This window comes from Diabrotica undecimpunctata, chromosome 3 (assembly GCF_040954645.1).
Source record: "Diabrotica undecimpunctata isolate CICGRU chromosome 3, icDiaUnde3, whole genome shotgun sequence".
NCBI lineage: Eukaryota > Metazoa > Arthropoda > Insecta > Coleoptera > Chrysomelidae > Diabrotica > Diabrotica undecimpunctata.
In genome coordinates, this window is record NC_092805.1 from 33508574 (window position 1) to 33623865 (window position 115292).

General features: G+C 33.7%; 3 protein-coding genes across 5 annotated transcripts; 2 read left to right on the forward strand and 1 right to left on the reverse strand.

Annotated features, from left to right (window-relative positions):
• Nucleotides 1–15598: 15598 nt before the first annotated feature.
• On the reverse strand, nt 15599–31372 carry LOC140436658 (uncharacterized). Its single transcript, XM_072525662.1, has 2 exons — nt 31208–31372; nt 15599–16614 (listed from the first exon to the last, which is right to left on the reverse strand). Exons 1-2 carry the CDS (start codon nt 31250–31252, stop codon nt 15982–15984), a joined length of 678 nt encoding a protein of 225 aa, XP_072381763.1. The 5' UTR covers nt 31253–31372; the 3' UTR covers nt 15599–15981.
• A 284-nt stretch (nt 31373–31656) lies between these two features.
• Nucleotides 31657–113417, forward strand: LOC140436660 (CUE domain-containing protein 2). 3 transcript variants are annotated; one of them, XR_011950299.1, is made up of 6 exons: nt 42983–43134; nt 62161–62344; nt 78263–78440; nt 87406–87562; nt 97444–98942; nt 99004–113417. XR_011950299.1 is itself a non-coding variant. In XM_072525664.1 (5 exons), the coding sequence occupies exons 2-5, from the start codon at nt 62173–62175 to the stop codon at nt 97804–97806; spliced, it is 870 nt and encodes a 289-aa protein (XP_072381765.1). In that variant the 5' UTR covers nt 31657–31798; nt 62161–62172; the 3' UTR covers nt 97807–113417. The 3 variants fall into 3 exon arrangements, 2 of the variants coding, with proteins under 2 accessions (XP_072381765.1, XP_072381764.1); XM_072525664.1 differs by lacking the exon at nt 42983–43134 and adding an exon at nt 31657–31798 and having other exon boundaries at nt 97444–113417; XM_072525663.1 differs by having other exon boundaries at nt 97444–113417.
• On the forward strand, nt 37391–37819 carry LOC140435737 (uncharacterized). The gene has a single exon (XM_072524456.1). It carries the CDS (start codon nt 37391–37393, stop codon nt 37817–37819), a length of 429 nt encoding a protein of 142 aa, XP_072380557.1.
• Nucleotides 113418–115292: the final 1875 nt, after the last annotated feature.

Here is a 115292-nt window from a genome sequence, read left to right on the forward strand (position 1 = left end):
CAATTCGGCTTCAGAGCTAAACAGTCCAGCTAACCATAAGTACTCAGACTAACCGAGTTTAACGACAATCAACAGACAGTAGCAGCCATCCTGGATGTAAGCAAAGCCTTTAACGGAGTGTGTCAAAAGAAATTATCATTCAAAATGAGAGTATATGGATACAGCATGGCCATGACTAAACTCATCACCTCGTACTTAGGGGCGACAGGAAGATTAGAGTCCCGATAGGACAAGTCCTGTCTAAACACGGACCCCCGGATATCATATACACAGCAGACGTTTAAAAGAACACCCAGAACACTACTCAGTAAATACTCAGACCGCACTGCAATACTCGCAAAACACAGAGACCTTGATATAGCTGTAAGAAATCTACAGACAGCACTGGAGATAATAGAAAGATGGAATATCTAATGAAAAATAGCTATAAATCCAGAGAAGACATCAAGAAAAGATAGTTATTGACGCGAGACTGTCCAGAAGAACATCTAATACTACTTAATATACAAAACCAATATGTAAATAACTACTGGAATGAACAGCTACGAAAAATACTAATTAGTCTTCGTGGAAAGCCACAAAAAAATCAAAAAATCAAAAAACCTCAACAGCATATACCATCTATTCAAAAACAGTGCTGAATGGGCAAGAACTGGCACCAAAAAAGCCAAAATATTTAAAGATAATCTCACTGAACTATTTAAACTCCACCAATGGAACACACCTATGGAACATCAACAAAAAAGGTCTGATTGCATTCAAGCACCTATCAAATGGACTTATCACTTAGGAGTGTTACGATTACAAAAAATTATTATTTAATAAAAGAAATAAATCCCAAGAAAAGCCCTGGTTACCTAATAACCGATAAAACTATACAAAAACTACCTTTTATAGCCATAATCAACCCAGCATTAAGTTTAAACTACTTCCACTATCCCTGGAAATTGGTCAAATAATAACAATAAGGAAACCTGGGAAAAACCCAGAAAAACTAAACTCGTATTCGCTCCGTGCGTGACCATGGTAGGGGTACTTTGAAACGATGCCAGCGTGCGCAGCGGCGAAATGTGACAAAATTGGACCTACCTTTTTACGCATAAATTTTATCAAAAATGTGTGCAAATACATATTGCGCATTTAATTGTGCTTATAGCAAAAATAGTAAGTGTAGTTTTTATAGGTTTCCAAAGATTACATATAAATTAGAGAAAAGAAAAAGATGGATCCGTGCTATTACTATGAAAAAGTAAATATCACATAACTTCATTTTTATGCAATTGAAATAGGAAAAATTGAAATAATTTACCTTAAATGATATTTTATAAGGCTTCAAGCTAACTGCAGAGTGGCTGATGACTTTAGCTTTTATATCATAACTTTTACTATTACTGTTTTTAAATATATGCTCTTTCACGTGAAAAACTTGATTTACCAGTACTAGATTTTTCCCTTTCTTTTCCGTTTATGGTTGAAAAGATATATTATGATGAATTTTGAGAAACCCAGTTTTTAATACTACATTTTTATTTTGTACATAAACTGAAAAAATATAATTAAAAAGTTAATTATTAATAATTGTCAATTTCGCATGTATTTAACAATGTCAAACATATGTCGTATGTTTAACCTGAAAATTGGTAGATCCAAAACTGTCAGATGAAGGCGGAAGGTGTCGCGTCAGTCACGCACGGAGCGATGCTAGTAAGTATGTTGCCAATTTTGTCAAAACTACTAGAGAAAGTTAAGCCAAAAGAGATGAGCAGCTGATGGAGAAAATCAATGAAAGAAAACTTATACCTGACCATCAATTTGGTTTCTGAAACAAACATGGCACTGTGGAATAGATTCATTGTGATCTAGAACAAATCAGCAATGACCTAGAAGGCAAAAAATACTAAAGTAAAGTATTTGATAAAGTATAGCATAAAGCCTTACTTTAAAAAATAAAACAAAACTTACCACACCTTTCTATAAAATGATCAAATCTTATCTGGTATGCGAAACTTTCATGTCAAAATAAACGCAACCGTCTTTGAAATTTTTCCTATCTCTGCTGGAGTATCACAAGGAAGCAAACTGAGGTAAACTGTTGCTTGTACCTTGTACATTGTACTTGCTATTTACTGCCGATCTACCTGTAACCAAATCAAAGCTGGTTGTAACCTATGCTGATGACACTGTTATTATGGCATCATATACCTGGTCTCAAGCTGCCTCTAGAAGCTTACACACGGCTCTCAACAAAATACAAAATTGGTTATACATCTGGCGTAAGAAAGGAAATGCCAGTAAATCTGTTCATGTAACATTTACTATGAAACGAGAGAACTGTCCACCAGTCACACTTAATGGACTTCAGCATCAACATTCCGACCACGTTAAACACTTATGGATGCATCTGAACCGTAGTTTAACAATGCAGAACCACACCTTCGCTAAAAGAAAACACTTAAGTTTTAAACTGAAACAGTATTATTGGCCCATAGGAAAAAAATCACAGCTCACCCTCGAAAACAAACACCTCCTATACTAAACTATTACAACACCGATTTGGACTTATCGTACTCAACTATGGAGTACTGCCAGCAACTCAAACATAGACATCATCAAAAGATACCAAAACAAGATACTACGCATACTAGTGAACGCTCGATGGTATGTATCCAGCCGCATAATTCATAGGTATCTTAATGTCGTCTCCAGTGTAATTAATAAACGTAGGAAAATGTGGAAACTTGGTGTGTGTAAGTTTCCATGTTTATTAATTGTTCTAACTATTGCGCAATATGGTGTAATATTGCGTAGTTAGCCGGTACGCTCTTATTGTGGCATTGTCTTAAAGAGACAATGCCTTTATGGTTTTATTGGTGGTGGAAATAAAACACAGTCTTTCTAAGAAGAAAAAAACTCAGCTTCAGAGTCTTAGAAAGTTTGCAGAGCCCTTCGAGCAAAGTGCTCTAGGGAGCTACCCTACACGGGTAAAACCATGCACTAGACACTACTGACTTGAGATCCGAAAATGTCCCATATTTAGAGATAAATTAACTTTTATATGAAACTTTTTCATTTCTCAACCAATTAAATTTAATTATAAGTTTCAGAAGGAAGGGCGATGCACATCGAGGTGCGTGATTGGTGGCACCTGATGACATTAACATTCCGAGTGTTTAAGAAGTGATCAAAAAGTTTAGAGTATCCTATCGGGAACGAGCAAAATCACACCCAAACAAACCGACAAGTGATCTAATAAACTTACCAAAAGAAAGTAAAATACTCGAAAGATTAAAACCATCTGTTTAATTTGGCTGTATTTTTTAGGTTAGCACAAATCTTATATTGCACTACTCACTAGAATACTCCCTAACAGTTATTTTAAAAGGCTTACCTAATTTATAAATTAGGTAAACTGATTGTCAATGCAGAAAAATTGTGAGAATAAATTTTTAAAAAAGAAAATTACATATAATTTAAAATATTGAAATAAACTTTTATTAAAAACGGTTTCTGCAAATGTGCAGACCTACTAAAAAGTGTATTTCTACTGTTTGCTACTCCTATATATATATATATATATATATATATATATATATATATATATATATAAATACTTACATATCCTACAAGGACCAAAACACTAACTATTAGATATTTACTTTCCATTTTCTGTTACTACCTTTTCAAAATAACTTGCATTATCCAAGAAACTAAGTCTATATAGGTTTATATAATTTGCAGTTGCTAATGATATTTTAATAAACACCATTTACAAACGCAGTTTGGTGTGCACTTTTAATTGATTTATTACAAAATATCAATTGCAGATATTTGAATTGGCATAATTTCTATATAATTTTATACAAATAATAAAAATAATTCGATATAATTTTGTTAATTGAGTATTATTATTGTAATTCTTTTTTTTTTCATATGCTTTATTTATAAAAGCTTGATTCGTTCTTTTAATATATATATATATATATATATATATATATATATATATATATATATATATATATATATATACACTTCTCCAAGAAATTACCGCACCACTTTGAAACATTAAAATATTTTATTAGCGTTAAAAAAATTTCCATTGTAATGTTATATTTTGTAAGCCCTTTGTATATGCTATTCGTACACTCTATATTTCTTGACTGTGTTTTATCGCAATAGTTTTTTTGCAACAAAACAATAAGAAGCAAAAAATGTACTAATTCTATAAATATACTAATGTCCAAGTGTTCACGAATTTTATTCGGCTACTGTTTAATTGTTGATTATTGTTAATTGTGTTTATTATGGAGCTTCAATCATGTAATTTAAGCTGAGATGAATGTGCCCAAGCAGTGTTACCAAAGAATTGGTCGTCAGTTTAATGTGTCCCACACATCCGTATCACGGGTGTTAGAAAGATTCCTCGAAACAGGGGATCATACTCGCAGACCAGGGCAAGGACGAAACCGGGTAACTACACCTATTCAAGATCGATTTTTAAGAATTTCTGCTCTTCGACAATGTTTTGTAACACATCGAAGTCTAAAAATTTAGCTTCGAGACGTGCATGCTATACAAATTAGTACTGAAACTGTTCGCCAGCGACTTAGCGAATACAACTTAACACCTAGGATTGCCGTCCGAGGTCCTCTATTAACTGAAGAGCATCGAAGGGGAGACTACATTTTGCCAGACAACACATTCATTGTTTAGAGGCTGACTGGGAACGAGTGCTATTTACTGATGAATCCGTTCGTGTGTTGCGACGACTCAACGAACGATATGCTCAGTGTAACTTCTCACACACCACATTTTTTGGTGGAGGATCGTTATGGTGTGGGGTGGTATTTCTTTGATTGCACGTACGGACCTAGTGGTCATACAAAATGGAACTGCTAGAGCTGAAAGGTACATATTGGAGATCCTGGAGCAACATGTAGTACCATTCGCTCCTTATATCGGTGAAAATTTCTTACTAATGCAAGATAATGCCAGACCTCACGCTTCTCAGATCGTCAAAAATTATCTAGACGAGGTAGAAATTAACACTATGGAATGGCCAGCACAAAGTTCGGATTTAAATCCGATTGAAAATCTCTGAGATATTCTTGGTAGGCGAATAAGAGCGACACCGGTCCAACCAAACAACTTACAGGAAGTGGGAGAGAGGCTGATCCAGATTTGGAGAGAACTAGACTAAAATAAAATACGGCAATTAATTTTAAGTATGGGCCAACGATGTGAGGCTGTTATACGTAGTAGAGGTGAAAATACTCGTTATTAAGACTTTTTTCATACTTTAGTTTACTTTTCTTATCATTATTTTTTTAGAATTTTTTTTCTTCTATACTTTAACATTTTCTGATGATTAGACAAATTGTTATAATTACTAATAAAATGTAGAATAAATCTGATGAAGTTTTATTTTTTATTCTTTACCTGTTTACAAATAAAATTGATTTATTGAAGTGGTGCGTTAATTTCTTGATATATATATATATATATATATATATATATATATATATATATATATATATTATATATATATATATATATGTATATATATATATATATATATATACAGAAATATTATATTGAATTAAATTCATAATAACGTAAATAACAGGAACGACATTTAAGGTTACAAGCCGAAAGTAGTTATTTTACAATTTTATTTTATTAATATTTTATTTTTTTGAGGAAGATTATTTAAAATTGCTTATAAAGAGGAAGAAGAATAAGAAAATAAAATATAACTTTTTTTTTTTTTTTTTTGGCAATCGGGCTAAGTGCCCATCCAGCCAGCAGCAAATGTGTAATAAAATTCACTTAAATTAACCTATTCTAACTAAACTAAATACACTACAATTCTGGAAATTAAAAGAAGACTACGATGGGAGAGGAACTAGGATTACTTTTCGCACCTAGGGGTCATTCAAGGTGACTCACAGACAGAAAGTGTAGACCACGGAAAGTATAGGTAAAAAGGTAAAATATTTGGCTAATTTGGTAATAGATTATGTCTTGTAAAGATGGTAACACTAGATTTTTGAGGCGTTAAAGAAAAACCTAACGATTCAAATTTCAAAGTAGTTAGTTGTATATGTGACGTGAGCTCAGTTATGCCTACTTCTAATTTTTTATTAGTGTTATAAACGACAAAATCATCAGCATACTGTATAATATTATAATTATATTTTTCCTCGTGTATTTCTTTTGTAAAAACATTAAACAAAAGGGGAGAAATGACGGAGCCCTGTGGTAAACCTGTGGATGATCGTCTGGGACCTATTACAGAATTGTTATTTGACCTTACATAAACTTTTCTTTGTGTTAAAAGATTGCATAAGACATAACACACTCTCGCAGGGACATCTGCCTGAAGCAATTTTTCTCTTAACATAATGATATTAACTGCATCGTAGGCACCTTTTATATCGAGAAATGCAGCACCTAAGTAATAGTTATTTGAAAAACATAACTGAATGTCTGTTGTTAAATAAGAAACTGCGTCAATAGTACTAAACCCCTTTTTAAAACCAAATTGTTCCAACGGAAAAAAGGCAGTGCTAGTCAAATGAAATTCTAACCGGTGTTTAATAATCCGTTCAAAAGTTTTCATAACACAGGACAACAAGGAAATAGGCCGGTAAGACTCTGCAAGGTTGGGATTTTTGTGTGGTTTGGGGATTGGTACAACTAAAACATTTTTCCACTCCTCAATGACAGCGTTATATAACCAAATATCGTTAAAAATTTCCAAAAGAAATAATTTACCGACAGTTGGTAAATTCCACAACATATCGTATGTAACTTGATCCATACCTGGAGCTGTGTTACTGGTAATTTTTAATGCAAATTGTAGTTCCGTAAATTTCAAAGGATAATTAAATATATCATTTTGAACATCTGCATTATCTATTAAATCCTTTACTTCCTGATCTGCTGAACATGGTGTGATATTTTGCAAAAAAGTTTCTATCCAGTCATAGTTACTACATTTAGGCTTAGGTGCGGGAATTCTTTGCATTTTTTTTGCCTGTTGCCATATTTCCTTAGACGGAGTATTTTTGTTAAGTTTAGCGCAGTAGTTAATCCAGTAACTCTTAGCCTTGTTTTTTAAAAATTTTTTTGATGTTGCCATTTTTTCTTTAACCTGTATATAATTTTCTATATTACTATTGTTGATATAATTATTTAAAGCTTCTTTTCTATAACGAACGACTTTATCACATTCATCATCCCACCAAGGAGGTGGTGACAGTTTAGCTCTTTTACAAGGTTTATTGATTGGAATTGAACATGTAGCAGCATATTCAATGCCTTGCATGAAATATTTATATTTATCATTTACATTTAGTAGTTGCGGTTTATTACTAAAATATAAAATGCACATTCGTTCGTATTCCATCCAGTTAGCTTTTCTAGTGTTCCATTTGGTTTTTGGTTGTATTGTGTTGCTAAACTGTTCCCTCAATATACTAAGTTTCATAAGAATGAGAAAATGATCTGATCCAAGAGTATCTGTTACCACCGTCCAGTTAGTTTTATCCGCGATATCTGGAGATACTAGTGTTAAATCGACAGAAGAATTTTGACCCGACCGAGATATTTTTGTAGGTGACCCATCATTTAAAATTACCAGGTTATTTTGATTTAATGCATTTACCATATTTTTCCCAGATTGATTGATTTTATATGTGCCCCATAGGTCATGGTGCGCATTAAAATCTCCTCCAATTATTGATGTACCATTTATATCATTAAAAAGATTGGAAAAGTTTTGTACAGTAACTGAAACATTTGGAGGACAATATACAGAAACACAATTAATAGATAAGTTTTTAGAAATAAAAATTTCTGCTGCACAGACTTGCATACCATCTACTACATTATTAAGAAATACTTCTTTGAAGCTGATATTATTTTTTATAAGAATAGCGACACCCGTCATACCATCTATCCTATCCTTTCGCACAATAGAATATCCATAAAATGTATAAGTTACTTTTGGTTTAAACCATGTTTCTGATAAAAGAGCAATATCAACATCATAATCTGATAATATTTTTACTAAGCTATGTTTATTGGATACAGCGGAACGTGCGTTCCACTGACAAATTTTTAATTGGTTAAGATTAGAATGTGTCGTCATCATCAGGTATACTTTCATTACAATTAAACGCAATATTTTTAATAAAATTTACATCGATGGCTGAGAGTTCTTCAAAAGATTTTACTTCACTTAGTACTTTCTGAAAGACCGTGAAAAATCCTTTAATAAATTCATCTGACATATCAGATTCAAAATTTTCTCTTGGTGGTACATTAATAGGTTTATCGGGTCCAAAATTAAATGGGAACATTGGAGGGGGATTTGATATTTGAATGGGAGATGTGGCTTTTCGCTTTCTGTTAACTGACTCGATTTGATTTAAAGCGTTGTGATTTCGCTCAGTTTGTAAGGTAATAGAATTAGTTGACTGCGATGAAAAAGGTTGTCTAGGATTTTTAATATTAGGCCTTCGTGTGGGCAAAGGGGGAAACTCTTCCTCTGATAAATAAGATAAAGCTTGAAATTTATTGTTAACTTTTAATGTTGATGCATATGATGTTTTATTTAAATTTCTTGCTTCCGTAAAAGTTAAATTCTCCTCAGCCATTTTCTTTTTTATTTCACTTTGTTTTATATATGTTGGACAAGATTTAGAGATAGATTTATGTGAATTTGTTTTACAATAAATACAACAATTATCCTGTGGATCCCGACATGAATGAGTTTCATCTTTTGTTTTACCACAGTTTATGCAAAGAGCCACTGTGTTACGACACTGCTTCGCTACGTGACCATATTTAAGACACCGGTAACATTGTGTAACACCGTGAATATAAGGTTCAACTGGACAAGATACAGAATTAATAAAAATGTTTGAGGGTAACATGTTACGCTCGAATGTAACTATGACTGTTTGTCGAGGGACAAATATTGTTTCTCCATCAGAAATAATCTTTCGCTTGATTCTCCGAATCTCAGTAATAGTTACCGCAGATAGAAAATTTGTAAAAAGATATTGCTCATCAAAAGAAGTATCAACATTCTTAACAACACCCTTCCTCGATAATAAATTATTTGGAATATAAGCAATTAAATTTTCTTTTTTCAATTGATCATTAGCCACTAGTTTATTGGCGTCTTTAATTGTTTTTAATTGAACCCTAATTCTGTTTTTGCCTACTCTATCAATTCTTACAATATTTTGAATATTTAATTTTTTATGTAAAATATGACCGACTGCCATAGGATGTAATTTACCTATATTTTGATTATTGGTATTTTCAATAAATACGTAGACAAAATCTGAATACAGGTTTGGTTTTTGTAGATTGAAAACCTTACTTTTTTGCTTGCTATCTAAAGGTGTGTCCTTATCTTTATCACTTGTATTTTTACCATCTTGACTGTTGGTTGTCGTGGTGTTAAACGTAACCATATCTACGCTAGCTCCTCCATCATCCACTGTTCCACCCTTGTCCAGGGGTGGTTCATCGTCCATTTTTTCAGCTTATCACCCACTAATTAATTTATTTATTGCACTTAATAAAATATTTTATGTTTTATAAATCTAGATAATTTTATCAAAATATCAAATTTGGTTCGAATCACCTAAAATACCTATTAAGCGATAATTAGATTTTAATGAGAATTCGATGAATGTTAATTATTATTTAGCAAAGAAAATTATTTTTAACACATCCGCACTCCACAGAGGTTAAAATAAGACTGAAAAAAAAAAAAAAAAAAATATAACTTTAATACGCCGAAATTTATTGGGATACTCCGTATATTTCAAAATAATTTTTAAATGTAGCTTTTATCAACTTAAAAACTAATAATTTAAAATTATGCTAAGCGCTAATAATTATTAAGCGCTAATAAATATTTATGTAATGTTAAACAATAGTAAAATTTAACTATTTTTATTAGACCTATAATAATTATATACCTATATCTGTCAATTAAATAAACAAGTATTTATAATGCATTATTTTGTATTCAACTATACATATCCTTTTATTAGTGAAATTAATTAACTACAACTTCACAGTGCTGAATACGGCTCTAATTAGAATGAATCATATATCGACAATCTAATAGCAACACGTGCCTGAGAGTTTTGGCAACACTGGTTTCCATAAGCGCAATGTTATTTTCCTAACTGGAAACAAAGTGTAGGTTTTTTGCTACTATTAGGGTCAAATTAATATTGTTGATAACATTATGTAGTAGTAGTTGTTTCGAAACAGTGGAAAGTATTAATTAACGCTGAAACTTGTCGAAATCAATAAAAACTCCGGTTCAGTTATTTTAAAAATAAGTTACTCATCTTTCCTTTCTTTCTTACCCTGATATAACTGAAGAAAAATTTGAAATCGAGTCTACCTGCTAACAAGGTAAGATTTACATACATATAATTACAGTCCAAGCCAAAATTTTTACACCAAATAGTAAAAGACAGTATGAGTCGGAACAGGTTTAACAAAATCAAACAAAATTTAAATCTTTCTGATATTTTAAATCTAAATAAACATGCCAAAATCAGACGTTTTATTAATATAATAAACAATTTAAGCATACAGCAAAACACGAATTGATGATAAAATACCTACAAGAGTTCTGATTGGACGATAAGGATATAAGAATTATCGCCAATCTGTATTGGAACCAGACAGCAACAGTACGTCTTCAAAATTTCAACAAAATTTATACGTAGAAAAGCCTTCGCAGAAGCAGTGGCAGACTCTAATAAGGGTATTAAAGTTAACGGCATATTTATCAATAACATCAGGTATGCCGATGATACAGCCATAGTGGCAGATAACATCGAAGATCTTCAATGCCTTTTAAATGATCTAACTCTTGCAAGTGAAGCTCGGGGTTTGAAAATAAATATCAAGAAGACAAAAACAATGATTATAAGTAGGAATGATTGCCCCAACGCAAAGATATATGTTTCTGGTGAAGAAATCGAACAGGTCAGGCAATTTAAATACTTGGGTTGTTTGCTGAACGAGGGTTATGACCCCGAGAATGAAATAAAGAACAGAGTTGAACAAGCCAGAAATGCTTTTTTGAGGCGTTTATTGCTAATGTTTTTCAAACTCTTGTCGAAAAAAACCTGGACAGTAACGAAGCCTTACATGAAACGGCAACTTTGACTAAAAAACTATTATTCACAGTCAGAAAAATTGTAAGTGATCCTATTATACTAAGATTAATAAGACGGGATAACAGTATTTCTCGGAAGCTCGATCGTGCAGATGAAGACCTTATTCATCGCAAAGTGTATGCCTTGTATGAAGAACAAATTGTACCCACACTAGATATATTAGTTGACAGGCTTCACGTCGACAACACTGAAATTAAGTGCGGTAGAACAACTGTTTGGAAGTGTTTGCAACGTATAGGGTTTAAATACAAAAAAGTAGATAAAAGACAGGTACTTATGGAATCCAATCGTTTACGGATATGGCGAATGGAATATTTAAACAAAATTAAACAGTATCGTCGAGAGAATCGACCTATTATTTTTTTAGATGAAACGTGATTTGATACTCTCGATACGCCATCTAAAGGTTGGGTAGATAATAGTCAATCTTGTTCAATAAAAGCGCCTTCTAATAGAGGAAAAGAATAACAATATTCCATCCTGGATCAGTCAATGCATGGGTTCCAAATGCCTTATCTGTATCAGCTAAAAACATCAGTGATTCATGTCTCAATTACCATGACAACACAACTTCAGATATATTTGAAGACTAATTCAAAAATAAGTTAATACCCAACATACCCCCTAATAGTGTTGGAGTTATGGACAATGCAACATATCATAGCAGGCAATTAAATAAAATTCCCAGTTCAAGCGATACGAAAATAACAATACAGAATTACTTGTATTATTTATTTTCACATAGATAATACTAAGAAGGATTTATTGGACATTTTAAAAAGTTTCGCATTGAAAAAGAATACTTTTGTAATAATTATGCCGAAAATATGGGTCATACGATTTTAAGACTTCCACCATATTACTGTGTATTTAACCAAATCGAACATATCTGGCATCAACTTAAGTCAAGAATGCGAAGAAATAATACTTCGCCACATTTAAATGCATCTGTCCTGCATTTAATTGAAAAGAAAGTACTCAAAATTGATGCGAATAGTTGAAAAAATGTAGTCTCACATATCATGAAAGCTAAGAATTCATATTTTTCTACATATAATATACAAAATATTATCACCAATTTAAAAGACGACAGTGATAGTGACACAGAATTAACATAATATCTATGTGATGTAATATTTATACTCGTTTTGTGTGTGTGTGTGTGTGTGTGTGTTTTGTGTTTTATTGGCAATGGTTTTCACAACCAACTGGCCAGTCAATTTCATAATGATTTTTTTAGACTATAACTTATCACTAACTCAAGGGAGTAATATGTAGGGTCTGTGTTAAGTAAATGTCTTGTTACTTTAGTAAAGTCGACGTCATTATCTTTACAAAGAGACGCTAATTGTATCCGAACGTCTGCGGCCCCTCAGGTGAGTACCGATTTACTCGTTTTAAAAGGTTCATATTTATTCATGTTGACTTGTTATGTTTAACTTTTCCGTTTCATGTCTGAAAAAGTTGGCAAAAAATAATAAATTTCTTTATTAATAATTTTACGAAAAAAAATTATTCTTCACTAAAGGTTGTGCATCACATAAAATTATTAATCAATAATCTTATAAAATATTAAGTGGTAGATAGGGGAAATCATAATTATTAATTAATACTGAAGTAGAAAGTGATTTTAAACTTAGATATACAAGAAAATGTTATTTTAAAATGTTTATAGGTATTAAAAATTATGTCCAAGTTTAGATCCATGGCTTTCTAATAATTAAATAATACATTTAAAGTAAAAAGTAAATAAAAAAATACTTTTGCATTTGTTGATTTTGTATATTGAATAAGTTATCAGTTTATGTATTTTTTCCCTTAATTATCTAGATATTTATTTAAATTAAATATGTAACGTAAATGCCAAATAAAATATAAAATTCGTTAAGCCGGCCGTTTTTACTATTTACCTGAAGAGGCAAATCTCTTTATGGCGTCGACTTTATCAGCGGCCGCGGGATACTTTTAAATTCTGCATAAGTCAGTTCTTATAATTGTGAATAAAGTTTACCATGGTGCTCGCTAGCTTCAAGCGAGAGGATACTCTATTCAGTACAGTTGTGAGAGTTGTGTAATGCATTTAGTTCCGATGCTATATTGAACTGCGCACGTTATACAAGTTGTCACAAATCTTCAGATTAGATTCAATTTTAAAATATTTTATTTCTAGGGTAAATAAAAAATATTTGTGTAATTTATAATTGGGAGTGATCTACTGGTTATGTTTTCTGTATAATTGATTGATATAAACTTATTTTTTTACAGATTTTTCTAATAATGAGTTTTGAAAAGCAACACGCTTATCTTGAAAAGCTTCATGCGAAGTTTCTCTCTGATTCTGAATCAGAAGTTAAACCTGACGATGACGATGCTAGTTTGAAAGGAGATTTCGGAGAGATCCAGGACCACGACACCGATATGGAAGAAAAAATTGAAGAGCCAATCTCAGAAGTCTTGGATGTTCCACAAAGAGTGCCGCATTTTAGTGATAAGGATGGAACAACTAAATGGAAGAAACATGTGGGAAACCGCCGAATACGAACTCGCAGTGACAATTTAATTAAGGTAAAAATTTCTAAAGTAACTAGGGAAGTACAAGATATGAAAAGCGCATCAATGATTTGGAATTGTTTTTTTACTGAAGAAATTTTGCAAACCATTGTAGACAACACGAATATCTTTATTGGACTGTGTTCTTACAATCTCAGTTATAAATCTGCAAAGAAAATATATATTTTAGAACTTAGGGCGCTATTGGGTCTTTTATATATAGCTGGGGTAACCAAAAATAATCACATAAATGCAAAAGATCTCCTTAGGACAAACGGCTCACCGCCAGAGATTTTTAGATTGACAATGTCCCTTGCACGGTTCAGATACATCCATTTTAATGATAAACAAACACGATTAGAGAGGCAAGAATATGGCAAATTGGCAGCTGTGAGAGAATTCTTCCATTCGTTTAATTCAAATTTACCTAAACATTTTTCATTATCAGCATATACAACGGTAGATGAAAAACTGGAAGCTTTTCGTGGCAGGTGTCGCTTTAGGGTATATATGCCCAATAAACCTAAAAAATACGGCATAAAAATATACACATTAGTAGACGCAAAGTTTCATTATACCGCAAATCTAGAAGTGTACGTTGGACAACAGCCACCTGGCCCATATAAAGTTGGTACGAGCAATCTTTTCCTCGTTCCTCGCCTCTGCAGTCCTATATCTGGTCTCACAGAAATGTAACAATGGAAAATTTTTTTACGAGCCCCAGCTTGGCCGATCTTCTTTTGAACGAACATCATTTGATTATGATAGGCATTATAAGAAAAAACGAAAGAGAGCTTCCACTTCAATTTACTGATCCTAAGAGAACAGAACAAACAAACAAGTATGTTTGGTTTTAGAGAAAAATGTACGATTGTGTAATATATACCCAGAAAAAACAAAAACGTTATTTTACTCTCAACGATGCACCACGACGATTTGCTAGACGAATTAACGATCAAGCCAGAAATCATCATTGACTATAATAAATCCAAAGGAGGAGTAGATTTACACAATCAATTACACCTACAATTGCGCTCGAGTCACTCGCCGATGGCCTATGGTCATTTTTTATTCTGCAATGAATGTAGCTGGTATCAATTCATTTGTAATAAACAAATATAAATTTGCCATATTGAAGAAAAAATTGTCCCAGCCCCAAATTCACAACCTAATCGTCGAGGTCGTTGTTTTTACTGTAGTAGAAAAAAAAAATAGGCCAACCAGATATACCTGTCAAAAATGCCAAAAATTTGTATGCTTAGAACACGCAAAATGCATTTGCTCCGACTGCCTACAAGATGGTATTTCCGAAGACAGCAGCGAAGATTGACTTATTTTCAAGGTATAAATTCATTCATGTATCTAATTTACGCAGCTCAAACATTTGTTTTTTTTTTAGCCTTTGTTTAATTTCTTAGAAATAAATGTTTTTTATTTGTTTAATTAGTCTTTTTGTGTTTTATATTACTCAAAATGCGAAAAAGATATATCTGTTAACTTTTATTTTCAAAGCTTGAGTTTAAATACAAATTATAATAAATTTGTGTAAATGTTATGTACCATCATGTCAGGTTATCGCTGAAAGGTTAAAAGATAATAAAGTGAGCACAGTGAGACAAAAACCAATGTTTTGGAGAAGCTTTATGTATCTCTACTCGTTAACGACTGTAGAAAACAGGTAATTTTTTTTTCGGGAAAACCTTTAATATACTTAATTAAATTTTGACAGTTATTTGACGTTTAACTTACTTACATATATACTGACAATACAAAAATAAATTTGTTGAGAATATAGAAATCACAGGAAAAACTTACAATAAATATACAATCCGTATAATTTTTTATTTATGGACGACAGATATGCAAAGTTCGCATTACAGTATTTTTGAATTTAAAGTTTTTGTATTCCTCTCACTAATACCTTACGGTGTTAAATATGTCAAAAATATCAAAAAAATTATAGAATTTATAGAAGGTAATAGCTACATCAAGTGAAAAGATTAGTGGAAAAATAATTATATCATGATACATCTGTTTACATTTTGGGATATTGACAAAAGGAATTGTCATAGAACCTAGGATTTAAACCTATCACCTAAAATGCTTAAATCCATCTTTGAACTATTCACTATCTTAAAATGTATTAAATGTTACATGCATCATTCTTCCACTCGCCTCTTCAATTGCAAATAAGTTTCCCACTGTTTTAGGCATTTTTTCCATTCTTTCCATTTGATAATTTATTTGAACGTGGTAAAAAATCACTGTTTAAATGTTCTGGTCCCAAATGTCCAGATCCACTTAAATCAAATCCACCCGGATGTCCGAATCCAGCCGGATTTCCGAATCCTCCCAGATTCCCGAATCCTCCCGAGTTGTCAAATCCTCCAATATTTCCAAAACCTCCTAAACCTCCTAAACCTCCTAAACCTCCAAACCCTCCTCCCATTTGTATTCCCCCCGCACTAGGATAGGAGGGATCCAGTAATGGAGACGCAAGGTGCATATTGGAAACTATACAATAAATTATTTTATCAACATCCATACAGTGTTTAACATTTCCACGAGGCAGTAGGTTCTTTACGCAAGCATTGAAATCATTTATTTTTTGGTCATCGTTGCCAAATAAAGTAGCGAAAAGGCGTTCCAGTACGTCTGATTTTTCCAAATGTCCTTTTTTATTTAGTGTTCCGTCTTTTTCAAATACACATTTCTGCAGGCAAAGCATCTGAGTTCGATTAGTGCCGAATGGTTTGTATAAGTCTTGTGTCAGTCCTAAAGAATCTGCGCATTCTTTGTAATAGTCGGCCCCCGTCTCAAATCCCAATGTCTGACCTACCTGAAACAGAAATTGTACATAATATAAGTTAAGGTGTTATAGGCTCATATTTAGTTCGTTAATAAATTTAAAGTTTATACGATGTCCATTGAACAATTATTATAAAAACAAAATTCCATGCCGAGTATCGGTGCCTTCTGTAAAACATAGGCGGCGCAATAGAAATTAAGTAAAAAACTTTTATTTATAAATTAAGGTCCAATATTTGTTAAACAGTAAAAGATTGTTAATTATTCACGTTTCTTTATGTAATTTATACCAAAGGTTTCAGTTCACAACTAGGTAGCGAAGTTTGTAACAAATAAACAACAGTAATTACAAATGAAAGGAAATAGGTGGGATAGACTGACATATCTTCATAGAATATACAACATGGATGTGTTCTGTGCATAGTGCATTACATGTAACCCCAAATTGGTAAAACAGAAATACCTAACAGCTAAAAGTTCGAGACATAAGGTATTTCCAAACTAATGAAAGGAAGATGTTAGCCCATATTAACTGAAGATGAATATTATAGTCAAAAAAATTTTATTCGTCACCTTTATGATTGCTATAATAAAATTGATGTATATGGGACATCCTATATAAACATAAAGTTATTAAAATTTAAAATTAATGATTAAAAGTGCATAATACTGTACTATTAAATGATTATTTTAAATTCATCATCATCATTCAATCTTCGCTTATCCACTGCTGGACATAGATCTCCCTCATAATTTTCCATCTATTTCGATCTTGTGCCTCTTGCATCCAATTCCTATGACAACGTTTTAGGTCGTCAGTCCAACGTGTTGGTGGACGACCTCTACTTCGGTAGGCATCATCTCTTGGTCTCCATTCCAGTATCCGCTTTGTCCATCTATTGTCTGTCATTCGAGCCACGTGACGTGCCCAGTTCCATTTTAGTGTTGCTACTCTCTTTACTGCATCAGCCACTCCTGTTCTTTGTCGTAGCTGGCGATTTGGGATCTTGTCTCGTAGTGAAACGCCCAACATAGCACGCTCCATCGCCCTTTGACACACACGGATCTTTTGAACTGTTCTCCTTGTCATAGTCAACGTTTCGGCACCGTATGTTAACACTGGCAAAACACACTGATTAAACGTTTTTCTTTTAAGGCATATTGGTATATCAGACGATTTGAAAATATGGTTCAGCTTGCCGAAGGCTGCCCAAGTCAGTCTTATACGACGGAAAAGCTCAACGGTTTGGTTATCTTTTCCTATGCGAATCTCATGACCTAGGTATTTATAGGCCATTACCTGGTCTATGGATCTTGTTCCTACGCATATATCTTCGCTGACTACAAGATTTGTCATCATCTGGGTTTTAGATATATTTATTTTCAATCCCCCTTCTAGCGAGGAAAGGTAGAGCTGATTTAAAAGTTCTTTGGCCTCATTTATCCTATCAGCTATTAGTACAATATCATCTGCAAACCTTAGATGGCTAAGATTTTCTCCGTTTATGTTTATGCCCTTGTCGGTCAGTTTTGCCCTTTTACATATATTTTAAATTAGGGAGACGTTATTATAGCGCAGTTAGTTAACACAAACTAGTACTGACAAAAATAAGAATGAAAATACCAAAACTTGTTCTATGGGAAATCACCGAGAAAAAATTCAATATAGAATCACTGTAGAACGACTCTACAAAAGAAATGTATCAAAGGAGGCTAGCACAAAATATTCAGCTGAAACAAATAGACGACATCGAAGATATAAACGCGAGCTGGAAGAAAATTAAAATCAACATTGAAGAAACAGCAACAGAAGCTCTAGAAAAACGCAAAGTCATACTTAATACATAACAACAACAATACACCATGGTTCAGAAAAGAAATAAAAGAGAAATGTAAAGAGAAACTAGAGGCCTACACGAAGTACAAAACATCAAATACTTTAGAGTCCCAAGACACTTATAAAAGAATACGAAATGAAACAAAACAGTTGGTAAGAAGAACAAAAAATGAACACTGGGAACAGTTTACAAAAAGAGTGAAAAGCGACTTCTATGGTACACAAAAACAAATGTGGAGATTCATAAGAAACCAACGGAAAGAAAAGGCAGAATTAAAGAAATACAATAGCATACCAGCAAACGAATGGGAAAGATACCTGATGCAACTACTTAAAGGAAAGGAAAATAATAATCAACACAATAACGTACCTGAATTAAGACACGAAATAGAAATCAGTTTTCAGGAAGTAGAGATAGCCATAAATTCGCTCAAAAATAGCAATTCACCAGGACCAGACGGAATAACCAACGAGCTTCTAAAACACGGAGGAGAAAGTATAACCCTAGAGATGACAAAACTTATACAACAACTAATATTGCACTGCAAGATACCAGACGTATGGAGACAGCATAATGATGCCAATGTTCAAGAAAGGAGATAAAGAAGACCCCAACAATTATAGAGGTATAAATCTACTAAACACCGTACTTAAGCTTGCCACAAAAGTCCTAACCAACAAAATCAATAAACCAACAACTTTATCAGATGAACAACAAGGACTCATATCCGAAAATCCTGCGTAGACGCCGTATTTGTGCTAAGACAAATCACAGAAAAGGCCATCGAGTACAATAAACCAGCATAACTAGGTTTTATAAATCTGACAAAGGCTTTCGATCGCATCCAAGTGGAAGACGTCTTACACCTACTGTATAAAAGAAACGTACCAATCAATATTATACAAACCATCAAAAACATCTACTTCCATAATCGAATACAGAAAAAGATAAATACAAAACTAACACAGTATATACCTATACAAAGCGGGGTCAGACAGGGTGACTCGTTAAGCCTTCTTCTCTTTGATATAATAATGGACGAAATACTATAAGCAGTACGTAAAGGTCATGGTTACAGAATGGGGAACAAACAAATCCAAATATTATGTTATACAGATGACGCCTCATTAATCGCCGAGACAGAAGACGAGCTCCAAAGATTAACACACATCTTCAATACAACAGCCAAGAAATACAATATGATAATATTAAATGCATGACAACATCTAAATAATCTAATTTTATATCTACGATATAAAATCAAATTTGATAGGAAAATAATAAAGCAGGAAGCAAGGTTTAGATATCTGGGAATAGATATAACTAGTTACGGAGATGTTAAAGAAAAAGTACGACAACAAAGCTTAAAAGCAAGTAAAGCGGCGGGATCTCTTAATGATCCAATCTGGAAAAACAAACACCTAAGACAAGACACAAAAACAAGAAAATATAAAGCAGCAATCAGACCTATATTAACATACACGGCGGAGACAAGACCTGACATATCTAAAACGAGACGACTACTAGAAACAACAGAGATAAAAAAACTTCGACGAATATCAGGGAAAAGTCTGTTGGATGACAAAACGGAAACAGGAGTGAAACGAACACATTAGTAGAATGGCAAAGAATAAGATAGTACGAATAGCACGAGATAAGTCACCAAATGGACAAAGAAGTATTGGCAGACCAAGAAAAACATGGTGCGATCATTTAAACAATTTAGTAGGCTAATATTGAAGAAGAAACAGGCTTTAAAGCCTACATACAAGAAGGAAGAAGAAGAAGAAGTTATTATAGCCAATTTTGTTTGGCGGTTATTTTGACGGTTTATGGTAAAAGGTAGTATTGATGGTCGGCTCCATCTTAATGCCTAAATTAACAGGCGACATTTTCTACACACCTACATCTTGACTTGAAAGAGGATTGGCAAATATATTAAACTGTGATATTTCGGATTTATTCGCTATTATTTAGATAACATTACTTATTGAACGATGTATTAATTACGTATGCTTACATCTTAAATATAATTACCGACTTGCTAAAATGAACTACTGTTATTATTGACCACGATTACGTGCCTCTACTATTTTATATCATATCGGCCTATGAAGAATCAACCGATTTACTAGGCCATATTTATATAAAAATGCTGAGCCTGCAAGGTTAAGCTCAAGATGCAACAAAAGTTTTTTGAAACTAGATACGCATATTATATAATCGGTGCTCTAGTTTTTTATTGTCCTAATAAAATTTGATAAACAACTATTTTACTTTTTGAAAAAGTATCCTTAATATTCGTTATAAAGCAAATTACTGAGAAATGACTAGAGTATAATAGACCAGTATTTCTGTGTCTCATTGACCTCAAGAAAGCGTTTGATAGAGTAAAACTCAATGATGTAATCTATCTTCTGTATAATAGAGAAGTTCCCCTAAATATTATAAAAACTTTTGAAATCATCTACCAAAACAACAAATTGGAAGTCAGAATAGATGAACAACTTACAGAACCTATAGAAATAGGCAGCCAAATAAGACAAGGAAATTCATAATTTTCAATTATTTTGATTTAATCATGGATAAAATCATCAAAAACGTTAACAAAGAAAGAGGATACAGAATGGGAAACATATATAAAAATACTCTGTTACCCATACGACGCAATATTGATAGCCCAAGATGAAGAGAGTGTGCAAAGACTGGTCCACAGATTTAACATACGAACATAAGAATTTAATATGACAATCTCATCTCAGAAAACTAAACCAATACTAGTCAGCAAAGAACCGATGTAAAATAGAAATTGATGGCATCAGTATTGAACAAATAGTGGAAATAAAATACATTGGAATTACACTGTCTATCTATGAGGACCTGGACAAAGAAGTAAGACATCAAGTACAAAAAGCAAATAGACTGGCAAGATGCCTTAATGACACTATATGGAGAAACAGACACCTTAACACTAAGATGAAGTCAAGAATTTATAAAGCCAATGTAAGATCCATAATGACATATGCCTCAGAAACAAGACCCGATACAGCCACAACGCAAAGGCTACTGGAAACGGCAGAGATGAGAGCACTGAGAAGAATTACAGGAAATACGCTGAGAGATCGAAAGAGAAGTGAAGACATTAAAATAAAATGTAACGTACAATGTATAAATTAATGGACACAAAATAGAAAAAAGAATCGTCAAAATAGCAAGAGATAAGTCACCAATCGGCAGAAGAAGTAACGGATGACCGCCCAAAAGCTGCAGTGAAGACCTTCCATAGAGGTATTAATCCGCCAATGAACAAGCAGAATTGCTTAAAAGGAAGAAAAGAAGAAGAAGAGGAAGAAGAAGTATTCTTAAACCATTTTATAAATCTAAGATACATATTTTATATCACAAGGTGACCTACTTGGCCTCGATCTTGTAGGTAAACAGCGGTGATTTTAGTAGAAAATTCTTGTACTCTTCGGGAGTGTTCTTTGGATAATATAAAATTCTGATTATTTTGTGTGTTTATGTATAATGTTTTTATGTATTATACATATGTTTATGGTAATTCGGATTGATTCTTCTTTACTTAAATGTTGACTTTCATCAGTAATTTATTCAATGCTTCTGGTCCGTATGGTAAAATAAAGAACATAATTATCTACATATTTTCACTATACTGTGGATTGTTGGTCTTGTTTATGCACAATGTTTTGTTCGAAATCCGCCATAAACATATCCGCTAATAATGGAGATTAGGATAAATTACTATTTAAATGGGAATAAGCCACAATTAAAGGTTAAAATACGTTTATTGACGTTTCAATTTCCACTTCGGAAATCGTTCTCAAAATACAAACATTAGTAAATTTGTATTTTGAGAAATTTCCGAAGTGGAAATTGAAACGTCAATAAACTTATTTTAACCTTTAATTGTGGCTTATTCCCATTTAAATAGTAATTAATTTAAAAAGCCACAAGAAACTAGCTTCAGAACAATATTAAGGAGATTAGGATGAGTCTATGACTAATCCGAAAAAGATTACTTTTGTTTGTAAAGTAATCTCCATTATTAAAGTTATTGTAAAGTTATCTCCAGATAAATTCATGTATGTTTGTCAAAACATGACAAACAGTCCACAAGATGGTAGAGATATGTAGGAGATGTGTTCTCTATATGGCCTCTCTTATTGTGGCCTCATTTATTAAGATGCCCTTTTCTTATCCTTCAAGCACTCTTTTCATAATATTTTCCCATATATATTAAATAATGGTGAAAACAGTCCTTATCTGATTTATGTTCGTATAGTTCAGTTATAAACGAAATTAAGTGTTGTGGTAAGCCTACATATTTTATTTCTGCCGTGTTGCCATTTGACCCTCGAACGCTTTCAGATAACCTATAAAACAAAATGTATAATGGGATACTAAATTTCCTAGAGTTTTCTATTATATGTCTTGTGTTCAGAAGATGTTTCCGGATACCTTTACCTTTGGTAAATCCAGTTTGCTCTTGGAGTATTTCTATTTGTAAAAAAGTTGTTAGTCTTTCATTGACTATTCAATCCTATTAGTTTGCTGGCATGTAAGATAAGGGAGATGGTTCTATAGTTGTCGCATTTATGAAAGCTGCCTGTCTTATGTATTGTCGTTTTTGTAGATTTTGTCCAGTCGTCTGGCCATTAGAATAGTCTAGTTTTATTTCATTCTCAAGTATATTAAGCTGTTCTTCGATTTCTTCAGGGGTTTGGTAAACAAGTTCTTGGCATTGATCATTTATATATATAAATCCCGACAATATAATCACCACGTCGTCTCTGCTATATCTTTTCTCTTGGTTATTAACGGCTGTGGTCTTCTCCTGTGTAGTCTTTAACGGATTATGTTCTGGCTTTCAAAAATTCTCTTGTTACAAGGCGTAAATTATGGCTCTTAATTTATTTACGTAATATGTGGAAGTAAGGGATAGTGATGCGCAATACATAGCCTCTTCTATTCAAATGTCAACCTCAGCTGCCCGTGAGATGATCTAGATCATGATCATCCGGTACATTCTGCTAGATAACAAACGAGGCTCTGGTGGTTGCCGGTATAAGCAATCCCCCACTTACTGATCAACAGCTTCGGGTGGAAGAGTCGGTCAGTGGAAGGGCACCTTCTTGTCCTAGAAATTGAAAATCGTTACTAAAGGCGGACGAATCAGACATGGTCAACGGCGTGGAGATGCATAAGGCAACGGGAAACCAATGCATTAAAGGCTCATAGAGCATCCCTAGTTAATCATCATGACTAACAATACAGCCAAACATTCTACTGATTATGAAACTCGGAAAACAAGATCCGGCAAGAGGAGGAAACTCACAAGACTGCAAGGCCTCCCCGGTCGTCAACATGCGAAAATCTTGCAAAGTAGCGACTTGGAATGTTAGAAGTCTACATCAAGCTAGAAAAGTACATAATGCCGTTAAAGATATGGAAAGGCTGAATATAGATATTTTAGGAATCAGCGATGTCCAATGGCCCGACTGAGGAAAGATAAAAATAAACAATAAAACAATATATTATTCAGGAAGTCAAGACGGTTCACACATATATGGTGTCGGAATAATATTAAACAAAAAGATTGATAAAGCTGTAATAAATTTCACTCCGTACTCCAACAGAATTATACCCTTACAATTAAACAAGAACAAACCCAAAATAAACATCCTACAAGTTTATGCTCCAACTGCGGACAAACCAGAGAGCGATATTGAAACTTTCTACGAAGACCTAGACAACATTTTAAAATCCATTAAAACGCAAGATGTATTAATTATAATGAAGGACTTTAACGCAAAGGTTGGGGAAGAAAAAGTAGAAGAATGTACAGGAGGATATGGTCTGGACGAAAGGGGTGACAGGCTTATCGAATTTTGCCAAAGCAATAATTTTGTTATAGCTAATACATTATTCAAACTGCCAAAGACAACACTATATACCTGGAAGTCACCAGCAGATCAAGAAGAGAGAATTGTAAGAAACCAAATAGACTATGTATTAGTTACACAAAAGATGCAGGAACGCAATTATATCCGCAAAAACCTATCCAAGTGCCGACATAGGATAATATCACAACCCAGTAGTCACCAAAATTAGGCTCAAAATGAAAATAATAAAACGAAGAACAACAAATGCAAAAATCGATACAAGTAAATTAAGGAACCCACACATCAGGCAAAGCCTAGCAGATGAAATCAACAACGGATTAATGAATGTTAAAGAACAAATTCTACAAAATACTGAGCCGGATAAAAAATGGTTATTAATAAAGACAGAAATAGATAAAAGTCAAAAATTCTAATACCAACCAGATATAAAAAGTAGCAATGGATGACGGAAGAAATTTTAGATTTAATGGAAGAAAGACGTCAATATAAAAACAAAGATAATCAGACGTACAAAAAAGTGGATAAACAAATAAAATACAGAATTAAAAAAGCAAAAGAACAATGGTTAAAAGAACAATGCGCAGAAATATAAGAATACCAGAAAATATATGATAGTTTTAACACACATAAAAAAATTAAAAAATTAACTCACAACAATAGAACAAGAAAACCGGGAATACTGAAAGATGCAAATTGAAAACTTGTGTTGAATACTAACGCCAAATTAAAAAGGTGGACAGAATACATCAATGAACTGTTCAAAGACAATAGAACAGAACAGATGGAGATAGAAGTAGAAGAGGATATGGTTTAAAAGATATTAAAAGAGGAAATTAAAACGGCAATAAAAAACAGCAAAAATGGTAAACCAGTAGATCCAGAACAAATTCCTATAGAAACCTTAAAATGCATAAATGATGAAACCTTAGACATTAGAGTAGACTTATTTAACTCATTATACAAAACAGAACACATACCGAAACAATGGTTACTCTTCACCTTTTGTGCTATCCCTAAAAATACAAACGCTAAATATTGCAGTGAATACAGAACAATATCACTAATAACTCACATTCTCAAATTATTCCTGAAAATAATACATGGTCGTATAAATAAAAAACTGGAAGATGGAATAGATGATAGTCAGTTTGGGTCCAGAAACGGACTAGGAACCAGAGAAGCGTTATTTGCTTTTAATTTGTTAGCTCAAAGATGCATGGAAATGAATGTTGATGTGCATGTTTGTTACGTTGATTTTGAAAAAGCATTTGACAAAGTAAGACATGAAAAATTGGTCGAAATTCTAAAGACAAAAAACATAGACCATAGGGACTTAGAATAATAACAAACCTCTACTGGAATCAAAGAGCACAAATCGTAATAGATAACGAACCCAGTCCAGAAATTGAAATCAGAAGAGGAGTTAGGCAGGGATTTATTATGTCTTCGTCACTATTTAATGTATATAGTGAAGCTATTTTTGAAGAAGCATTACTATCTCAAAGTGAAGGAATAATAATTAACAACATAAGATATGCAGGTGACACCGTGATTATGGCAAGCTCTGCTGAACAACTCCAATTACTGCTAAACAAAACAAACAGTTTCTGTGAAAAATATGGACTAAAAATGAATATAAAAAAGACCAAATACATGATAATAACAAAGAAAACAAATATACCAACAAACATACATTTGGGAAATGTACCGATAGAAAGGGTTGATAAATACAAATACCTAGGAACCTGGATTTCAGACAATAATGATCAAACAACCGAAATAAGGGCCAGGATAGAAATAGCAAGAAATGCGTTTGTAAAAATGAAAACAATTCTCTGCAACAAAGACCTTAGATTTGAACTGAGAGTAAGAGCACTGATATGCTACGTGTTTTCGATACTGCAATATGGACTTAAAAGCTGGACATTAAAGCAAGAACACATAAATAAATTACAGTCCTTTGAAATGTGGTGTTACAAGAGGATTCTTCGAATAGCATGGACACAGAAGAAAACTAACACGGAAGTATTGCGAGAAATGGGCAAAGAATGCGAAATAATAAACACAATAAAAATAAGAAAGTTACGATATCTGGGACATGTAATGAGGGAACAGCGATATGAACTGCTAAGGCTGATAATACGGAGAAAGATAAAAGGAGGAAGGAGTTTAGAAACAAGGAGAGTGTCATGCTTGAAGAATTTAAGGGACCGGTTTAAATGCAGTTCTACAGAACTCTTCAGAGCAGCATAGATTTAAGTGACACTTTTGACAAAAATTCTTTCATTGTTGCTAAGTGATCAATGTTCCTATGTCAATTCACTGCTAAAAGATGTATGTGCTAAACACTCTCCAAAGAGTCACAAAAAAAGGGTTACAAAAATTCCAACAGAATGCACTGTGTTTAACTCAGCAGGTGGTGGAAATGCCATTGGATCCATGTGCCAAAATATAAACAAACAATACGCATTAGCATAATGTGTCTTGATTACTTGTAAAAGTGTTATTATCTTGTTATATAAAATAACTTTAAATAGAATTAGGATTTTGGCGATGAAATTAAGGAGTGTACTGAGTTTAGGAAGAGGCAGAAAGTGGCAAGACTAAGTGGAAAATCCTACACCGCACAAAATAAACAGAGGTAGATTCCACTACCTACTGAAGAGGTTAATTCATTGTATTTTATACTAGAACTTGGCTTAAACTATTAACTTGTAAACGATTATCTTTGTTATTTATTTCATTTTATGTTCAGTTCTTTCAGTACCTTAAAATTCTAGTACAGTTTATTACGTCTTGCTCTAGGCTAGTTTTGTTTCTAGAGAAGACCAATTTAGCCTAAATTAGCTAAAAAATTTTACTGGATGTGTCTTTTACGATTAGGCCTAGGCCTAATTTTAAGTACGGTATTTAATTTTATGTATTAACATTAGTGTTTTCTTTTTATTTTAATAAATTTGGAAATAAATTACAACGTGTTTGTTTGGCTTAGGGTTATTTACAAGTGTAAATACAGTGGCAAAACAAGTAACGTCTGATATGAAAAAGTAGCTTTTTAATAATTATGTAAGCATCATTTAGTATATATTAAGTAACTTAAACTGGGATTAAACGAACAAGGATCATACTTATTAGGATTGCTTGACTTACTTAAAATTGTCAGAACACGACATGCGACCTACGAAGAAGCAGAAAACAGCAGGGGGCAAGCCACAATAAGTTACAGGTTACATGATGGGGAGGAAGATTCTGTAAAGATATGTAAAAATCCTTTTTAAATATATTTAGAGTTTAGAGTGTCCAAAAAATCACAAACATTGTAAGGAAAAAGGAACTATGGGATTTGGTTTTTAAAGATAATCGTGGTGGGCCATTTAAGTTCAAGCTTGTTAAAACCCATATTAATCCACTTCCACGAGAAGATGTGCACTATTGCAGCTGTAAATCAGAAAAGAAGTATTTAAGCACAGGTTTAAATATGAGCAGATTGTTTACATGATTTAAAGATAAACACCCTAATAGTAATCATAAGTCAAAAATTTTATCTTAAAGACTTTCCTAAATTGTCTTTTAGAAGACCAAGAGTAGGTACTTGCAAAAAATGTGATTACCTGCATATGCAAACCAAAGTAACAGATAGTATTTTGGCAAATAAAGCTAAAACACTATTAGAGTTATAGTACCGAAAAAATGAGAAACCACCATAATTAGTACATAGTGACATGTACTAAATAAGTAATAAATGTCAACTTTTAACAGAATGAGAAAACTTTTCTGTGATCGCAATATCAATAACGCTTCGGATAAGAATTCATCTATGTTATATTTTCTCCAGCCTTTTGTATCGGGTTGAGATCTGGACAGAAATAATCCAATATTAAAAACCTGAAAGCTTTAGAAATGTGGGTTGTTGGCGTATACTGAAAATATCAAGATGAAGATACTGCAAGATGCAAAATACTGCAAGATGAAGAGTGGGAGGAGCTTTTTTCAGTTCCAAATTGGGATATAGAAAAGCAATGGGTTGTATTTATGAAAATCATTTCTTTGTTATTTGACCAATGCTTTCCAGAAAAAAAATATAAATAAACATAGAAAATATATCAAATACTATAATACAAATGAAATAAATCAATATAAAAGTCGCTTAGACCTTTTGCTAATGTTAAGTAGAGTAGATGACCATTACAAAGATGAGTACAAACAAACAAAACGTCAGTATAATAAAATGCTTGTGGATTCACGAAAAATGCAGTATGGGCAAGAAATATATAATAGTCAAAATAAGTCAAAAAGTCTATGGAAAATCGTTAAAGAAATCACACAGGTAAATTGTATTGATAATAATGTAGCTATACTAGGAGATCCAGTCATAGTAAGTAATAATTTTAATGAATATTTTTTAAATGCTGCTACACATCTTTTAGAAAATATACCAAAAATAGAATTCAGCACCAAAATAGAGTTTAACAAAAACTCATTTTTTCTAACGCCAGTAACTATAAATGAAGTAATTGAATTAATTAGAAAATTGAAAAATAAATTCACTTCAGGATATGATGGAAATACCTACAAATATAATAAAACTGTGTGCATAGCTATACCATTATGTCATATAATAAACAATACCTTCATAAATGAGATATTTCCAGACAACTTAAAAATAGCTGTAGTAAAACCAGTGTATAAAAAAGGTGATGCCACTTTACTAGAAAATTATCGTCCGATAAGCCTCTCTAAGGTTTTTGAAACAATCATGTGTGTCAGGCTTCTCAGTTTTTTCTATAGTGAGGGACTGTTATGCCATGCACAACATGGGTACCTTAAGGGAAAATCTATAGAGACTGCCATTTATGATTTTATAACAAAGATAAATGAGGGTTATGAAAACAAAGATATATCCATGGGCATATTTTCAGATTTATCATTTGATATTTTAAATCACAAAATACTAATGGAAAAGCTTTACAGATATGGCATTAGAGGGCCAGGTTATAATTGGATAAAATCATACCTATCAAACAGAAAACAGAAAGTAAAATTTGAGTACGAGGGAAGAAATTGCTTTTCTGATGAAGGACTCATTTCGGTGGGAATTCCTCAGGGAAGTATTATGGGTCCTCTTCTCTTTGTTTTTTATGTAAATAATTTAGCTTTCGACATTACAGACAGCAATCAGAATACTCTTATTGTGAAATTTGCAGATGACACTAACATTTTAACTATAGGGTCATCCTTGAATAATTTATTAAATATCGCTAATAATAGATTAGATAAAGCATAGAGATGGCTCAATATGAATAAACTCATACTGAACAGAGAAAAAACAAATTATATCTGTTTCGTCACTAAAACAAATAATAGTACCTTACCAGAAACTGTCTCAATTCAATCGCAAATGGTTACTCTAAACCAAAGCACAAAATTTCTGGGGGTACATATTGACCAAAATTTAGATTTTGGAGTGCATATAAATGAGATATGTAACAGGTTAGTATCTATCTGCTACTCTTTCAGAATAACAGCAAATTATTTGGACGAAAAATGTAAACGAGTTGTATATTTTTCAAATTTTCATTCTGTAATGCGATTTGGAATAGTTTTCTGGGGGGAAGTGGTAACGCTGAACAGGTTTTTATATTACAAAAAAGAGCAATCAGAACTCTACTTAACTTGAAATACAGGGATTCATGTAGAGGTAATTTCAACAAACTAAACATACTAACAATGGCTGGAACATACATATATAAATGCTTACTTTTCATTTTTTAAAATAGACATAAATTCTTGAAACACATAACAAATCATAATACTAATACACGAAACAATCTCATAAACTATAATATACCAATACACAGACTAACAGCATCTGAGAAAACCACAGAATATGCCTGTATTAAATTCTTTAATAAACTGCCTTATAGCATCAAAATAGAAACTGACATAAATAAATATAGAAAGTCTGTTCAACAGTTGCTCATACGCCTTGAACCGTACAAAGTGGAAGAATACCTTCAAGCTGACCTGCAGGGAGACTGAGGGCTCTTATCTGAATCTAAACGTCACTGTTATTATCCTTATATTTTAATATTACTTTTATGTTAAGTGCAGGTTGTTACAGGAACCATTACAAATTATAATTGACACCATTCTCTCTATTGACAATTTATATTTGTGTGTAACTTGTGAATCCTGAGAATAAAGATTTTTACTATTCTATTCTATTCTATATCATAGGAAGACGTAAAATCAAGTTTGTACGCAATTTCTGCGAATGGTTTGAATGCAGTTCAACTAAATTATTCAGGCGCCTAACCAGCAAAATTATAATTGCCAGAATGATTTGCAATCTCCGCTAGGAGCGGAACTTGAAGAAGGAGGCAGCACAACAAAAAGTTTTACCAAACGTCAAACGAAGCGTCAAACCAAATTACCACAAAAGATAACAAAAAAGAATACATAATATTACACTTAAAGATATTATGGTCTACGTAAGAGATATGGCCATTTTAATGAAAGAAGGGATCGACAGGGGACTCCCGGAGAAGATTGGCAAGAATATCTAGAAGATAAATAATAACGAACGAAAGAGTGAGAGAAAATATAGTCAATAAAAAACACCCACAGAGGATTTTAAAAACAAACAGCTGGTATGATATGAACATTTACAGTACATAGATAGCAAAAGAATCCGAAAATAAGTTCTGGAATGAAAACCATGAGACCAGGATGAGTTGGGAAGGTATTAATAAAGAGATATTAAGTCAAAGTGAAAAAAACTTACGGAAAAACCAATAGAAATAGTGATTAGAAAATATAAGATGTCGAAAAACGTAAACCGATTTATAATAATATTACTTACACAAAACCAAACTAATGCTACAGTCCATAATACAAAAGCCTTCATTCTAACTATTAACAACACGGTATATTAACCAATAGAAATAGCCCAAAACTCACTGGGCCAACAGTCTATTATAAATATAGTGGTAGATAAAGACTGATTTAAACTCGAAAATATCAATAAACTGGATTATTTACGTATAAACATGCGATTTAATTTAAAAAACAATTGAACGTGGGATTCGTTAATCAACATTTTTATTAAATTAATTATTTTTACCATTATTTCCTCCCACAAATGACATGCGAATTATCGATAGTTTATGGGAAACCATTAATTTATTAATGAAGTATTAAGAAGATAATTTATTTTATACCTTTTTTGCAATGTTCATTTGTTTCTATACCATGGTTTTTAAAGTATAAAATTGCAGTGATAACAATGTTATTGTTGTGATGTAAAATGTAGTGTTATAAAAATTAGTTTGGAATAACTGAGTACTGGATTATATTTAAAATGCAAATGCACTTGCAATCACCGCTAGAGCTTATAAATAAATTGTTTAGATTTTTATTTTTGGTGGAAAACGTCCATTGGCGTGCGTTTTAGGTAAGACAGACTCGTAAATATGACGGGAAACGACACCCTTCTCCATTCATCACATAAGTGTTCTTGTAAGGTTTTTTCAAGTCAATAAATTTCAAGTTTTATTATTTTTTTTTTTTCATACGAACTATTCGACATAATTTTTAAGACAAAACTTGATCGATTGTGAATCTACCTTTTTTAAATTCTCCTTGGTATTCACCTAGCTGTTGATTATGCATTTTTATAATATACTTCTTATATTTCTGGCGAGTTTCTTATAGGTCACTTTGGGTATTAATACTTTTGCGAAATGTAATAAGGAAGGAAAATTTTAGAAGTTTAAGGTACCATCTGAGTTTAAACCAGGATCCGACATACTGCGTAATGCTTCACAAAGCGGAGGTGAATTCTTAAGTTTTCAATATTTATTTCTTAGATCTGCTTCATTCAATTTGCTTATCTTTATTAATAAAAATAAATCGCCGAATGTTTGTACGGGTATTACTTCAAAACGACTGCACCAAATTAGATAATTATTTTTTGTTGTGTTTGTCATTACAAGTAGAAGATGTGTGTAAAAGATAATTTTCAAAAAATTGTACAAAAACTTTAAAAACAGTTTTTTTGTCATTTAAAATCGCAATATAACTAATAGATCTAACTTCACTAATATTTGTACAGATATTTGATCAAATTTGTTGTATGTTTTGTTTATTAAATGAATATTGTTTTTAGTAATATTATTATTCTCAATTAGTAAATCTTTATGATTATTGTTTTACGTTATACCGATAATATTCATTAGTATTTCTAATAACTCCATTTCATAACAATTTCTCCAGCTAAACTAGTTATATTTAATTGTTCTTACATATTGTAAGATGAGTATTATATATAGATTATCTTCTTCTTCCTTTGCCCTATCCGTTTCGGACGTTGGCTATTAACAAGGCTATTTTGACTTTGTTTACGGCACCTCTGAACAGTTCGGTCGATGTTAGTCCGAACCATTGTCGCAGGTTATGCATCCATGAGTGTCGTCTTCTTCCCGGTCCCCTCCTACTGTCGATTCTTCCTTGGACTATTAACTGTAGCAGACGGTACTTAGTATGCCTCATGACATGTCCGAAGTACTCAAGCTTCCGTTTCTTTACGGTGAAGATTATTTCTTTGCTTTTGCCTATTCTCTGCATTACTTCCACGTTAGTGATGTGGTCTGTCCAGGATATCCGAAGAATATGGCGATATATCCACAGCTCAAAGGATTCTAGTTTCTTCAGGGTGGCTTCCGTTGTGGTCCATGCCTCTGCTCCATAGAACAAGACCGGGAAGACATAACACTTGACCAGTCTTAATTTTAGTTCTATTGAGATTTTGCTTGTGAACCACTTTTTCATATTGTTGAACGCGTTTCGCGCTTTTTCAATTCGTGATCTTATTTCTGTTGACTGATCCCATTTTGTGTTGACTGTGGTTCCAAGGTATGTGTATGTCTCCACTTGTTCTATTTTTCGGTTGTTTAATGTCAATTGCATCGGAGGTTGTTGTGTTCTGCTAATGAGCATGCATTTAGTTTTGGTTGTATTGAGTTCTAAACCATATTCTTGACTTGCTGTGTGTATGCTTTGCATGAGTCTTTGGAGCTCGTTGCAGTCATTTGCGATAACAACTCTGTCGTCAGCATATCTAATATTGATTACCTCTCCGTTTACTTTGATACCCTCCGAAACTTCTCCCAGTGCTTCTCTGAAGATTTGTTCAGAGTATATATTGAACAGGAGCGGCGAGAGGACGCATCCCTGTCGTACACCCTTTTTAATATCTATCTTCCCACTGTGTAAGTTGCCCATCTTTATCTCAGCACTTTGGTTCCAATAGAGACTGGTTATTATGCGCAGATCCTTGCCATCAATATGCATCTTCCTGAGCATTTCCATGAGTTTATCATGTTTGACCTTGTCAAACGCCTTGGAGAAGTCGATGAAGCACAAGTGGACGTCCTTGTGCATGTCTCTGCATCTTTGAATTAAAACTTGCAGACTGAAGATCGCCTCTCTTGTGCCCAATGCGCTTCGGAATCCGAACTGTGACTCCGATATATTTGCTTCGCATTTGTTATATATTCTATTGTGTATGATTTTGGTAAAAACTTTGGTAATGTGATTTATCAAGCTTATTAAGCGGTGTTGATCACAGAGTTTTGCACTTGGTGTTTTAGGTATGGCTACAAAGGTCGATCGAAGCCATTCCTCAGGAATCTCTCCTTTGTCGTAAAAGGCCTGTCAGAAAATCGAGGAAGTGGTCATCCGTTTCGCATAGGAGTTTTATGATCTCGCCCTGTATGTTGTCGGGACCTGGTGTTTTGTCGTTTTTTAGCGATGAAATGGCTTTTTCCACTTCAGACCTTAGTATTTCGGGTCCAGTCATGTCGTCATCTTGGTCCACTGTCGCTCTGCGTTTATCGTTAAAAAGTCGTTCTACGTAATCTTTCCATATGTCAATGAGCTTCAAGTCGTCTGATATAAGGTTACCGTCTGCGTCTATTAGTGTCGGGTGGGGATTATTGGTTTTCTTTTTAGTTGTTAATTCTTTGATCTTTTTGTGCATGTTGTGGTAGTCATATCTTCTGTCGCACTCTTCGATTTCATCGCATTTCTCCCTCAGCCAGCGTTCCTTCGCTTCCTTTATCTTTGTTTTTATATTGTGACTTGTTTCTTGATACTTCACTTGATTTTTGCATTTGTGTTGTCTTCTTTCTTCCATCATATCAAGGATTTCATCCGTCATCCATTCTTTCTTCTTTACGCGCTCCTGTAACAGAAGTGTCTTGTTTGTCATTTCAACAGCTCTTTTTATTTCTTCCCATTTAGCAACTGCGTCTTGTGCTGGTTCACTCAAGTTTCCAATGTTTCTTCTTAAGGATTCCTGTACTTGTTGTTTAATGTTGGGATCCTTTAATTTCCTAATATTTATCTTGGTTTTGTTAGGCTTCCCTTCTATACGTTTTAGTTTGATTGCCAGTTTACCCACCACTGGGTTGTGATCCAATTGAGCGTTAGCCCCGGGATAGGTTTTCACTGATGTGATTGAGTTTCTGAATCTTTCTGGTATGGCAATGAAGTCGATCTGGTTTCTTACATTTGTTTCTTTCGAGTCTGCTGGCGACTTCCAGGTGTAAAGTCTGCGAGGGGGCAGTTTAAAAAAAGTATTAGTTATCAATAGTTTTTGTTCCTGACAGAAGCGTATGAGACGTTATATAGATTATAGTATTCTTTAAATAACAATTTATTTAAATTCAACGTTTGACTCTTTTCAATGATCTTATTTTAATTTTTAATCTAGGATTAGGTATATACATAACAAATAGGATCTTAAAGGCATTTATAGGTTATATTTATATTATAAAAAAATATTTAAGGTCATTTGTCGAAATGAAAGATTTCCTTAACATGTTAGCTTCTCTTTTAGAGAAGAAGTATTTTGTGTAATAAAGGCAGTTGTCATCTTACGGTTTCAACTACTCTCAAATGCCAGTATTAATCGATTAACATAACGACATTGCGGTAAATATTTGGTATTGCGGCTCCAAATAACTATGAAATTTCAACATATCAGATGGGGAGATATATCAATGAGGCGGTTTGAAGAATCTCTTAATTTTCCATACACATACAGCATCCCACTGTACTTAATTTAGCTGTTCACCTGGTGAATGAACAACGACTTTATTTCACGAAAGAAAATGCAACGCAAAGAGCTAAACAATCACCAAAATCACCAAAGACAACGTTGAAATGGGTTTAAAGGGAGACTTGACAACATTATAATATTGTTAGGTAAATTTTAAGTTCAGCGATAAGTCAGAACCTGTTCATTACAATAAAATATAATAAAATTTAGTAAAATGAAATAAAATAGAATACAGTAGAATAACATATAACATAATAACAAAATAAAATAACATAAAATAAAATAAAATGGAATAAAGTAAAGTAAAATAGAACAGAATACAATAAAATAAAATAAAAATAAAATAAATTTAAATAAACTAAAACAAATAAAAAATAAATTAAATTAAAGTAAAATAGAATAGAATAAAATAAAATACAGCATCTCACTGTAATTAATTTAGCTGTTCACCTGTTGAATGGACAACTACTTTATTTCACAAAAGAAACGCAACACGAAGAGCTGAACAATCTACAACGACAACGTTAAAATATTACCTTTTCTTAGAGGGGACCTATATATTGTTAGGTAGATTTTAAGTTCTGCGATAAATCAGAACCTGTTTATAATGATAAAATAAAGTAAATAAAATTTAAAAATAAAATAATATAAAATAAAATAAAATAAAATAAAATGGAGTAAAATGGAATAAAATGAAATAAAATAGAATAAAGCAGAGTAAAATTAAACAAAATAAAATACAATATAATTAAATAAATTAGAATAAAATGGAGTAAAATAGAATAAAATGGAATTAAATAAATTAGAATAAAATAGAGTAAATTGAAACATAATAAAATAATAATAAATAGAATCAAGTAGAATAAAATAGTGTAAAAAGGTAAAATAAAATAAATCAAAATAAAATAGCATAAAGTAAAATTAAATTAAATTAATTTTTCGGATACATTTGATATCCCAATGCAAAGGTAATCTTCATCAACTGCTACCCCAATTGGTAAGGGATTGTTTTGTTACAGTGCTAAGCTATTTTATTTTTCCCCCAATCCAAACTTTAATGGAACTCCAAAGTAAAGGACAAGTTTTATTGGGGAGTACCAACCAAAGTATGCATTATTTGTAGAATAATAAAGATAACTGTTTATTTTGATTACAGATATATATCCAGTTGACTTGGGCCAGCCGCTTACTGTTGAAGTGGAGAAAACTGAAGAAGAATATGAATAGTTTATTCTAATGCACTATTTTAAAATTTGGCATTTGACAATTTTAGCAAAAAATTCTTATCTCACAGGAACAAGTCGACAAACTTCTGCTAAAAATAAGGGAGAAAAATCCCCTTTAAAAGGAAGGTTTGTCTCCCCAAATATTAAGAGAACTTGTGAAGTTTGGGGAAGGAGCCAAATTAAAATCTTGGAGGCAACCAACCAGAGTGTGCAATAAATGGCAAAAGGAAATAAGGGCAAAGTGAAATTATAATATTGTAAAATATTACAATCTCTTGCCGTGTTGGAGGAATTTTGGAACAATTTGTAGCATCATCATCATTATCATCACAGCTCGTTCTGAGCCAAAGCTTTCTTGAAAACAATCCTCCATTCACCCCTATGTATGCCAACTCTTCTCCATGCTCTAACTCCAATATATTTTAAATCGTTCTTTAAGTTGTCTTGATACCCAAGTCTCGGCCTTCATCTGGCTCGTTCTCCCATCGGCTCTTTTCGGTCAAAAACTTTTCTGAGTGTTGCACCTATCTCTCGCCTGATTACATGCTCTATCCATCTTAGTCTAGGGGCGAGCTAAGGACCACCGTGGCCTTTTCAATTCTGACAGGTCCAAACAAGTTTTTTTTATTTATTTTTGACTGCTGATTACAAATTTCAGACAAATTTGAGACTAATAAAATTTGCAAGCACCAAAAACATGATAGTAGAAGGAACAAGATTTCTCCATAAAATAATACACAAAGGAACATGGAAATCACCTAACAACAAAACCATTAACCAGATAGATCACATCCTAATAGATGCAAGGCATCCTTCCGACCTCATGGATGTCAGAAGCTACCGAGGTCCAAACATAGATAGTGACCACTTTCTTGTAATGGCAAAAATCAGAGAAAGAATGTCAAACCTAAAGAAGGATAAACATAATATGAAACAAGACAGAATTAATGTTGATAATCTAAAGGATAATGTGGAAGAATTGTGGATAAAATGTAGAAACATAATAACTGAGAACGCATCGGAAATATTGGGGATAACCAAACCAATTAGAAAAAACGAATGGTTTGACCTGAAGTGCCAAAAAACAACAGATAACAAAAATAAAGCGTACCTAAAGACAAATTAAGCTAGATGCACAAGAAGAACAAAAAACGAAAACCCGATCCTAAGAAGGGGAAAAAAAGATTACATAGAAGAAAAAAAGGCAATTTGAAGAAAAGACAGTTAGAAAACATAGAAAGGCTAAGAAATCAAAATGACACTCGAAAGTTCTACAGAAATGTAAACAAAATGAGTAAAGAGTTTAAGCCAAGAATTTGAGCTGCTAGAATGAGGAAGGAAATGTCCTAAGTGAGACGGCCTTAATTTTGAACCGATTGATTGAATTTTTTGGCGCAAAATTTAACGGCAATTATATCAAAGAAGCAGATAACAACGTAGCAGATCAAAATTATTAGAATATATTCAACCCAAACGAAAGATCACCTATCACTGAAGAGGTTGCCCAAGCCATTAAAAAGCTTAAACATAATAATGCTCCAGGAATTGATCAAATTTGTAGTGAACCCTACAAGAATGGTGGCGACGCGATCAGCTCCAGTGTGACAAAACAAGATATATAAACAACTTCTTACAAAATACTAGCAAATATTCTCTACGAAAGACTACAAGTTTACACAGTTGGCATAGTTGGAAAATACCAGGCCGGATTTACTCCAAAAAAATCAACAATTGACCAGATTCATTCAATAAAACATATCCTCGAGAAAACAATAGAATTTAAAATTGAAACCCATCACCTACTCGTCGACTTTACAGGGAGAAAATTCTCGATCCTTTGAGATAAAGGATGGACTCAGACAAGGGGATGCCCTGGCTTGCCTCCTATTTAACATTGTTTTGGAAAAGGCAGTCTGAGACACACGGATTAGAGATGGCGATACTATTTTCAATAGATCGATACAAATCTTAGCATACTCTGATCACATTGTCATAATGAGGTGTAGCAAGCGAGATGTTGAGCAGGTCGGCCTAGTCATCACTGAAGACAAAACCAAGTACATGTTGGTTACATAGGATCCTATGGCAAATGAGGAACGAAAAACAGCATTTGGAAGTCATATCTTCGAACGTGCTGACAGCTTCACACACCTTGGCTCGCTAGTAACTACTACCAATAAAACAAGCGAAGAAATTAAAAGACGAATAATTCCTACAAATAGGGCATACCATGGACTCAAAAAACAATTCCACTCAAGAAATGTCAAAAGAAAAACTAAAATTATTATATACAAAACCCTGCTGAGGCCAGTACTCACATACAGGGTGGAAACATGGAATCTAACGCAGAAGGATGAAAGACTTCGGGAAATATTCGAACGTAAGATATTCCGCAAAATATTTGGAGATATAAACGATCAAGGGCAGTGGCGCAAAAGATTTAATTTCGAATTATACCAACTCTTTAATGAATCAGATGTCGTAACGTTCATTAAAACACAGCAACTTAGATGTGTCGGACACGTAATATGAATACCTGACAATCATCATCATCATCATCATCTTGGTGCTATAACCCTTAGAGGGCCTCAACCTTCTCAAGCTTTCTACGCCATTCTGTTATGTCCCTTGCTTGCATTTTCCAGTTGCCGACTCCGATCTTCTCGGCATCTTGTGTTCTTTGGTCTACCCCGTCTTCTCATTCCCACGGGTTACGCTGTTAGAATCTTTTTTATCATGTTCGATTCAGGGGCCCGGGCTACATGTCCTGCCCACTGCAGGCGGTTTCACTTAATTATAGTGGTAATATCTTTACCACCAAACGTATGCTTGTAGATATTCTGCAGTTCAAAGTTATATCTACGCCTCCATATTCCGCTCCGAATATCTTGCGTAGCACCTTTCTTTCAAAAATCGATAGAGCGGATTCATCTGTTTTAGTTAGCGTCCATGCCTCTGATCCATATGTGAGAATGGAGACTATCAGTGTTCTATACAGCCTTATACGAGTTTTTTGAGATAGACGTTTGTTAGCTAAGTACTTTGATAGACCATGATAACACCTGTTTGCAATTATTATTCGCCCTTTTATTTCCTCAGATGTGTTACTATTGGGATTAACCGATGTCTCTAGGTATATGAACTCTTTGACTGCTTCGAAGTTTTGGTCATTGATGATTAAATCTGCGTCAATATTTCCAGCTCTTGTGTTTTTGTTAGTCGCCATGAATTTGGTTTTATTTTGATTTATATGTAACCCCATTCGTTCTGCTGCTGCTACTCGCTCGGTTAGGATTTCGGCAGTTCTCGCCCTGTTTCTTGTTATAATGTCCACGTCGTCTGCATATGCTAGAATTTGGACTGATCTATTAAATATTGTTCCCCTGCTATCTAAATTAGCGTCTCGTACACCTTATTTTAAAGCGACGTAGTGTAAAGATCTGGTTAAGGGTTGATCGTCCACGCCTGAATCCTGCCTGATATTCTCCTAGAAACGTTTCGATATAAGGCTTCAATCTCTCGTGCAAAATGTTTGACAATATCTTGTATGCTGTATTTAGGAGAGTTATTCCGCGGTAATTATTGCATTCCAGTTGGTTTCCCTTTTTGTGTAACGGGTAAATTAAGCCTAAGCTCCATTCTTCAGGCATTTGCTGCTCAGACCAAATTTTACAAACAATTTCTCGCATCACCTTGGTGAGCTGCTCTCCACCGTGCTTAAATAACTCTGCTAGTATGCCATCGCTGCCTAGGGATTTGTGATTCCTTAGTTTTTCTATAGATATTTTCACTTCATCTGTCGATGGGGGTTCCAAGAGTTTCTCATTTCGGTATTCCAGCTCTATATTGTTAGTAGGTTCCTCTTCCAGCAACTCTCGAAAGTGTTCTATCCATCGTAACAGGATATCCTCTTTGTTGGTAAGTAAGTTACCTTACTTATCATTACAATAGTTAATTCTCGGTTTGAATTCCTTTCTAATAATATTTATTTGACGATAGAACTTTCTTGTTTCTCCGTGACTCATATGGCGTTAGAGCCATTCTAATATGTCATTTTCCGAGTCTCTTTTTTCGGTGTATGCGTTTTTCCTCTCTGCTTAAGTTCTTGTATCTATCTATTGTTGTGCTAGTTTTCCGTTGTTGCATGGTCCTAAATGCCTCGTTCTTCTCATCTGTTATTTTTTTGTAGTCTTGGTCGAACCAGTCGGTTTTTTCTTGGGTTCGGGATATTCCCAATGTGCTTTCGCCTGCTAATTTCAGAGCATCCTTGCAGTTGTTCCACATTTCCGTGCTTGACTGGTCGACTGCCCAGGTGTGTTCTAGGGTATCTTTTATTATGTGACTGGAACTGTTTCTCTTTGTTTTCATTTTTTAGAATATGTAAATTTTATTTTACTTGTCTAGTGCCCCTTTCTTTCTTGGCATTGGAAATTCTTTGTCGTTACTTGGCCCCTACCATGAAGTGGTCTGAGTCAATATTAGCGTCTCTGTAACTTCTGACGTCCATTAGGTTTGTAAAGTGCCTTCTGTCAATTATAACATGGTCAATTTGATTTGTGGTATGTCCATTTGTTGATATCCAAGTTGCTTTATGGATATTCTTATGATTAAAACATGTACTTCTCACAATTAAATCTTTGGAAGCTGCCATACTAATAAGCCTTAAACCATTGTTATTAGTAATGTCGTGAATGCTGTGTTTACCAATATAATCTTGGTAGCATATCTATTTTCCTATCTGGGCGTTCATGTCTCCAATGATTATTTTAATATCATTTTTGGCACAGTTATCATATGGTCTGTCGAGGTCTTTGTAGAATAGATCTTTAACTTCTTCGTCTTTTGCCTCGGTTGGCGCGTGCACGTTGATTAGGCATATGTTGAAAAATTTTCCTTTTATTCAAAGGATGCATAACCGATCATTTATGGCTTTAAAACCAATAATAAAATTTTTGATTTTCTTTCATACTAGAAACGCGGTTCCGAACTCATGTCGGTTCGGGTTGCAGCTGTAATATATATTATGTTCTTTTTTCTGCATAATGCCGATTTCTGTCCATCTCATCTCTTAAATGGCTGCAATCTCTATTCTATATTTTAGGAGTTGATCTTGCAGCAGCTTCAGTCCCGCTGTCCTATACATCGTTCTTACATTTCAAGTACTGATCTTTAAATCATTGTCCTTAGTTCGGTGCGTGGGTCGTCGTCTTGAATTCAGTCCGGCTTTTCTATCTCGAGATTTCATAACAATAGGTTTTTATGGGATGAGGGAGTTAGCCTCATGCCCAACCTCCTTTTCGGAGGACCATTTCTCCCTTCCTCGTCAGCCCTGACCCCACCTTCCACTAGGGTTGGTTACCCAGTCTCCAGTAGGGTTGCTCAGGTTTACCGGGGTTCACCCGTGTGATCCGGATCACACTTCTCGGAGGTGAGGAGAGAAATTGAGTAGGAGAGGCTAGAGGTGTTATCTGGCAGCAACACCTTATGATGCGCATCACTACTCCATATAAACTCCAATGCCATATAAACAATACGATTGCTAAAAAGCTAACAACAGGAACACCTATAGGAAGAAGAAGAAGAGGCCGACCGCGAATTAGGTGGTTAGATGGAGTTGAGACCGACTTAGGGATACTAGAGATCAGAAGATGTCAACACGTTGCCAGAAACCGAACAGAATGACGATTCATTTTAGAGCAGGCTAGGATCCACAGAGGATTGTCGAGCCGAATATGATGATGATTATAAATTTCGAGGGCGAGTTTCGATCCAAGTGGTCAAATAATTGTTATAAACAATTTAATTGTTTGTAAGGTTCTAGCTCGTAAACTAGATGTTACTAAAATCTAATAAAAACTGACACTCAGTAAAGTGATTCTTGATTTGATTTACTATGTGGTAGCTAAACGTACCGATAATTTTTTAATATGCCTCTTTTTTTATTTTCACCTTTTTTTGGACAAGAATAGTTCTTTTTTCTATAAATTTAAAATGTTAAAGTTTAAAATTGTACTTAATAATAAGTTGGAGCTACTTCGAAGTAAATATTGTTGCCTATATCGTAGATTTTACACATTTCTCGATGTAAGATCTTTTTGCTATATTTTTAAAATCTTATTACGTTTTTTATTATGTAATATTTTTAAACAAATCTGTTAATAATAGTTGTCCAAATAATAAAATCATAAATTAGCTTTGAGGAAATGTAATCTGTGGTAAAAGCTGATTTTGACATTTGTCGCTATAGGGCGCCCTCTGTAAATCTTGGGCTGCGACCAAACTAAACTTTTACCTGTTTTGTGTGGGTTTGTTGTGTTATTGATTGATTGCTATGTGCATTTAAGATTTATTTGAAGTGACCCCCTAAATTAGTAGTAATTCTTTTTGTGCAACTATCCCTTAATTAACGGGTTCAAATCGTTTTTACGGAGCTATTCCCAGGTGAGTTTTATTTATGAGATTAAAAGGGCTATCGTTTAAATTTGATTAACTGAAATAATAGATTGGGTGACCCTAAAGTTGCCCTAGTAACTCAGGTCAGATGCTAGAGTTTTGTATGTAAATATTTTGGATTGGAATTGGCTCACACTTGTATTTGGTGGGAATACAGACCAATATAGACTTTCCGGTGTCCTCTAAATTGGGTACTTTTGCCGAAAAGTCTTCTAAATTGTAGAATGGTTTAATTTTTGAAATGATTTATTGCTTAGTCTCTCTGCATAGATAATAAGCAGAAGTATTTGTTATGATAATAATATGACTTTTACAACTTACCCTACGAACTAGTCGGTATTGTTATGTTAAATTGAAGTACAAGTATTGTTTTAGAATAATTTCTTTCTTATTTACATATAACTTCAACAAAAATTAGCAGTATTTGTGATTAAATTGACAAAATATCTAAATACTTTATTTATTCTAATCCTTAATAGTTTAGACAAAGACATTTTGCTCTCATAGTATATTATTATTACATTTATTTATGTAACACCCTAACACAGTTAGTTCAGCAGTGTAAAGATAATATTATAGTAGATTTCAGTTTATTTGCTTTGAATGCTTTTTGGACATCTATGTTGTAATGTAATTATATAGTACCTATATCTACTTTCGATAAAATTATGCTAATTAAAATTATTTCATACAATTATTACTTGAAAAGTAGGATTTGAATGGATGGAAATATTGAGATGAGAATAATTGTTGATCTGGAATAAAGTATGCCCCTTCTGAAGTGGATGTAAAACTTTTTGAAGTACATGTAATATTTGCCCCAAAGTGTTATCTAACTACATGAATTATAGAAATTTGTCCCTGCATATTGTTGATAAAAAGCTTGTTCCAATACATTGTATGAAATGGGATTTCTAGTAGGGTAGGGGGTTTATGGCTATTTTTACTCTTATGTATAGTCTAACAAGATATCTAAGAGAGTCATGAATATTCAGCTCAGCTGGGTGCTATTGTTCAAGGTGTGAGATTACATAAATACAGGGCCATTTCATAAAACAGGTAGATCCCTTGTTTATGGAATTTCAGATCTGGCAACAACAGCACCCTGCTGAGCTGAATATTCATGACTCTTAGATAGCTTGTTAGTGAATTGTATTATCTATTACAATAATAATATTGGATTCCAGCACTACCAGTCTTATTTTCATAACATCTGTTCAAATACTGTTCTAAAGCCTTAGTCCAGTTGGAAGAGAGATGACATGATCAATACAATTATGAATAAAGCATAGCAGTTTTTTTGTATTTTTTTTATTAAATTTTAATAATAATTATGGAAGAATTAACAATCAAACACCATCATAAATATGTGCAATTGACTCAGAAAACAATAAATTAATTTGTTAATATCTGGTGTTAACACTCCTAGTTTGGACTATGACTTTCATCTGAGATACTCCACAAATTAGCATTTGAATGTATGTACTATGGCATCATATCCTACTCTTCTATAAACACAACACAAAATTCAATATAATTGGCCTTATCTTCTCAGGCATATTTAATATAATTTTCTTCTGGGGTCACACTGTTCATTGAATTTCCTATTCTAACTTCAGATAGATATTCTTTAACACTTCTGATAAAATGTGGTGTCTCATTTTCTTGCATGAAAAGTTAGAAAGTGTAAATATGAGACAATCTGGTCATCTTTATGAGAATTAATATATCTTCACACATTACAATATGACATTCCACTGATATTCCGACCTATACTGTTAGCGACCTATTTGCATGTTCTAAGACTGGAGCTAACAATATACTCCACAATCTGTCACCCATTCGTCTTTTCGGCACTTTCTACTATTGGGAGAATGGAGGGATGATATCATAATTTATTTGCAAATGTAATGTTTGTCCACTCTGTGTACGACCAAGCCAATCTTATCATCCAGTAATGTCTAAGCAACTCAGGATCCTAGCTGATCTGCAAATCCAGCTTTGCTTAACCAGTGACATACTGCCCACTTGCTTATTTTTCTATCCTAAACTACACGAATTTGATTTTTGATATGCTGATTTGAATATATTAAGTGGTTATGTTAGGTTAGGACTTCTGAAAGCAGTCAAAACAGTACTTGTTATAAGCATCACTAGTTTTACATTTTCAACAACTTCCAGACCTTCGTTCATGGCAGACCTTTGTTGAACAAATAACAAGCGACATAATGTTTTCACATTGATAATTTTGTCCTCCTTTTGAAAGAACTAAGGCTTTAGCATAGTAACACAGAAGCAATCTTTATTATAGTCCAGGCGAGATTATACACTTCTCCAAGAAATTAACGCACCACTTCAATAAATCATTTTTATTTGTAAACAGGCAAAGAATAAAAAATAAAACTTCACCAGATTTATTCTACATTTTATTAGTAATTATAACAATTTGTCTAATCATTAGAAAATGTTGAAGCACAGGAGAAAAAAAAATAAAACGGAAAATTCTAAAAAAATAATGATAAGAAAAGTAAACTAAAATATGAAAAAAGTCTTAATAACGAGTGTTTCCACCTCTACTACGTATAACAGCCTCACATCGTTGGCCCATACTTAAAATTAATTGCCGTATTTCATTTTGGTCTAGTTCTCTCCAAATCTAGATCAGCCTCTCTCCCACTTCCTGTAAGTTGTTTAGTTGGATCCGTGTCGCTCTTAATCGCCTACCAAGGATATCCCAGGGATTTTCAATCGGATTTAAATCCGGACTATGTGCTGGCCATTTCATAGTGTTAATTTCTACCTCTTCTAGATAATTTCTGACGATCTGTGCAGCGGAGGTCTGGCATTATATTGCATTAGTAAGAAATTTTCACCGATATAAGGAGCGAATGGTACTACATGTTGCTTCAGGATCTCCAATATGTACCTTTCAACTGTAACAGTTCCATTTTGTATGACCACTAGGTCCGTACGTGCGGTCAAAGAAATACCACCCCACACCATAACGGATCCTCCACTAAAAAATGTGATGTGTGAGAAGTTACACTGAGCATATCGTTCGTTGGGTCGTCGCAACACACGAACACGTCTGTCGTTATTGTATAAACAAAATCGGGATTCATCAGTAAATAGCACTCGTTCCTAGTCAGCCTTTAACCAATTAACGTGTTCTCTGGAAAAATGTAGTCTCCCCCTTCGATACTCTGCAGTTAATAGAGGACCCCGGGCGGCAATCTTAGGTGTTAAGTTGTATTCCCTAAGTCGCTGGCGAACAGTTTCAGTACTAATTTTTATAGCATGCACGTCTCGAAGCTGAATTTGTAGACTTCGATGTGTTACAAAACTTTGTCGAAGAGCAGAAATTCTTAAAAATCGATCTTGAATAGGGGTAGTTACCCGGTTTCGTCCTTGCCCTGGTCTGCGAGTATAATTCCCTGTTTCGAGGAATCTTTCTAACACCCGTGAGACGGATGTGTGGGACACATCAAATTGACGATCAATTCTTCGGTAACTTCAACCTTCCTCCGACAGTATCACTGCTTGGGCACATTCATCTCGGGTTAAATTACGTGATTGACGCTCCATAATGAACATAATTAACAATAATCAACAATTAAACAGTAGCTGAATAAAATTCGTGAACACTTGGAAATTAGTTTATTTAAAGAATTAGTACATTTTTTGCTTCTTTTGATTTTGTTGCAAAAAAAACTATAGCTTTAAAACACAGTCAATAAATATAGAGTGTACAAATAGCATATACAAGGGGCTTGCAAAATATAACATTACAATGGAAATTTTTATTAACGCTAATAAAATATTTTAATATTTCAAAGTGGTGCGTTAATTTCTTGGAGAAGTGTATTAACAATCATGATATGCATCAGTCACAAACTTTGTGCTTAATTTTTTTATTGAAAGAAATCTAAAGAAAATCTTAAAAGAAAAGAAGAAAAAGAAAATATTTTTGCCGATAACTCCAGAGATATTGCTCTTGCAAAAAAAAAGTGAAAGTTTCGCTATTTCATTTTACATAATTATTGTTTATTGTTTAAAAAATAGCAATAATTGGGAGAAAAAGTGAAAAAAATGGATCTTTTTGTTTAAATTTTTCCATCCCTTAAACATACCGTACAGCCTTCATTTTCCGCATATTATAAAAAGACTTTATAATACGATTAAAATGTGTGCTAAATTTTGTTTTTATCGGTTTAATAGTTTTTGCATAATATTTTTGCAATCGAGATTCCGCAAAACAAAAAAAAAATTGCAAATTTGCAAAATTATGCTGAACCCAAAAATGGCACTTTAAATAGTCGAAAAAATTTTAAAAATTGAAATCGGTCAACTAGGAGAGCCTAGGGAATTTTTTAAAGTTATAAACAATTTTTTGGCTTATAAATAAATAAAATAACTTTACGAGTTTTACACTTATCAATTTCAAAATTTGTACACTTACATAACTTTAAAAGAGGCTTCTTAAAAAAACAATGTATTCAGTTTATTGATTGTCGAGGTATCGAAGCTTAAAGTTGGCATGCATTTGCCGCCTACCATAAGTGATAGGGACGTGTACGAACTCATCACTATATAGCCTCCCATAAAATTATTAGACCCTCGGAGATATAGTAAACTGATCACCGGCATCCTTTGGAGATTGGTAAACTCATCACGGCAGATAGGTAAACTCATCACCGGGATTTTTGCCTGGTTTCTAATGCGAAAGATTGCCTCTTACCTGTTATACTTCTCGTTTATGTGATAATTTAATAAATTCAGAAATTATTTTAAGCAAGTTGCTTTAAAATTTAAGTGAGATATTAATATGTCTCACGGTGTGGCCTATTAGACGTATCTGTCAATCTAAATGGTTTTGAGATTTAAAAATTTAGTTACATAGGATTTCGATAGTGAACTTTAAAATGAAAATATTTGTCAACATGTGCTATTTTTGTTTATATCGGAAGTAGTACCGACTTCGTTATTTGATTTTCATTGCATTTTTATATTTCTCATTGAATTCTCGAGATAATTTGTTAAGCATACATTCGGTCTAAGTCTTACTGTTTTGGCGTTATTTGACTATCTTGAAAATAATAGACGATTTTGACTTGAGTGTGCTATTAGTGCATTGTAGTTAAAGGAAACTTAATTTTTTACACGTGCAAAGCTTTACATTTTATGGCATCATTGGCGGAAATTTTTGAATTTGAAGTAATCAGCAATGCATTTATTGTGACAGAATACATCAAAATGCTTAAGTACAGTTTCCTGTACTTTATCTTTTAATGACTTGTACAAAAATCCCACAATTAGAGTGCTTTTAAAAGCAATTTTTTTACATTTTTTGGTTAGTTTTCGCCATTATTTGTAGGAGTCAGATGAGTTGTTCATTTCATTTTATAAACATCATGACAACTAACCTCAATTAGTGTAAGATACAAAATAATTTTTATTCTGTAATTTGTACTAATTTTGTTAATTGTAGCACCCTGATGATGCAAATAAAGATTTGCGAAAGCTTGGTAGACTAAAAAGAGTACTTCTTTGTCCTATCTTCAGGTGCACACCCAAATAGTTGTGTTTTGTAGTCTAACTGATCAGCGTTGACTACAAGCGTTTATCGCTTTTTCAATATATATATATATATATATATATATATATATATATATATATATATATATATATATATATATATATATATATATATATATATATATATATATATATATATATATATATATATATATATATATATATATATATATCATCGGTAAGTCGGTACCATATGGAAAATTTTTTTATTTTTCGTTTTATAAAAAAAAAATTTATTCTCTAGTTCCGAATGATCTCGAACTTCAATCATCAGAATCAGATATTAGTATTCTTCAGTCATTTACGCGGTTCGTTAAACAACATGAATTTTATTAAGACTTAAGAATATCCACAATTCAGTTTTTTGACAAACCGCGTATACAACTAAAAAAATTTAATAACTGATCATTGTATTCTAAATTTTAGATCATTCAAAACTTTTTATGTAACATAATTATTTTATATAACAAAATTCATAAAACTAAAAATAAATAGTTTCAATATGGTGCCGACTTAATTGGATACCCTGTATATGTATATATATATATATATATATATATATACACAGTAGACTCCCTCTATAACGAGAACTGAAATGGCAGACTAATTACCTCGTTATAAGCGGATCTCGTTATATCCAACAACAATAATATTGTGCATACATATGAATATGTAGTTTTCTAAAACATTAACTTTCTATAGTGAAGCCATTCGGAGCAATATAAGATGCTAATAAATATTGTTTGAATGGCATTTTTAAAACAAAGTTGTTTACTTTTATTGCCAATAAAATGCATTAAAACAAAAAAGAGTTGTTTACTTTTACTGTCAATGATATATGTTAAAACAAAAAATCTGTATTCTGTAAATATGTATAAAGCGTATAAAGTTATTTTGTCATTTTTGACTGCTTTAAATTGTCCAGTATTCTATCTATCATATTTTCTAAAGATGTGAAACAGTTTTATGCTTCTTCATTTGCATTTTGTCCTTGGATAAAGTTTCTGACAACCTTTAAAACACTTTCCACATCTTGTCTATTAGGACCATTATTGTTAGGTGTAAATGGTCAACCCAATACAATGACACTTGTGAATCATAAATTTTACATTTCCGACTAAGAATTATAAATTGTAAGAGGTTTATTGCGGGCGGCCCGCAGTTAAAAAGGGTATTTATTTATAGCTACGGCCGGGATAAAACGTAAAAATCACGTTTTGCAATCTTATTTTCTCTCGTTATAAGCAAATTTACCTCGCTATAAAGGGTTATAGTTCAATAGAAATTTCACGGGACATCTAATGTACCTCGTTATAAGCGAAACCTCGTAATAACCGTGTTCGTTATTAAGGGAGTATACTGTATATATATATATATATATATATATATATATATATATATATATATATATATATATATATATATATAAACAATGTGACTTTAACAAATTAATTAGAAATCTCAAAATGTAATATCAGAAAAGGTAATCTACAGTAACAAAGTAATATTATGCCTTGCCTACAAGAAACATCTTATATAGTTAACTTAAAGAATTTAATTACGCTGATTTTTTTCTGTTTGATCAGAATGATTCGCGAAAACCAGTGCGAAACAACTAAACAAAATCGGTATAAAATTTCTACTCACCAGTTGTATGACATTTAGCCTTAGACCCTTTCGTCGCACAAGTCCACAAAAGGCAATTCGATCTTTTTAGAGTCTTTCGCAATTGAAATTTGAAATTATTGATTACCATCATTTTTTGTCCGCGTTGGCTCAGGACGTAATCAATTAGCAGTTCACTATCCATGTTGAAGAAACAAGGGCAAATGAAGAGAAATTTTTCTTTTATTCCCAAATAAAAACCAATAAATTGCAGTTGCATTTAAGACATCTGGATTTGGATTATTCTGTGAAATTACCAAAAACTAGCCGTTTGCTGGGATTTTATGGTCTATACCTGATCCGGTGTGCAGGTAGGCCAGTGATCAGTTTACCAATCTCTTAGGGTCTATTTTGAAAACCCTACTTTTATGGCGGTGATGAGTTTGTACTATGTAGTAGGGTATTTATGGTAATTGGTGATGAGTTTACGTGTACCCAGTGATGGACGGCTCGTTTTTAAACAAAAACCCTTGTCGGTTTCGTGTAAAAGGCTAGCTTTAAATTCCCTAGGCTCTCCTAGTTGATTTCAACAATTTTTCAAAGTCCGTTTGAAATCAAACAATTTTCGACCGTTTAAAGTGTTTATTTTGAGCCTAGCTTCATTTTGCAAATTTACAATTTTTTTTGCGGACCCTAGATTGCAAAATGATTATGCAAAAACTGTTAAACTGATCGTAATGAAAGTTAGCATACGTTTTAGCACTATTATAAAGTTTTTCTGGTCGAAATATGAAGACTGTAAGTTATGTTTAAGTGGTCGAAAAAATTATAAGGAAAAACTCTACTTTTTGGCAATTATTTGCCCAATTATTGCTATTTTTAAACAATGAACATTAAGTTTTCAATTTCTAGCTAGTCAAATATTATGTAAAATTGAAAAACAAAACTTTTACTTTGTATAATTTTTTTTATCAGAGCAACACCTCTCGAGTTATATGCGAAAATTTGGGCGCATAAACCAAACATTTTCGTTTTTTTTTTTCAGATTAGAAAATTAAGCAAAAAGTTTGTGACTCGTGCATATCGCGATTATTGATACAAGATACAGCTGGTTCCTAAAGATACGACTCTTAAAGCGTATTTTGTAGAAAATACAGATTAAACAGTGTATTTTGAAGGATAAATACTTATTATTTACATACTTCACCGTCACTGCCAAATCTTACAATTTGTCAGATAACTTATTCTTTTCAACCTCAAAAAATGGCTCCACATGCTAGCAAAGAACTAAAAGCAATAATTGTAACGAAATTAGAAGACGGTTGGTCTCTATCTGCCATAACTAACCATTTTAACGTAAGCAGAACCAGTTTTTAATATTAATAAAAGATGGAGAGAACAAGAAACTCTCGGCAAGGTTCTGGAAGACCAAAAGTATCTACCGCTCATGAAGATCGTACGCTTTTGGAGAGATTAGAAGAGAATCCTTTTGAAGATGCGAAAACTGCAAAAATTATGTCACGGTTTCCGGGAAGAAAGACAACAACTTGGCGCAGAATTAAAGCATTGCGTTTTAGGTACCGAACTGCAGCAAAAAAAAGCTGTTTCAAAACAACAGAAGAAATCAAGACTTATATTTACTTTAAACCATCAGCTACAAAATCAAGATTTTCGGGACAGAGTAATATTTACAGATGAGAAATTTTTTCAATCTTCTAAAAAGGGTAAAATTGGGATGTATAGACCGGATAATAATAGATTTAATCCTCTATATGTTGATAGATATCGAGCGGCTGGTCATTTTAGCGTCAATGTATGGGGATTGATTTCATCTAAAGGAGTGGGAATGGTATGGCGTATTAATGGCAGGTTTGTTGAGCAGACTTATCTGAATATTCTAGAAAACGTCATGTTTCCCAGTGTAGAAAAGTTGTATCCAGAAAATAATTTTATCCACTAACAAGATAATTGTTATGTTTACACTGCAAATATAATAAACCAGTGACTCCAGAATAACAACATCGAAACCTTACCATGGCCCACCTGTAGTCCAGATTTAAACCCAATCCAGAATGTGTGGGGGGCTATTATAAAATGGTTGTATCGGCGTAACTTTATTCCTCAAAATGTTGAAGAGCTGTGGCACGGTATACAACAGGTGTGGGGAGAGCTCTCTGAAGAATACAATTTCATAGTTCCTTTCATGCAGTTGGACCGAAGACTACAAGCTGTTATCAATGCTGATGGAGATATTACAAAATATTAATTTTATTTTTACATACCTAAATTTAGTATAGTTTTTGTCTTCCAAACCCTCGCTTTCCTTCGAGAGTTTCCAATCCTATTCATTTTTTTATTAATAGAAAAACTGTGGTTCTGCTTATGTTAAAATGTTTTGCTGCCTCTGATAGTGCCCAGTTATCTTTTAATTTGGTTACAATTCTTGCTTTAATATATTGTTGAGTTAAGTCGTTTGTTTTATTCCTTAATAATAATAAAAATAATAACAACAACCGTATTTTATGTAAAAACTATCATTTACATACTCTTTATAAAAGGCAGGAATTCAAAATAATATCAAAATTTAGACCTTAATAATTATTACAATTTATCAATTAACATATGTAATCAACTGTTTGTTGTTTGTTTCTATTTTATATTTCTCTATTATAATAAATATAATGTCAGATCAATCAAATACAATGCTCAAAATGATCAAATCTTACTAAGAGCCGTATCAATTTTTGTTAGGAACCAGCTGTACATCCTGCAGTGATTCCAGCAAAAAATAGACTAGATAATGTGAATTAATAGAGTTTGAAGGAGTAATTCAAAATTTTGTACGGTGTACTCACTGTACAAAGATACTGCGATATATTTCCAAAAGCAGGACAGCGAGTCTCTTATAACAGAGCATAAATGTTCTCATTCTCTTTCCGCTAAAAGCAAAGCATACAGTCACCTAGTTCCAATTTTACATTTTATGTGATTTTGAAGTGTCTGATAGTATATTACATTGTGGAATTTTATTTTCTATAAAAAGGACATAAGTAAAACTCTATTTATAACAATAAGATAACTTAAAAATAAACAAAAACAATTTATTTTGTTACACTCAGTAAGAAGTAGTAAAATACACACGCTATTTTTACAAATTTTACAAAAATATTTTGATTTCTGGTCGTTACCACGGGGATGTGAATTACATCTGCTTCTTTTGGTTTCGATAGGCAAAATTGCTTTTTCTTCTTCGTCTTTCCTTCTTAATTTACAATCCCTACTTTATTTTCTTGGGAATATTTTTATTTTCTAGCCTTTGCGATTGATAATCCTTTAGCAAACGCATGCACATTTTTTTTTTCAAAAATAGTCGACTACGCCTAACTTTGGTGTTGTTCATGCGATAAATCGCAAATGCATTTTCTCAAAGCTTTTTTCATTTCGCGCCACAAAGTCTCTATCGGGGACAAGTCGGGACTGTTAGAAACCCATTCCAGATGTGATATGCCATGGTCTTCGATCCATTTTAAACTCTTTTTTGAGGTACGACAACTTGCGCCGTCGCGCGTCGTGTTGAAAGACAAAATCTTCCGCTGATGTTAAACGGTGTTCCATAATCGGTAAAAGAGATTCTTCTAAAATATTCAAATATTTGTCCTTGTCTACGATCCCATCGAATAAATGTAACTTTTCCACACCATTAGATGACATGCTGCCCCAGATCATGACAGATGCAGGAAATTTGACTTTTCTCTTTAGACAGTCGGAATGGAAAGCTTTATTTTTCCTGCGAATGACGCGACTCCTACTGTCTCCAACACACACTTCAAATCTGCTAAAATCACTACATTATATTGAATCCCATAGCGACTGAGTCCAATCTTTATGCTCTTCTGGCCATCTTAGTCTATTTTTCTTCTGTTGTAATGTTAAAAGTGGCTTTTCCTTAGCCTAAAATAAAATTAATGTTATTAAAAACAATTCGTACTCATTTTTTCAAATATAAAACTTACTTTGTAAGTACCAAATCCTAATTTATGGGCCTCTCGGTGACATGTTGCTCTAGAAACGTGTCTTCCAATAACATCACTTCATAAAACGCTTAACTCCATATAATTTGCTCGTCGATTTTTCACTATCCGTCTTAATGCCCTTCGATCTGCTTCGGTTATTTTACTTTTTCTTACAGTTCTAGGTTTTGTGACGACCGAACCTGTAGTTTTGTATCTTCTGACTATATTTCTTACACTATAGCGTGACAATTACAACATACTCGCGATTTCCGAATTGAATTTTCCAGAATTATTTGACATTAACTGACAATATTATTGTTTTGATGTCATTTTTTCATAGCTACTTCTGGATTTAACGTAATTATGAAAAAAATCAACGTATGTTGACATAAATGAATGCATAGCCAGGGTTTAGTGAAATACATTTTTTTTATTATTGAAAATAAATAAAAAACCATAAGGGTAATGTTTTTAATAAATATTAATAAAAATGCAATATTAATTAACATGAGAACTTATAAAAACATAAGAGAGTATAATTTGTTTATGGTGATCGACTTGACTGCAAATTCCATAGGTGGGCCAACTGATATGGTTAGGGGGTCGTACAGACCAATATATTGTTGTAAATTTATTAATTATAATCTATTCTATTTTATTTATTAATTCTTTATTAAAAGGTTCTTATCTTAATTTATTAAAAAGCACGATAATTTATATCAGTTTATTAACCACTAATAATACATAATTTATTTTATACGAACGCTACAATTAGCTCAAAAGCTCCGTTATTATATATAAAAATACAACTGGCCTAGAATTCAGGAGAATACCTCTGATTTATACTAGAAGGTAAATCCGGGTCATCGTCCGACCGGTTTCTGAAAAGTTCCGTCTCAGGTAAATTTCTGCCAGCTAATCGAAGGGTCTCGTAAAATCTAAAACCTATAAGTGAATAAACAAGATGTTTACAGGTTTTTAATATGACTCATATTTTTACATAACAATATGAAAAGTCTACTCTTTTTGCAAAATGTTTGCAAAATGGAGGTACTTTAGGATTGTAAACTTATTTTAATAATAAACACTTTCAACTATCCATTCTCAAATTTTCATCCTTGATTTATTTTGGGTTGTGCCAAAATATTGTGCACATTGACTGGGCTATAATATTATTTTGTATAATTGTTTTATTGAATGGCATACCAAATAATTTTTAAATTTACTGTAATAAATGTTAATTTAAAACAAATATGTCAACCGTAACAACATAATCCAAAAAAAAACGATAAAATTACTAATGAAATATACATTAGATTCCATAGGTCGCATACCGATAACATAGGCTTATAATTGCACGAGTATTATTCTTTATGCAAGGCACTGCTATTTTCAAAGTCTATTATAAGTTGTTAGTTCATTACAATATGGTAATGGCATGAATAGTATCTACACTCACTGGACAAACAGTAAATGAGTCTATAAAGTTCATTAACCGTTTAAATTTGCACAAACAACAAAAAACTGGAGTCCTGTCAAATAAACAACATCCATTTTATTCAATTATCCAGAGCTCTCTAACTCTCTATAAGTCGAACATCAAGAGATACACCAAAAAATTGGAGTATTAGGGATTTATGCGGATTTGGATTCGACATAAGAGATTTATTCCTATAGCCTCCCTTTATACTGCTATCTCTTGGGCCTAAGGTATACAAAGAAGGTAACAGGCCAGGCTACGCTTCAACCGTCCATTATTACCCTGATTTTACCCAAGGTACTCATTTTATTCAGGCTGAGTCGATCTGGGGCCTGTAGATATTTAAAAATATCTAAATGTTCTCCCAGACTCCCAGATCATTCGATCATAGACTTTCTGCGAGGAAGTTACAGTCTGTCGCCTGAGCTGTCCGGCCCTTTTATTTCAAAGCATTCTTAAAATAAAAAATATGGCATTAAAAAGTAGTCAGTAAAAAAGTATTCACTTCTGCTCGTGCCTTTCTTATGGAAACTCATGGAGCGCATGTAGTATTATTCAAGTCTTTATGTCATCTAAATAATTAGTATCGGTTTTTTGAGCTACTGAATCGATAAATTCGTCGTCGAATAATTTCACATCAGTTTTTTTTAATGATATAGCCATTAGTCATTCAGCCAGTTGCAATAGATTCTCTAATCAGGCAATTACACAATTCTATCCATAATACAAAACTTTACATCAGTTATAACTCTATCATCGCACGTACCAAAAGTCCTCAAAGGATATTCCTGATTTAGACACCACTGTATTCCATTCTGCAGTAGGTGAAATAAAAATACCTTCGGTTTCAGCCAGGTTTGGCAAAACCTAGTTTTTTTCCAAAAAACAAAAAAAAAACAGGTTTTTTTGATACAAAGTATTATAAGTATAAATACAAAAAAAACTGATTAAGACAACTTTTATTTTTATTTACACACACACAAAATTAATATAACCAAAAAACATAGATTATCGTATATAATATCATAAGAAAGAAAATTTTGCCGGCAATGTTTTCGACTGGTATGAAAGTTTGTTTCCTGGCAATTTTCGTGAATTAAATTTTGACAGTTAAAACGTGTCAAAATTTCATAAGCGAAAATTGCCAAAAGGCAACAAAATTGAATAAAACCAGAAGAAAATTTTGGCGGTAAATAATTTTCTCTCGAATGGTATTCGACAAGACCATTTCACGAGACAATTAATGCACCATATCAACGAAACATAATCTTTATTTATTTGTTAACAATATTAAATGTACAATTATTTTAAGCTATTGTAGTTAGCCCATTCTTTCCTACCAAAGCATGATTTTGTGTATTATTGACCTGTAGCATTTGGGAACTCGAAGGTCCAGCTTCATTTGTTGTTCTGAGATTTTCGATCAACTTCTGGTGGTGACTGGAATCCAGCTGCAGATATGGTTTTAGAGAGCTTGCATTTCAGTGACCCGTTAATTTAATTAACTCCTGTTCAGAAACACCTTACTTGAAAACACAGCTGAAGATCGATAAGAATGGTTTGTTATTTTATGTTTTTTTGTGTCTATTCCAATTTTTTCAGCTGACATTTTTGTCCACTTAGATACGGTGTTGATTCCAAGTGGACAGTTTTTGAACCAAGATCCATCCTTCCAGTTGGGGTGAACGGTAAGAAAGAGTCTGTCTGATAAAATCTTTTTCCCCCTTTTTCCATTACTTTCAAAAATAATCTAACTGGGCATAAATTTTCGTTTGATGAATTTCTTATCAGCCATTTGCTGCTTGCCAAACTTTTCAAACTGCCTTGATTTGTTTTGGAAAAAATGCTGTTGTATTCAATTCATCCCGTAAATGCTCCCATAACATCAAATTCCTTCTGGAAAAAGTGAATTTTGCAGTTTACGGCCTAATTGCCTCTCCAAGCAAGTTCAAATAAGCAAAGGTGAAAAAACTTTTTTTTGTGCTCCATCGGGGGTTTCCTCGTCGTAGCTTTGGATAATTTTTAATAGTTCTTCGGTGGATAATGCTTTTGAACTGAGGTTTCTTTTTTCTTGAACACTTTGAAGCTGCCTTCGCTTGATATTTCTGGCCAATCTTACATATTTGAAAGATATATCTGGAAAAGGGTCGATTTTTATGCAGTACTCTGTAAAATATTTTTCTTGTACCATATTTGCTGTAGTATTCCACATTGACTTTACAGACGAGTCTTTATAGTCTTCGCCATTGCCTTTTTTATGTTGAAGGCATAATCCTCGAAAATTTTCGCTAGGTCCGTTATGGTAGTACATGTTTCAAGCGTTAAATTTCTCACCTGTAGGAACTCCGAAAATTGGGTCCAAATAGAGCTTCTGGACCTTTGCGTGTTCAATGGGACATTTTCCGATACCAATTTTTTGATTTCTTCGCTTGACTGGCATCCAAATCTTGAGTTTTCGTCTGGACTCATTTTATCTGTCCAAAATTGATTACTCCTCAATGATGTTTGTCAAACTGACATCAATAGAATTACCAGACACCTTCATGACAGATCTGTCATCATTTTGTCGCTGAGAAATCACGGGCAGGAAGAAGTTTTGTCAGTAGGAAACGTGGCGTTGCTATGACGTTTTATCAGTTAAAAATAGTCTATTGAAAGTCATCTTTAAACGTCTTAATCTTTAAACATCATAAATCATCAGATATCTTTAAACGTCATAAGTTTCAAAATAACTAAGTTCCAAAATACAAAATTAGAATTTATTTATCTTCATTTTCTTCATTTGCGGCAGATATATTAAAAACTTTAAATAAAAACACCAGTTTGGAAAATGTTTCGAAGTTTCGAGTGCACTAGTCCAAAGGAAGAAAAAAATCTTTCAACGTCATCAGAATACGCTTGGGCTGTGTGAAGTTGTTCAATAACAATATTGGACAACTTTATAAAGTTGTTAGTATCAATATTTTTGTGGCTTTTCCACCACTCAATCGGTGTCACTTTTAAAGTGATACTGTTTTCAAAAAAATGTTTTTGAAAAGGTACACTTTTTGCCCGAAACATTATAATTATTGCTACTACTACTAAGGATTTCCACAGTTTTCACTGTCTTCCTTCACTCAACCGTTTTCTCCAATTTTCCCTGTCATTCCAGTCTCCATCTCGCAGGGTTCTTTTCTCCATAGCCTCGTCGATTTCATCTCTGAATGACCTTCGGGGTCTTCCTCTCTTTCTTCTTCCAATCGGGCTCCATTCTGTGATTTTGTTTATCCAGCGTCCTCTGTCCGCTCTTCTGACGTGGCCGTACCAGGATAGTCTCTTCTCCTCTATATAGTCGATTATGTCTGATTGCACTCCCATTCTCCGCTTAATCTCTGCGTTTTCAATTCTGTCTCTTTTTGTAAGTCTACAGCTTCTCCTCAGGAACTCCATTTCTACTGCTCTTATTCTACCTCTATTTCTCTTGTTTATTGTCCAGTTTTCGGACCCATATGTCAGGATACTTCTTGTCAGGGTGTTATATATTCTCTTTTTTGTCTTTATCGTAATGTTCTTATCCCACAACACTGAGTTTAGTTGTCTTATACAGTTTCTTGTTTGTCTCAGTCTGTTGTTTATATCTTCTTCTGTTGTTCCCTGGTTCGATATTATGGTTCCTAAATACTTGAATTTATCTGTTCCATCTATTTGTCTTCCCTCGTCTATCTCTAGGTTTCTCATATCCTTGTTTTCTCTTGTTAGGTATTCGGTTTTCTCTAAGTTTATTTCCATTCCGTTGTTTTTATATTCTTCTTCTAGTTTTCTGAGCATAAAGCTGAGATCTTCTTCATCTTGTGCGATGACTACTTGATCGTCGGCAAAACTTAAGGTGTATAGGTATTCGCCTCTTACTGGTATGCCCATTCCTTCGCACTTTCTCCTTCATGGTTTGAGTGTCTTTTCCAAGAATATTTTAAACAGAGTAGGGGACGTAGCACAGCCTTGTAGAAGTCCTTTTGTCGTCTTAAATGGATTGTAGGCTTTATTTCCACATTTAATAGCTACTTTGTTTTCTTTGTATAGTGCTTTAACTGCTTTTATTAGTGTTTGTCGGATTCCGAGATCATTCATTGCTTCCCATAATTTGACTCTAGGTATTGAGTCATATGCTTTCTTTAGATCAACAAAGGCCAGATGGACCGGTCTACCTTTTGCCATTTTCTTCTCTATCAGTTGTTCTAATGTGTACGTATGATCTAGGCATGATTTTCCTACTGTGAACCCTGCTTGGTCTTCTCCAATTTTTCCTATTATTTCAGTTTCTAGTTTTTCTTTAATAATTTTCCCGTAAAGTCTACCTACCGACGATATTATACTAATTCCTCTATAGTTTTCACATTTTTTCCTGTTTCCTTTCTTATGTATGGATGTGATGTATGCTTGTGTCCATTCCGCAGGTATTTCTTCTCCATTTAGTCCTCTTTCGAACATTCTATGTAGCATGCGGAATAGCTTTTCCGTTCCGTTTTTAATTAGTTCGTTTGGTATTCCTCCGGGTCCTTTGGCTTTTTTGTTCTTCAATGTCTTGATTGCTCTCTTAACTTCTGCCAGGCTTATTTCTATCTGGTCGTATGCCCCATTTCCTGCATGTTCTATATTCTCTTCCTGAAATTGGGGACGGTTTTCTGTAAGTAGTTCTACGTAGTATTCTTGCCACTCGTTTTCACTAATTTTGCCGATCTGGGTTTTCTCTGTCTTATTTCGTTGAAGTGCTTTTAATATTCGCCATGATTCTGAATTTCTTGTTCCTCCGATATGTCGTTCTATCTCTGTGCATGCTTGCACAGGCAAATATAATTATTGGCAAAACGTAAATTCCAGGATACTTTTCTTTTGCGTCCAGTGCTTTTGATGTCTCTTCCTGTGCTAAATTTAAGTAAGGAGATTTTTCCCTTGGGTCAAGCATATATGATAAAAATGTGCTTCTCTCATTACCATTTCATACCGACTTTTGAATTTTTTATTCACTCCTCATTTCCAATATTTCTGAAATTGTTTTCAAGCTCCTTTCATACACGTGCAGAATCAATTATTGTACATGTATTACTTTGTACTGTATCAAGTGCTACGGAAATGTATATATATATATATATATATATATATATATATATATATATATATATATATATATATATATATATATATATATCGTCCGCCTATTTTCTTCACTTTTAAGCAATGCTTTAATATAAGATCCCAGACAATCTCACATTGTATTCCATCGAACTTCAATGGGTACAACAAATTTTAAATTTTCAGATTTGCAAAATGATTATTCCGAAAAGTATTTAACAATACTAACTGTTTAGTAATATTGGTATTGGACGATTGGCAGACGTTAGCTAAAAGGTTTAAAATATGTGCAGAGCAGCCGGATGTAATCATATCAAGATTTAGTCGCTTCTATAGCAAGAGACGCGTTTTCTTTACGTTAGCGGCATTATCTGTTACTACTAAGCGAACTTTGCATTTCAATTCTCCCTCACACTTCTTAATGCTATCATATGTAATTGACTTAAGATAATCTGAAGTATGAGCATGACCTGACTTATCAAAAGTTTCCCATAAATAAACTGCACCAGACTTTGTGGTAACTGTAACGCACACTATGTGATCGTTATAGGCATTTAACAAACCATCAAAACCTAATCAAACATCTTCATTTTGTATAAACTCTCAAAATTTTTGCATTTCCTCATCATAAATATTGTCAAGCAAGTGTCCGCTTATATCTCTTCGACTAGATGGTTTGTAACCAGTTCGAAGTTCTTCTATGAGAACTGTGGAAGATCAACATGTCTAAATGGCGAATTTGTAGCAAATATATAACGTGCTATTTGCCTGTCTATAGCCTTCTTTTGGTTTGTACTTGTTTTGATAAGAAAGCATTCCATTTTTTTGCAGTCTTCAGTGCCTGAAGTATCATTTCGCTCCGTTTAAATAAAGGATGCGGAAGAGGAGAAAAAGAAAGAAGAAGCCCCATCAGAAGTCAGTTTCTTGAATATCTAACGACAAAAAATAAATTTTTGCGCTCTGCCCACGTACCGTCCGCGCGGTATTCAAATCTCTATAACTCCGGTAATATTGTTCGAATTAGCTTCAAATTTGTTGTGAATTCTCCTGAGGTACTATACTTTCATATGGGATAAAAAAGAATAAAAAAATCCCTTAAATTTGTTGTATGTCTGGACAACCATGTTCTATTTTACAATTTTTCTGTGTTTCCATTATCTATAAGATTAAATATTTATATGAACTAAAAACGTTAAATTTTGTTTGTTACAGCTCAATATCATCATGTCGAAGAAAAATATAGCGGAACAGGAAATAAAGATCAAGGATTCCCTATTCGAATTTGTTAAATCCCACATTCCCGATGCGGATTTGAGTTTAATCGATGAAATTGTTTTATCTTATGTTATTTCCGTACTGGAAGAGGTGGGATCTGATCCTGTTTTTGATGTAGAAGGTAAGTTTGTAGAGCAGTCATGTCAAACTATATGTCACTGGTGAACCAAAAGTATTAAGACCGTAGACTAGGAGACCGCGAAAATTATAAGACAAGTATAGATAATAATTTTCTATAAAAAGGGCATTTCAACAAACACAAACCTTAACTGCTGGTGCCATATATTTGACATCTTTTGTCTTTAATTCATTGTCTATTTGTGGCTTCAATTAATCGGCAAAAATAAGTTTTAAATCTACGTCCAAGTTTGTGTCCGCCAGTAGCAATCTTGCTGGAGATTTGTTCCTTTTCATCAAAGAAAATAAGTGTTCACACTTATAGGTATGTACTTCCAAACATTGAAAAGATTTAACATGCAATTTTTGAAGTGAATACTTCTTATTGCTCTGTAAAATGTTTTTTCACGGGCTCGAAATCATATTTAGCGTGCCTATATTGCGGTACACAGTACAGTACTGTGCGAATTAATGGAATCATTGTGACATGTTGGCAACACTGTCCACACATTTCCAACTGACCAAGCATTGAAAACATAACCATACTTTTCTCTGCCTTTTATTTGAGGGTGTTTTAGGTCATTTCCCACTAAGTTTGTGTTGTTTTGTACTCTTTTGAGTTGTTTTCGGTAATTAGTGAGTTTGTTTCGTTTAATTCCATCATGGATATTACGCCTAGGAAGCGTGAACAGATTATCACGTCAAGTCAGTTTCTATGTCACAAACAGAAATCGCAAGAATGCGTGGAGTGAATCATGGGGTAGTAAGAAAGATTTTGAAGCGTAAACGAGGAACGGGATCAATGGATGTGAAAAGGTTAGAAAAATGCGGAAGAAAGAGAAAAACAACACCAGCAGATGAAAGATTTTTACTTCGAAAGAGGAAATTGGACCCAAGAAAAACAAGCCAAGAGCTTCAACAAGATCTAGCAGCATCAGGTGTAGTGATTCATGACTCAACTGTTCGGAAAAAACTTTTGGATAATGGTAGAAGGGCAATGCGTCCACAGAAAAACAGCTTCTAACCGAACGAGTGAATAAACAAAGGCTATTTAGGACGAAAAATACTCTAGTTGGACTATAGACGACTGAAGAAAAGTCCTATTTACAGGTTAAACTCGCTTTATAGTTCAGGGACAGCGGTCGAAATTCGTCAAGAAGTCTGATAATGAAAACCTTACACCATCTTATATTGATCAAACCGTAAAACATCCAGCCAAAAAAATGTTTTGGGAATGTTTTTCATACATGGGGGTTGGATCTTTGGTACCAATCGAAGGCATGATGAACAGCCAAAAATACAAATCCATGTTGGAACAGCGTTTGGACTCCAAATATATCAACCCCAAGGAGGAGCGATTCTTCAACAGGACTCTGCTCTCTGTCACAAGTCAAAGCAAATGATCGAACTTTTTAAAAATAAGAAGATTAATGTTTCAGATTGGCCCGCTAATCCGCCATACCTCAACCTCATTGAAAAATTTTCGACCATTTGCAAAGCAAGACTGCGCAAAATCGACTGTACTACAAAAATAAAAATGATAGAAGCGGTCATTCAGGTTTTATTTCGAAATGAAAGGATATCTGGGAACTGTCAGAAGCTCGTAGAATCTATGCCAAAACGAGTAAAAGCAGTAATTGCAGCCAAAGGGAGACATATTTCCTACTAAATGATATAAGTTTACCTTTATAGTTTTGTTAAAATTAATTTTTTTCTAAATACAGTCAAAATCATTTACAACAACACCGGCTATACCTAACGTACAATCGAATATAACAAACAAAATAGTAGGTCTCATAAAATGACATACAAAAAACGCATTTATATTGCTTATAATGAACAAATCGGTTAGAGCAAACGTATTTCTTGGATCACTAGCAATTAAAATATTGGTTACAGCGTACAATTTCAAGTACATATCTGTACCTCAGATGATACAACATCCATTTTTTTTTTCAATTATGACATTTTTACACACTGTATAATAAATAAATAATAAATAATTATAACCAACGCATGATGTAAATGACGGTAGATACAATGTTCAATATAATATTGTTTCCACATCTTAATAAATAAGTTTAAAAGTGCTATTCTGTAAAGTTATGAAAATGGACACTGTTGTGTTGTATTTCTCACAGGTATTACCGATATTTAGTACCACGAAATGAGAAGTAAGGATTTATTAATTTATGGTTATAGTACATCCGGGTAGACATCTACACTTGATTACTTTTCCTTTAGACATTTAGACCTCCCAAGACGGGTTCATTGTATTACAAAATTTTGTTTATATTACACCATTTGGCCCAAACCAAGAGTTTCTGATTTTGAATTTAGTTGTGTCTATCCTTCATAGAAAGCATGTCACGGAAACAATTTACTATTGAGGAACAGTTTGGAATAATTTGTCGAGTCGATTCCGGTGATTCCACGAGTTCGATTGCCCGGGAATTTAAAACGTCACGCTCAACAATTGCTGGAATGATGAAACGGCGAGAGAAAATTATTATGCAATTTAATAAGTGTGAAAAAGGAAAACGCGTTCGGTCATCAAATCACAGTGACATTGAAAGTGCTTTGCTCGATCGGTTCAAACAACAACGCACTGAAACATCATATCGATACTCTGATACTCCTCTATTTCTTGATATTGTTCTGTTTTTACTTCTCCTTGGCTTCACTTATCTTTCTACTGACGATGGTATGTATTCTCTTATATTCTTGGAGATATTCTTTGTTTTTTTCTGTGATCCATAAGTTCAAGTATTTCATCGGTCATCCACGATTTCCGTTTCTCTGTATCTTTCTTCAGGTGTTATTCTTTTATTTCTCTCACTGTTTCTTGTATGATGGTCAGACTGTCCTCTATAGTTCCTACATTTCTGCATTTTAGCACCTTTGTATTGAGGTTTTCACTCACCTTCAGTGGAACATTGGGATCTTAGAATAATTAAACACATAATATTCAAACCTCCTCTTGTATTTGACGTGATATTTTTGGCAGTGCTTTTATTTTTAAAGTTATAAAGGGATTTATTGATTATCCTAATCCTGCGGTTTGAGTCAAATCAGCTTTAATGTTCCATATTTAGGCTTGCTTTACAATCCTACTTTTAGTATTATTTACCATAGGACATCTTATGGATATAGTAATCCATATTAGACAGGTAGATGAGGTTGTTAAACGCTATAGCCCAGTCTGGTTATACAAAAATCATCGATTTCACGGCAAAATGTTTCGCAGATATCTGAAGCTTCTAAGACATAGGTGGGGGTTACTAGATGACGAATAGATAAAAAGATACTCCTATTTTTACCTTGCGTTTTTTTTTTAACAATAATTTATGGTCAGAATTTGAAGAAGTTTTTTTCCCTTATAATTTAAATAAACAATATTTATACCATTTTGTTATATCAAGAATATCTTTATTTTCCCGTTTTTTCAATTAAAATTGATAAAATAATTTACGGAGATATTTGCAAAAACGCAGTTTTTTGCACTAATTTATAAATTTAATTAATTTTTCTATTAACAAAATAAAATGTTATTAATATTTTTCATCATTGAGGAATTACCGTCCTTTAAATTTGTGCGAAATTTCCCCCCGATCGGTCAAATATTTTAAAAGTTATTCAATTTGTTTATCCCTAGGACTAATTATTTAAACCATTGAACTTGCCCTATGAATGATGCTAGATACATTTAACAAATTTCATAGGATTCTTTAAGACTTATACTATCTCAGAAGTTAAATGAATATTGAGTTTTCATCGAAATTCTTTACAAAATAAAAGTTTGAAAAAGGGGTATGTTTTTTACTTATAAACAATTGTAATAACTTCTATATTTTTTAAGCTACAGACTTGTACGTACAAACATTAGATAGCTGGTAAAAAAACTCACATTTAACAAAAAAAAATAAACCTTCTATGAACAATAGGAACGAAGTTAGCGACAATTTTTTTGTTAATTATATCTCCATTGTTTATAAACATTAAGAAGTAAAATTTGCACAAATTTTGAATGAAAATCTAAACTTTATATTGAATTTTATAGCTAAAATTCATCCAATTTTTCGAAACTTAAAACCTTTCGAAACGAAGTTACTTTCGAAAGATCGACATAGGAAAGTGGAGGGGAAACTGTTTTAGCTCCTCGCTGCAAAATTTAATATTATGGTTACGGATTTATCATTCAAAAGCTTCAACAGTTCTGTAGGAATTTCATCAGGTCCATTTGCTTTTCCATTTTTAGCGTTTCTTATTGCGTATTCTATGTACTTCTTCTTTCAATATGTCTGGCCCAGTTGCATTGATTATCTGAGTTAAGTTTTTTCTATCGTCTTCAAATAATTCATTCAAGTATTCTGTCCATCTTTTTATTTTATTCTCTAGATCTACAATAAGATTTCCATCTTTGTCTTTAAGTTTACTTATTTGGCATTTCTTTATTCTTGCTGTTATCTCTTTTACTTTTTTGTGCATATTGAACGCATCGTACTTTTTCTCATAGGTTTCCATTTCTTCACATTGTTTTTTAAACCACTCCTGTTTGGCTTCTTTTATTCTCTTTTTTATGTGTTTATTTATTTCTTTGTATTTGTCTGGGTAATTCTTCATCTTTCTTCTTTGCTCCATCAAGTCTAGTATATCTTGTGTCATCCACCCCTTATTCTTTGTTGTTGTTTTTGTAAGATGTTTCTTTCCTGCTGTTTGTATAGCTGTATTTATGTACTTTAATTTTTGGTTAACGTTGTTTGTATCGTTAATTTGTTGCTGCACTGAACGGAGGTTTTCATTTATTTCTTCTCCTGTTTCTTGTCTTATATTTTTGTTTCTAAGTTTATTTAAATCTAGTGCCTTTCTGTGTGGTCTTCTAATCTTTTTTGGTCTCGCCTCTATCACACTAACTACCGGGTTATGATCTGAGCCTATATCAGCTCCTGGGTACGTTTTAGTACATTTAACAGCATTATGATACCTCCTTGCTATGTAGTCTATTTGATTTCTCACTATTTTTTCTTTGGTATGTTGTGGAGATGTCCATGTATATAACCGTCGAGGAGGTTATTTGAAAAAAGTATTTGTTATTACGAAGTCTTCACTTTGGCAAAATTGAATCAATCGATCTCTGTGATTTCTGTTTCCAAGCCCATATTTTCCTACTTGTTCTCCTACCTTACCTTGAGCCACCTTGGCATTAAGATCGCCCATTAATATGTTAATGTATGGAAAGACTGACTTATTAAGTGAAGACAAACAACCTGCAACAAAAAGGTTCAGACCTGACAGTGAAGTCGAATAAATGAACCAAATTTTAACTTTTAAACCAATGTATGTAAAGAAAATAAAAAAAGTAAAGTTCAATAAACATTGCAAAATTAAATAAGGCAAGTGATAAAAAAATCGACTTATTTTATCAAAGCAGTAAGGCAGATTAGATTAATATTGTATATCATATTTGTAAGAAAAATAGAATAAAAATCAATATTGTTAATTATAAAAATACAAACAATTATAATTAATATAAGGAATATAATAATATAATGTGTAAAAAATTACCTGAAATTTAATTTATAAAATATATAAGTATTATTACATCATTGATATAAAATGAAAAAACATATGTTGATTTTCCGGGATTTTCCGAGATTTATGGGGGGTGAAAATTATGTCATCATTATTAATACTGCGACAGACTATTCGAGCAAATTAAAAAAAAGTAAGTATTTAGGGGGAATTTCAAATGGACTCAATTTTTCCGAGTTTTCCCATATTTTCCGGCCAGTGAAAACTATGTAGTTATTCATATTTCGACGAGCTACCCCAGAATAAAAAAAGAGGCTTGCAGCTGCAAAGGAAGCCAAGATAATGTAAATTTTTCGTACGTGTTGCAATTTGAAGTTCCGATGCCGAAAAAAAAAACGGAGCTGAAACAGATATCCTCTCCACTTTCCTATGTCGATCTTTCGAAAGTACCGTCGTTTCGAAAAATTAGATAAATTTTATAGCTATAAGTTTCAATATAAAGTTTAGATTTTCATTCAAAATTTGTGCAAATTTTACTTCTTAATGTTTATAAACAATGGAGATATGATTTTTTTAAAAATAGTCACTAACTTCGTTCCTATTGGTCATTGAAGGTTTTTTATTTTTTAATGTGAGCTTTTTTACCAGCTATCCAATGGTTGTACGTACAAGTCTGTAGCTTGAAAAATATAGAAGTTATTACAATTGTTTATAAGTAAAAAACATACCCCTTTTTCAAACGTTTATTTTGTAAATAATTTCGATGAAAACTCAATATGCATTTAACTTCTGAGATAGTCTAAGTCTTAAAGAATCCTATGAAATTTGCTAAATGTGTCTAGCATCATGCATAGGGCAAGCTCAATAGTTTAAATAATTAGCCTCAGGGATAAACAAATTAAATAACTTATAAAATATTTGACTGATCGGGGGGAAATTTCGCACAAATCTAAAAGATGGTAATTCCTTGATGTTTAAATGTATTAATACCATTTTATTTTGTTAATAAAAACATTAATAAAATTTATAAATTAGTGCAAAAAACTGCTTTTTTGCAAATAACTCTGTAAATTATTCATCAATTTTAATTAAAAAAACGGGAAAATAAAGATATTCTTGACATAAAAAAATGACATAAATATTGTTTATTTAAAATATGTATAAGGGAAAAAATTTATAGACAAAAAATCAAATTGTGACCATTAATTATTGCTTAAAAAAACGCAAGGTAAAACTAGGAGTATCTTTTCATCTATTCATCATCTAGTATCCCCCACCTATGTCTTAAAAGCTTCAGATATCTGCGAAACATTTTTCCACCTTTTTTTTAACCAGACTGGGCTACTCCTACTGTAGACTTAATTATTAATATAATACTTAAGCAGTTAATGAAATTTCTTGCAATATAACATAAATGGGATAGATTGCGATTATAGGTTATTTATTATAATTTACTTATCTGTTAATATTTTGTTTTATGATTTTCTATTAGATGTGTACTCTTATGTTTTTTTAATTTTTATAGCATACCTTATTTCATTTTATTGTAAATTTACAGTTATTAGGTTTATCCTAGGAATAAATAAATATCTGTTTACAAAAATATAGTCAATAATATTGATTTAAAAATAAAGTCTTGACGCATATCTTTCTTTCAACATATTTTTTTTATGACAGAAATTATCAATTAAAGTATAGTGCTCGGACCACTGGCCTCTACGAGTATAAATATTGTATTTATATACGGAAGTCTCAATTGATTGCAATAAAAAATAAATTTTACTTTGTTTTTGACGTTTCGAGTTAAAATTCGGAAATTTTTTTTCAAAAAATATAAATTGAAATTATTTTAACCTATAGATGTTTATTAATTGGCGCTTTGACAGTTGACAGTTGACTTACTTGGGCTGGATCTTGTAGGCAAAATAGTCATGTTGACTTACTTACTACGTAGTTAAATAAATTTTGAATCTTTTGAATCATGTTTTTGAATTGAGGATGATGTTTTACCTTTGGATAGTTCATTTGCACTATTTTGATTTTATGTAGCGCTTTTCACAATTATTGGTGTAGTAATTTATTTTTCGAAATGACAGTCAGTGTCTGATGTATGTATTTTATACTTGATTTCTACAAAAAAGTAACCAACTTGTTTATTTTTGTATATTTGTGTAATGCAAACCTCGAGACGATATTCTAATATATATTTAGGCATTTCGCACATGCTAAAGAAAAGTGACACTATCCAAAATAATCAATTTTACAGAATCAGCGTTTAAAGTTTTTGACATACTTTGTTGCGAAATATGATCCTTTAGAAATAAAGTTAGTGACTGAAATATATTTTTTTAAAAAACCTTATTTATTACCTTATACACTTAATTATGTAGTTTTTCTGTTTCCAAGTCTGATACTAGTAAAAAAATTAATAAAATCATTTAATATAGTATAAGCAGTGAAATATTTTTATAGTTACATAATTTTTTATTGAAAATAACAAGTTACAACATTGTTAAAAATATAAAAAAACTTAATTTATACCGTTGGCTACACAGTTGAAAAATTATCGGAATGAAATTAACATAAAAAGTCAGAAACAAATTAGAAAAAATTATAAAATATTATTATAATACGATACACTATAATATTCAGGTATTATATTTTGGTCTATCATGCTTTGTATGTGTTTTTTCTTTAATTCGCTAAAAGAAAGTCGTGTGGGATATAATTGCTTTAATGGGAACTGCTGATTCATTGGTCGATTTTTCCGTGTTTTACACCTGTTAGAACCATCTATATCAATTTCTTTATAGTCTTCGTAGTACGAATTTTTGTAAGTTACTTTAATATTATCTTCATCTCTTTCAATTCTTATTACTTTAATATCAGTCAGTTTTACAGTTTCACCTTCTTTGTTTCGTTGTAAGTTAACTAGATTTGCAAGTTCCTTGATATCGTAAAAATCTTTATAACATAATTCATTTACAGTATAAGGATTGCCTTTTTTCTTTGCTTTTCGTATTGCGGTAATGTATTGCGAAGGCACATAATAGGACCGGACCTTAACGTTTTCTTTACTTCTCTTTCGATTGTAGAGTGGGCAGCGTCACCTTCATTTTGTGTATGCCCTTTTATTAGAAACTTATGTGTAATTGAAGTCAAGTTTTTTAAAGTTAGCAAGCAATAAACGTACAAAGAAATCATAAATTGGTTCTTTTGTTGACCACTGCAGTTATCTGAGTAGAAAATTATATTGAGGTTAGTAGATACAGTCATTTCTGACATCTTTCTAATATATTTAAGAACACAACTTGCTATTTCATTTGCTCCACGTTGGCCCTCTACCTCATTCCAGAAAAAACACTCAGTCTGGTCTCTTCCTATTGCTGATATAGTGAAATTAAAACAATTCATTTTACTTTTGTAGTAAAAGACTGAGACATCACCTCTTGGACAGGGCAAAACAGCTTGTAGGTCGTAACATGCTACTATTACATTGTCGCATACCAATAGTTTATCGTTATTCTTTTCTTCTCGACTTTTCTCTTTTTCAGAAATATGAATATTATATTTTTCTTGAAGAGCTTCCTTATTACCTGCTTGAGCGATGTTGTATGCTGCACAAAGATCACATTGATCTTTTTTTGGGACAAAGAAGCTAATGTTAAAGTCAGTTTTAAAAATTTTTCTATAAATTTGAATATCCACAAATGAAAGACTTTTTCTAATACAATCTTCTTTATAATCTCTATAGAGGTCTGAAACTGTTTTACCTCCATCAATGAATTCCCTGGTGGTTTGCTGCCTTAAATAGTGACTTTCTATTCGTGGAATTCCATTTATGTGATTTCGTACAGCAGATAATAAGCTATCATTTAATTTTGCATGTTTTCCATGTTTTCCTCTCTGTTCTGTATCAATTATTCCTTTGTTGTCTATCTTTGATATTACAGTACGTATTGGACGATCAGATATTCCAAGAGTATTCTTAAAAAAAATTTTACATACTCGCACTGTCTTAGATGTATCTACTTTTAAATGAAAAGATTGTTTAAGTTTCCTGTTACTGTTAACCATTTTGTACTGATATTTTGGGATAACAGGTACCATACTCCTTGCAATAAATTCTCTCTGACGTGTCAGCGATCCCATAGCCCAATAGCTATCAAATATCTGTTTTCGAATTTCTTCTGAAATGTGGTCAGCACATTTTAAACGGCATTGAGTTGTACATGGAGATCCCATTTTTCTTGCAGGTATAACCCTACGGTTACGAGAAGCTGACAGGTATTCCTTTCCTGAATTTCTCAATGTTTTAGCAACTGCCTTCCTACTTTGTCCAGGTCTTCTAACTATTTTTGGCACAACGCAATCGTCTGCTTGTTTGGAGGACAGATTTTCAATGCCTGTAGCAAAATTTGACGGGGTAACTGCTGGTAGCGCTAATTGATTGTCGGGTTGTACCAAACCTAAAATATCATTATAATTTTCAAGAGCATTTTGTCGCATGTTAATGCTTTCGACAGAAATGTTGTTTTCCGTAGCAACATAAACGGGATGTTCTTCTGATTCGCTTTTATGAGTGCCTGATATTGAACTAGTTGACAAACCTGAGTTGGAAGATGAGCTTGTGCAAGACGAAGTGGTGCTAGAAGAAGTATCAGAGCTTGAAGAGGAGTCGGAGCTAGAAGACGCCCTGCGTAGTTTTTTTGTATTGGATGGTGCCAGCAAATTTTTGTAACGGCGTTTCTTTGTGTTGGACGAATAATATGGCAAATATTCTTTATCGTCGTCTGACACTGGAGAAAAATCGGAAACATTGTCCACAGTATTATTATTGTGTTCACTTAGATCTGTATTATTCAATAATATGGGAGTATTTGAATTGGGGTCTTCCACATTAGATGCTGTTGACAGTAAAACCTCCTCGTTAATAATTTGCTTTTCCGTTGGCATTGGATCATGTGCAATATCACAATTCTCGTATATTTGTGTTGAGTTAGGTGGATCGACAGATTTATTAGCTAGCTCTACCAATATTCGTTCACGAAACGGCATTCTGAAGTCTAAAAGAAAATATTGAGCATCAGAAGCATAAAGGTGAACTTATAGTCAAAATAACTATTTTTACAGTTTTTCTCAGATTTTATTTACAAAGAACCGATTTTAAAAATGATTATATTAGTATCTATATGATTAGTATGTTATTATCTTTGTTACCAAATGAAAATTCATATTAATAGATTGAATAAACCAAATAAAAAAAACGACGACACAACTATGGTGTTTAAAAATTTTAATAATTAACAGTCTCAAGTTTGCAGTAAATTACGACATAAAAGCCAAATGTAATCATATATTTAAATAATCGTATAAACAACAATGTCACTAAACAAAACATGACGCTATGGTAGCACTTGCTGCAGCTATTAATATTATAAATTAACAGCTACAATGTCACTAAAGACAAAGTGGCGTTATTGCTAACCACAAAGTCAATTATATTTACAAGATGTATACGGAACAGTGGCACTAAACAATAAATGTCGCTTTTGGAAGCGGCTAATTTAGCTATTAATACTACAAACCAAAAGCCATAGTGACATTAAAAATAAAGTGACGTTATTCCTAATTGCAAAGTCAATACTAACCTTAAAACTGATACAGGTAAAGTGTCCTTAAACTGAAGAAGACGTTATTTCACAATTTGAATGTTAAGTTGTAGTAATCACGTTCGTCACCACTGACATAATGACGGTTTTCAATATTGTAGAAGATCATCTTTCAGAAAATGACAAAACGGATTTCTGCCATCTAGTCGGCAATAGTTGTACTAGAAAAATGATATTTTTATTGTATTGTGTATTTCTAAATTTTGTAGTAGATGCCGCCATCTGTACAAAATACGTAAATTTCGTAGTGTCACTTTTCTTTAGCATGTGCGATTTGCTCATTTTTCCATACTCTTGTTATAATTGTATGGATTTTATTTGTTACATGTGCTTTACATTTGTAGAGTTCTGCGGGGATTTCATCATTTTCTGTAGTTTTGTTGTTATTTAGTTATGGATTAGCCTGGATAGTCTGGATTGTATCGTATAGTTTCTTGTAAGGTCGGTGAACGGACTTGATTTTCATTTAGGTCAAGATTTAATTGCATATCTAGAGCATTATCATCATCTGTGCGCAGCAAACTTAAAAATTTTCTCATTATTATATATAGTCTAAAGACTATTATTAAAGCTTTATTCTCAGGAGAAAGAACAATCGTCAAAATAATATATCCGATCTGTGCTGGATGGTAGTGAGGGACAACTACTTACTAAAAAAATCCACCCGTGCAGGAGGGAGTGGTGGAAGGCCAGTACATCAACGGCCCCCGAGCGATCGAGACATAATGTCACTATACTTTTCCGAGAGTCGATATGCAAAGGAAGTCGTTCTCGCTAAAGAGCATTAATTCCTTCACGACATGCCTGGCATTATGCCAAGTCCCACCTCGCACTTTCGTGTTTCTCTTTCTGACATAAAACAGAGTATGTAGTGCAGTCTCTACCAACTCTCCTTCGTATTTTTTATAATGTAAGATCATATGGGGTATTTAGCCTATCTGCACATCGTCTCACATTAGTATCCCTCAGGGATCCTAATAGGCCTCACATTAATACGTCTGGCGAAGTTGATAAACTTTCTAGGCCGAAGATTACCTATATTTATGCTCGTATTTATGATCGTATGAACGTGATACATAAAAAGGAAGCATCCAATGAGAAAACCTGTTATCGATTTAATATTTATTTTGCTTGCTTGATGCGAACAATTTTCACGTGGCTTTTGGTTATCGCTCAAAACTATTCCCGGACTAGGAGAGTTTGCTCTTTGTGTTGGTCAAAGCTTTCATGGGGCTTCAGCATCCTTATTTGGCCAACCAAGTCATGAGATTTCAGCCAGCAAGCAAGCAATAGTATTGAACCCAGCCTGTGAGACTTGATCATCCCTAAGAATGACAGTCGGGTGCATTGTGCCCTGCCCCCATGCTCCAGACTATCTCGAAGTCCCCGATAGCACGCTGATGCGCTGTGTGGAAGCCCTGGGTAACAAAGACTCCCGCATGACAGCCTACCCCGAACTATGCAGGACAGTTATAGGCTGCTAGTCCCGCTATTTCTAGTGATTTATCGTCGAACTGTATTACGTACTTGGGCTCCGAGTTCCCGGTTTTTTGGGTTTTGTTAGTATTCCTTTTCGCTTACGCCTTTTGTTAGTGTTTTATTAATTTTATTTTTTTTGTGACTGAAGCCGTTTTTGTTTTATTTATAGATTTTTTTAGGGCTGTCTGAAACGTATAATATCAACATTAGTAAATACACTACGATGCCTCTGATACTATTATCTAGACTTTATTATATCTTCTTCTTTGTATGTAGACATGACTCTGTCTGTTTTTCAATGTACCTCCAGTAAGTTGTCGTTCCATCGTACTGATAGTCTTCCTCTTGGAGAACCGTCTCTTGCTGTCTTTACTACTCTATTTGTTGGCATTCGGCTTATATGATCGTTCCATTCTACTTTTCTATTTCTTACCCAGTTCTCGATGGTCTTCACCTTGCATCTACGTCGTATATCTGTACTTCTAGCTCTGTCCCATAGTGTCTTGCCATCAATTTTTCTAAGTGTTTTCATCTCTGCTGTTTCTAACATCCTTTTTGTCCTCTCTTTGTCAGGTCGTGTTTCTGCCGCGTATGTATGTATTGGTCTGTTGACTATTTTGTAAATTCTGCCTTTCATTTCTTTCCCAATATTTTTATTTCTCCATATTGTTTCATTCAGTCAGCCTGCGGCTCTGTTTGCTCTATCCACTTGATCTTCCACCTCAGTTTCGAGCTTTCCGTTGCTAGATAATATGATGCCTAGACATTTAAACTCCATGACTTGTTCTATTATCTGACCTTCCAGCTCCAATTTAGATCTTAGTAAATTTGCTGTTGTAACCATGCATTTTGTCTTTTTTTGCGGAAATTACCATGTTAAATTGTCTGGCGGTTATATTAAATTGGTGCAGCATACGTTGTAAATCATCTTCACTTTGAGAGAGTAGTATTGCGTCGTCTGCATAGCAGATTATTTTAAGTTGTTTTTCTTCCATTTGGTATCCTTTTTTTTATCTTACTTTTTTTATTAATTCATCCATAATACGGTTGAACAATAGAGGACTTAGGGAATCTCCCTGTCTTATCAAATTGCCAGCTTCAATAGGCTCGGTTAGTTATTCTTCTACTTTTACTTTTATTGTGTTGTGGTAGATATTTTAAATCGTTTTGATTATTCCTACAGGTACCTCTCTTGTGTACAATAAGTGGATAACGTCCTTTAATTTGACCCGGTCAAATACCTTCTTAAGGTCCACGAAACATAGATATGCCGGTTTGTTGTATTCTAATGACTTCTCTTGCACTTGCTTCATTATAAATATAGCGTCGGTGCATGATCTTCCCGACCTAAAACCTTGTTGTTCTTCTGCTAGTGTTATAATTTCATTCAGTTTATTTGTTATCACTTTGGTTGTTAATTTTAGTGTTGTGTTCAATAAATTAATTCCTCTGTAATTTTCCGGGTCCGATTTGTCTCCTTTTTGAAGAGAGGTATTAGGATGTTTGATCTCAATTTTTGAGGAATTCTGCTTTGTTCTATTATATTATTTTTTGGATTAGTTTTAATAGTTGTTTGCTCAGGTCTGGTCCCCCGTACTTTATGAGTTCGTTCGGTATTCTGTCCTCTCCTGGTGATTTTCTATTTTTTAATTTCCTTAATGCTTCCTTTACCTCTTCCTCCTCAATATTTATTTCTTCGTTTGTCGTCACCTCTTCTGTTGGTGGTTCATTGTCGTCACCTTTAGAAAATAGGGATCGAAAGTAGTCTACCCGTGTTTCCTTCTGAATCTGTTTTGTTTTTATTAGTTCGTTCATCTCTTTTGTTTGTTCTCTGATCATTCTCCATGTTCCATCTGTTTTGAGAAGCTCTGCCAGTGTTCCCTTTTTATTTGTCTAACTAAAGTATTCGTTTCATTTCTGTTGTGTTTGTTGTGTTTTGTATTGTAAAAAGACTTTATTACATTTTTGGTAATATTTGCTATTTGCTGTGCTTCCATCTATGATATAGATTATACCTTAATATCTCCCGCAGGATCCGGTTTGGGTGGTCTTTCAGCACGGCGAATTTTATTCTGGCTTTTTCTTCCACCATGTCCAATGCACTTAGTTGTTTAGATCTCTGAGCAAAAATCGTTGAGCGACGTATCTGGTCATATTTCACTTTTTCTAAGGCAGTTGTTGTGTGCTGCTTGTATATTCTTTTTGTTGCTATGACTGATGTGTTGGTAGTATGATGCTATTTTTCAGTCTTAATTTTGTTTTCATATATAATTTGCTTCTTCTTCCTGCTTCTTCTTGCTTCTTCTTCCTGCGAGCTCTCTTATTGTTGCTCTAGCCATTGCTGTTTTCTGGACTGTCGCGTTAACATGTGGTGTGAATGTTACACCTTGGTCCATTAGGACACCTATCTCTTCTCTTTTTGAAGATAACCGCTTGGGTCTTCTTTGGGTTTATTGCTATTTTCCATCGGATGCTCCATTCTTCTATTGTATCCAGTTCCGTCTGTATATTTCTTACAGCTATATCCAGGTTCCGGTATTCTTGGAACGTCTGCTGTATATATACTATACAGAAGGGGTGATAAGACCGCCCTTTGTGTTACTTCAGCTTCCGGAGTTCCGTGTTCAGATAGAGCTGATCTTTTCTGGACCGTGAACCTCCGGTTGGTTATGTACGAGATGAGTTTTGTCATGGCCCCTCTGTATCCATAATCCCTCATTTTGTATCTCAATCCTTCATGTCAAATTATGTCGATTTCACTGTCTCTAGACCTCTTGTATTAACTTGCATTACGTTGGAAATAGTCTTATCATGCATTACTATTAATCAGCCCAAGCAGTCACTAAAAACCACACCAGGAACCATAGCACACCACCTTGTGAACACATTTTTTTAGTTACACGCACTGTTTCATCTCCTGCGTAAGCCAGAGGCTTCTACATTCCTCTTCTCTAACATTTTTTTGCACGCACAAATCAGTCTGCGCTTTGTTCACCCGTTTTCGCGGAAAATTTGTATCTATGTACCTAATCCTCGTAGGAAAAACTACACTCATGAAGGCTATGTTGCAGGTGTCAACTGTACAAATTGTTTGTACAAAATCAATAATATTCGAATAATAAAGCGTACGCGCTGGTCATTTAGCTAATACCACCACTCAATATTGATTAAACTGAATTAGCAATAAGTAGTATAGTTCCTGTTGTATAGTATTAATTATTATTGTATTTTGTTGTTAGGTTTCTGTGAGATGATGGCCGCCTATTTTCCTGAGTTCGAAACTATAAATCACGCTTTTGTTTGCCAATGGATGTTTACTTTGGAATCCAAATTACAAGAAAATGACGAACCCGAAGGAAAGAAAGAAATGGAAATAGATCTGTCGCTTCCAGAAATTGTTCCAAAGACGAAACCCAGGTAAGAAATTAGTATAAATTAAAAAAAATGTCATTTTTGGAAACAAAAAGCGCAAAAATAATGTAATTAATCTTTTGGTTAAATGTGCTGACACCCTGTTGTAGAAAAGCGATTAATTCTTTACTTGTATTGACTTTGTGTTGGTTGTGCTAAGTTTTATCAATTGATCGAATACAGGAAAATAAAATACTTTGTTCACTGGGCCTGAAAAATTAAAGACCTGGAATTGGTTTGAATACTATATTTTTCGACTTATAATCCGAAAACCTTTATTACTCAGTTTATTATAATAGTCTCCCGTTTTATACCGCTGTCGCGGCTTTGGGAGTATAGCAGGGTAGTCTGCTATATCTAGGGCCTACGGTATACAAGGAAGGTAACATGGCCAGTGCTACGCTTCAACCGTCTATTATTACCACTGGTTTTACCCAAGGTACTCATTTTTATTCAGGCTGAGTCGACCTGGGGCCTATAGACATTTTTAAAATGTCTAGATGTTCTTGCCGGCGGTGGGATTCGAACCCCGGACCACCGGCTTGCGAGTCAAGCATCCTACCGCTTGCGCTACGCAGGCCCACTCAGTTTATTGCCAGAAAAATATAGTAGTCAATGTTAATAAAAGCTTTAAAATTTAAAATCATGAAGCATTTTTTTGTTATTTTCGGTAATGTCACTCCTAGGTACTTTACGTGTTTCGTGGGTGTTAAACATGCTCCCGCACATTGTAATTCAACACTTTGCCTGTTCCTTTTCCCCTTTAGAATAATGGCTTCGGTTTTTTCTGAAGCAAGTTTCAGTACTTGCTGCGTCATCCATTTGAGTGTACTTTATTTTGTGAGCTAAATTTAATGATTTATTCAACCGGCTAACGCTCAAATTTATTCGATATTCTGCCCTGTCAGTTCTCGCTAAGTTATATTGTATGAAAATCACCAGTTCGCCCACAGTGGGCAAGATAAGTATAATATGATATAGAAGTTTCGTAATATACATGCATCATTTAATCTTGCCCTGTAGCCATTCAGTTGTCGTCATATTATTCTCAGTCTAACTGATAAATTGAAGCGAAAACTTAACTCATCTAAAAGTAGGGTCTTGCTAGAGATTCTTTAATGCACAGCAACACGAATCTGTTTCATGATGATCAATACGGTAATTGCAGATTCTCTTAGAACGATGTTATAACAGCATTAAAACAATTTGTTTGATTCCAAATGTATAAATGTTCTGTCTTCAGAGTATGTTGTATGAAGTACAGTTCTCATAGCCTCTTTTCAGTGTTTCTGGTTCTTGCTAATAATCTGGTTCAGTAGATAGCGAAGAAAAAAATGTATGTTGGTGATTATCAGAGAAAATCAACAGAATGATTGATGGATTAGCATTCGGAATACGCTTAGCCTTTAACAATCGAATCCTTAGAAGTGAGAGGTTTCTGTCATTGAAAACGTGATTTTCATAACGTCTAGCCATGCAGTGTTTAATGTGATACAGAGCTGTATCCCATCAGCAAGGCCTTAATAGAAGGAAACAACATGCTAATATAACTCAATAGTATACAAACACAACAAACTACTTTGCGAAAATTGGAGAATGCTAGAAAGATGGAGGGAATACATGGAAAAATTATTCTAAGTAGATCAATAGCCAGAAGTATTTATTCTTTGATGTTCTGGACAAAAAATAACTATCAGCGAAGTAGCACATGCAATAAAACGACTAAAGAACAATATAGTTCCGGGACCAGATAACCTATAGGCTGAAATAATAAAACGATTTATATATACGATATACTCCAACTCTTAATCTCCATCTCTAACAAGTCTACTTAATAAAATGTACGAAATCGGTGAATTGCCTAGATACTTGCTAGTTTCCACTTTCATTCCTCTACCAAGAATAAAAGTGCCATGAGATGCTCCGATCACAGGATTAAAAGCTTAAGAGTGTAGGCGCCACATTTCGGGACAATGCTTTTTAAATGCATTCATTTTTTTCGAATCCTGAGAAAACTAATAAGTATTTTTGAAAAATTTAAACGTAGAATGAAAGATTACATTATTGCCGAGGGCCGAAGGTCCCTGAAAACCTCTACAATGTTTATTTTAGTAAGTTACGGGGGTGAAAAAAAAAAAGAGAAAATTAAGTGTGATTTTTTGTTTCAAATATCTCATTCAAAACAAACTTTTTGTTTATTCTAAGGGACTTTCGGCCCTCAGTAATAATGTAATCTTTCATTCTCAAAAATATTTATTAGTTTTCTCAGGATTCGAAAAAAAAATGAATGCATTTAAAAAGCATTGGCCCGAAATTTTGCGCCTACGCTCTTAATGAGCTATGTACTAAAATTCTTCTTAGTATGATCCTATCTTGCATATACAAAAAACCTGAGGAAAATATTAGTGTGTTCAGTTTGGAACGGACTTGGAACGAGAAGTATGATTCTATATACATATTGTGAAACAAAGAGCTCGGGATGTAAATTGAGCATGTCTACGCATGCTTTATTGATTTCGGAAGGCATTTGAGAAAGTACATTTCAAATTTAATCAAATATTAAAGAAATATGGTATCGACGACAGAGATTTATGCCTAATCAGAAACTGGTAATTACAACTACAAAAGGCCTATATATGAGTAGGCACTGAAACCTCACAAGAATTTCCAATAAAGCGGGGCTTCAAGGTGTCATTGTGTAACTTAATAGTGTGGTGTTTAAAAATAATTGTATTAATCCACAAATATAGTAATAACGTGCTATAAGAAGTACTCACTGCTATCGGCACTTCCCAAGTGCCACGCGCCGTTTTTTTAATTTTTCCAGAACTTCCTTAGCTCTAAGGAAATATAGATATTTGGTACCCTTTTTGCCCAGCTTTCTTCGACTGCATTACTTTTTATGTTATATATGTTTCTGCTTCTTTTAGTTACATAGCTTGTTATTATCAAATTAAATTATTCGTCTTCTTATACCTCTTTATAAGCAATTCTACTTGTTCATTGGTAAATTAATATCTTTATGGAATGTTGTCACTTCTTCTTTTGCGCGGTCGTCCGATACTTCTTCTGCCGATTGGTGACTTATCTCTTGCTATTTTGACGACACGGGTCTCCCTCATTCTGCTTATGTGGCTATTCCATTCTTTATTTCTATTTTGTGTCCATTCATTTATACACTGTACGTTACATTTTCTTCTATTTTCACGTCTCTTTCGATCTCTCGGCGTATTACCTGTAATTCTTCTCAGTACTCTCATCTCTGCCGGTTCCAGTAGCCTTTGCGTTGTGTCTGTGTCGGGTCTTATTTCTGAGGCATATGTCATTATTGGTCTTACACGGTCTTACACTGGCTTTATAAATTCTTGACTTCATCTCAGTGGTAATGTGTCTGTTTCGCCATATAGTGTTATTAAGGCATCCTGACAGTCTATTTGCTTTTTGTACTTGATCTCTCACTTCTTTGCCCAGATCTCCATAGCTGGACAGTATTACTTGTTCAATACTGATGCCATCAATTTCTATTTTACATCTGGTTGGTTCTTTGCTGACTACTATTGTTTTATTTTTCTGAGATTAGATCTCATCTCAAATTAAATTATAAACCAGATTATTAATTGAATTATAAATTTTGAGAAGACTATAACCCTTAGATATAAAATTATAACAGTCAAAAAATCACCAGATTTTACAGAGTCTCAGAGTAACTGATTCATACGGCGCAAAATTTTTTTCAATTGACGTCAATTATTATTTTTATTATTATTTTGTAACTAACTAACTACCACTAACCTGTAGGTAGTTATATATTTCTTGTATTTTTGTTTAAGATACATATTTTTTGAATTTTTTGTTTAAGATACATATTTTTTGAATAGTTTATTTTGTTTCAATTTATTATTGCATGTTGAAGATAGTATTATATCCCTGACTGGAAGTAACGGAAATGCTTGTTGTAAGTTAGCCATTGACCCTCAACTTTGATTTAGCTTATAAAATTAGAGTTGTGTTTTTCCAATTTATGCAATTACAAATTGAAGGTTACCTACCTTTTTTAATTATTTTTTTTTTATGGATGGACTTACTACTTGATATTAACTTTGTTTAAAAATGGCTTCGTTAATTAATGATGATCAATACAGTATGAAAAACTACGAGTATATACATTTTTAATTGAGTGAGAAACATAATAAATGAATTTTTGGCAAATACAGGGAGAGCCACCCAAAAATTTTTCATCGAGATTTTATTCTCCCAATTCAACCCCCAAATCTGAGACGGCATTCATATCTCAAATCTTAAGTAGAAAGGGTTATCGTGAGATATATAATTTTAAAGATTCTTATTTTCATTTTGATCGGCCAGTTTTTGAGAAATTATGTTAAGTGTACACACTTACATTAAGTTTATTTTATTTATTGTGCTTGTGTGTGTGTTATGTATTTTGTTTGTTGCAACCCTATTGGCTATTAATTTTATTAGATATTGAAACTATTCTCCACCAACTTCCATATAGTAATAGAGACATAACTCAAAGTGTTCTCTAGCATTACACTCGAGTACAATGCCTTGCTGTAGTCTTGTATAGTCTTGTAATAATCCAGGCTGGATTGCATAATTTTTTCTTTAGATGGCCTACAAAGAAAGTTCAATGGATACAAGTCTGGTGAACATGCAGGCCATTTAGTAGTTAGCCCTTCCGATCCATTCGTGAAATGTTTCATTTAAAAAGTGTCTCACAGGTCGCGAAATGCGAAGAACACCCATCTTGTTGACAAAGTTGTTTTCACGATATCGGCCATCTTACTCAATTATGGCGGTTAAAGCGGGATTTGTGACATTTTTCTACACACACACACACACACGAACATAAATAATGGAAATTATGACAGTTAACTTTACCATTTCGGTAAAAGGAGCACTCATTAGAAAAATGAATATTAAAAACAAATTTAGGATTGCCGTAAATACGAGGTTCCGTTGAAAATATAAATAAATAACATTTAAAATTATTTATCACATGATACTCCTTTCTATCTGAGTTTAGGGATGAATTACACTTCCGCTTAGAAAGGTAACATTTAGAAATGATTTTATTTGCATATATGCCCCTCTAAATATAAACAATTATGGGTCCAAGCGTTTTTTATTGCACTAATAAAGTTTTCGAGATGTTGGTTCATACTGTACAGTGTCGGCAAAAAAATCGTTACATTGCCAAATAAATGACTAAATTCGAAGAAAAATTGCATGTGTTCAGTCTGCGCTTGTTTAGAATTTGAGGGGAGAGGGTATAACGTAATGACGACGGCGGCTGTCTGTAGTTTACTGAATACTGACCGCTTAGTTTAGTTTATTCTGTGTGTTTGTACTGTACACGCCTAAAAATGTAGAATTCTTTCTAAATAATTCTTGAAATGTAGAGGAGATTAAATGGACGAAAGAGTTTTAAATAAACAAGATCTAATTAAATAATAGTAGTAAAAGTTACTATGAAAACAGAGTTAGTTCCAGAGGTCTCAAAGCGTTTTACAAATACGTGAGATCAAAAATTCTGTTCAAAAACTGGTATACCATTATTAGAAAAATCTAATGATGGATTATGTTTAAAAGAAAAGGTTTGTGAAATCATAATTGTGCAGATAGTTTAGCGGCTCCAATGGCATCTTTACTGGCCAAATCTTTGCAAACAAATTCAATCCCAACTTCATGGAAATCTGAGATGTGATTAAACTTTTCACATGTAAAACCTTTGGATTGAAAATGAATTTTATAAAAACAAAATTTATGGTCATTTCAAAGAAAGATAACGTCTCGGCTAATCTTATCATAAGCAATGAACAGATCCAGAGAAGTCGTCATCATCATCATGCAACTTCTTCTGTCCACTGCTGGACATAGGTCTCTCCCATTTTTCGCCACTCTTCACGGTTCTGTGCTTCTTGTTGCCATTTCTTGGATATTCGTCTAATGTCGTCCATCCAGCGTGTTGGTGGTCGTCCTCTGCTGCGTTTGTCTTCTCGTGTGCGCCAGTCAATTAGTTTTCTGGTCCATCTTGTGTGTTTCAGTCTCGCTATGTGACCTGTCCAATTCCATTTCAGCTTGGCTATACGTTCGACGACATCACTGATACCTGTTCTTTTCCTTAAGTCTTGATTCCTTATTTTGTCTTTTTTGTCACGCCGAGAATTGATGTTTCCATGCGCCACTCGCATTTTAAGTGCTGTTGTTTTTGTGAGCGTGAGAGTTTCGAGTTTCTGCTCCGTATGTCATAATAGGAAGAACGCATTGGTCAAATGTCTTCCGTTTCATAGCTATCGGGATGTTGCTCTTAAAGATGTCTATTAATGAACCATACGCCGCCCAAGCAAGTGTTATTCGTCGTTGAACTTCGCAGGTCTGGTTGTCCTTGCCTATTCTGATTTCATGACCAAGATATATGTACATTTCTGTCAATTCTACCACTTGATTTTGGATGACTAGGTGTTCGCTGGGAACTAAATTTGTCATAAATTTGATCTTATTGATGTTCATTTTTAGACCTATTGTTGAAGATACGTTTTCTAATTCTTGTACCATTTGTTGTGCTTCACTCAGATCTTCGGTAATAAGTACTATGTCGTCGGCAAAACGCAGATGATTGAGCATTTCTCCATCTATTTTTATTCCTCTATTTTCCCACTTTAGCATTTTAAAGGCGTATTCGAGGACCGTTATAAATAATTTAGGTGAGAGAGTGTCGCCCTGTCTCACACCTCGCTTGATATGAATTTCTCTGGTGGTATCATGTAGTTTTACACGCATTGTGGCGTTTTGGTATAATGTTTGTACTAACTTTTTGGCCGGTAATCTATTCTACTATTGTTCAGAGCAGTTATAATGTTGTCTAATTCCACAGTGTCGAAAGCTTTGTGAAAGTCTACGAAGATAAGTACCAGTGGTCTGTTATATTCTAGCGACTTTTCTATTAAGGTTTTTACTGTTTGTAAGTGATCGTTTGTTACGAATTTTGAGCGGAAGCCAGCTTGTTCTCGGGGCTGGTAAAAATCTAACTTTTTCTCTAGTCTTGTCGTAATTATTCGGGTAAACATTTTATAGATGTGGTTCAATAAGCTGATTGGTCTATAGTTTTCTAGGTGTGCCTTGTCTAGTTTCTTGTGTAGTAAAATTGTTACTGCATTGTTCCATGTTTGTGGTATGCAACAATCTGTTAGACAAAGGTTAAACAACATTTGAAATTTGTTTGAGAAGGGCACGTCCGCCCATCTCTATAGCTTCTATTACGACTCCATCTTCTCCTGGCGCTTTGTTGTTTTTCATCTTTTTCATTACGTCCTGGATTTCGCTTAGTGTGATCTCTGGCATGAGCTCTGAACCCTGGTTGATAATTTTGCGTGATGCGGCGGCTTCCAAGTTCTTTTCGTCTTCTCTTTGGCTTGTGTATAGTTCTTAATCTTCTTTAAGTTCCATCTTCTATCGAAGGTTGTAAATCGTCATGGCTATACGGACTCTGTTGACTGCCGCTCTAAAAAGTTCTGCACTACTGCATTCAAACCATTCCCTATAGTTCTTGATAGAGGTCTTCAACTATGTGTAGTAGTTCTTCTCTATTTGATGTGGGGACTCCTTCTTTGTTCTTTAGTTTGTGTATTTCGCATTTTCCATTGTTTAGTCGTCTTCTCAGGACTTTCAGACTTTTATTCTCTTCTATAGTTCGCTGGACTTTTTCATTCTTAAATTTCCTTAAATCTTTCCTTATAGCTTTTGATACTTCTTTGTTTATTTTTCGCAGTTCTTCTTCGTCAATGCTTTCTTTACCTTTGATTTTTCTTCGAATTTCCATTAGTTGATTTGTTTCAATGGTTATTTTTTCGTCTTGGCGGCTTTTAGGGCAGCATTTTACTTGAGCCGCAGCATTTACTCTCGAATAGCTTCTACGATATTTTCGTTTAGGGCATTTACTTTATTGATGCATTCATTTTGTTGTAGGATTTTATTGATATTGCCTTGATATTCATTTAAATTCGTTGGGTCGTTCCATATTGGGTTGGCTTGCTTCCTAATCATTTTGGATCTTTCTGTTATTAAGTCTAATTTTAGTTTGGCTCTTACCATTTTATGATCGCTGCCTGTGGTAAAGCTATTAAGGACTTTGTCATCGTTGAATATATATTTTTTGTCAGTAATTATGTGTCTTCTCTTATCCAGAGAAGTGAAAAGGTATAAATATTGATAGCTGGTTACCCGAAACGCTAGATCCTTTACAAGAAATAAATGTCCGAATAGAGATAGCGAGAGCGGCATTTATAAAGATCAAATAATTTCTTTGTTGTAGCAGTCTCAACTTAGGGCTTCGAATAAGAAGGCTGAGATGCTATGTTTTTCAACTGTCCTTTATGAATCACAGGCTTGCACACAAGAAAACAGAAACGAATAAATGCCTTTGAAAGGTGGTGCTACCGCCGTATGTTAAAAATATAGACTAACAGAGTAACGAATGCAGAACTCCTTCAGAGTGTGAATAAAACGAAGAAAAGAAAGAAATAATCAGCATCCTGAAAACAAGGAATCTTGAATACTTTGTGCACGTCATTAGAGGATCTATGTACGTAATCCTGCAAAGCTTAATTCAGGGAAAAATAGAAGGCAAACAGAACCAAGGCAGGAGAAGAACATCCTGGCTTAAGAACTTGCGAAATTTGTTGGGACTTACAACAATTAAAATGTTTAGAACAGCAGTAAATAAAATTCGCCATATTAATTTCCAACCTCCGACGAGGAGGCGGAACCTGAGAAGATAAAGAAGCTGAGATAGACTGCATCTTAACCCTTTAATTGGAAGTATTACTTTTGATAACATAATGTCAACGCGAATATATGTAGTATATTATATGTACATTTTTAAAACTTATTTTTATTAAACAAATTGATGCATTACTTTTAATTCTAATCTTTTATTTTTATTTTCCAGAACTGTTAGTGTCAATTCTGAAACTGATGTGCCGAAACGAATGCACAAATTATCCGAAACGAGTGATGGTGGATCCACTAGTGATAGTTCTACTTCTTCCGGTAACGATGAACTGGATATATTACAAGAAATGTTCCCTGGAACGTGCCATATCGAGGTAAGATGTGTAACCGATTGTTATTCTCATCATTTGTAGTTACTTTTGTTTGATTTTTAACATATCTGCGGACTGTTCTAGTTGAGTTAACGAGATTTTTCACCTTATTTCTTGAAATTAAGCGAACTGTAATAATTGTATGTAAATACTGCAGTAATGTCAAATAGCAATGTAGAACATATTATCTTCATCTTACGATAGTTGAGTTTCTTCAACATAACAGTAAAATATACTCAGTGACATTAGCAGTGTTACACCCAGAAGGAATAATTTCTTGAACTTAATTTTTTGGCTACATGGTAGATTTACATCAAGAATGCAACGATAACGTTGTCAAGAATTTTTATTAACAAGTAATCAAAAAAAAAAAAAAAAAATTAATAATGTGTTTAGCGACCCCGTAGCTGAATACACTCCTGTATACGTCTAGGCATTGACAAAATGAGATGATCGATGTCCGCTTGTGGCACCTCGTCCCAAGCAACTTAAACTTCATGTATTAACTGTGCCAGAGTCTACGCAGGATGGTGCAAAGTGGACAGTCTCCTTCTCATCATATCCCATACATGTTCGATAGGATTTAAATCCGCAGCACGGGGCGACCACGGCAAAACATTAACGTCAGCTTCTTGGAGAAAGTCCATAGTTTGACGAGCAATATGGGAACGTGCGTTGTCTTGCTGAAAAAGGACGTCTTGACGGCCGTCGAGATAAGGCAGTAAAGTGGTTTTTAAGATGTCATCAACATAACGCGCAGCTGTCATATTGCCCCGAATAAACACAAGTGTGTTTATTTAAAAATTAAGTTCAAGAAATTATTCCTTCTGGGTGTAACGCTTCTACTGTCACTGAGTATTATGTGCGTGCCTTTGCATCACTGGAAAGTATCTCATACTTTAAGAGAAACTTAAAGTATCTCTTAAAGTATGCATGAAATATCATATTTTTTATAAATAATTTCCTGTAACGTATTATTTAATCTTTTCGATTAACGGGTTGACTGCCATGAGTACCACATGCGGTACTCAGTTAACTTGACATTTATGCTACAGCTCTTCTAGAGCATGTTGACCCATGAGGCCAAGACGATTTTTATTTATTTTAATTTAGGTTTTTGTAAGAATCTTTTGGGGGTTAGTTAATATCTTTTTAATTATTTCACACCATTTTGAACCTGAGTACCTGTGTTGGTGCTCATGGCCCCACGAGTGATGTTTTAATCAGGGGGCAATGAGCGCCATCTCAGGCACTCAAAATAAAATACTATATTCTAATATTTATTGACCTGCAGATTTCTGTAAACTAAAATTGAGAATATTAGGGGTTGCTAACGATAGATGTCTATCCTATTAGTAGCGGCAAATATAGAAAAAGCTTTTTGCAGGCTCTAACAGGTAGTTTAGTTGTCTGTTGATGCTTTCCAATACAGTCTTCTTCTTCTTCAAGTTCCCTGTTCGTTGCGAACGTTGGCTATCAGCATGGCAATTCTGATCGTGTTTGCGGCGCTTCTGAATAGTTCGACCGATGTGAGCCCGAACCACTTCCGCAGATTTTGGAGCCACGAATGTCTTCTCCTGCCTGGCCCTCGCTTACTGTCTACTTTCCCCTGGACAATCAATTCCAGTAGACGGTACTTATCGTGTCTCAATATGTGGCGATATTCGAGCTTTCTTTGTTTGATTGTGCTCACGATTTCTTTCTCCTTTCTGGTTCTTTGGAGTATCTCTATGTTGGTGACATGTTATTACACAATAACAAGTGACAATACAGTCGCGATTGTAAATTTTAATAATGGGTGTCTCGATTTCTGTACATTGTTCTTCCATTAACATATTTTTAGCTTCTCTAATAGCCTCCTTTATTTATTTGCCAATTTGCTGATATCTTACACTGATCTTTCCCTTCTCCTATCCATTATCGTTAGTATGTTAATGTTCATCCCACCTTTTTCTTTTATGTTACTCGGCGCAGGTGTCGCTGTAGTATTTCTTTACTAATATCTGTTAGTTTATTTAATTTTTCTTTTGCTTCGCTTATTGTTTCCGGTGCAGGTATATTGTTTTTCAGATATTCTAGTACCTTTCGTTTTTTTTTGTCGATGTCTTTTAGTTGTTTCCAGTCGTGTTTTATGGGTTTCGGTTTCGCACTTTTTTTAAGACCAAGAGAAATGTTGGCGACACGTGGGTTGTGATCCGACCTAATGTTCGCGCTGGAATATGTTTTTACCGATGTTACTGAATTTCTGAATCTTTTGTTAATTAAGATTTAATCGATTTAATTTCAAACGATATGTTGTGATGTGTCTTGAGATGATCGCCATGTATAAAGTCTTCTCTGTGGTAATCTGAAGTAAGTGTTGGTAATTACTAGTTCTTCTTCATCTGAAAACTGTTCTGCCTGTCTCGTGTGTTCATTTCACTCTCTTAGACTCCACGGTCCTGTTATGTCTCCAACGCGTCCTTTTCCAACTTTGGCATTAAAATCGCCAATGACCAATTTTATTGCTATTCTATTTATTAATCGCACAGTGCCTATATAGTTAAGTCATAATAGAATGCTTCTATTTCTTCGTCTGTTTTATCACCCGTGGGTGCGTATGCCTGAATGCTGTTAGTTTTTATTGGAAGTAAATCGATTTGGGTTAGTAGTATTCTGTCGGATAGTGGGACGAGATTAGTGACATGCTTGTTTATGTGTTTACTCATAATGATTTCTACGCCATGTATGTGTATTTTTTGTGTGTTGCCGGAGTAGCATAATTGATCATACATTTACCGGCGTCCTTCAAGCGCATTTCGCTAATGCCTATGATGTCTATGCTGAGCCTGTCCATTTATTTAATGACGTAAATTTTGCCTGCCTCATACATGGTATTTACGTTCCAGGTACAAAGTTTAATACTTTTCTTGTTTTTCATTGTCTAACCATGGTAGTTTTACTAGGGGTACTCTAAGAGTATTTAATGCAGTGGTTCTCCGTTGCCGTTTGCATTCTTATGCCATTGACCACAACCTTCGTTTCTCCGCGTTCCCGACCAATTTATTAACACCAAAATAAAAAATCTGTCTAAAAACCGTTGGTCAGTAAGTGAGGTATTGCTTATACCGGAAATTGTTCGGTGAATTACCTGTTGGTTCGCGGGAGGTATATAATTTTCCTCCTACTCACCGGTAAACTAGGTCGAGCATTCCCGTGTGCTTCCTGAGGACGCGCTCTCTGGGTGTTTACATGTTGAATCGAGAGTTTTTTAGGTTAACGTTTGCAATGTTACAATAAAACAGCATGTACTTGAAATGTCAAAAAAGATCCAAAGTCTACTTGTAGAGCTGGGTATCTACTCGTTACGGCTATGAAAAAATAGCCGTCCTTTATAACCTGTCATATCTCAGATTTGATATTATACAACATTGGTACTATATGCAAACGCGCAAGAACCGGATACCCAACTAACGACCAGTTAAAAATGCCCGCTTTTTGAAAAATATTACTTGAAGTTCATTAGTATATAAATACTCGTACTTATTTACTCGATTTACCGTGTTAGCCAACATTGTATAGCAATAAATTATCAATTAAAGACTTAAAAAAATTTTGGTGGATAAATATAGGACCTAATTGGTGTGCTACACCTTACATTGTTTGCCTACCTAAGTACTCCTTTGATAACTGGCGTGAATAATTATTTAAATTATCAACTCAATTATGTAGTTATTTTAAATAAGTAAATATAATGACTTCTACAACCTTGAAAAGGTGTAGGTGTTTTAAATAGCTGTATAGAATGTATGTGATATTAATATAACATACAGAAAGCCACGCAACGATTTGAAACATTTTGTTCTATTAATTGTATCTACAATATAAGGGTAGTAAACTCAGACTCCTCTATTTGACGTTTCGACCATAGTCCAAGATATTAGATTCTAAGGACGATGTCAAAACAAAAAAATTTTTCACAATGGTTAAAAGGCAAATGTATCCCTAATGTTTCAAAAAATGCGTTTTGGTTATAGATAATGCCTCCTACCACAATGTACAGATGGCTCCTAGCCAAATTTTTCATGAAAAAAAAAGCAGTTTAACGGAGGTATTTAATACGAAACCAATGCTTTAAAAATCGAATTGTATGCATTAATTAAAAATCGTAAACCATTTTATAAAAGATATTTTGTTGACACGCTTCTAGCGGAACATGACATTTTGACATTGCGTCTACCATCTTACCATTCGGAGCTGAACCGCATTGAAAGAATATTTGCACTAGTAAAGAATGAAGTAGCAGTCTGTAATGTCTCACTAAAATTAGTTGATGTACGGCAGCTAACAGAAGACAAATCTCAAGAACAATTCAAAACTGGCAAAACATTTGATCCCCCGCAGAGAAGATTGAAAAAGAATATATGGAAATAGGTTATTATGGACGAGGTGTCACTATTACATTAATCAAAATTTTAGTTTTAACAATTTTTATAATTATATGTTTAATATTTACGATTTAAACGGAATTCTAAACAAGCTCACATCTTATTCCTTGAGAATGAAATAAAAATATTTCGAAATATTCCTGTTTAATACCTAGTCACTAAATAGTATAATTTTATTTGTATTTATATAAATTCATCATCACCAACAGCTATTTCATCCATCGTCGGATGTAACCTCCCTTACTTTAATTGTTCGTCTTCTTATTTCTTCATTGGACTTGCGATCGCTGAGCTTTATGTTGAGCATTCTCCGTTCCATAGCTCTCTTGAGTCACTTGGAATTTGTGGACTATGTTATTGTTAAAAGCCCATGTTTCAGTTCCATATGTCAGTACCGGCAGCACATACTGATCGAGAAAGTTTTTGCCTTTAAAGTATTTGGTAAATTTGATTTAAATACTGTTTGTAATCTTCCGAATGCTTCTGGTGCTAAGAAACATCTTCTATTTAAGTCTGCCTTTGATATTTAAGTGAAGCTTTGATAATTTGATTTTTTGTTCTATATATATATATATATATATATATATATATATATATATATATATATATATGACTCAACCTTTTCTATATTATTGTCCAGAGTTATATCCTCAGTTATATCTAGAGATTCGTTTGTTAGATATTTAGTTTTTGCTAGCTTAATTTTTAGCCCTATATATTTTTATGTTGTATTTAGGTAAACACCGTTTCCTGCAATTCTCCTCTCCTTTGCTATTAACGCAACATCATCGGCAAATCTCAGGTGATTCAGGTTTTCGCCGTCTATCGTCACTCCTTTGCTTCCCGATTCTAAAGTTCTGAACATATCTTCTAAGCAAATAGCGTGGGCTATTTATATATTATTGTTATGATCTGCTTTTAACCTGTTGGTGTTAATGGGACTCAACTACTTTAATGAATTAATCAAAAAAATAATTTTATTAATTAAGCAAATCAAAACATAAACAAAAAACAAATCTCAAGGCTCAATTTTTATATAAATCACCTTCATTTCTGGCTTCTAGTATTTCTTAGTTGTTTCTTTATCGGTCTAGACACGGGAAAATAAAAATACACACATAAATTCACTAGAAATTATCAATACCATTTATTTGATCAAAAGGAATTAAAATATTAAATATTACAATTTTCTTAATCCTAGTATATTTATATCATACTAAAAACACGAATAGAGAATCTTATTTCTTATTGTCTCCTTTGTAACTAAAACCAACTTAAACAATTTATAACAAACAAATCTGATTGAATTTTCATAATTTTATAATAATGAAATGTTATGAAATTTAATATGCAATATGGTATTTGTTTGGGAAAGTATGTACTTACTATTTCTTTCTTATTTTTACATTTAATATTTTTTCATGGTGTCCACCGTACAAGGATTATAGCAACATTCGTTGACAATTCCATGTAATTTTCGAATTTTGTTGAGAAGAAGAGAGAGTACGGTATCCTTTGAAAGGTAAGGATAAAGTACATCGTTGTTACTGTAATCTGAATCGATGGTGTTTAAAAAGTCACTGTCCATATTCATTAGGTCGTGTCAGTAAATTAAGAAATTAACTGGTCTTATAATAACTTATCATTGATGTTTGTACAAAGAATATAGACTTACCCCTTGAAATATTGATGTGTTTTTAGCCAACGAAATCTCGTTGGTACGTCGGGACGCCAGCCGACGCGGCTCTATGGCACGAGAGCCAACAAACTTGGTGTGTTTCGTTCGCTGTCTTGGGAGGAAGTGTTGAGATTGCAGGTCAGACAAGAACCTACTGGCCGTTGGGTGGAAGAGGGTACATCAATAAATCACCATATTGTATTGTGATTTTGAGTGGCGATAATTTAAGCTAATTGTGACCGTACACTTGTGTGTATTGGCGACACAAGACAAAAATAACAAAGGAAGTCAAATTCTCCGTACTTAAAACATAATAAATGAGACAGCCAGTTTAGCAATTTTACGAAATAACAGGAAACAATATATTTTAACAAAGTCGTTAGAATACAGGATTCAATTCGATCACATTACAGTACCGTAACAGAAAAATATTAAATGTAAAAATAAGAAAGAAATAGTAAGTACATACTTTCCCAAACAGTATTTAATACAAAAAACCCCTAAATCCATGTCACAAAAGAAAACGACTGACCTTTGCTGATAAATCGACAATGTCTGCACACGTAAAATGTTTCCTTCCTGGATTGTGTTATAACCAAAAGAACTCGTCCACGTTCCCCAATAATATGTTTCTGCTACTCTGCAAATTCTGCTTTCCTTCTTGTTCACTGCTTCCCACAGTGCTCGTTCCTATCCTCTTCTAATGCAATGAATCACTTCTACTTTTTATGACCCAAGGATCTCTTTTATCAACTTGGTGCCACAAATTTAAACAAACTTTTCCTCGTTACTTACACAACTGGACACGTCAGACTCAAAGGAGTTTTCAAAAGAACCTCTCTACTTGGTCTATCACCCGTTAAACTATTCTGCTAATAACACTTGTAACTTTTAACACAACCTGCGGTACTTTTCCAACACACGGTCTTCAAAACTGGACTTCTCCTTTCGATCGAACAAACACAACCCTCTAAAATCTACTCATTCATTCCAGACATCGGCTCGTTCTCCCCTTGCATCATTATTTTTCATCCAATCAAAAAACTTTCAACCATACGATATAATTTACCATTTTTAACCTCTCTTGTAATTCTAAAGAAATTCTCAAACTTTCGTATTTGTTTGTTTTTTCTGGAGTTTCAAGAATAAATGAAATTCCTTATACCTTTATAGCCAAAACTTAATTATACACTTTCTATATATATATATATATATATATATATATATATATATATATATATATATATATATATATATATATATATATATATATATAAGTAGGATGGCGATCTTACTAGCATTTAGAGCTAGCATTAATAAGCAATGTAATAAAATGTTACAATTCGAAGGAGCACTCATTAACGTGGGAATAAAATGATACAAGCATGAATGAAATGTGTAATTTAATGACTATCTTTGTTACTATAATTAAATTAAGGTCTGGTCAAAGTTTTTTCGTAGAGTTCTTATATTTAAACCTCCGATTCACACAAGTCCACGAAGCACAGAACACTATAGCACTGTTACATTTTTAAGGTCACTAAAGATGCTAATTCTTTTGCGAAAAGTGTAGATTTTAAACTATAAGCGAGACACACAATAACTATATAATATACGCGACAGTTATTAATTACATTCAAATTATAATTGTCTACCAGGCGGTTGTTGGGTGACAACTTCGAAATTTCTATTAGATAGGTAAAACTTATCCATCTTATTTAATAGTTTCTACTGCAACAATATTCAGCTCGACCAGTGTGACTTTGACTGGACTATTGCAGTTCATTAAAAGAATAAGTTGAGGCAACATTTTCCTTTTTCATTTTAATCATATAGCCGACGTGTAAATATGTTCAAGGTTTAGGTTCATTGTTTAGAAATCCACAAACTCTAGTAGCCGTTGTAGTATTCGTAGCGTTAGTTAATACTACTACTACTTGTCGGTTTATAACGTTCTCCGCCGTTTTCCGACTTCCAATCGCCACTTAGTCCGGTTGTTCCACAGGTCTTCTTCTATGGTCCTCTCTCTCAGTTCTTTATTTATTCCTTCACTCCAACTTTTTCTCAGTCTACCTCGTTTTCTCTTTCCTTCTAGTTGCCATTTTAATATTTCTTTTGGTATTCGTTGTTCATCCATTCTTTGTATGTGTCCGAACCAGATAAGTTGTTTTGTTGTTAGGTCATCTGTGATTGTTCGTTTGATTCCCATTATTTCTCTAATGCGTTTGTTGGTAATCCTTTCTCTTCTAGATCTTCCTGCAGCGCTTCTCCAAAAATCGATTTCCATCGATTTCAGCGTTACCAGTGTTCTTTCTTTCAGTGGCCATATCTCACAGCTGTACAAAGTGATACTTTTTACTATAGTCTCATATATCCTCTTTTTATTTTCTTGGCTGATGGATTGGTCCCATAAAATGCTGTTTAACATTGTGATGGTTTTTCTCCCTGACGTATTTCTCTCTCTTATGGCTTTGTCTAATGTTCCATCTTGTGAAATAGTGATACCTAGATATTGGTAGTCACAGCAGTGCTTTATCGTGGTGTTATCGTCTAATATGAGATCTTTTTGTTCTACTCCAATGCACAGGTATTCGGTTTTCTTTTTATTTACCTCTTGACCCTATATATCATATCATACTCTTCAATTAATTTTCGTGCCATATATTTAAATCGTCATAATCTTGAGCCATTATTACTTGATCGTCTGCAAAGTTGAGCGTATATACCATAGTGTTTGTGAGAGGTATCCCCATTCTCCTGCATTTTTGTTTCCATCTTTTTAAAGAACTTTCGAGCTATATTTTAAATAAAGTGGGAGACAAACAACATCCTTGCTTTAATCCTTTTGATGTTATAAATCCTGTTGTTATTTGTGTCCCTGCTTTTATTTTTGTTATTGGTTGGTTGTATAGCACTTTGACGGCTTTTATTAATTCTATATTAATATTCGTGCTTTCCATTGATTGCCACAGCTTCTTCAGTGGAACGCTGTCGTAGGCTTTCCGTAGGTCGACGAGCAACATATGAATCTCTTGATTCCGTGCCATCTTTTTTTCTATTATCTGGATTAAGGAGAAAATGTGGAAATGTTAATGAAATAGTGGATCGACCCGTACGAAATCCTGCTTGTTCTTCTGCTTCATAATCTAGCTATTCTTCGGTAATTTTCACAATTATTTTTATCACCCTTTTTATGTATAGTACTGAGGTATGATATCTTCCATTTCGTAGGGATTTCGCTTGTGTTTATGCATTCTTGAAATAGTTGTCGAAGACATTCGTACAATTTGTTCGTTCCGTACTTAAACAATTCTCCGGGTATATTCCCTGGTCCGGGTGCTTTGTTCCTCTTCAGCTGTTTACACACATTTTTAATTTCCTTTGTTGTTAATCTTATTGGCGAGCCGACTATTGAAATTCTATCTTGGTTTTGATTTCTATGTTCTTGAAATTCGACTCTGTCCTCTACCAAAAGTCCTTTGAAATACTCTTCCCAGTCTTCCGGTTTTATGCTTTGTATTACTCCTTTATTCTTTTCTTTTCTCAATTTTTTTATCAGTTTCCACCAGCATGGTTTGTTTACCTTGGGTTTTATGTAGTATCCCATTACTTCAAATGCTGCTTCGTGTAAACATTTTTTTATATGTTCATATAACTGGTCGATTAACTGGTAAATATTAACTAACCGGCGTTAGCTAATATTTACTTTAAATGTATATTGATTCTTCAGAGAGCTATCAAATATTTATTTGAACTTAGATGCATTTATATCGTTTCAGATGAAACATTGTCTTACCATAGCAGCTGGTGACGTGGACCGAGCCACCCAAATCATCATCGATCGCCAAGAATGCGGCCAAAGCTTGAACCAAAACACTCCGCTAACAATCCAAGTCGCTCGAAGAACCATCGATGACGATGAGCTGAAAAATCGTATCATCGAGCGTTATTCCTACATCGACAAAGACGCGTTCACCAAAGAGCATCGACCCGTCGCTCCCAAAGTCGAGCCCAAGAAGATGGTACGCTATCGGGACAACAAGATAGTCAGTTTGAAGGGCGAACGCTTCACCGAAGTCAAAAAAGGGGAAGACGTCGACGACATTTCTACAAAGAAAAACAAGAAAGGCCACACTCCGTAACCCAAATGTTGCGACTCACCCGCAACGGGCTTGGCCATTTTAACAAGCGACTTAAGTTCGGTTTGTAGTTTAGTTCCTCTTAAATATCCCACCTCGAAGGTTTTACGATCTGATCATCACTTATTCGAAGAATACTCTGTACTGTTGTGTAATGTCTATTATGTTGAATCCTTACGGAAGGTTTTAGGTAGGTTTACAAGTCCTTATAAAAGGATGCTTTTAGGTAGAGTTTCAATGTTTGGTAGGAAACGTACGTTAAGTATATATCTGGATGTAACCACTTTTAACTAGCTATAGGGAGCAAGTGTTAGGTAAGAGTGCTGGATTTGAAACATAAAAATAATCCTTTGACTGTGTTATAGATGTAAAGGACAAACAGCTCTTGAATGACTCACGTGAGGTTTAATGAAACAAATAGATAAAGTCACATATGATTTATTGAGTTAATCAATGGAAAACTGCCACGATTGCTATACTTGCTCCAGCCAAGTTCTTGTACATCCAAGTATGGAATTGAGCATAGTCTTTTTATAATCACAACTCATAAGATGAGTGATGTGGTCTATATATTTGTTGAGGATACCGTTAGTAACATCCGTAGTAAACGTTGTATTTCTGTATCGTTTTCTGTTTCGTCTTATCTGTAAATGATTATTACCCAGCTGAAACAAGCTTCATCCGGAATGAAGACATTCTCAAATTTATCGGAAAGCTTTTCTCAGATTGTTCTTCGGTAACAGCTGGTGTTCTTTAGGATTTCCTAATATGTATAATTATTATGTATGATAGTATGTATATTTATTTATATGGCGTGTGAATACATCGCAGGTAAGTTGCATATACAGAGAGTCTTGTATATAAATATAATGAAGAATATATTACATATAATCTTAGTACAATAAATACAAACATCTAGGTTACAAATATATTCAATTGACTGTTTTGTCGCAACTAATAAATCAAATGGGTTGTCACAGTAGGATCAAATATGGCAGTCTTCCACCAGGTGTGTAATAGTGTCTTTTAGCACAGCAGTCGTAGGAGAGAGTAATTTTTCCGCACCTGAAAAGTGAATCTGTGTACCTTCCATAGTTCATCCCTATTTTGTTGAGTGTTGTCCAGATTCGTCTTGGTTGGTCGAAACTCTCTGGCTTGCTTGTAACAGTTGGTAAATTCCGATTGGTAGATATTGCATAGGCTGAAAATGTGTAAAAATAAGGATGGATATATACTCAATACAAAAGAGGATGTATTAGATACGTGGGTGGAAGACTATAAAAAGCTACTTTCCAACAAAGTTTAGAAGAATAAAATCCATCATCTGCAGGATCAAGAAACAATACACCGCCCTTCAATTCAAGGAGTACAGACATACAGTCAATAGGAGCACCCACAGACAGCAATCTCCCACTCAATCTCAACCGAAAGACTCAGACCCTACATCAAAGGTGTCACTGACAAAATCTACAAAATTCTTAAATCAAGAGGAATAAAGAAAATATATACCCCCCCACAAAAACTTTCATCTCTTGTCCGATCAATCAAAGACAACATTCCAAATTAACACGGAGTTTATGAAATTCCTTGTGCAGACTGCCCCCGATCTTATATAGACCAAAAAAATCGTACAAATCGAAAATAGGATTTATGAACATTCCATTTTCATACAGGTCACAAAATTGATTTTGAAAACCCCAAAACCATAGCCATGGAAATTTAAAAAAAGTCTAATTGTCTCAATAAAAGAGTTGGCGGCATCCGGTTACTTTCGACATGGAGACGTCTCGTAAATAAAATATCTTCTGCTCCACTCTCCAATCAAAATCCCGCCGTCAGAAATATTTCTTCCCAATTCGAGCTCACCATTCTTCCACACGTGGCCTGAGCTTTCACCTCCATCAGGGGGACTTGCGGTAGCTTGAATTGAAATGAAACGTTTATCTTAACAGCATTTAATTTCATTACATTTCTTTTCAATTCGAGCTTCTCCGTTTAGATAAACAGCATTTCATTTTAGTTAAACTACCACAAGTCTTCCTCACTTAGGGAAACCTCAAAACACGTGTAGGAGAATGGAGAGCTCGAATTGAGAAAAAATGCAATCGTCTAGGTCAATTCTCGTTTGACTTCAAATGTAGAAACAATTTATAATGCTAGATTTTGACTTTAAGGGGCGTCTTCTAATTCGAATATGTCTCACAGAAATTCGACGAAGAGTACATTTTTAAAAACAACAAAGATGTTGACTTAATGAGAAAGCTGGAAGCTATTGAGATGTGGCTTTTAGGAGAATTTTGAAAAATACTATGGATCGATCATATTACAAACGAAATGCTTTTACACAGAATGAGAAGAGACAGCGAAGTTTTGACCATCATTAAAAGGAGAAAGACAGCATATTTGGGCCATATACTTAGAAATAGTAAGTACGGTCGAGACGAATTTGCAATGGTTATAGGCAACCTTCATTATTCGAGTCGGTACTAGAAGAAGAACAACAAAGAAAAATTTGGCGACGAAACCAAAACCACAATAAAATACAATAAAATATAAAAATGTGAATGAAAATATAAACTCTAATGAACAAGAGCTAAAGAAAATGAATAAAGAATTACATAAAGCAATATAATAAGATCTGATAAGATAGAATATGAAAAATGCAGCAAATTATAGAGGATAACAAAAGCTTAAAAGTGCTTCGAGGGAAACTAGAAATTGGAAAAAGTCAAATAATTAAATTTAAACATAAACAAATAAAGCACGAGTGATTTATTCTTACATTGATATAATCGAAAACATTTAAATTCAAATGCTGTGGATGCAGGGTAGATACATAATAAGCTAGATGAATCTTGTACAAGGATGAAAGTGAAGCTAAACTAAAATATCGGAGAGGACCACAAAAAATCAAGTGGTGGATGTTAAAAGATGAGAAAGAAGATCTATCCAGGGCAAAAACAGTAGAAAAAAATGTACATGAAAGGAAGTCCTAATACAATTTGGATGTATATAGCCAGTATTACTAGAGATACTGCTATTGAAATACTTAGAAAACCCGCAGGAAAGAAGTGTGAGAATAAAGAAACCTGGTGGTGGTCAATCGAAGTTCAGTAAAAAATAAAGAAAAGAAAATTATATAGACAGTGGCAGGAAACTAGCTCGGACACAGATCTTCAAAACTATAAGCTCGCCAAAAAAGAAGCGAAGCAGAAGCATATACAAATCTATACGATCAACTCAATACCAGGGAAAGTAAAGATACATAAAATAGCCAAATATAGAGCAAAGAAAGCAGAAGATTTTAATCAGATTAGATGTATCCGAGATGAAAATAATAAAATACTAGTTCACGAAAAGGATTTCAAGAATCGATGGAAAAAGTACCTTGCCACTTTATTAAATGAAGAATTTGACAGAAAATCAAAATAACAAACGAGGTTGGTAACAAAGTTGTTCAAGCACTTCAAAAAATGAAGAAAGGTAAAGCAGTTAAACCGGATGATGTTCCTGGGGAAGTGTGGACAGCTTGTGTCACGTTGAAAGACAAGATCTTTCGTGTAAACTGAAGTGGAAATGTGCCGGCGAAAGAAACTAAGGACATATAGGCGAAGCAGACGAAGCATAATGGTCGGATGATGTACAAAAAATAAGCAGCAGCTTATAGCAATAAGAAGCTGGTTACAGGCAGCACACAAGCGAGAATTTTGTATAAAACCTTTATGTCTAGCAGTGGATTTAAAAGAGGCTGATGCTGACAAGAGAATAAAGTTTCTTTTGTCAAATTGTACCTCACTAATTGCCATTTTGCAACGTTGGCAAAATGGCACGTGCAACGTGACTATAAGGGTAACTAAAAACAGCTCAAGACGATTCAAAACAATTCAGAACTATTCAGAGCAGTTTAGTGTGAAATATAATGTACCACTTTATTTTAAACACTGTCTGTTAATAAAATTAACATTGTAAGTAATCGTGGCAGACTTTTGGAATTTTAAACCTCACGTGTGTTATAGTAGTATGATATAAAGTGTTACCCTCTCCTAAAACTTTGTTGTGATCGATCAATATTAAGTGTTGTTTGTTGATCTAATAAAATCGGTTTTATAGGTGAAGTTTTAAAAAATTCGAGTCGAAAATATAAAGGTATTGGTCGTACATAATTTCATGAACCTTACTCGTTTGATGATGTCAATCTACGAACAAAACCATAAAATCCGATATTACTGAAAATATTTAATTATCTGCAGTGCTTTCTCATAGCAAAACAGAGTTAAATTGGTTTTTGCATTAGGGAAATTTAAAAAATAATAATAAATAACATTTAAATTTTTAATTCGTAACAACTTTTAAAATCTAAGAATTTGAACAGCTGCACGATTACAAATTGTTCCAGCTTCGAGAGATTTCGTCATTCTTTCTGGATTGATTACCAAACAGTCGTTCACGTCCTTGACAAAATTCTTTAAATTTGACAGTAAGACCAAAATATGAGATTTAACGCTCAATAATCGAAATTGTTACAACAAAATTTGATCAACGTTTTGCTCTTTGTTCGCAGTACACAGGGGGTATATTTGCTTTTGGTTTAGAAAATGCGAAATCATCATTTCCATTTCTGCCGGACTTTATCACAGATTCCTTATCGAAATGTAACTAATAATTGCTCATATGGAACAACACATCGACTGTATTGGCAGCAATCACTAACCCATCAACGTCAATGATCCCTGGATCAGGAAAAAACAACAATTTACTATACTTTTCTCTAATTTTATATGGCGGCGTTCGTGAGCTCCGGAGATAAAAAAGATATGGAGTATGTGGCAAAAAGATACATGGAATATGACAAATAGGGACCTTAGTCGAAGGCTAAGACTGCTATAGCTTGTCTGAATGACGTATTTTGTAGTAAATCATTGGGAAAATGAAGAAGAAGTAAAAAAGAATCATCTATTATATGCATGTGAAACTCAAGAAAAATTAAGGATTTCGAAGGCTAAGACTACTGAAATCATAAAAATGAAAAATGAAAGCGTGAAGCTGAAATACTGATTAAAAAAATTCAAGTTCTGGAACTTGACAACTTACAAAACCTATAGAAATAGGCACCGGAATAAGACAGGGGGACTTATTGAGCCCTATGCTCTTCAATTTAATCATGGATGAAATCAAAAGCGTTAACAAAGGAAGAGGATACAGAATGGAGAACAAAGAAAGAAAATAAAGAAAAATACTCTGTTACGCAGACGACGCAATATTGATAGCCCAAGGTGAAGATAGTCTGCAAAGACTGATCCACAGATTTGACAGAGAATTTGACAAAGAATTTAATATGACAATCTCATCTCAGAAAACTAAAACAATATTAATCAGCAAAGAACCAAACAAATGTAAAATAGAAATTGGTGGCATCAGTATTGAACAAGCGATGGAAGTATAATACCTTTGAATTACACTGACCAGCTATGGACAAAGAAGTGAGAGTTCTAGTACAAAAAGCAAATAAACGGACATGATGCCTTAATAACACTGTACGGCGGAAGAGATACATTAACACTGAGAAAAAGTCAAAAATTTATAAATCCAGTGTAAGACCAATAGTGACATATGCCTCAGAAACAAGACCCGACACAGCCACAGCACAAAGGCTACTGAAAACAACAGAGATGAGTGTACTGAGAAGAATTACAGGAAATATGCTGAGATCGAAAGAGAAGTGAAGACATTAGAAGAAAATGTAACATACAGTGTATAAAGAGTTATGGGGTTTTTGGGTTTCCGTATAGTCAGCTTTTTGTCACCTCCCCCCCGCCCCCCCAGAATCCTTGGGACAGACTGATAAATCAGTGTGAGATTTTGGACGCAACCTACTTACCTGGGGTAAATCTGTATTTGTTTTATCTGTATATTGGCATTTAAAGTAGAGGAAGCCCACCTACACGTTGGGCTGACGACATCAGGCGTATCACGAAAAATTGGCAACAAAAAGCACAAAATCGCAAAGAATGGAGGAGTTTAAGGGAGGTCTATGTCCAGCAGTGGACGTGATAAATGAATGCTGGATGATGATGATTATGATGACAGTGTATAAGCGAATGGATACTAAATAGAAAAAAAAACGAAATAACCACATAAGCAGACCCGTGTCATCAAAATAGCAAGAGATAAGTCACCAATCGGCAGAAGAAATTTCGCACGACCGCGCAAAAAATAAAGTGACAACCTTTCATAGAAGTATTAATCCGCCAATGAACAATGCTTATAAAGAGGAAGAAGAAGATATAGCGAGAAAAACGTCTACTATGGAACTAAGGGCAGCAGAAGACCGAGAGAAAGATCTCCAACATCATGGGCAGACCAAATGAAGACTCTCGTGAGAAAATCTCTACATGAAGCTCTCCATCTGGCAAAGGATCGCAGCTAATAGAGACAGTAGGCTAAGAGTTTTTAGAGTGTCACCACGCTCTGACAAGGGCTCAAGGAATGAGGCGGATAGTGATATTAGAACCCTTATTTTTCCATAGTAGATGTGAATGCGGTCATGCGCTCACAAGAAAACTGATCTAATCAATTATTTTATACAAAAACATTACTTTTGGCATATAATGGTTACTACTATATCGATTTCTGCTTTTCTGTAATTTGAGAAAGTAATATTGTGAAAGTCTTTGATATATTTATATTAAGTGTCGATTTCAAATTTATTTAAATCAAATTATCGTATCGATACTACTGATTTGTTATCGATTAAACATTTCGATACTTTACTTTTATTTATTCGTATAGAATATACAGTGATTTATGTGCAGCTATCAATAAAATTAAAGAGCCTGTGAGCTTGCTATCGAGTATTATCGAGACATTTTTTTATTGATAAGTAGTTTTAAATTCGTTTAGAATGTCGTTGTTGTGCCTGTAAAAGCCAACAACAAAATTGTACTAAAAATACTGCATGTTTTTATCGTCACACAGTGTCTTCATACATCCACCTTTAAACGATTATACACTGTGTGTCAGCCAAATGGAATAAATTAGCTAATAAATAAATGAGGGAGTATTCGAAGAAACGGTCGAACACGTCAATTAGTATATTTTATAGTTGCGCATTTTTTTCCATAAACACTTTTTATACGGGGTGTATCAGATAACGGTGGCCAATACCAACTTGCTTATTTTAAATGGAACACCCTGTATATTAATTAATTTTTAGATTCCTCAGATCATTTTAGACATTTTTTGAATACAATGTCCTATACCTATCTTTGACTGTTTCGGAAATATTAAGTAAAATGCAAACATTCACAGTTATAAAAGAAAATTATCTTTTTGCCGAAAGTCGCTACAACATATTCAAAAACTTCTAAATAATACAAATCTAAACAATTATGTCAAGGTAGGAGATGTTTAAAATGCTCCCCATGAACGTCTTGGCAACATCCTAACCGTGAATAGAAATTTTTTCTAACGTTACTCAACATCTCAAATGTGATCGATCTAATCGCAAGCGTTATTCGTCTTCGTAAGTAAGCTGCTAAGTCAGTGGGTTTAGTTTTGTATACAATACTTTTCACATATCCCCATAAGAAAAAGTCTAACGATGTAAAATCGGGGGATCGTGGTGGCCATTCCATCGATCCTCGACTCCATATTCACCGATTTGGAAATATTTGGTTGAGGTACTGCTGGACATGGATGTGGTAGTGGGGCGGTGCTCCATCTTGTTGAAACCATATCATATTCGCTGGAACTTGCGGTTGTCCTGGATCAGGATACAATTTGGCCAACGTTGCCACTACATTATTTTGGAGCAATGCTAAATAATTGTCGCCATTCAAATAGCCATCTATGAAAAAGGGACCTATGATCTGATCTTCAATAATTCCTGCCCACACGTTAACCTTCTCAGGGTATTGAGTATTGCCTTCATTCATCCAGTGAGGGTTTTCCCTGGACCAATAGCGGCAATTTTGCCGATTAGCAGGACCGTGAAGAGTAAAGGTGCACTCACCAGAAAACAAAACATGTTTTAATTGGATCACATTGCTGTCTAACATTGCCATCATTTGTTCATAAAAGTACGTTCTGCTGTCAAAATCATCTTCCATGAGGTGAGTGTGTTTAATTTTGTAGGGATGCATTTTGTTTTCTTATAATATTCGAATAACCGATGAATAGCTAATATCGAGTACTGGGGCTGCTTTTCGAACAGATGTACGAGTATGTGGTTGTTCCTCAAACGGAAGCATAACAGCCAATTTGGTATCCTCACTTATGGCATTGGCAGCTTCTTTTTTTATCTTCCTAACATGGCCCAGCTCGTGGAATTGCTTCTCTATTTTATTAATTGTCCCTTCAGATATGTGCTGCAAATCAGGAAATGGTTCGTGAAATAAACGAGCTACTTCCATTTGCGTCCGTGTCTTATCTCCATAGCCAATCATCTGTATAATTGTAATTTTGTGCATTTCTGTTAAATTAACCATTTTTCTGGCTTGTTGTTAATGAAATTCAAACGACTGTAGCACTGACAACTACTTCTGTCATGGAACAATAAAACATTGGCGTTTTAAACCAAAGTAAACAATTTTTTGTTTTTTTTTAACATATCAATAAAAATGAATGCTTAAATAGTTTTTGCTTACTTTATCATTACCAAGACCTAAATGGGCAAGAAGTATTAAGACAGTGGTAGCGACTTTCGACAAATAAATAATTTTCTTTTCTAAATGTGAATTTTTGCATTTTACTTCATATTTTCGAAACAGTCAAAGATAGTTATAGGACATTGCATTCAAAAAATGTCTAAAATGATCTGAGGAATCTAAAAATTCATTAATATACAGGGTATTCTATTTAAAATAAGCAAGTTGGTATTGGCCACCGTTATCTGATACACCCCATATAAAAAGTTTTTATGGAAAAAAATGCGCAACTATAAATAATAATCGACGTGTTCGACCGTTTTTTCGAATACTTATTTATTTATTAGCTAATTTATTCCATTTGGCTGATAGACAGTATATAAAGGGCTTTTTGTTACATTCTTATAACAATTGAATTAATTCACTGACTATATTTGTTGGGATTTGCACCCGCAACCACGATATCATCTATAGAACCGACCATAAATTGTACGCCAATTTCTGATATCTTCACATATTCATTACCCCCGTCTGTTGTCTGTCATCTGTTTCTATGTGATAAAAGTTTAGAACCAGCATTTCTTCACTTAACAACTTGCTCCGTGTTTGATGTTCACTTTTAGTATTACTATCATAAGTATATTAAGCTAGTCAAATATTTAATTAATAGTACTGTCTCTCAAGACTTTTTTAGTTGTCTTGATTTTTCTGTGAAAATTGGTCTGAAATTATTGATTCCTAATCCAACAAACAGACTAATCGAATTATCAAACTGTATTAAAATTTAGCGGATCTTCTGTCTCTTTGAGCAGACGTAAATAGAAAAAAAATATATATTGCGGCCGTCAGGTCAGGATTTGTGAGTCACCTAAGTAAAAATATAACACAAAACTAATGGCATTAACGGCAATAACACACAGTGCAATAATTCGACAGAATGTTAACGTAACCAGTGAAATTTAGAAGACCGTGTTAACGTAACCAGTGAAATTCTTACGTTTAGTTTACTACAGTTTAAGATAAGATATAAAAGGTATGATATGTGGCAAATGGACTTGCATTAAGCCAAAAACGAGACCGTAGAATGAAAGGTAAGATTGCATAAACAGTTTAATATAGGGAAAACATTATTTTGAAAAAGGAGCTAGTATTGGTGGGAGGCTTTTGTGCGAAGAAATTTTGTTAAGCGGTATTTAAAAAGTGTCCGTTCCATTTTCAAGGTGTCTGCTCTCTTCATTTGTTAAAAATAACAGTTCAATAAACAATTAAGGAGAATTGGAGAATTTTAACCCTTTGTATCAAAAATAACAGTGTAAAAGGAAATAAATTTTTCATTAGGCATTCAAGATGTGATAAAAACTGTTTGAAGTGCTTACTTTTGGCGCGAAATTTATATACTGTATTTATTGAATATGAAATTACTTGATAAATGGAATTGACCTTTAAAATACCTTGTTTTTGGCTTGATACAGTTCATAAATATAAAGTGTTACTTTGGACTCTTGGTGTTTTGTTTTGTTACCTCATGCATTGTTATGACATTGTACAATAAACGTCATTTATGGTGACGTTCACGAAATGGAGTATTTTCGCCTCGAGTTACCGAAGTCCTCCGATCGACGAAACGATCGGAAGCTTTTCAATGGCGTATTTACGAAGTGTTAGGTATTGTTAAGTGTTAGTGTTATCCGCTATATAGGGAGAGACTTGTGCACGCCACTGCGTTATCACGATTTACTTAACCAATACAGCTAAAATGGATTCTTTTAAAATATTCGCGACGAAACTACACCATAATTGGCGTTTGTTACATTTAAAATTACATTTATTTAAAATTACATTTATTCGCTGAGGTAAAAGTTTATAAAATTAATGGTATTGTTAATCAGTATCAGTAAAATTGATGATGATTGTATGGTTAATAGTGTTCATAGCATATATCTATGTCACAATCATGTTTTAAACTGTACATGTTTTAAAAAACATGTTTTTGCTTTTATTGATTATTTTATTTTATTCTTTATACAAGTTGGTTCTTAAATGATTGATATTATTTTACCTGTAAATTCTTGCTCTCTAATAATATATTATACAATGTTTTACTTCATAACTGGGAGTTAAATAATAATACTTAATATTACATCATGTAGGGGATATTAAGGTAATACAAATAATTTAATGTTGTTACGTTGCAGTTATTTTTCAAGACGTAAACATAAATGGAAAGAAAATAAGTGTTCCTTACAGAGAACATGTTATATAGGGCTTCCGAACCACTCAATATTAAGTTTTGGTCATTTAAGCAATGATTTTCTTTAAATTAAGTGTCCAGTTCAGTTTTTTTAATTCATCATCATCATTTTGGCTTTACAACCCTGTGTGGGTCCTAGCCTCCCCAAGAATTTTTCTCCAGTCGTCCCTATCCATCGCCTTCCTCCGCCAAGCACGTATTTCCATATTTCTCATGTCTTCATCGATGTTATCTAGGAATCTTGTTCTGGGTCTTCCTCTTCTTCTTTGACCAATAGGTCTATCAAGGAGCGTTTTTCTAGCTGGGTCGGTTTGCTCCATCCGCATAACATGGCCTACCCACCTTAGACGTCCTATCTTTATGTGTTCTACCTATGTGTCCTTATCTTTATGTGTGTATGTAGTTTTTTTAATTGATTTATTAATTAATCTACAAAATGTATTTGTACAAATAGGTCTTTTAGTAACTGCAAAATGTCCACCAGATCCGAAAATTTTCGTTTCTCAAAAGAGTCTAAATAGACTGTCACAGGCCGAAATAAAAGCGAATGAGAGACAGACGACGCGAGAGAGATAGTAGCCTCGCTAAGGCGGGGGGTTGAAAGTCTTTGGTGGTTCGTGTGGGTGTGGTTTCCTCGATGAATGTGTCGCAGAAAGAATGGGAATCTGGTGCTAGCAGGGCATCAGGAGAGATGTTTGCCTTAACCGGCCCTTCCATCCTGATGTCTGTTGTGACAGAGGAGAGGTTTTTAGTTGGACGCCGACCGTCTCGGGGTGGTGACGTGACAAAATGTTAAAGGTCTAACTCCCTCGGGTATCTTGTCCTGGCACAACTTCGGGTATTAGGAACCTAACACTACCGGGCTGAGTCACAGGTGTCTGTATGCAGATTTTTCTTCTTCTCTTTAAAGATTTAAAAAAAAAGTTTATCATAGACTCGTCAATACTCTTAGAGAATTATCTGCTACTGGATCTTCATTTTGGCTACCAGAGTCATAGAAAGGTATAGGGTTCATTTCCTGCTGCATTGTTCGAGTTCAAACTGCTTCTACTAGATGCATGTGAGGGGCAGTAGTTCTTGTCAGCTACGTCATCATTACTAGAAAAATCCCATTCATCTTCACTAGAGTTGTCCCAATACTTTTCTAATACGCTACAATTGACGGTTAAAATAATAGTTAATAAAAAGAAAATACCAGTATTAGTAAGTCAGTAACATATCGAAGATAGATTAAATTTATTTAAATGTATATTCCTTTGTTTCTTATATGAATTTTCATATACTATATGTACATATAGTATATGAAAATTCATATAAGAAACGAGGATACATTATTTACGTTTTTTAAAATCAAACATAAAATTAGAATTTGCTGTTTATTGAGAGTAAACTAAATGCAAGACCAAATACCAAATTCCATGTCGGGATAGCATTTGAATTTTTTCTGACGGATATTCTCAAGTTGATTTCATGTAATCGAATGAACTATCTTACAATAAAGTCTTCCCAGGAACACAACTCAGCAATATTGGCAATATAAATGAGTCAGATAAAATTAAAGTTGTAGAAGAATTTTTCACTAAGTAACAAAAAACAAAATTTGTGTAATTTATTAATGATTGTATTTTGAGAACAATTTGCGAAGTGGAGATTGAGACGTCAATAAATTTCAATTGTGGATTATTCCCATTAAAATAGTATGTAATCTGGCTACATCATATAATATACTGATATAATCTACTTAGTGGGATAATAATACTGCAAAGAAACACACAAAAGGATATTTCTGTTTTACTCCATTTTACACGAACTCATACCCAAGAGAAACAATAAAACTAAAATCATAAATATTTCTACCTAAAACAATATATGCTACAAATGACTCTAAATAAAATTCTCTTATACTCTGATAAAGTCACGAAACCACCTATAATCTACATAATCCCTGAAATCAATTCAAAACCTAATAAACTGAATAAAAGTTTTCAAGTGCTTAAAAGACTTACGGCGCATATTGAAAACTCAAAGCCGAAAATATCGGTTAAGTAAAATATTTCTAGCGCAAATCTTAGCATGTTTCAAAATCTTTTATGCAGTGCTAGATACCACCGTTTAAAGGAACACGTATATTTAACATTAAATGGGCGTCCAGTTAACTGGACGTGGACTCTCATTAGAAACTCTTGCGTCCAGTATACTGGACGTTGTCAGCCAACCTGTTAAGTTAGTTTTTACATCGAAGAGAAACTATTAGGGTCCTATACTGAACTCAGAACAACTGATATTTTCTGTAAAAAACTCATTGTTTAAGTGACTAAAACGATTATTGAAGAGCGGTGACTACATAGAGGAACACATTCATTATGTATTTTTCATTTATGTTTATACGTGAAAAAGTAGCTGACATATCACACTGCTAAATTATTGTTATAACTTTAATATCCTGTATCTGGTATGTAACTTTAATATCATAATTCCGTGTTAGTCAGTGTCCCGGTTATTAAGTGATTCTGTATATGTTATGATGCACCTATTTTTTATTTATATTTTAGTTTTTAGCATTGTATGCGTTTTTAATAATAAGTATTTGTTAATTTTGTAGAAATGTCTATAGTTAATGTACCAAAATTTGGTACTTAACCATTTGTATCGGTAGCTTTGATAATTTAGACCATTTTTTACTGTATATTAATAATAATATACCCTCTGTGATTTTCCTCTATTAAGAATATTTATTTTTATTGCCATTATTTTGAATTTCAACAGTCGATATTATCATAACGTTACGTCGATAACAGCAACGATAATAATATGGATAATATGAGAAACTCAGCTGTTTTAAAGCGACTAAAAAAACTGGAAAATATTTCTGTGTTCTGGTTCGAATAACCATATAGAAAATGATTTATTCTACTGTTTGATAATATTTATTAACGGTGGATTTAGAAATCACTGTTATCCATATAGTCCACAAGTGACTGGTATTTTTTAGGATATAAAATTTTTCGGGTTTATAGACCGTGTTCTGAAGTTATTTCTTCCTGACATTTGACCAAGTCGGCAGTTCCTGGTGTTCAGTCAAACGCGTATTTATCCTACGCTTTGTTGTTCCATTGCATATTAATCGTTGCACAGAGAGGCAATCGAAAACCAAAAACAGTCGATACAATTTAACTAAGTAAAACGGAAGGTCTGTATCTAAACAGTATGTGGAACTCAACGCTACGAAATACGAAACCTCTTCTCAGGCGCACCGACAATTTCAACACCGATTCAGACCAACTGACAGAACGGAGGCAAATAAATACTATAAAAAGCGCACATATTAGAGAAGCACCCTCAGTTTGCGGAAAACGGCAAACAAAATAAACCAAATATGTGGGTAGACCTATCTCGAGCTCCAAATACAAATATTGGAAGAAGAATAGAAGAAACTAACAGAATACTACCGAAAGCTTGAGAAAGTAGAGGTCATTTAAGTGATTTTGTGCCAAGATGGTAATCAAAATAATAACTAATGGCCAAATTGTCTTTGAGTTGATTTTTACGCACTCATTAACTGATCTTTCGCTAAAACATGCCAAGTCCAAGAATGAAGACTGTTGTGGCTGTGCTGTGTCCACAATAACTATGACAATAAGCTCTGTGCGATAACCTAGAAGTTGTAGTATTTACACCGCAGAATTATATAGAATACTCCAAGCATTAAAGACATCAATCCACCCTACTTCAAATGAAAGCAAAACAATTGCCATGTGTACTGATTCTACCGATTCTCTCATAAGATGCATCTTCTCAAAAAATCCACCAGTCCAGGAAATACATAACATATGTAACCAACTGTATTCTGCTAGCATAACAGTCACAATGATCTGGACTCTATCTCATATTGGTATATTGGGAAACGAAAAAGGAGACCAGACCGCTAAAGCAGCATGTTCTTCTGACTTCTGAGCAGACCTGTGGAATAAAGCAAAAACTAAAAAACCCTTTAGTATGCCACTACTGTAATACCTCCTTTCCATCAAGCGCGCGATAATGATTACTGCCAGTATGATTTTTTTAGAAACAAGCTCAACCTAAGAAGAAATTGTTTCAAACCGTTTTGACAGTGTTCTTAAATTTTTAAAAGAAACATGTTTAATTTACCTAATATAAACAGTGCATAGTGATAAGTTTAATTGATCAACTTCTCCACAAAAAATTGTTCATATCAAATGCCTTTATATAAAATACATGAAGAAGCTGTCGAGACACGGTAATTTTAAACAAAAAAAAATCACAAATGTAAAACTCGGTAATAAATATTGAAATTTAAAAAAATGGCTTCCCAATCTGACTAATTTAGATTTAATGTGATTTGAGATTTGTTCAAAAACTTAGCAAGACTTAGTTCAAATTTTTGAGTGGATCTGCGAACTTTTTTTTGGATAGTATGTATTGATGTGGTTATTAGGTGTAAAACACAACTATATAATAAATAACTAAAGGAAAATAAAAAACAAAGTCAAAACATAGTTTTTGAATTAATCTTGTTTATCGCTTGAATGATTGCTTTAAATTTATAAGTACTAACTCAGTTGAATGAGTATATACATTATTTTATTTAAGTTTTTACTATTTGGACCTTAACGTGAAAAATAAACGTTAGTTTAGAAGTTGTGTTTTATATAGCAGGACAAGATTGCTCACCAAATTATTAACATGATTTATTTAACCATTAATTATGAATTAATTAACCACTTTCCACCACAACCACAACCACTTTCCCTTTAATAAACAACTGAAGTAATCCGCATGTCTCATTATTTCTTATAATATGTCCAAAGTACTCTATTTTTCGTTTTTTTTATCGTGATCAGCATTTCAGGTTCTTTTCTCTTTCTAAAGAGAGCTTCAGAATTCGTCACACTCTTCGTCTGTAGCACCAGATTTCAAAAGCAACCAGCTTCTTTATAGGTGCCTTCAATAGTCCAAGCTTATACTCCGTAAAATCAAAATCGGAATTATATTTCAATTAAGTAGCCGACATTTTGTTCTGAGACAAAAATCTCGACTTTTAAAAATTAAGTTCATCTTAATGAATATTGATATGGTCGCAGTAGTTTCCTGATCCATTTACCGTCGCAATGGTTGAAAAATATGGTAAGTACCTATTTATTTTTTGTATTCTCAAATCAGCGCCCCAACAAAATTATCACTAGCCGCCACTGTTCCTGTGTACTTTTAAAATTAGTAGTACGGCTTCAGTTACTTTTTAAATCAACTTTTATATACTTTCAAAATCAATATCGCCAATCAATTACCATCTTAAGAACCTTAAAATCAGTTAATACATATAATTAGATAAGTCATGCGACTCTAAAGTCCCTGGAAGCACCCAAAGTTTGCTTCAAGCTGGTTCATGGATGTTAAACTGGCGCTACGTTAAACAATAAGGTCTATAATCTAGATTTCATTGAAAGGGCTAGAGAAAATCATACAACTGTACAACTATAGTTTGCATCCCCCCCACCCCACTGTAGTCATAAGCTGCACCCATTTTCGATGTTTCTTTCATGGGGCCCTTCAATACTTATTATGTCATAAGTGATCGAAAGATTCTTGCGTAATAATCCTAGCAGCTACTCCAACTATTGCGGTAAAGGGGTTTGAAAAATGTGGCATAGTTCCTATAAACAGACAGAAGTTTACTGACGCTGATTTTGCTGCAGCCATGACCACAGAAATTTCCGTGTAAGATTCTATATCTCTTCAAGAAGCTGAAAATCAAGAACTGGGTGTTGAATACCAAGAGGAAACTTCTGCTGTGGTGCCAGGAAAAGATTTGGCAGATTCGCAACAAAATATTCCTCGACGTCAAGAGACACCACTTGCAAGTAAAGAGGACCCGCCTTCTGGAGAGATAGATTTCCGACCAGCAACCTCTGCATCCAACGCATTAGTTCCTATGTTTTTCAATGACCACAAACAAAATGTCACTGTAGGATCTGGAGATCCAAACTCCTCATTCGTTCTAATCTCCAAAACTCGCCAAACCCAAGTACTTCAACATTCCAGCCCAGTCCACTGCCTTTCAGTACTTCACGTGATTTAATCAGCAACTCCAAGGGCAAGGGGCACTATACTTTTGCTGTAAGCCCAGAGGATATTGTTCCAATCCCTAAAGCAAATATTATCAATCGAGAAAATAAGCGAAAAAAAGGAACAGCTATAGTTTTGACCTCAAGCCCTTTCAAGATGGAACTAGTAGCTGCAAAGCAGAAAAAGAAGAAAAGGAAAGGCTTAAGAAAATAAAGGAAATAAAATAAGAAAAACAAGGAAATAAAATAACTGAATAAAAAATGAAAGCAGAGTAGCAAGAGGAATGAAGGAAGCAAAGAAAAATTTAAAGGAAAGCAGAAAACGAAATCAAAATCAGCGAAGCGTGCTTTATATGATACTGATTGCTTTTTCTGCGGGGACTTCATATTCCAAGTCAAGGGAAAATGAAGGATGGATAAAGTGTTCGGGCTGTTTACGATAGGCACATGAAGCTTGTGCTGGGTGTGAAGAAGACGTTATTTGTGACGTGTGTAAATAAACTCGGTGTG

Coding starts and splice junctions, on each gene's coding strand:
- LOC140436658 (XM_072525662.1), bottom strand. CDS start 31,252: ATGAAGGCTTTTGTATTATGGACTGTAGCATTAGTTTGGTTTTGT. Junction 16,615..31,207: donor TAGCATTAGTTTGGTTTTGT/GTAAGTAATATT, acceptor TTTCTGTTTCAG/GTAGGTCAGACATTGGGATT.
- LOC140435737 (XM_072524456.1), top strand. CDS start 37,391: ATGATAGTAGAAGGAACAAGATTTCTCCATAAAATAATACACAAAGGA.
- LOC140436660 (XM_072525664.1), top strand. CDS start 62,173: ATGTCGAAGAAAAATATAGCGGAACAGGAAATAAAGATCAAGGATTCC. Junction 78,441..87,405: donor GTTCCAAAGACGAAACCCAG/GTAAGAAATTAG, acceptor TTTATTTTCCAG/AACTGTTAGTGTCAATTCTG. Junction 87,563..97,443: donor CTGGAACGTGCCATATCGAG/GTAAGATGTGTA, acceptor ATATCGTTTCAG/ATGAAACATTGTCTTACCAT.